Genomic DNA, 144,179 nt, shown 5'->3' on the forward strand with positions numbered 1-144,179 from the left:
GACGAACCGATTCACTTGAATGAATCAGACTAACCAGCGCAGCACCAGAGAGGACCATTGACGACGAACCGATTCACTTGAATGAATCAGACTAACCAGCGCAGCACCAGAGAGGACCATTGACGACGAACCGATTCACTTGAATGAATCAGACTAACCAGCGCAGCATCAGAGAGGACCATTAACGACGAACCGATTCACTTGAATGAATCAGACTAACCAGCGCAGCACCAGAGAGGACCATTGACGACGAACCGATTCACTTGAATGAATCAGACTAACTAGCAGCACCAGAGAGGACCATTAACGACGAACTGATTCATTAGAATGAATCAGACTAACCAGCGCAGCACCAGAGAGGACCATTAACGACGAACCGATTCACTTGAATGAATCAGACATTCCAACGCAGCATCAGAGAGGAGAATTTACGACGAACCGATTTACTGGAATGAATTGGACTTTCCATGAGGAGGACCAATTAGGTGATAGGGTCGCGCTACACCGCAAATGTTTCGCTAATTTAAAAGCTACACTTTGACAATACTTAAAGTGTCAGACTACTAACTGAACAATATATTCTTCGCTACTTTTTGTTAGCTACTCATCTGTAATGGTTTTGGGTGCTGCCAGGGATTGCTAGTGTGCTTGCTTAATAGTCCGAGTCAAAAGAGCGTGTCAAAGTTCTTCAATGCATTGTCCATTTTATCCATTTTACCTTTCCCTATTACCACACCGTTTTTTTTTCTTAAAATTTCTTCTCTTCATCAACACAAAGATCTTTCCATTCGTCTGTCCTCTCTCCGTTTCTCCTCCTCTCCACTCATCCCTCGCTCAGCTCATCTTTGCTTTACGATAGCTGTGACCTTTTCAGTGGCACTCCACTATCAGACTCTTATCTCACTGCCAGTGTAGCCGAGCGGTCATTTATGAGGTCACTTCACAGAAGTGGACATTAGCGATAATGTACTTCCAGTGACTCAGGTGTCACACTAAAGCGAAGGCAAGCGCGCGCGCGCACACACACACACACACACACGCACGCACTTTTGCACGGCATATAATCATCCGGCTCTGTGTACATGACAGCGATGTGGACGTCGTAACAAATTAAAATGTCCGTAGGTGGAAGGAATATTTTGCTTGATGAGAGAAGAGAAAAAAGGGACAATATTTTCTTCAGAGTATTACAAACGCACACACAATTTCTCGATCCCACTCGGTTTGTACGCTTGTTAGTTCCACTTGAAATGGCAAATGACAAACAATCAGAGGCAGTGAAGCAGTGGCTTACCAGCTCACAGAACCAGCCAAAACAAAACAAACAAGGCAATTACTGCAATTCACACTACACCAGTTCTCCATGTTAAACACACACACGCACACAGATAAACACAAAGGCCTTTGCAATTATAAACATTATTCTCATCTCTTGCAATCTATTTTTGACATGCAAACTAACACTACACATATACATAAGCTCGAGCAGCGGGGATGTACACGGTATATTAAAACGACTAAATCCACTGAATAAAATATTTTCTCATCTCCAAGGTTATGAAGAGAAGGTGGAGAAAATCTCCGAACTGATTTTTTATACATCACTGGCTTTGCAGGGCTTTGATAACTTGAGGCCAAAAGAGGAAGTTGGCAGATGTGTTTAGTTTATGGCCCGTATGACTGTCTCCCTCACAGATATAGAACAACTTTATGCCTCTGTGCTACCTAAATACACACAAAATATTTGCTTTAGTTCATGTAATTAATTCATATTATTAATTGCTAAACGACAAGACCTACTCACATAATTTGTCAGTAGGAAGCAAAGTTTGAAGCCGTTTGTTAATGTTTACATGTTTAATACATGTTTACAAGTTTTTGTTTATTTGTGTAGGCTATCTCTCACACACACTGGTTTTATCAGCCCGATCTCACGGCAATTCATACATATTTTACGAGGTGGCTAATTCGTACGAATTCGTACGACCTCACTCGTACAAATTCATACGACTTTTGCTTAATCGTACGTATTTTACGAGTTGCCAATTCGTATGAATTTGTACGAATGACCTACACCTAACCCCGCCCCTAAACCTACCCGTCACTGGGGTTTAGACGAATCGTACTGAATCGTACGAGTGAGGTCGTATGAATTCGTACGAATTAGCCACCTCGTAAAATACGTACGAATTGCCGTGAGATAGCGTTGGTTTTTTTAGATTCTTTTGACTGGCAGTAAATAATAGGCCTAGCATGGCATGAACCGTGTAACAAATAAACAGTAGGCAAGAAAGAACTAGACAAGTTCCAAGTTTTGTTCGTCATATGAGTCATTCTATGAACACAATCGGTCATTTGTTCCAGGCAACCCGTAACCCGTGTTTTTCCAACCTTCAATCCGTGAAAGTGCAATGGAACGGCAGTCAAACCCGTGACTTCCCACCACACGCTCTGTTTTTCTGCTGATATCACTGATGCATGAGCGGAGTCGTTGTTTTTCTGTAATAACTCTAAATAAACAATATCCAAAAAGCAAATTCATCAGTACCGTGAACTCGATGTACTCCCAGTTCCGCGCTCTGAGGTCACATAGCCCACACTGTAAAAAAATTCCGGGATTTCACAGTATGCAACTGTAATGTTTCACAGTAAATTACATTATTGTCACTTTACAGGCTTTTACTGTGATTTTCACAGTATAATACCATATTCGGGAATTTTACTGTGAAAATAATGTAGGCGGAGCAGTTACAGGAAACTACTGTGAATTCCTTCCCGCCTCCGTGCGCTGTGTTGTCTGACAGAGTCCAACAGAATCAGCGGTAAGTGTTGAAATGTCAAATTAAATGCCTTTTTTATATGATAGTGCATGTAATTTAAAAGTATTAACCAAGTAGGGTTAGTTGTAGGCTCTGTTGTCACATTGTTAGCGGTTAGCTTACTTGTGTAGGTTTGAATGCCCCAATTTTTTAAACCATAAACAGACATTGGCTGTAGTAATTGTATCGTATTAAGTTAGTAGCTAACTGGGAGACATTAGCTAATTTTTGGAGCCTCATTTCGGAAAAAAAAAAAATGTGTGTGTGTGATACCGAGCAGCCGTTGTCTGCGTCGTCAACTGAAAAATGATAAATCGATAAGGGTAAGGGATTATTTGTGCGCAAATTTGGACTATGTTACCATACGTACAGATTATTAACAGTCGAGTCTTATTGTATTCTTATTCTGTTGATATATTATTTTGCAGCCTTGTGCTACAGCCACTGATGGTTAAGGGACTGTGATGCTACCAAGAACCCCTAGCTTGCTTGATTGTTCAAGGTAATGTGGTCCTTCTCATTTTTATTGTATTTTCAAGTGTCAAGTCATCCACAAATTTGTTATGAGCAGTTTCACGTAGGAACTATTTTCTTTCTACAGATAGTTTCTACATGAAACTGCTCAGAATAAGGTTTGTGGATTAACTTGGTCATGATTTCTGTAAAAAGGCGTTGCTGTAGAATGAGAATGGTTCTGACTATGATACTAGTGATGTATTCATTTCATTTATAGGATCTTAATGTAAACAAAAAGTTTGCCTCACTGCCTGAAGTCAACATAAACGATTCAAACCTGCTATCACTTCTGAACTGAATCATTTGGTCTTGAAAAAATGTTTAAAAAGGCCTATATTTGCAACTGTCTTGGTTTTAAAACAAAAAAATAATAATCTATTATGAAAATTACAGATTTGTAATATCAAAACTGTTACGTGATTAGTTAAGTATTAGTTATGTATTATTTGAATGTATTATTTTAATAATGAACACACTGGTTTGTAGTGCAAACAGTTTTACCATTTACTTGTTATTCTTCTTGTTATTTCCCTACAGCGGCTAATGAAGTCTCACACATTCACAGAAAATGGCTTACGTCTGCATTGAAAAATAAGGTGAATTTAAAACTATTTTCTTTTAAAATTAGTGATCTAAAACTCAGTAGTTATAGTATGCCGCCACCCTACTCTTTTCACTCTAATTTCTTAAATAAATAAATCTTGATTTCTTTTCTGAACAGTAGTAGGGATGTCCCCGACTAAGGATTTTCAGTCGAATCGGAATTTTCGAATCTTGCCGATAATCGAATCATATGTTTGAGGGCGGGAGGGGGGATACATTACCAAGAGTCAAGTCAGACATTCGACAGTCATAATTGACGTTAACACACAGGGAAAATGTGTTACGGACACCTCACAGATCCAAAAATAATGAAAGCATGAATGTGTCTGCGCAGCTCTGAATTAACTTCTTTTGTGGACGTGTTCTTCACACAACAACGTGCAGAAACACAGCAAGTTGGCAACTGAACTCTAAAAATTCACAGCGTTTTATTATAATAGTGTTCTGCGAATATTCGACTGTGAGATTGGGATTCGAATCAGGCTCCTCCTATCGAAGCATTGAATCGTCGACTATTCGAGGTCACCCCTAAACAGTAGGTAACAGTATATCTGTTTCTGTTTAAGGTGACACAGTGAAGATGAGGGCATGGATGCTGACATTGGACGGCCAATTTGAAGTATGCTGAAGATGCTTCTTGCACTCTGGAATTTACCAAAGGTAATTTCTACATAACATTGTACTTGAGGGCTTGTTTTTTTATTTGGTGGGTTAAACAAGGAATGTTTGGATTTGCGAGCCGCTCAGGACCACAGCAGCCAAGTGGTGACGACCCCCTTCTCCCCCTCAAAAAAGCTGTGCTGGAGACCGGAGAGGAAGCTGTTTTTAAAAGGATGCTTCATCCTCTGCAAACAGTACATACAAAGTGATGTACACAGTTGTGTGCAAATGCTCTGACTGGATAAATCACACACCTCTACTTTGTTGCTGGACTGTTCTTGACTTGACTTTGTGTGTGTGTGTCTTTGTGTGTGTGTGTGTGTGTGTGTGTGTGTTTATGTGGTTTATGAGGACACAAATTTGTATAATGACATGGGTATGACAGAGGTATTACAATATGAAGGTGGTTTATGAGGACACTGCCTATGTCCCCGTAATTCAAAAGGCTTAAAAAACATACTAAATGGTGTTTTTTTGAAAATCTAAAAATGCACAAAGTCTCCTGTGAGGGCTAAGTTTAGGTGTAGGGTAGGTGTAGGGCAAATAGCACACACAGTTTGTTCAGTATAAAAACCATTACGCCTATGGAGAGTCCCCATAAACCACAAAAACCAACGTGTGTGTGTGTGTGTGTGTGTGTGTGTGTGTGTGTGTGTATACACATCAGATATAAAATTCTATTTAATACAATTAAAAAAATAATAATAATAAGCCACCAGAACATTACAAATATCGAATATGGACTAATTTTTTCTCTCACACTATATTAATAATGTCTTATTTCGTCCAGTGCCGAAGACAAATTTGAACAGAAAATGAAAACAATTGAACTGAAAAACTAATTTTAATTAAAACAGAATCACTTATCTGTGTCCACAAATTCTGATTCACTCCCCATCACATCACTATGAGGAATAGACAAAACTGCAGCCGTGTTTAATTAATTCATTCATTCTTTTTTTTTTTTTGCCTGGCAGGTAAAGCATAACATGTCCACCTTGTCAAATAAAATAAGCAGGAAATCTGTTTATTTAGTTATTGTAGCTATTTATAGAAAAGTCCTGTTGAATCTTAATGCTAATGAGAAAACCTCATAAAAACATTTTGGTTTAAAACATTTCATCCTGCCACGTTCAGAATAACCCAACATATTTTTTTATTTTATTTTTTTCAGCATATGATGACAGTGCAATGTGTTAACACTGAAAGACATTCTTTGTCTGGTAGAAGTTTTACAATTAGAAATTTATTTGGAAAAACAGCTTGACTCATATTCATCTGGTACAGAACATGGCATTGATTTGTTAATGATTTGTTAAAAACACAGTGATTTATGAAAGCAGATCAAATAAATGTGTGTAAATGTTTGTTAGTTATGCATGAAGTTATTGGTATGTGTAGTTGCGGGCCCCTGATTAAGGATCTGGATGGCTTGAGGGAAAGTAGCTCCTCCTGACCCCTGCTGGCCCTACAGCTGCGGTAGAGCTTTATCTGACCACAGCAGTGTGGATGAAATCCTTAGTGATTTCTCTTGCCATATAATCTTGCTTAGATGCAGAGATGTCCTGCAAGCAGGCCAGAACAATGGGAGCCTGTTTTATTCATCTGTCAGGGAAAAATCACAAGTTTGATAATTTAAAGAATTAATTGCACACATCTCCTTAACGCAGATTTATATACATTCAAATCCTCATGAGTGCCTTGACGCTGCTTATTTGTCTGACTGCATTACTGAGATTAAAACATGGATGGATAATAATTTCTTGTGTTTGAACCGTGATAAAACTGAAGTTATGCTTATAGGTTCTTGTCATCAAATATCTAAAGCCGGCCATCTGTCCTTGACTCTGGATGGCTCTGTTTTGGAAGTCCAGAGTCGAGTGAGGAACCTTGGAGTTATTTTTTATGCTAATCTGTCTTTTGATTCTTTTATCCAGAGCACTGTTAAAACATCTTTTTTCCATCTCAGAAATATCGCAAGATTGCGCCCTATGTTAAATTTCACAGTCGCAGAAATGCGGGTCAATTCCTTTGTTGTCTCACGGTTAGACTATTGTAACTCTCTTTTAGCCGGAGCTTCTAAATCTACACTTAATAAGATGCAATATGTACAAAATTCAGCTGCCAGGATTTTAACTGGGACTAGGATTGGCAGTTACTCCAGTATTAGAATCTTTGCACTGGCTCCCGGTCAGGTTTAGAGTGGATTTTAAAATTCTGATGCTTGCTTTTAAAGCGTTGCATGGCCTGGCACCTATTACCTCACAGAATTGTTGCATCCATACACTCCTAGTCGTAGATTGCGCTCCTCTCTGTCAAACTTGTTGGTTGTTCCTCAAACACGTCTAAGATCTATGGGTGACAAGGCTTTCTCTTTCTATGCCCCTGTCCTTTGGAATTCTCTGCCTCTAGAACTTAGGAGAGTTCAGAATTATGATGGTTTTAAAGTTCAGCTTAAGACATATTTTTTTAAACTTGCATTTGTTTATTGATTTAGTTTTTTTTTTTGTATTTGATTACATTGTGTTCAGCGCTTTGAGAAGCTGCTTTTAAAGGCGCTTTATAAAATAAAGTGTATTATTATTATTATTATTATTATTAACAACATGCATAGATCATGTACATTACTTGAATCCCATGTGACCACTGACCAACATCAGAGAACTGTCAACTAGTGTTATTTTAGTATAATTTGAATATTTTTTATTAATATTTTTAATTAGTTTTTGTTTTTATATTATAATTTGGTTAAAAGTTTAGTAATTTTGTCATGCGGTTTTGCCATTTTATTAGTTATTGTTTTTATGTCTATATAGTTTTAATTTTTTTATTAATTAATTTTTTTCTTAAGTTGTATTTCAGTTAACATTTATTTTATTTAAAGTACATTTTTTTAATAATATTAACTATAATTATCCTGCGAATGAACATGTGAATGTGGTGTTAAATTATTGAAATATTAACTTAAACTCTTCAAGTAAATATTTTACAGGGCTCAGCTTAAGAAAACATTTGGAAACTCCATATTAGTAAATGTAGACATTAACATTAACTAAGATTAATAAATCCTTTAGCATTGTGAGTTAATGTCAACAAATGGAACCTTATTGTAAAGTGTTGCCAAGTCCACTATCAGGGTCTTGTTCATGCTGACGTTCACCTCTACTTCCTGTAGATAGGCTTTGTCTTGGCTGTCAGCATCAAGCCCATCACAACAGAGCGAGAGAGAGCGAGATGGCAGAGAAAAGGAGGAGCGTACCGCGGTCAAGCCAACCGGGCCAACACAGAGGGAACGCGCATTCAAAGCGCTTTTCATTCTAGACGCACAGAATCGAGATGTAATGACATTTTTCGTTATTTTTTCTGTTTGTTTTATGTACATCTGCTTAATATTCGTGTTATTTATTGCTGTCTTTGTATCTGTATTAGGGCTACTATATTCTTCTACCTGTATTTCATTGCAAGATTCGTAGAAAAGGAGATATGGAACATTAATCGATTTAGAGGGGTATTACGACCCCGTTTCTAATAAGTAGATGAAATGAATGGTCAGTTCTTATAGAAGACATCCCATACTATATGCACGCCTCATATGAAACCATTTTACTGCAGCATTTTCAAGATATGGGACATTATTTCATTTTGAGCACTATAAAGACACCATTTATAATAAATACAAGAAATGAATGGTCAGTATATGGGATGTCCCACACTATATGCACACCACATATGAAACCAATTTACTGCAGCATTTTTGAGATATGGGAAATTATTACATTTTGAGGACTATAAAGACACCATTTCTAATACGTACAAGAAATGGGAGTCACCATACTTGGCAGTATGTCACTTCACTTCACAAAGTTTAAATGAATGGTCAGTTCTTATAGAGAACATCCCATACTATATGCACATCTCATATGAAACCATTTTACTGCAGCATTTTCGAGATATGGGACATTATTTGATTATAAGTAAGTATACAGACACCATTTCTTATAAGTAGAAAAAAGCAATAGTCAAGTCTTTCACAAGACGTCCCATACTATATGCACACCCCATATTAATCATTTTTACTACACAGTTTTGAAGAAATGTTGCATTATTCAACTTCAGAGGGCATCTAATAAGTTGAAGAAAAAAATGATCAGTTCATATACAAGACGTCTCATGCTATCTACATATCTCATATGAAACCTTTTTACTGCAGAGTAATGTGCTATTGTCTCATTTCAGTGTCCCGAAAACATCCCATTTCTAATAAGAAGAAATGGAAGATCAGTTCTTATATTTTATGCACACCTCATATGAAAACAGCTTGCTGCAGAATTTTAGAGATATGTAATATTACAACACTTTAGAGGGCTACAAAGATCTAATTTTTGGCTAAGCATATAGAAGTCATGAGTGGTCAGTTCTTATATGAAGCTATTTTGCTGAGACACTTTAGAGAAAGGTAACACTTTAGAATAGGGAACACTTGTTCACTATTAACTATCAATAAATTCCTAATTTGCTGCTTATTAATAGTTAGTAAGGTAGTTGTTAAATTTAGGTATTTGGTAGGATTAGGAATGTAGAATAAGGCATTAATATGTGCTTAATTACTACTAATAAATGGCTAATATTCTAGTAATATGCATGCTAATAAGCAGCAACTTAAGAGACCCTAAAATAAAGTGTTACCTAGAGAAATGTACCATTATATTTCACTTCAAAGCCTTATAGAGAGGTCTAATCTACGTGTAATCTAAGTACAAAAACAGTTGAAGTCATTTCTCATTTTCTATACATACATCAGAGCAGAGGAAAACATTTTACTGTATCATTTTTAAAGTGCATGCTATTATTTCAATTATAGATTTATACAACTGTACATTTATGCTTTCTAATAAGTACAAAAAATCAACAACCAAATCTTATAATGGACCTCCCATACTATCTGCACCCTTTATTATTATTTATTTTTATTTATTATTTTATTTAGTCATTTAGCAGACGCTTTTATCCAAAGCGACTTACAAATGAGGACATAAGAAGCAGTCAAAACCAACAAAAGAGCAACAACGTGCAAGTGCTATTACAAGTCTTGGTTAGCCTAATGCAGTACAGATAAATATTATTATTATTAATTTGTATTTATTTATTTATTTATTTTTTTAATAAAAAGACATAGATAAAATACAATTAGAATAGATAGTGCTAGAGTTAGAGGGTCAAGTAAAGATGGAACAGATGAGTTTTTAGCCGTTTCTTGAAGATGGGTAAGGATTCGGCTACACGGATTGAATTGGGCAGGTCATTCCACCAGATGGGAACAGTTAATGAAAAAGTCCGTGAAAGTGTTTTTGTGTGTCTTTGGGATGGTACAATAATGCGTCGTTCACTTGAAGAACGCAAGCTTCTAGAGGGCATATAAATCTGAATTAATGATTTTAGGTAAAGGGGTGGAGAGACAGTGGTGGTTCTGTAGGCAAACATTAATGCCTTGAATTTAATGCGAGCAGGCATTGGTAGCCAGTGCAAATTAATGAACAGAGGCGTGACGTGCCTTCTTATCGGCTCCAGATTTATCTTATCCAGATTAATCCAGATTTTGGATTAATTGTAACGGTTTAATAGAATTGGCTGGAAGACCTGCCAAGAGAGCATTGCAATAGTCAAGTCTGGACAGAACAAGAGCCTGAACAAGGAGTTGTGTTGCATGTTCTGAGAGAAAAGGCCTGATCTTCTTAATATTATATAATGCAAATCTGCAGGACCGGGCAGTTTTAGCAATGTGGTCTGAGAAATTTAGCTTATCATCAATCCCAACTCCAAGGTTTCTGGCTGTTTTTGAAGGAGTTATGGTAGATGAGCCTAACTGGAAGGTGAGATTGTGATGAAGCGATGGGTTAGCTGAAACCACAAGCAGTTCTGTCTTAGCTAGGTTTTTATATTAAAAACATTTTACTGTAGCAATTTGGAGTTCAAAGTCAAGAAAATTCTCAGAGATTACACAATTTTTCCACCATTGAAAACTAGAAATATTATTTCAAATAAGTTAAAAAAAGGCTATTTCTTCAAAAGTACCTCCTACTTTTTCAGCACACCAAATGAGAAGTCTGTGTACTGTGGCAGTTTGAAGTTGCATACATCCAAATTCAACAAAGTTCTTAAAGACAGTACATTATTTATCCAATTTTGAGGCTTATAGAAACATCAATATAAATATGTAGATAAAAAAATTGTCTTTGCATGCAAGGTACCTCCTACTTTATCAGCACAGCTAAAATGTCACACACTGTCAGAACTGTCACACTATACCTCACACAGTTTCAGAACACTTAATATGGAGTCTTTGCTCTGTATTGGAACATGGATGGCCATAGCGTATGCCCAGCCTTGCTTCTGGAGATCTCACTAAAGGTTCAGCTCCAAACCTACATAATTAAGAGTCAGGAACAATAGATAGTTACAGGCAGGCTTGTTGGAGCAGGACTGACACTGAACTCTGTAGGAAGGTAGATCTCCTGAAAAAGGATTGGGTACCCCTCATGTATTATGTGCCTTTTAAAAAATAGACAGTGGTTCTACTTCTTTGGTTAAATAGCATTTTGTTGTATTTGTTGTATTCAGATGCATGCTATGTCCAGTACACATAGCCCTCTAAATCGAATGATGTGCCATACCTCGAAAACGCTGCAGTAAAATGGTTTCATATGAGGCGTGCATATAGTGTAGGACGTCCTGTTTAAGAACTGACCATTCATTTCATCTACTTATTAGAAACGGGGTCGTAATACCCCTCTAAATCGATTAATGTTCCATATCTCCTTTTCTACGAATCTTGCAATGAAATGCAGGTAGAAGAATATAGTAGCCCTAATACAGATACAATGACAGCAATAAATAACACGAATATTAATCAGATGTACATAAAACAAACAGAAAAAAATAACGAAAAATGTCATTACATCTCGATTCTGTGCGTCTAGAATGAAAAGCGCTTTGAATGCGCGTTCCCTCTGTGTTGGCCCTGCAATTACCGTGAGTATAGTAATCGCGGCTGGCTTGGCCGTGTTTTTCTGAACTGCGGCTGGCTTGACCGCGGTAGGAGGGTGGGGTGGAGGAAGAACAAACATGTCCCTTTGAGATAGACTCTAGTACTAATATTGACCAGCACGCTTCAGAAAACACAGACGCATGACTCCGCTACAGTAATGAAAGCCCCACAAAGGACCATCGACACGTTTTATCAGCAACCTGAATTAGCAGCGTCTTTTCACCTTGATTGCCAGTGTTCATATGTTTCACTTACACACACACACACACACACTCACCACTGCACATTCAATCAGCCAGCAAGAGCATGTGGCACAAAAGAAAAAACACAAAACACATTTCATGTGCTCAGCAGGTACGAGTCCAACTATTAAAACACACACAAATGCACATGAAAACACATACACGCATCACAAACCTAAAGTTGGTGAGCTCATAAATTAGAAATTTAATTTCAGACTTCATCAGAGGCTCCAGTCCGTCCATGTAATATTTTTCTGCCTAATAGATTTGAGCTGTCATTCATATCTGTAGCACAAGCTGAAACTGATACTCCAACCAAAAATGAAAATTATGTCATCATTTATGTCACCCTTATGTGGTTCCAACCCTCTATGAGTTTATTTCTACATAAAAGAAGATATTTTGTAGAATATCAGTAATCAAACCGTTTCCCGTTGACTGTCAGAAAAAAGGTACAAAAGCTGTTACTGGGCTGGTATCTTACACTTTTGGACCTTTTATATCCCTAAAGGTTACATAGTAAAGTGTGCATATCAGTGACAGATAAAAGCATGAGTGTGAGTTTTTTGGGGGGTGAACATCCCTTGAATGAGTTACACATTAAAGTTTAATGCTTCTTATGTTTGATGAAACTCCTAACCTTTGGTATGAGCTATAATAATAATGACAACTGCCTTAGCAAACACCTTTTAAGTACGCATGTATGGAGTGATTTTTGTGCCAATATTCATCAAACAAATCCAGTGTTTTGCAAATAAACACAATCTGCTTTGCAAAGAAAAACTCGACTTTCAAACAAACGCAAAGTGATTTTCAAATACAAAACTCTATTTGAGAGTAAATGCAGAGGTATGGACAAATATATGTATTGTGTGTTACAACTGTGAGACTCATTTGCCTTTTTATGGGGAAACTTGGCTTAATTTTCTCACAAATGCGACAGGCTGATTTCTCACACGCGTGCGGGCTGATTTTCTCACATGTGCAATTGAGCAACTTCCTTTTCCAAAACAGCAGATGGCGCTGTTGGTCAATTTACGCTAGTCTCCCGAGACCTGAAACACCTCTTTACCTTTTCAGACCAATATGAGTGGGGAACAGGTGAGTTTCTGTCTTACTAGATCTATAATTAACCATTTAGATTTAAATTTTCATAAAGCAACCCTACTACAGTGTCAGTGAAAATCACAACAAGTGCTGTAAAGTTGTTAACATGATTGATTAGTTCAAAACATTTAACTAGGCTGTCTTTCCCTATAAAAACTGATCCATTCTCTGTACCTCTTATCCTCTGTTGGATCGCGGGATATAGAATATACATATATATACATATATATTGATATATATTGATACAATTGTTCAACATTCAAAACAATGCAGGGGTATAACAATATATCGTGTCACAATATATTGTAATACTAAAATGCAAATGTATAGTGGATAGTGACAATATTGTGTGCCAAAAATGAAAGCATTTTGAATTTTATTTTTACGTTAGGTCAAGTAAGATTTATTGTCTTTCTTCTACGTATATATGTTGAAACATAGCCTACAGTGGAGAGAAATGTTGTAGGCTACCTCTGCAGTAAAAGTTTAAACAAGTATAAAACTACACAGACAACCTACTAAAAGAAGTAGGCTAATCTAATTATACAAATAGGCTACTATAATCGAACTAGTTTAAGTTCAGGTGAGCTTTATTGTGATTCAGCTATATAAATGTACCAAAATATAATCTAAACATTAATATTCCTTGTGAAAATTAGTCATGGTTTTACTAAATAAATACCATGGTATTTGTAGTAAAGCTGCCTATATTGAAATGGTAACCTGCAAAAAAAACATGGTTACCACACTTTTACAATAGTAAAAACAATTGTAATTTTCATAAGGGATATCATAGTTTATTATCATATTTATGTTTATTTATAGTAATATACATGCCTTGTACAACATTTCAAACTAAAAGTGGCCTGTAAGGAGATATTTCCTATTTCAACCAATATACCAGCAGATTTTAGTCTGACAATAGCCTGTTTGGAAAAATCCAACTAAAATTATGTAGCTTTTTATATATGGCCGAGCAACATTTTAACTCATGAATTGAAGAATAAAAGGCTACCGTCAGGAATTATATTAGTGGCTCTTTAAAATGCAAATGTTGGTCATCTGAGTCACTTCTAGAAGAGTCCTCGCTGTCCAGAGTGTGTCTTCACCCGTGTAGCACGCTGTTTATTAAACCACTGTTTATTAAAATGCTGAATTTAGTATTATATGAGCGTGATCCTATCACTTGATCCTTCTCCCCAATTGACAGGACAAGAGTGACACCAGAAAATAAATATTCATCATTTTGCTTAGCTAAAAAATACGTAATTATTTTAGACAAATGATTGCACAGTTACATCATTTAAAAAAAAAAAAAAGTTTTAGATATTGCACTAAATAATGTGATTTGTTTTCATTTTTTTATTAATAATTAATGACCTCTTGGGTGATATTACCATATCTGATACTAAATTAAATTGTGTAAGCTTTCATTTTTGGTACACAATATTGTTGCTATCTATTATACATTTGCATCGTTTTGAATGTTGAACAATTGTATCAATATATATCAATATATATGTATATATATGTATATTCTATATCCCGCGATCCAACAGAGGATAAGAGGCACAGAGAATGGATCAGTTTTTATAGGGAAAGACTTCCTAGTTAAATGTTTAGCCATGTCACCCCTGATTTTTGAACTAATCAATCATGTTAACAACTTTACAGCACTTGTTGTGAATTTCACTGACACTGTAGTAGGGTCGCTTTGTGAAAATCTAAATCTAAATGGTTAATGAATGGTTTGATGAATATTGGCACAAAAATCGCTCCATACATGCGTACTTAAAAGGTGTTTGCTAAGGCAGTTGTCATTATTATTATAGCTCATATACCAAAGGTTAGGAGTTTCATCAAACATAAGAAGCATTAAACTTTAATGTGTAACTCATTCAAGGGATGTTCACCCCCCCAAAAAACTCACACTCATGCTTTTATCTGTCACTGATATGCACACTTTACTATGTACCCTTTAGGGATATAAAAGGTCCAAAAGTGTAAGATACCAGCCCAGTGACAGCTTTTGTACCTTTTTTCTGACAGTCAACGGGAAACTGTTTGATTACTGATATTCTACAAAGTATCTTCTTTTATGTAGAAATAAACTCATAGACGGTTGGAACCACATAAGGGTGACATAAATGATGACATAATTTTCGTTTTTGGTTGGAGTATCAGACAAAACACTGGATTTGTTTGAAGAATATTGGCACAAAAATCGCTCCATACGCATGCATTAGTTTGTGATGAGAGAATGAGGTTTTAGTGGGGCTGGGGGGAGGAACGTTTTTCCCAGGTTAAAACATCAGGGAGCCTCTAAGCTATGAGCAAGCTGTTCCTCTCTCTGAAACAGTTACTGTTTACTATTTATTGTGGCGCTGATAGGCTTTTAAGAAATGATAGCTCTTCCTGCACTTAAGATGGAAGCTGCTTTATTACCTCCTGAATGAATAAATGAATGAATAAAAAGCTAGTCGAAAGAACAAATTAAGAATGTGATGTTAAGGGTATAAAAATCAGCATTGATCTGTTAAGATATGACATCTGAGTTTACATAAATATCTTTTTGCAAAATAGATAAGCTAGTTGAAAAGTAAACTGCATGGACCGATATATCAGGCAAACCGATTTTCAACCAATTGAGATTATCAACCATTACCATTACCGCCTTCTAGTGTCGGTTCAGATTAACCAAGTCCGTCAATATATAAGACTTTTTATGTTGTCAATATTTGTAGTGAAATTTGAGCTAGAATTGTTTAGAATACGGTTTTTTTTTTGCAATATACATATATATGACATGAGATAGACTACCATGTGACACTGAGTAAGCGGCGCTGCATGATCAGTGAATGACATCAAAGTACCGCGAGAGAGATTCGAAAGGATCCATCTGTTCTCTTATCGCTCTCGCGGTACTTTGATGTCATTCACTGATCATTCTGCGCAGCGCCGCTTCAAGTCGAACACACCTATTGACTGCTGAAAAGTCAGCTTTGACATCACAAGAATAAATTACATTTTAAAATGTATTAAAACAAAATAGCTATTTAAAACTGTAATAATATTTATAATATTTCACAATATTACAGATTTTGTTTACTGCAATCTTTGTTTGTTTGTATGTTTGTTTGATCATATAAATCCAGCATTGGTGAGGGGAAAAAAATAGTGCTGTGAAATGATTAATCGCGATTAATCGCATCCAAAATAAAAGTTTTTGTTTACATAATATATGAATTCGTATTGTGTATATTTATTATGTAGCTATATATAAATACACCCACATATATTTTGAAAATATTTACATATATTCTTATAATTTATATCATATATAAATATATTTAATATATAAAGGTAACATGTTTTTCTTAAATATATACATGCATGTGTGTATATTTATATATACATAATAAATATACACAGTACACACACAGATATTATGTAAACAAAACTTTTATTTTGGATGCAATTAATCGCGATTAATCCTTTGACAACACTAAAAAAACATTTCAAACAAAATATATTAAAATAGGAAATAGTTATTCTAAATTATATTTATTTTATAATTTATATTTTATTTTAATGCATTTTATTTATTTATAAAAAAACTCATACATTGGCACAATTATTCATAATTGGCTAGAAAACTAATTTCATAGCAGAAATATATATAGAACCCTATATCAAATCAAGCACTACTCCTAAATGTCAAAAGAAGATTAAAGTTCATTGAGACGCCCTGAAAGTTAGTGCGAGTGTGTTTACAGGGTGAGTGACAGGACTGAGGATATGAGTTTTGACATTGGACAGATTGCGTGTCCCTCGGTGAGCCCTGGGGTGGCAGAGGGGCTGGGATCAGCCTCTTCATGAGGCGGGGCGGTTGGGGTATAAGAGCGTGTGTGTGTGCATTTCAGGACAGGCTCACAGATGTGCACGACGACCCCACGGCAAAGGAACTGCTGTCGCTACGCAGCACACATTGCATAGCAACCGGATAACATCAGTCAGATAGGCCCAATTTTAATGTTTAGACGTAAAAGGTTATAAATTAATTAGCCAAAGGCAGAGACAAGGCTCTGGATAAACAAGAAACACAGTAATACCCGAATACAACTTAATTATAGGTATGGTTACCACTTTCAAACCTGGCGCTGAATAAAACCATCAATCCACAGGTGAACTAACTAGCAGGTCACAATTTCCGCACGTCCAATTTGTGAAAATGATATGCACAGTCTCTAAATCAAATGAAGTGTTTAATAATATTATCATTGTGACTGCAGTACATGTGACAGTGTGAGGCGGCTGTATGACCTTCGCTACATTAGGAGGTGTTGATGTGTTTATTTCCATTCAAACAAACTGTAATTGCACTACGGTAAAAAGACGAATCACACATCTCACAGCCCGGAAAACTGAAAGATGCAAGATGAAAGGTGCAGAGGGGAGCAAGAAAAACACATGGCAGTTGTCTATTCTGTCTGTTTTCCTTTCAGAGAATTAAAAGGCTGTGAGGCAACGGAGGGATTTTCTCCTGCTAAAAAGTCAGAGCTGGAGGCCACGCTGAGAACTAAGCCAGGCTCTGCCTTTCATCTGGCACAGCATCATTTTACAAACTGTGTACCTGCACTCATGCATTCAATAAGCTGGTGTTAATTCAAAAGTCACTACATAAAATACTGTCTTTGATCATTTTCATGTTATTTGTGCTCCAGACCTACTTTTTATTGTAACTTGGCCAGAGATGTATGACACACTAAACTCTTTAATTCATCTGCCCACATCTGAAAAAAAACAACAACTCAGATGGTGTTAATCTGAATTAGGCCTATGCATATTCAAAAATAAGGTGTCATGGTTTTGTTTAATACATGAAGATTAGTTAGAAAACTTTTTTTTATGTACATAATAAACAATGCATGTTAACAAGCATGGCCTTTGAAGCAGAGTTACAGAGTTAATTTGAGATTATTTATTCACACTTGACAGTTTAAAATGAAGTGTGAAAAAAATATGTTAGGAATGGAACTCTTGCATGCACACTGTGCAGTGTACACTTGCATACGATAAGATAAAAAATGTGATGATGTTTGCTTCAAATGTGCTACATTGTTGTTATATGAACTCATCAACTTGTACTTTATCATAAGCAAAAACAACAAAAAACAAATTAGCTCAAGAATAAATAATCACCGTTATATTGCATTTTAATCCAAATTTTTGTCAATTGTAATTATAAATTAATAATTATATAATTATAATTATATAATATAAAATAATATAAGATAATTAAGATAAGATAAATAATAATAATAATACTAATAATAATAGATAATAATACATAAATCTACCATATCTCAAAGGAACACATATATTGAGATTTATTCACAACTGACATCTTAACATTGTGAAAAAAAAATGTTTGGAATAGAAACTCTTGCATACTTTGCAGTGTACACTTGCCTACTATATTTAGCTATTCCACATCATTATGTAGGCTATGTTTATTTCAGTGAATGACATCCATTTACCACAAACAAAAATAGTTAATTATTTCATGAATAAATAGTTATATTGCATTTTAATCAAATTTTCTGGAAAAAAATCTTTAGAATATAATTAAAAAATAAAAGAAAATCTATATAAAAAAGCAAGACAAAGAGAAACACTAAGCCATGAAAACAAACAAATGGAATATCCCAGAACAACAAAACACAAAACTTGAAAAAGCATATGCACTGCTGTTTTTCTCAATCCACTTTTCTGTGAGAAAAAAGGAGTAAAAAAAAAATGTATAAATAAAAAATAAAGCAAGAAATATTACACTTTGAAAACAAATACAGCAAATGCCTAAGAACAACTAAACACAAATCTTGAAAAAGCGTCCACTGCTGTTTGCGTCAGTAGACAGTTTTATGGTGCAGGGGTCATGACCTGAGAAAACTCAGCCCAGCGGGACACCTAATTATACAACATTTTCCTTGGAATAAAAACACGAAGATCCATGTCCTAATGTTTTGTACACATAACTAAACGATAAAAAAAAAAAAACGTATTTGCACATGCATGGCTCTCGAAAGATGAAATGAAACATGTTTTCAAACAGTATCAATGTTGCCGAGTCAGATGGATGATGTTCATGCACAGCTGCCACCTGCTGGTGAAGAGAGGAACGTCTCTAATTATTGTTCCCCCCAATTAAACCAGCTTTTAAAAGTTACATAACAGATTCATTCATGCAAACACGAACAATTATAAATTTAACAGCTGTCTATAAAATCTTAATTGAGCAAGTATCAGCACCATATCTGCTTAGGACTGAAATTTGAGCGCGCTGCGCAGAATCCGCCCCTTTTCCTCAAGCGTGTCCAATAGTGTTTCCAGAGAGTCTTGAGCTTTATTTAATGACCTTTGCTTGACTTTTCCACCAATTTACAGGTGTGCCATCACAGGTGGACAGCGACATGGAGAGACAGCAGCTACAGCAGGTGAGCGATTTTATTTACAGTTAATATTTATAAACAGCACACTTGTTTTGCCAAAACTTTGCGCAGTAAGAATTTTACGCACCATGAGTTTGATCGTGTGTCATCACAGACTGGCGTTTGAGAGCGCTTCAGCTCATCTATATAAGATGGAAAGCGTTACATCACCTCTGTAATTTGATTTCTGTCAGGTTTTGAACCCGCAGAGACTGAAGGCACTACAAGAATGGATGCAGAAAAGCTCAATCACTTTAACACAGGTCAATGGGCAGAGGAAATATGGTGGTCCTCCTCCTGGTGAGTGAGTACTCTTGAATGGAACTGAGATCAACCTGTGGCATTTTGTGTCTCATGGTATGAGACAGGAGTATGGTGTGGATGAAGACGGAGCTGGCCTCTTATTTTCCTTCGCAACGTTAAGCAGAGCAGAAACAAGCCGTTTGCTTTTCCTTTTAGAGTTTTTAGGAATAAAGCTTTATCATCTTGGGTTTAAAAGAAAGAACTGATACGAAAGTTTGAACCATGCCTCTTTTGTGTTTGTCTTTACCTCCAATAAAACATGGACACCTGGAGCTCAATTAGGCTGCAAGTCCTCATTGCTGCTCAATTATTGCTGATTGGATGGTTATTGCTTGATTGAAATTATTAGTTCAAGATCCTTTTTAAAACAAAATCTGTAGATGAGTGAACTTAAATTCTAATTTATCACTTTAGATGTAAATAACCTGTTTAAATCAGACACCAACAGTATTTTCTGCGCAAGTAATATCTGTTTTAGTTGTCACACTTAACTTCAGGAATATTATCCCTAATGAGTCAATTTTAAAAGTTACATGTATTTATAAAATGCCTTTTATATGTAACAAATCATGAGTGCATAGATAGCACTTCCTTAGTTTTTGCTCAAGGAGTACATCTCATTTTCAGCTTTGATCTGAGTGTGGTCAGTGCTTATGTGGTTTTTAAGAGTATAATTATACTTTTAAAGGATCATATTGTGAGGATTTTTCTTTATTTTCAAGAGCTTAATGCACTATGAAATATATCTCAAAGTATATATGCTTTATAAAGTCAGATCTTGACAGTCTGGGCATTTCAGTGGCTGTGATGGTCATAATTTATTATGTTTCTATCACAGTTTGACCGCTAGTGGACACAAAATCATGAAGCCTTGAAGTTACTACTTTATATTGATTCATTTTATTTTTATTTATTAAAGTACTTTCAAAAAGTGTATTTTGGCAAAAGTGTATATATAAAATAAATTAATATATAAATGAGAATTTATTTCTATTTGCATAACTGTGTGTATGAATGTATGTCTCATATTATTCTCAAATTAGTTTTAAAATTAATCATGAAATATTTTTGAAATGTAATCCCAGTCACTTTTGTTTTTGAGGAAACCCAAATTATCACTCCTTTCTTTACTTTCTTCTCTTACTCCAGGCTGGCAAGGTCCTGTTCCCGGCCCCGGCTGTGAGGTTTTCATCAGCCAGATCCCACATGAGGTCTACGAGGACCGCCTGATCCCTCTTTTCCAGAGCGTTGGCACTATTTACGAGTTTCGTCTCATGATGAACTTCAGCGGGCAGAACCGAGGCTTCGCCTATGCAAAGTACGGCGACCCCGTCACCGCCTCCACCGCCGTCATGACCCTGCATCACTACCGTCTGCCGGATGGGGGCTGCCTGACGGTGCGCAAGAGCACAGAGAAGCGACAGCTGCGTCTGGGGGATCTTCCGACTGACATAAATCAGGTGAAGTTGCTGACGGTGCTGCGAATGGTGTCTGAGGGGGTGGAGGATGTCATTCTGAAGATGGCCGGGCCCAAAGGGAGAGAGGTTGTGGCTCTTGTGAACTACTCCTCCCACTACGCCGCATCCATGGCCAAGAAAGTGCTTATGCAAGGTATGCCGGGACATGGAAATATTTGGATTACTAACCAAATGGCTATTATTTTGCAAGACAGTTGTATGTAGTATGTTGCATGTGTAGTATGTGAATTTGTAGTAAAGTATATTGTGTATATACTGTGTATTATGCATTAAGTAATACATCAAGGTTTATTTATTTTATTAATATGTAACCCTGGAGCACAAAACCAGTCTTAAGTTGCTGGGGTATATTTGTAGCAATAGCCAAAAATACACTGTATGGGTTGAAATTATTGATTTTCTTTTATGCCAAAAATCATTAGGATATTAAGTAAAGATCATGTTCCATGAAGATATTTTGTAACTTTCCTACTGTAAATATATCAAAACTTAATTTTTGATTAGTGATATGCATAGCTAAGAACTTAATTTGGACAACTTTAAAGGCGATTTTCCTCAATATTTTAAATGTTTTGCACCCTCAGATTCCAGATTTTCAAATAGTTGTATCTCGGCCAAATATCCTATCATAACAAACCATACATTAATGGAAAGCTTATTTATTCAGCTTTCGGATGATGTAGAAATCTCAATTTCGAAAAATTGACTGGTTTTGTGCTCCAGGGTCACATACAGGTGCTGGTCATAAAATTAGAATATCATGAAAAAGTTTATTTATTTCAGTAATACCATTCAAAAAGCGAAACTTGCATATTAGATTCATTCATTACACACAGACTGATATATTTCAAATGTGTATTTCCTTTAATTTTGATGATTATAACTGACAACTAATGAAAGTCCCAAATTCAGTATCTCAGAAAATTAAAATATCAATTAAGACCAATGCAAAAAAAAAGATTTTTAGAAATGCTGGCCAACTGAAAAGTATGAACATGAAAAGTATGAGCATGTACAGCACTCAATATTTAGTTGGGGCTCCTTTGGCCTGGATTACTGCAGCAATGCGGCGTGGCATGGAGTCGATCAGTCTGTGGCACTGCTCAGGTGTTATGAGAGCCCATGTTGCTCTGATAGTGGCCTTCAGCTCTTCTGAATTGTTGGGTCTGGCGTATTGCATCTTCCTCTTCACAATACCCCATAGGTTTTCTATGAGGTTAAGGTCAGGCGAGTTTGCTGGCCAAACGAGAACAGGGATACCATGGTCCTTAAACCAGGCACTGGTAGCTTTGGCAGTGTGTGCAGGTGCCAAGTCCTGTTGGAAAATGAAATCTGCATCTCCATAAAGTTGGTCAGCAGCAGGAAGCATGAAGTGCTCTAAAACTTCCTGGTAGACGGCTGCGTTGACCTTGGACTTCAGAAAACACAATGGACCAACACCAGCAGATGACATGGCACCCCAAACCATCAATGACTGTGGAAACTTTACACTGGACCTCAAGCAACGTGGATTATGTGCCTCTCCTCTCTTCCTCCAGACTCTGGGACCTTGATTTCCAAAGGAAATACAAAATTTATTTTCATCAAAGAACATAACTTTGGACCACTCAGCAGCAGTCCAGTCCTTTTTGTCTTCAGCCCAGGCAAGACGCTTCTGATGCTGTCTCTTGTTCAAGAGTGCCTTGACACAAGGAATGCGACAGCTGAAACCCATGTCTTGCATACGTCTGTGCGTGGTGGTTCTTGAAGCACTGACTCCAGCTGCAGTCCACTCTTTGTAAATCTCCCCCACATTTTTGAATGGGTTTTGTTTCACAATCCTCTCCAGAGTGCGGTTATCCCTATTGCTTGTACACTTTTTTTCTACCATATCTTGTCCTTCCCTTCGCCTCTCTATTAATGTGCTTGGACACAGAGCTCTGTGAACAGCCAGCCTCTTTAGCAATGACCTTTTGTGTCTTGCCCTCCTTGTGCAAGGTGTCAATGGTCGTCTTTTGTACAACTGTCAAGTCAGCAGTCTTCCTCATGACTGTGTAGCCTACAGAACTAGACTGAGAGACCATTTAAAGGCTTTTGCAGGTGTTTTGAGTTAATTAGCTGATTAGAGTGTGGCACCAGGGGTCTTCAATATTGAACATTTTCACAATATTCAAATTTTCTGAGATACTGAATTTGGGACTTTCATTAGTTGTCAGTTATAATCATCAAAATGAAAGGAAATAAACATTTGAAATATATCAGTCTGTGTGTAATGAATGAATCTAATATACAAGTTTCACTTTTTGAATGGTACTACTGAAATAAATCAACTTGTTCATGATATTCAAATTTTACGACCAGCACCTGTATACTCGTGTGTGGATTTTTAATTAATACTTTTACTCATCAAAGATGCATTAGATTGACAAATAATGTCTATTTTAAATAAATGCTGTTCTCTCAAACTTTATTTATCAAAGAATCCTTTACAAAAATGATCATGTTTTCCACCAAAATATGAAGCAGCTCAAGTGTTTTTAACATTGATAATTATAAAGAAATGTTTCTTGAGCAGCAAAGTAACATTACAATTTAAATAAGCATGTTATAATGATTTCTGAAGGATCATGTGATGCTGAAGACTGGAGTAATGATGCACTCTGTCAACACACATATAAATATTTATATATAAATATAAAAATTCAAGTATTGTAACATTCAACAAATTGTTCTTTTAAGTTGTTTTTTTTCTTATGTCTTCTCAGCTTTTAAGAAGCATTATGGGATTTCCATTACCGTGAAATGGACGTCCTTCTCCAAGTCAAAGCATGTATCTGAGACTGGACAAGAAGACGCCACCTTTACCCCACCTGTTCTGAATCCCCTCCCCAAACCCTCCATCAGGCCTCCCCACCTGCAACCTCAGCCCTCCCTTCATGATGTCCCGGCCCACCCCCCTCTCCAGTCCTTCTTCAGGGCTGTGTGGGGTCCAGCCGGCCCTCCGAGAGATGAGATGAAGCCACAAGGCCCCGTGAACTGCGACGCTGTGTCTCTGCTGCAGTGGATGTGCGAGGTCTACAGGCTCGGCACTCCGCAGTATGAAGTCCGTTACCATCATGCCAGCTCCGACGGCTTCCTCTGCTTCAGCTATGAAGTCCTGATCCCATGCTTTCTTATTCCCCTGTACGGGGTTATCCAGATCCTTCCAGGCCCCAGTGCTCAGGCCACGAAGGAGGAGGTTTATCGAGCCGTCGCCGAGCTGGTGATCCAAAGCATCTGTAAGGTCTCAAGTTTACGACCTTTCTAAATTTTGAGCTGTTAATGTAATGTTATCAGTTTTACGTTCAGTATTACGGTTTGAAGGCATGTACTGTTCCAGTTTCAGATGAATGAGAGGAAATTAATGATTGAACAAGTATTTAGTTTAATGTTAAAGGGGGGAAAAAGCCAATCTGGGCAGTGGATTTCTTTTGATTTTACAAGCTCTTGAATTCAGCGGTATGAAAGAGGTTTGAAGTATGTTCTCGTTTGTATGTTTTATAGTATTTTAATAATGTAATATTAATCATTTGTTATTTTAGTCAGCCTCATGACATTTGGATGATTGCATGTTTTCACAACTTCTTATGAGTGCTTTTCACCGTATTTGTTTTGCGTTTTTGTCACCTTTGTTGACTTTGCATGGTGTGCTCGTTTCCTTGTTTGATGGGTTGTACTGACTATAAATGACTTTTGTACAGTAAATAAGTTGTTCCAAGAAATGATTGTTGTGTAGGCTATTGCTCAAGTCCCTGATTATGACTTGGATATCACTATTGTTCATACTTGTAAGTCGTCAACTTTCATGCAGAAAATTGCTACAGATATGAATGATACTTCAAATCACATGGGTTAATATATATAATGATTAAAATCAATTCTTAATTTTATTAGCATTTTTTAAAAATATTAATCTATATTACATGTAAAACAATTCTGTAAAATAACTTTCAATTTAAAAAAAAAAAAGGTGAATCACAACTTGCATGAAAAATTAGGAAGTTTTATTTAAAAGCTGTAAAATTACAATACTAATTTGTCTAAGGAAATATTACTACTGTAATTTTTTTTTTCAATTAAATTATTAAATTTGCAATATTTATGGCTGTCCTAAAGACAAAGTTACATAGATTTAGGCCTAGAGACAATGTAAAAGTAACATCTTGCATGTGGCTTTAAAACATATGACTGACACAAAGATGAGACAAACAAAATCTCTTAGTTACTCATTTATTGATAGATCTGACATAATCTAAGCACATTTTAAAAGAACAGGCAATGAGTTGAATGTTTTCTCCTTAATGTCAATGTTTGATAACCGACACAACTGTAACTGGTTTGTTCCTCCTCGGTCTATATGGTGACTTTTCAAGACTACAAGGTTCTTTTTTTGATCTCATCCACCAGATCCGCTCTGGGCACATCAACCTACAGGAAACCAGATGACATTAGTGATTTTTATTTGATCGGACTCCCAAAAATTGAGGTATAAAAATGTAAAATAACTATTTATTTTCAAGAAGATTAATAAACATGCCATGCAATATTGTGTGACAAATGTAGCCTGTTCTAAACATTTAGTTTGAAATAATGCATAAAATTGTTTTATAATCAGTTAGTCAAAATGATGTTAAAAGGCATGACAAATAGTAAACAATCTGCGAGACTATCAAACGCACTTCTTCTCGGCTGGCCACGTTGCGCAGTTTGACGACTCCGTCTTTGAGTTCTTGTTCTCCTAAAATTGCCACCAGTGGAATCCCAGTTTCCTCACAGTGCTGCAACTGGCTCAACAGCTTCGGGTTTTTCTTATATAAAACTTCAGCCTGTAGCACAGAGTCAGAGATCCACAATACAACTCCAAATTCATTTGGGTTTTCTTGAAACTACATTCAAGCATATACAAACCTTGATTCCGGCGTTCCAAAACTCGCTGGTCAGCTTGAGTCGCTCTTCTAGAAGGTTCTTTTGCGCTGAGGCCACCAGCACTTGAGTTTCAGTGGTGCGCACCTTCTCTGAAGATGCCTGGAGGAGATGAGAACATTCCACATTTCTATGTAAATACCTTTGGTATTAAAACACAGTGGTACCATTCTAAAAATGTACTTGGTGTAATAAAAATCATTATATATCTAAAATCAATATTTAAAAATAAACCATTAAACTTCACAGATCATAAATAACTTTTATAATAAAAACCAGAGGCACCAATCCAAAAATTAACTCAAAGGAAATAAATAAAAAAAGCATTTAGTAATTCAAATTGTTTTAAAAGTTTTTAAATTTAAGTAACTTTTAGTAAATGTAACTTTTATCATAAAAAACAGTGGCACCGTTCTACAAAATGTATTCAATAGCGTGAATTAAAATTTGAATATTATTAAATAAATATTAAAAAGACCATTAATCTTCCCATTTAATTTAAACATCTTTCATTAAAAGTTAAAACAGTGGCACCATCCTAAAAATATCCTTAAATAATGAATAAATAAAATACTTGCAAATAAATGTAAATAGCATTAAATAATTAAAATAAATATTCAAATTAGACATTCATGTTCTCAATGTTTAAAAACCATTAATTGGATATTTAAAATGAACCATTACAGTGGCTCCATTCTAAAAATGTATTTAATAAAAAAAAATTAAAATTACGTAAATTTTAAATCGCATTAAATAATTAAAATAAGTATTAAAAATAAACCATTGATCTTTCTAAATGTTTAAAAAGCATTAAATATTTAAAACTAAACATGAATATTAGTTTTTTGTTGTTGCAAATACCATTTCATATTATATTTAAATGTACTCTTAAAAAAAACAAGCTTCCAAAGCAGACCCCCAAAAAAAGGAATTATACAACCTCTTTCTCTCACTCACCTCGGCCTTCTGCTCCATGATGGAAAAGATCCTCTCAATCCCAATGCTGACACCAACACAGGGAACTTTCCTGCCCTTGGGGTCAAACATTCCCACCAGACCATCGTATCGGCCTCCTCCGGCCACGCTGCCAACGCTCACACCAGCCTCATCCGCCCCGTTCTCCTCTGCGGGAGTGGACACTGGCGCTGGGATGGTCTGGGAGAGAATGGCTTCATAAATCACACCAGTGTAGTAATCCAATCCTCGAGCCAGACTCAAATCAAACACCACCTAGAGAGAGAGATTTAAAAATTAATGAGGGCAAACAAAAAAACAAGATCACAGATGCAGACAGTGAATGGGTGTGAAAAAATAAATAATGAACATAAAATTATAACTGCATTTACTGAAATGAAACACCCATGTAATCAATTTTATAGGGTGTGTATTTCTTATCTAATGGATCATAAAATGTAAGGAAGATGCATGTGGAGCATACAAAAAAAAATAGACAGGCGTGACGCATATAGTATCTTTTTCAAGTTAATTTTGAGAGAGGAGGGGGGTTATATATATATTTACTAGCTGTAAATAGAAGTAAGAAAGATAAATGCAATTATTTTCATTTTGATGGATAAATATATAATTACAAAAGACAGCAGAGTAAAAGCATTTTCACAACACACCTTTTGTTCAGTATTAACCACAATAGGAAATAACTGAATTTTCTTTCGACGCATTCTTGACCTCTGACCTCACCTTATCTGTGACCTGGAAGAGCTCCAGGTAGCCAAAGAGCAGCTTCATATCTGTGAGCCCAGCACAGGCCTGTTTGTTCTGGGACAGTTTGGGGTCCTGAAGCAGCCGCTCGGCCAGATCCTGTCCACCTGATTTGATGCAGATGTAGGAAAATTCAAGAGGGAACACATCTGGTCAGGTAAAAACTGACTGTAAGTGACTTTGTAAAGTGTGTGTGATGAATGTTTACTCACCCTGCATGCTGACATACTCCCCGATCCGATCGGCCACATCCTCTGAAAGACCTTTCTCATTCACCATCTCCTTTTTTACATCTTCCCAGGCCATCTACAAACACAACGAGCACTTCAAACCTTAAACTAGGGCTGTCTTCAATCATATACTTTTACTTTACTTTGTCATTTAGCAGACGCTTTTATCCAAAGCGACTTACAAATAAGAAAAAGTAACTGAAACTAAAAAGTTAACACTCCGTAAATACTCTATACACCCATTTAAGAAAATACAGAAATTAAATAAAATTGACAAATGCATACAACAACAACATTTCAATAGTAAACATATAATATATAAAGGAAAAAAATTTAAAAATAAAACGCGATACTCATATCCTTTGCCGGTGTCCTAGCCCTGTGGAGTCGCACGGTAGAGTCGATGGTCTTTACACTCTTTACTTTTAGTCATTTAGCAGATCATATCACAAATCATTTGTAGCGTGCTTACTATTCAATAATCCCAATATGCTTTGTGCTTTGCTACTTTAGATATGAAGACTCAGCTTTCAAATTCTGCTAATTTTAAAACAAAATTCAAACAATAAATACTATTGCACACTATTTAATGTGATCACTGTAGCACATCAGTTTGTGGAAGCACAGCTTGTAAGCAAATGTCAACATTACATTCACATCAGGAAAGCCATTAAATTTTTATAAACTTATTTTGTCAGTTAGACAAAGTAACTCCAGAGAAAAACATTTTAATAAATATAGGCACTTTATTACTTTTTAAATTTTATTTTAACTGTTAGTGCTGACAGATAAAGGTATATTTAAACTAGTGCTGTCAAACGATTAATCGCATCCAAAAAAAAAAAACATAATATGTATGTGTACACTGTGTATATTTACTATGTGTATATAAATACACACATGCATGCATATATTTAAGAACATTTTTAAATTTATACATTTAAAATATTTATAAATATCAATTATATGAATATAAATATGTACATGGAAATATTTTCAGAATATATGTGTGTATTTATATATACATAAATAAACACAGTATACACACATATATTATGTAAACAAAACCTTTTATTTTGGATGCATGATTAATCGTTTGACATCACTAATTCAAACATACAGTAAACGACATGAAAACTTATGAGAGCCACTGTTTAAATATTTTATTTTAAATTTCAGCAACAAACTGGAATAGAAACATTATGCAATTAAAAAGTTTATATAAAACTTCATTGTGCAATTTTAAATGTTTCTATAGAGTTGATTGAAAATGGGCAGTTCTTCATTTTAGTTGTTGTTAATTTTATATGAATATATTACCAGCTGACAGGGTTCCCAGTATAGTTTACAGTTTTAGTTTAAAGATTGTGTTCCTTAAGAATGATTGAAGTGCACTGTACCTGTTATGCATTCAGATTCATGGATACTGAATTGAATCGCCATCGAATTGAATCAGAGACTTGTGAAACGGAATAGGATTCTTAAAATCTATGTCAATGCCCAGCCCTACCTTAAATGCATTCTATTATTTCACACATTTATTAAAACTAAAACTATGCAAGTGTTCTCTTGTAACAGAAAGCATTTCTCCAGTCGCCAGATGTTAATGCTCAAATTTGATCTCTCACCTTGTCCAGTTTGTCCACTGTGGAGCAGATAGTGCGGAACTTCTCGTCAGGAACGCCACACACGGCAAACATTCCATCTAGAATGCGTCGGTCATTCACCTGAAACACCGCAACAGTGAATATCCCATCTCAAACTGATAAATACACAACAAGAGCTTCTACAAAGACTAATGACCATAGCTGCTTCTGAAAGCTTAGGCTGCTGACATGTTGCCTCATTGACTCTGCAGGCACAATTTTGGACAGAGCTTTGGATTATAACTGAGCAAATATTTAATTACTACAACACTAATTTCTCACTAGAAATGATATCAAAAGTATAAAAAGTTGGTTACACAGTGCAACTTTTAGATGCCATCTTTTTTATTTTAAGATCAACTGTCACCGAATGGAACGCTCAGGATTGTGGGTATCATAGGCAGCAAAGGATACATCTATGCTGCCTTCGAAAAACAATCAGATGAAAGCATCTCAGCAAACAGGACGTGACAAGGTCATTGGATTATGACGTGCCTTGTTGCCTTGCAGAAGAAGCATTTTTCAGCTTTCATACCCAGCTCACAATACTGCGAATTTCTCATGTCGACCAGCAACCAACCTTGATACGAAAATCTCCAAGATCTAATTCGTTCAGGATCTCGTAGACAATTTTCAGACACTCGGCATCAGGGATCATGGCATCGTACTGACCTGCAATATCGAAATCCTGCAGCCACAAAGATCAAGAATTATTTACATTCATAATAATAATAATAGTATTACAACTACTACTACTTCAAGGAGTAATAATAATAATAATAGCTAATAATAATGAAGGATGCTTTAGAGAGAGGTACTCACACACTGGTAGAACTCCCTGTATCTGCCCCGGGTCATGGCCGGGTTGTCTCTGCGGTACACTTTTGCAATGTGGTAGCGCTTAATGTTGGTGATTTTATTCATCGCGAGATAGCGAGCAAATGGGACCTGAGGAGAAAAAAGTCAAGGAGCCAAATGCTGACAGCACTGTTGAGTCTTCAAAAAAAATGTTATGCAGTTACGGTGAGATTGTACACAATATGGCCAATCAAAATTAGCTTTTACAGCAATCACTCAGATTTCAGAAACACTGAGAATATGCAACGACTTGTTTGTCTGTTGATGCTTTTTCTGGCTTTCACTTGATCATTTCTTTCCTGGGTCCCTTGGAGAAAAATGGTAATTTCAGTCTAAATCAAAAAAGCTAACAGATGCAAATCAATCTGACTTCCCCCACCAGCTATGTGTCTGCAAAAAGATTCAATATTAGATCAATAAACACATCCACATATGGATACAGTGAGGTCATATCTCAGAGACAGGAGTTCTCCTCCCTGGTCCTTCAGATCGTAGATGAGTTTGGAGTCTTCTCCGTACTTCCCTGTCAATGTTTCCTACATAAACACAAATAAACAGGGTCATTATGGTGAATGAATGCAATTATGTGATGCACAAATGAACGTGTAACTGCTAAAGAGACCTTCAGCTCAAAGACAGGGGTATCGATGGTTTCAGCACCATGGCGTTTAAAGCAGCTGATGATGATGTTGAAAACCTTTTCTCTGATAGCCATTTGCTTGGGGTTATAGTCCCTGGTCCCCTACAGAGAAGAAATTAAAGATATAGCTCACTGCAAAATGGCTCACTTCAAACAAACCTGTCTAAAATGTCAGTTGTTTATATACCTTGGCTGTCTTGAGAACAAACACATGTTTTCCTTCATCTCCTCCCAGCTGAGCTTTGAGCTGCAGCAGTTTGGCCACTTCTTCATCAATCTGAAAAACAAACAGCACAGAGTTTTTACCTTCAGAAAAATGAAAACGCAGAAATTGCTTCTAGGTCAATCATGAAACTTGTCATGAAAATATCTAGGCCATTTTTTAGCCTAAAATTTAAAAAGCCCATTTTGTAAATTTATTTTCCCCTTGTGATTTTTTTTTTTCTTCCTGAAAATGAAATATTTTTACCCCAATTCTCTTTATTGTAATGCAAAATACACTATAATGCCAAAAGTATTGGGTCATCTCCTTCTAATGAACATGTTTGACTACTTTAGTAATTTCTATGAGTACAAATCTTAATGTTAAAGCATATAATGATATTCTAGGGAATTGTGTGCTTCTAATTTTATAGCAACAGTTTGGACCCTTTTCTATTCTAACATGACAGTGCCTCTGTGTATAAGACACGGTTCAAAAATAAATGATTGATTCATGCTGCATGTTACTTTGGAGCAATTTAATGCATCTTTGTTGAAAAAAGTACTAATTAATTAATTTTTTTTATTTACTAACCCCAAATAGTACTGTATAAAAATAGTAAGAAATTACATATATATTTTTCTTGATTTTGAACCATGACCTGCTATTTTCTTACCCTTTTAGTACATTTATTTTTTTATTCTTCAATAAGTTCAGTATTGTTTTGGATGGGGAAACAGAACAGGAGCAGATGACAGGCAGCATGTAAAGCTAAAAGTCATAAGATGAGCAGTGACTGAACTGTGACTGAAATAAAAAGGTACCTGTGATAAAGTCATTCCAGAGGAGAAGCGCAGAGATGGCAGGTTCACAGCAGACCGACGGCCCATGAGTCCAGCACACAGCCGCATAGAGACCAGCCCCAGAGCGTTCATTATGCACAGTCCAAACACACACCAAAATCACAATACCATAGAGTCCAAAAGCAGGTGAACCATCCGATCCCACAAACAGCGAGGATAATCAGGTGTGCAGCAATGGTGATGGTATCAACAAGCAGGAAGAACAGGAGAAAAGTGGTGAGCAACCCTGTCACTAGGGGCCCATTAGAGAGGCATCACAGCAATGAGGAAGCAAAACATGAGAGGAGGCCGTCAAAATCAACCAGCACCCCCAAACTGAGCTAGAAACATGCCACACCTCTTAGATGAGCACATAAAACGTATTATGGCCTTTTTAGCACCCCATGAAATTTAAATATCCCGTATATGACTTAACTTGCCTCTCTTTTACATACACTTGCCATGGGTCTTGTTTTCATATTTTCAATGCCCTGTTATAGATGTGTACTAGACATACTGAAGTACAATAATTGATAACGTGATTTATCGCTGGACACTCAATAGCGTCCCATTTTCATTCTAAATCTACAGCAGTCACTATAACTGAATGCATTTCACAATATCATTACAGATTTATTCATTCATCCATATACAGTAATGATGTCCACCATGACTGATAGATTGCATCAGCTGGCTAACAGTTAGCATCATGCCGCATGTCTAATGCAGAATAGCATTCATTACATACTGAATAATGACAATGGAATAAATTAAAAACAACAAAACAGATCATATTCTGTCTTGCAGACGAGACGTAAACAGTTGTGATCTCCCGTTTTCCTACATGAAAGATACAGCAGGCAGCCATTGATCACACCATGTGTTCCGCCATTAAGCTTTGAAACGCTTCAGATCTCATACTAACCTGTTCTTTACTTGCTTTCTCTGATTTCAGTTTCCTTACGACCTCTCCTTGTATTTTAATCGCCTCCTGTAGCAGTGCTTTATCGGCCATGGTGCTCCAGACAGCCGATGATGAACCTGGGACGGAACTGTAGCTACTGCGGCGCACACGTTAAACGTCACTGCATTTGATAAATGGAATAAATAAATTATTTTTTCTAATAATAATAATTATTATTATCATTATTGTTGTTGTTTAAAAATAATAATAGTAGTGCTCCAGCTAGTTTCATGCATATTTACAATAAATGTTCAACTTTTATTCTCTATATTTTGTAATTTATACCAAAATATTTATACCAAAATTATTTATACCAAAATAATTATTACGGTGGCCGAGAGAGCTCAACGCGCTGCAACTTCAGGAAACACATGCAAATAGAAAAAGCACCAGCAAATCAAGAAAACATCTTCATCAATTTGACAGCAGGTCCTGCAAATGCTCACAACACAAACAAATAAATAATTTTATTTACAGCGCGTTTCTTTATTTGTTTGTGTTGTGAGCATTTGCAGCATGTGTTATAAAATTGACTAAGTTTGTTTTCTTTATTTGCATGTGTTTTTTTTCTATTTGCAGCGCGTTGAGCTCTCTCGGCCACCGTAATTAATAGATATTTATACTTAAAATATAAATTATTATTATTATTATATAATTAGTAGTAGTGGTGTCTATAAAATGTTATGGTGGCTGGTTTTTTTCACTACTTGAAGTCTTTAATACTTGGTGGTTAAAAACCATAGATATGTATACGTCTATGGTTAAAACAACCTAATTAAACAAACACATTAAAAATATTAAGTGTCACTGGTAAATTTCTAAAGACTTTTCGCACAACTGTTCATGTTGATTTCGGAAACGTGTAGTAGCATACTACTCTTACTATTTTTGCCATAAAAAGATAGGCTAAAATGGTGGATAGTATGTATGTATGGATAGTATGCACATTGGGACGCAGGGTTAGTCTCTGAAGTGGCTGTAAGCGCAGCATGAGTCCAGCAGGTGGCGGTAAAGAGACGCGTCTCCTGCAAAACGACGCGAAAAGCCGCCGAAAGAAGAAGCAGTCATATGTCAAGAAGAAGGTGGGGTTTGAATTAAAAACAAGAGCTGTACATAAATGTAACGCTAGGCCAGCCTGCTGAAAACCCAGCAAAACACTACTTGAAACTAAAGGTAAATACCTCTCAGCTCATAGACTAATATTTACTTGTTATAAGTATATATTAATATTGTTTAACAGGCTGTTACTGAGCGTTAGATTTAGCATTCACAGAGTAGCATCAGCTGTCACGGATGACAACTGAAGAAATCAGATGCTTTGCAGTTTATCCTTTTCATCAGTTTGCAACAAAAATATAATTAGATTTATCTTATATTTTAAAAAAGACTTATATGTGTATTTGTCAGTGTGTCGTTTATTTCCTGTCTTCATATCCCGAGATTTCTGTTGTTCAAGTCACTATCTCCAGGATCCTTGAACATAAACCATGGTCGTCTATCTCCAATGAACAACCCATATCAAATGAAAGAACTGTCTCAGACTTAAATGCTGTATTTGCCTCTCAATGCAGTCTATATTGACTTTTTTGTTGTTGTTATTGACATATTTGTGTTTATTTTGTGCTGGTCAGGTGGTCTGTTCACCGGCGTCATGAGTCCAGCTCAATGGGATCTTCCTCCAGAGCTGTGCTGCAGGCCCATGGCCTTTGTGGCTCTGACAGGACTGGACGTGATTTATAATGCCATCCACAGAGCCATATGGGATGCCTTCTGTGCCAACCGGCGGGCAGACAGAGTGCCCATCTCTTTCAAAGTTCTGCCCGGAGACCACGAGTATCCAAAGTGCAGAACCAAAGTGAGACAAAAGAGCTTTGAAACCTTCTAAAGATATTCCAAAAAAATGCTTTATGCTCTTTATAAATAATTATTTTAATTTTGGACACTACTGGTTTGTTGTGTAACTGTGTTGACTTGGTTTACTAACACACATTCTTTTTATGTTAGAGAACATCATATGAGTGGTACATCCCTAAAGGGATACTGAAGACAGGCTGGATGAATAAACATCTCAACCTGGTGCCTGCGCTGGTCGTGCTTTTTTATGAGCTGGACTGGGATGATCCACAATGGAAGGAAAAGCAATCCGAATGTGCAACCAAAGTGGAAATTGTCAGGTATAGTTTTATGAAAAGTATTAAACTATTTATATTAAACTATTAAAATTAGATCTTGATTATTGAAATAAAGCTGATATCAAATAAATATAAATATTAAAAAAAAAATTAAAACTCAAATAAATATTTTGAAGAACTAAAATTACTAAAATTAGCTTTTAGTTAACTGAATTAAAAATAAAATTAAAGCTAAAGAAAAAAATTTAAAAAGACAAAAACTAATAAAAATGGCAAAGACAAAGATACTAAAACCTAAAATGAAATAAAAATAAATGAGTTAAATATAATTTAAAAAAAGACAAACAAATAAAATGTAAAAGGAAAAAAATTAGTTACAAAATATAAAACATATATATCTATATCTATATATATATATATATATATATATATATATATATATATATATATATATATATATATATATATATATATATATATATATATATATATATATATATATAAAAAAATGTAAAATAATAAAAAATAATGATATAAAAATATAATAGTTTTTAAATACTAAAGTAGCACAGGAAGATAGAAATGCATTGTTTAATTTTGTAACCGAATCCAAAACTCTTGGGTGAATAGACATTAGGACAAATCCTAGCAGGTATTTTTTTTTTATTGTTTGTTGTTTGCTGATCTGAGATATATTTATTTCTCACAGGACAAGTTTACAAGGAAGAAACACGAAGGTCGCTGTTGTTTTGATTCAGAAGAAAACTCCTCTCCCACCAGGTATAACAAAACTGAATCCATGTTTCAGGAAATTCAGAATGTGTCTTGAGCAGATGTTGATGAATGACGATGTGGTTGTGTCTCAGGTGAAGATCTGGTGGCATCTGAGAGAGCTTCTGCTCTATGTGGTGCCTGTGACCTGTCTGGGAAGTCCCTGTTTGTCCTGCCCCATACTGACCACCTGGTGGGATACATCATTAGGTTAGAGTCTTTCTAGATGTAGAGTGTGTGTTCATTATGCCTGAATGACCCAATCAGGTCTGTCTTTGTATGTGATAAAGTCAAAAACGACTTACTGGGTTGCTAGAAGAGATCAACTGTTTTTTTTTTTAAACAATATAATAGTCAATACTGATTATTTTTATATTTGAGTATCCAATAACAAATATGCAGAACTAATATTTAATAATTGGTTTTATTTTACAACACGGACATTTTCTGTGAATGTGTATTTTCTGTGAATATGTGAGACTTCTGATTAATTTGCCAGAATAGGTAAATGACTAGAAGAATAACAAAGTGCTGTAAACGGTAAAACTATATGCGTTATAAAGCAATGTGTTTATAAATAGGTTAATAAATTATAATAAAATGTTAAGAAATATCAGTCTGCAGTATCAGGCAGCATAATAGATTGTGTTTGTACAACTAAAACAACAAAAGCATATGAAGCATATGACACCGGAGCCTCACGCATTCAATTTACAAATGGCTGCACCACACTTCTGTGTTAAAAAATACAGTCGATATAGCCTCAATCGCAGTCTAGATTACATGACAGAGAGTGACCGAAGTGGCTGACTTGCATCTTCACACCTTAGTTTTGTCTGTTATATATTTATATGCCTGCAGGTTGGAAAACGCATTCTACGAACATGCACAGACCTACTATTATAATGAGATCAGGAGAGTGAAATCTCACAAGGAGTTCCTCAATAAAACTACACACCAGGTAACCAGGAGCCCGACTGCAAATATAAAACCTGAATTTCTTTAAAATGGCCTTTATAATGAAGTTTCATTACAAAGAGTGTAAAAAGCAAGAAATGAATTCAAGAACACAGTTCTCAGCTTCTTTTGAATGCATAGCCTACATGAAGAATATGGCATGCAGTTGCCTCTTTCTAAATAAGTAATTAGAAACAGTTGTTATATTTATTGTGGTTCTGAATTTATTAGTTATCTGGTAGGTGTGAAAAAGCTCAACTTGCACCATAATAACCTATGAATGCTGTGAATTCTAGTTGCTGTTTGTAAGGCACCAGTTTAAAATGGGCTTCTTCAGTGAACTAAAGCAGGACACTCAGAACGCCCTCAAGTAAGTGCTGTTAACAGCAATTTTGACACTGCTATTTTGTATTTATAAGAACTCAAACACATTCCGTGTGCTGTCTTACAGATATTACAGGACTGCTTATAGCCTCGTTCATGAACTCAGAGCTCATGAAACCAACATGCTTGAGATCAAAACCATGGCTGGATTCATCAACTACAAGGTGAACTAGATGGTCTGAACAAAGTGTGGATGGTGCTTACATGTTGTTTTGAGCAGTATTATTTTAGTGACATTGATATACACTACCACTCAAAAGTTTGGGATCAGTAAGATTTTTAATGTCTTTTAAAGAAGTTTCTTCTGCTCAAGGCTATATCTATTTGATAAAAAAATCTAATTTTGTGAAATAATGTTGCAATTTAAAATAACAGTTTTCTATTTTAATATACTTTCAAATGTAATGTATTTCTGTGACGCAGCGCTGAATTTTCAGCATCATTACTCCAGTCTTCAGCATATTAGAATGATTTCTGAAGGATCATGTGACACTGATTTATAATCAATGTTGGAAACCGTTGTGCTGCTTCATATTTTTTGGGGGGGGGGGGGACCTGTGATGTTTTTTTTAAAGATGTTTTAATTAATAAAAAGTTAAAAAGAACAGCATTTATTAAAAAAAAAAGATTTTTTGTGTTACAGTATACAATGCTATTCAAGTTTGGGGTCAGTAATTTTTTCTTTCTTTTTTTTAAAAGAAATTAATACTTTTATTCAGGAGGGATGTGGTAATAAATAAATGTCATAGTAAAGACTTCTATTGTTAGAAAATATTTCTATTTTGAACAAATGCTGCTCATTTTAACTTTGTATTCATCAAAGAATCAAATAAAAATCAAATGTTCTAAAAAACAATATGAAGCAGCACAACAGTTCCAACATTGATAATAAATCAGGATATTAGAATGATTTCTGAAGGATCATGTGACACTGAAGACTCGAGTAATGATGCTGAAAATTCAGCGCTGCGTCACAGAAATAAATTCTATTTTAAAGTACATTAAAAAAGGAAATCAATATTAGAAATTGCAGTAAGATTTCACAATATTGCTGTTTTTTTCTTTATTTTTGATCAAATAAATACAGCCTTGATGAGCAGAAGTTTTTTTTTTTTTTTTTACAATTGTGTTTTTATTTTAATTTTGATGTGTTTCTGTTTTGTAATTTTTACAGTTTTTTTTATATCTATATAGTTTTATTATGTTTTAGGGTTTTTTTAGTTTCAGTTTTAGTTATTTGAGTAATATTAGGTTAAACTAAATGAAAATGAGAAATGTTGACACGGGCAGTATGAGGTGTCATCTAAACAGCTGTAAACGCCACACAGGAAACTGGCCAGAGTTCATTTCCTCTTCTCATTCTTTTCTAAATCGCACCATCACGTTCAGTTGTGTTTTGTTCAGAATATATCTCTTTATTGAGTGTCTACCGGTGGTCTTCTCTCACAGATCTGCAGGCTCTGCTTTCAGCATAACACCCCCCTGGATGCCATTGCTCAGTTCCGCAAACACATCGACCTGTGCAAGAAGAAGATAGGTAGCGCTGAGCTGGCGTTTGAACACACGGCCTGGATGTCCAAACAGTAAGATTCAACCCTGCCATATGCACACATTTGTATTTCATGTTTTTGGACAAATTAGGATTTGAACTGTTTCAAGGTTTTTATAGGGTTGAATTGCAGATATAAAAATGTTGATCTTTCAGTCAGAGTTTGACTGAATGATTAGTAGTTATTAAAATGTTGTTGTTCTTGTGTTAATGCCATGTGGTTCTGGTTAGTTGATGTCCTGCCCATTGCGTAAACATGAATTACTTTGTATTATTTTTGAATTAATGTTATCCATTAAACTGATTTTTATTATTATCAGTTATTATTATTATTATTATTATAAAAATAAAACCATAGACTTCTATTGAAAAATAATATGAGATCTCTGGATCAGAACATTGTAGAGTCAAGGGAGTGGGCTCTTTTCACTCAGAATGCAAATTTTAAAAATAAATCACACTGTCAACTATCTAGCCATGCCCTAGCAACCATTTAGAGCACCCCAGCAACCATATATCAACATGAGCAAGCCATATGTCAGCTCTCTCTTGCATACACCCATTTGCATGGCAAGCACCACTCATGTTTTCTTCAGGAAATGTACATGTTGAGTAATTAATGTTATGATGATCTAAAATACAACAGATATTATGAATATATAACATTTATTGAGGTAAGAAAAACAAAACCAGCACACCAACTGTCTCATTGCGTAATGATTTCTGGGCACGTTGCCTAATAATTCTGATACTTAGCACATGTGGAGAAAAAAAGCTAAGTTTAGAATTATATAAATTTTTATACATAATTTGTTAAGTGATTCCACTGATTGGTGACCTCTGGTCTTGATTTTATACATGCACTCATTTGCTTGTTCCTTCTGTCTCTGCAGGTTCCAGTCATTTGGTGATCTGTTCGATGAGGCCATTAAACTGGGCCTCACCGCTATTCAGACCCAGAACCCAGGGTTCTACTATCAACAGGCTGCTTATTATGCACAGGAGCGCAAGCAGCAAGCGGGGCACCTCTGTAGTCATGAGGTACTGCTACCCACAGTGCAATGCATCATTAATGTTATCTGAGTTTATTTTAGTTTGTGACGCAAAATCTCCCACTCTTACTGTTCCAGCCAGGCGTGGGCTACCCTGCACCTGAGCCATTAGAGAGCACCTCCGGAACTCTAGACTTTTATGGACAGAGAACTTGGAGACAGGGACATCAGAGTGAGTAATGGCTTAAGAAACACTATAACCCTATCTGAATCATATGAATCCTGTCCAGAACATGTCATGTTTCACCCCAAAATCAAAAGAAGCACAAATCCGACAATTTTATTAAACTGGTGTTTTGTATTTTATTATATATTTATATTAATATTGTCTTTGCCTTAGAACACCAAAAAACTAAATAATTTATCATTTTAGCGCCATATTCTATGTGTATGTAAAAGAATAGTAATATTTTTTTGAGATTAAAAATACAGTAAAATGGCATGAGTTGTTTCAGTTGTGTATAAATATAACGTTTGACTTATCCAGGTGTTGTGAAGTCTTATTTCTGACCCAGTGAACTTTAACCCTCAGGCATTGATCCTCCAGATTCTGAGAAGGAGAAACAAGGCATCCTTGCTCTTCAAGTTAAAGAGAGAGACGTCCCTCATTCGGTGAGATTTTTTTAAATTTATAAGTTAAAAGTTCACGTTCATTTGTGAATTTGACTTCAGACTCATTTTTTAAGATGCAAATGCTCAGATCAGAAAGTAATGAGTTCTGAATTCTCAAAATGTTATGTTTCTTACAGGAAAAAAAATCATTTTACAGATAAATACCAACAGTATTTGTCTTCTAATTGTTGTATGTGTGTGTTTCTGTCAGGAGCTGATCATTGCTCTCCTCAGCAATGCTGTCGCTCAGTTTAAGAAGTACAAGTGTCCACGAATGAAGAGCCATCTCAGTTAGTCCAAAAACACACACATTCATCAGCCAGATATTCTGTTCTGTATTTAATTGCATAGTAAATCAATAACATTTTTGTTCTCTCTATTTGCTGTTTCCCTCCGCAGTGGTTCAAATGGGAGAGGAATATTATCATGCAAAAGACTACACCAAAGCATTAAAGTGAGTTAAATTCAGTATACTGTAAGTTTGACCTATATAAATTGAACTCTGCTTGTGTCAATGGCTTGCAGCTGTATATACAGTATAACTGTTGTATTCTGGCTCCCCAGACTGTTGGATTATGTGATGTGTGACTACCGTACAGAGCGCTGGTGGTCTCTGCTGACGTCTATATTGTGCACGGCTTTGAAGTGCTCCTACCTCATGGGTCAAGTGAAAGACTACATCACCTATTCCATGGAGCTTGTGGGCAGAGGTACATGACCACCATGTATTGACTCTCAACTTCACCTCAATCGAAAGTTCCTGCATTAACAGGTGTACATGTCTGTGCTTAGCCTCTATCCTCCCTGAAGAGCAGAAATCCAGGATTGAGAAGAATCTGATTAAAGTGCTCATGGTATGTATGGAAATATAGCTCACAGGGCTGAGTGATACAGCTGAAAATAATCATATTTATGTATGAAATATAGTGTCTTAATATTCTAAAAGTAATGCTATAGATAGAGATGTAGTGTTTATGAAGCTGACATTTTATTTTGTGATTGTCAGAATGAAGTCCCAGAGCCTGAACCGGACTGTGACCCAGTGTCTGTGAAGACGGCCCAGTCTCTGTGGAGTGATCGCATCTCTCTGGCCGGCAATAATGAGTTCACCATTGAGGTCCAGGACAATGTGCCCTTTGGTAAGTGCTCAAAGAATATTCACTTTCCAGTCTTTTGGGCTGATTGATCATAATTATCAATTTGAGAACTGCAATCCTGGCCATAACCCCTACATTTAAATATACAGTTCACCCAGGGGTGCTCCGATTGATCGGCTACCGATCACTATCAGCCGATAATCGCTTTGGGGATGTTTGATCGGCGGTCTCTATAAATGCCAATCTAAAAAAAACGATCTCTGCTGATGACACGCGGGTGAAATACTTATAATGCTGAAGGTGGGGTAGAATTCATATTTCTTCATTAAATAGCTTATAAAGTAATTTGAAAACTTTCTGTGAGACATAATTTCACAAACAGCATGAGTGAATCACCACGTGCGCTCTCTCTTTCTCTCTCAAAATGCGCAAATGACTTCAAATCACATCACGTCTGCACTATATAAGCGAGCTGCACAGTTGACACAGGAATTGTCACTTGCACAATTGAGGCAACATCACTAAAGTTTATAAATTGCATTTCTTTTTAATTCTCGCAAGTGTTTAAACCATTCAGCGCTCACATGCTCGCAATGCACACACATAATGCCAGGTTCACATTACTCCGTTCACATTGCACACGCGGTTGCGGTCTAGCGTTGTGTTCCAGGAGCTGTCTGCAGCAGTGCAGAGATCGTTTCCGCACCGAGTCTATTTTTGCTGCACTGCAAGCAAATAATTAAAGTAACAGTGCATTGTTTGCGGTAAATATGAACATGGATTGACGCGAAAATGTAGTAATTACACCATAAATGCATACAATTAAAGTCTACTGTCTCACAGTCAGGTTATGGATTTTTGGCTAAGTTTAAAGGTAAAGAGCACTTAGATAAACAAGGCAAGTAGTTCAAATGTTTTGCCACTTGCTTGAGCAAGTTAATATATCAATCTAGAAGTAAATGCAAAAGTAAAAAGCATTGAATAATGTGTTTCTTCATATTAGAAATCATTGTAATATGCTGATTTGTTGCTCAAGAAACATTTCTTATTATTATCAATGTTTAATTTTTTGTGGAAACTAATACATTTTTTTAAAAGTATTCTTTTGTGATCAAAAAGTTTAAAAACTTTTTTCTAACAAATATTTTAATTTAAATTGTTTAATTTAAAGCAGCCTTACTGAATAAAAATATGAATTTCTTAAAAAAAAAAAAAAAATCTTACTGGCCCCAGACTTTTGAATGGTAGCATATATATATATTATAGATGTAAATATGTTGTTGTCTTCATGCTGGATTACTTAATGGAACAAAACGTAATGATATGCATGTTTATTTTCAGTTCAGTGCAAAGCCAAGTTCCTGTCCCCTAGTTTCCACATAGATGAGCCTGTCCAGCTATACGTCTATGTGAGAGCCGACTGCCCACATCCTGTGCGCTTCTCAAAACTATGTGTCAGCCTCAGCAACCAGGTACAGCACACCTCTCTCACACACACACACACACACACACACACACACATGCACAACTCGATTGAACAGTGCCTGTGTTTGAAATGCAGGAGTATAACCAGTACTGTTTGCTGGAGGACGCCTCTAAAGGAAAGGATATTCTAGAACCTGCCACCCAGGAGAACATGTGTCTCGTCCCCGGCAAAACCCGCAAATACTGCTTCAAATTTGTAGCCAAAACAGAAGATGTTGGAAAGAAGATTGAGGTGAAATATATATTTTCATTCATTTAATTTCAACAGATTTAGTGGTGCCACAACTAATCACATAGTATGTTTTGTTTTATTTTTGTCTGTATTTGTTTTTCAGATCACGAGTGTGGGACTCATGTTAGGCAGAGATACAGCCCGATACGTCTATCTGAACTGGCGGGGTGGCTGGGGGGATGCTGCCTCTTCCCATGAGACTTTGCAGGCGTCCCGCTCCTTTAAGAGGAGGACACGCCTCCCAGAGCAGCAGGTGGATTGGGACACAGTTACTATACAGTCCAGCACTATGTAAGTAAAAAAAAATTATACATTATGTCCTTGTCAGTACAGAAATATTTAATCAGCATGAAATCAAAATGGACCTTATTTATTTTCTTAATACACATTCCAAGAAGCATTTCTTTTGGATACAGTTTCTGAATTATAAACTTAAAATGGCAATATTTTCCTTACCATCATGCCCATTTAGGATCATCTCCAGAGTGCCCAAAATCTCTGTACAGCTGACTCATGAGGCTCCAGCACTGACCAATGAGATGTACTGTATGATTGTTACCATCCAATCAGAAGAGGAAACTGTGGCCAAAGACATCAAACTTACTGCAGGCCTCAAACCAGGTACTTACTATGTTGTCTGGAACAAAAATCTCATTATGTTTTAGTAAATGGTTTTTACATTTATTCGTAAGAAAATTTGCTTACAAAATTAATAGCATGCCTATCAAAACACATGATTTGAGGTATCATTTAAGGCTGCAACAACTAATCTAGAGAGGGAGAAAATTAATATGCAGTGCAAAAATATTAATTTCACTGTTATTGGATGTTAAATTTAGGTTTAAAAATCAACCTGTAATTCAAGCATTTTATGATAGTAACTGTAAAGGGATAACAGCATGCAATTGAATATAAATTTAAAATGTTCCTTACATTTACCGAATAAAGAAATGACAGTAACAGGTATATGTATTCAGAGTGAATGTGTCTGTTCATGCAGAACATTCCTCTCATCTGTTAACACTGAGTTTGTTTTTCTTTAATATCTTCATTATTACCTCCATTTGTAGTGTAGGGATTTAAACTGTCCTTTGTCCATTTGTCTATTTAAACTCTCCATTTAAACTGTGCATAACTCTTTTCGCACATGATGTATAGCATAGATATAGATGTATTCACCATACAGTATATTTGTAGCATTCAATTGGCACGTCTGTTTGAAGGACAGGATTGGGCAGCACGTGGCACAGTGTATTTTGTCAATTTAAAAAAAAAGAAAGGCTTTTTATCCAATTAAGCGAAAAAATAATCAGCCAACTAATCGATTATCAAAATAATCGTTAGTTGCAGCCCAAGCATCATTCATAACTCTAATGTTAATTAACCCGGACGAGTATATTTTGTAAACTGTGCAGAAATACTCCAAGTCTTCAGTGTCACATGATCTTCAGAAATCATTTTGATTTGCTGCTTAAGAGACATTTCTATTATTATCAATGTCGAAAACAGCTGTGCAAATCATAATACATGTTTTTATGATTATTTGATGAATAGAAAGTAAAACACCATTTATTTGACACAAATCTGTTCCTGACTGTCAATTTTGATCGATTTAATGTGTCTTGTTGAATAGAAGTATTAATTTCTCTTAAAAAATCTTATATAAAAATATTTTTTGTTTATTTCTATTGTTTCAATTAGGTCAGGATGCCAATCTCACACAGTCAACCCAAATCACACTAAACGGCACTGAGGTGTGTGATGATTCTCATCCTGCCCTGCTTCCTGACATTCCCCTCGGAGATTTGCAACCTGGACAGAAGGTGCTGCTTCTTTTCACGGAGTTTGACAGATTAAAACTGATCGTCAGCTGATCTTGACTTCAGTATAATGTTGTGTACTTGTTTTCTTGTGTGTCAGATTGTAAAGCCCCTGTATATCCACTGTGTGAGCACTGGATCCAGAATATTACTGTTTCACGTGGCTTATTCTGTGAGTGCCACGGTCGAGGGCAAGGACATCACCTGCAAGTGTCACAAAGTATGCAGAATCCTAACACCCTGTCATCAAAACCCATGCAATTGTTTGTTGAATGCTACGGAAAGATTTTGTAAAGATTATGTCAGAGCCAGACATAAACTTCACCCCGACCTAGTTTCCTGAGGCATAATCTATACACCAGAGTTCAGTTTCATTCACAGAGTTGTATTATGTTTGTTCTTCACCTGCAGGATGAAACTGTTACATTAGAAACAGTTGTTCCTTTTGAAGTGGCTATGAAGTTTGTGTCTAGTAAGGTAAGAGCTGCCCTCCCTCTCACTCTACGCATAGTAATACTTCAGTCATGAAATTCTGTCATTGTTTACTCAATCTTATCTCGTTCTAAACCTGAGTTACTTTTTCATCCGTGAAACACAAAAGGAGATGTTTTGTACATGAAGATGGATAAATGATGACAGATTTTTCATTTGTGTGTCCAGTTTTAACACATATTTTGTAAGGTTGGTACAGTTTTATGTTTGTGTGTGTGACAGTTTGAGCATTTGGAGCATGTGTATGTGGACATCCCCTTCTTGTTAATGATGGATATTTTGAGTGCATCTCCATGGCCGATCGAGTTGGTGAACAGTGAAGTGCAGCTGACCTCCAGTATGAATGCCATCGATCAGCCTCAGAGTCAAGTAGAAGGGGGTATGAGAACTTTATTTCTGATGGTGGTATTTTTTAGAAAATACATTTATTCAGGGCCTGACTGTGATTCATTTCTACTGTCTCCAGTCACGCTCCAGACCAGTGAATGTGCCAGTGAGTGTTTCCTGCTCAAATGTCCTCCTGTTCAGAACGGCACCAGTACTGTGGCATCTGGACACTACATCATCTCCTGGAAGAGGTGACAGCACTCTATATACTCTCACTTTTACCCTCTATATTACATGCAAGCGATGACTTTCCTTTTCTCATGCTGTTGTCTTATAGGCCTACGCCATTTTCTATAAAGAATGTTAAAGTGTGTACATTCATAACTTGCTTAAATAAATACTCTGTAACAAATTATCAAAGCACACCGTTTTTAATTTCCTGTATAACATTTTTTTTATCCAGAAAGTCAGCATTTGCTGTGACATCAGTGGTGCGAACGATCATTATTCTGCCGCATGTGATGGTCGAGAATATTCCACTTTATGCCCATGCAGGTCAGTCTGTTTTTATGTTCAAATCAGTGGTATATGTTGAATCATCTGTGCTTTCTCAGTCTTGTAATTCATTCTGTCCGTCCTCTCTTAAGGTCCATTCACACGAAGAATAATAACAGTAACTACAACTATAAAGATAAAGTTCTAAAACGTAGCATGCTGAGGACATCTGCTGGTTCAAGCTGTGTAAATGCAACAAGAACAGCCAAAACTGAAATTGATACTGACTCATGGAATTTCTTAAAAAGTTAAATTCTTCAAGCAGACTCTCTCAACTCCCTTTGTCTCATATACCCAAAATCATCTGTTTTTGCATAATTTTGCAAAACGAAAATCAGCAGCAGGTCACCTACATCCATTTTTATTACTTCGAAAATGCAGCACACAAGCTTAGAATAAACAGACCGTTAGCGTTGGTTGGTGACTATGCAAATATAGTTATAATTGTTGTTCTCATTCTTGGTGTGAACAGACTTTTACCCTCTTGTGTTCTAGAGCTGCCATCATTTGGTCGTGTGCGCGAGTCTTTACCTGTTCGGTACCATCTGGAGAATCGAACCGGGCTGGTTCAGGATGTCGAGATCAGCGTGGAGCCCAGCGATGCATTTATGTTTAGTGGACTCAAACAGGTCAGTATATAGAAGGTGGCTTCGTGTTTTCTTCACATACATTTTATTTCATGAATACTAACCTAAATGGATTTTAGAGCACCTGGGTGTTTTTCCCGTTTTACTTTTATTTCAATAATAAAGAAACTTTAATGTTTTAATAAAAACTAATGGAAAAATACATCCAGATGATCCAGAGTAAATTCACTCACAATTAGTCTAAGGGTGTCTGAAAGCTATATAAAGATTGAAGCAAAATTCTCTTAGAAGAGTAACCAAACAAGTAGCAAATAAAAATGTGTTTGTTTCTCTCTACACAATGATTATCAACAAACCCACAACCCTTAAACTTCTGTTCCAAATGCTACTCATTCACTCATGAGGTCTTGTTATCATTCTTGTGTCTGTGTGCAGGTGCGAATGAGGATTTTGCCCGGTGCAGAACAGGAGATGTTATATAATTTCTATCCTCTGATGGCGGGATATCAAGTCCTCCCTCAGCTCAACATCAACCTGCCGCGCTTTCCAAACATCTCCAATCAACTGCTACATCGCTTCCTGCCTTCACGCATCTTTGTCAAGGTAATATTTTAAACACGCCTCAAACTATTTTATCCATCAAATGAATCTTGATGTCAGATAACGTTGTGTACCGATCAGAATTGAGCTGATCATCCTGTGAGTGTGACCAGTTCCATTCAAATTCAGCCATTTCTTAAATCCTACCCAACCCTAATGGATGTAACGCTGCATCGTGTCTGTTCTGATTTCTCAGCCTCAGGGCAGAAATGGAGACACTTCCATAGAAGCAGCGTGAGGAAGAGAGGAGCAGATCTCCCAACTCGGAAGCGTTGTCATGGATACTGTTGCAGGATGAAGGCTGAACATTCCTCGGAGAACACGTGTTTACAGCTTAATGATTTGAACTTGTGAATGATATATTAGTTGATTTTGTTGTGTCTAGATTTTTGCTCGTTAAACAAGACTGAAATGATGCTTGCATAAGATTTGGTTTTAAATAACAGATATCATATTCTCTAAAATGTTAATGATGATAACCTTGTAACTAAAACTAAATAAGTGCTAAATAAACTGACATGAAACTAGCTGTTGAATAAACTGTTGTTGTTCTTTTTTGCTTCATTGTCATGAAGCTGTTGGTTGTTGTGGCTTGTTTCTCTCAAGAGGTGCTCTGTGATTGGACAGAAGTGTAGATAATCTCACCATTTGTACAAGCTATACAAGATTTTTATATTTGATTATACGTTTAAATTATACAAACCTTCATTAATTCTGCCATTTTAATAATCTTACTGTGGATATTAAGTGTCATCTAAAAACATGTAATACAAAATACTCCGTTTGTTTGACTTGTGGAGGTAAAAGGAAAGTTGATCCTGAACGGAATCCAGAGCACTTGTTTTCAGAAAGAGTTTAGTTCAAATTTGGTGCATTCACCAGACACAAGTTTATGCACTACCTCTCTCTCATCAGCCTTATCATATAGAATTTTAATTTTGAGGTGAACTATTCCTCTAAACTCAATTTACTCTGTAGGCAACCTCACATTTAGGTAAGAATAATACATTATCTTTACAATACAAACCTGTTGGGTTCCTATAAAGCAAAGCAGGTATCAAGAGTTTGATTTTGTTTCCTAGGTGATAAGTCTCTTAGTTCTCCTATCCTCTTTAAGGCTCACAGACTTGGAAACAAACCAGGCTACGTGAGGTTATGGCTACTTGGTTTTTCAGTAACCCAACACTCTTTGGCTTCCATTAAACATATTACCTTACAATGATGTGTATGTGTGTGAGACAGGAAGAGGAAATGACTGTCTGAAAATTGTCAGCACGAAAAGCCCAGATTCCTTTCAGTCTGTCTAAATCTGTTAAACCATCGTTATAAGATTCATGAAGCTTTATTGGCATGAAAATAGACGAAAGTCGCCAGAGAATTAATAATATACATTGACAATGTGTCTGTTAGCAGGGCCTCACAATGTTTGAGATTTCTGGGATTTGATTTCTGAATGTCACATCATGTCAAACTGTAAGGTCATTTTTCATCCTAACACTAAGAGGGGAAAAAAATAAATAGTATTTTAGAACAATTAAGAATATTTTTAAGCAACTCTTGCCTCCAAATTCTCATTAACATAATGGAAAAAAATATTATTGAAATGTTGAACAAAATTAAATACATAATTCTAACTGTATTTTTCATAATACTTTTTTTATGCTGATTTAAATGAAAATCATAGTATTTAGTATTATATAGTAATGGAAATGACAAATGCCCAAAAAATTAACATCTAGATGCATTATGGTATTGAGAGTTTCAGGGCAAAATGTGCTTAATTGTTTTGAAAGAATGTCACAATTAAAAAAAAAAAAATAATAATAATCTTAATTTTCTGGAAGGCAAAATTATATATTGTGTTTGAGATTTACACATTTCTTTTAATTAATAAAACAAAATGCTTGTGTGATTCCAGTAATAACTGCCTCTACATTTACGGAAACAAAGGGAAACTGTTGTGGAGTCAGCAGGCAAGTTTAACATCCTCCTGCAGGTTAGCAACATGCTCACTGTCTTCATACTAAAGCATTCAATTACACACCACCTGTGGCTATTATGAAACAGGAGAAGCAAATAGCACAGCAGAGACATGTTTACATGTCTGAGCCTGAGTTAAAAAGAACAAACCCCCCAAACTGTCATCCCTACCTATTTTTATTGTAATAGATATCATGTGGTAGTAACATAAGGTGATTCTTTTTAGTCTGGATGTTGTAATTGCATTGAAAAATTTGTCAGGATTGTCTATTGCAATAGAATAATTTGTGATGGTGAGTGGGATGCAACCTCAGGTAAAAATATAATGTTGCTGTAACACAGTAAAGTTGAAAGCTATGTTTAATCATAGGCATCAGAGTCTATGTAGGATTTCCATTAATGGTGTTAATATTGTGTAGGCCAAACTTATATGGTGATTTCAGGCTGTATCACATAGACTGCTCATTGCCACTACATTGAAAAAATCCTCGCTGAACGAAGAAAAAAATCAAAACGGGTTTGGAATGATATGAAGGTGAGTAAATGAAGAGAATCTTTATTTTGACTGGGGATAGCGCCTGCAGTACCTCTTCTCCGCCGTTAGAGGGCATCACTATCTGAGCTGCGGGAGCACACAGGCATCGTCTCGCACCGGCCTGCAGGGATCCACCGCATCTCGACGAGGAAAAAGACGAGAAATCTCAGTTTTGCTTTTGACGCGAACCTATTTTTCATCCAGGGACGTTAAGATAATGTTTTTCTCCATCCCGCATCCCTGCTGGAAGAGGATGTCATTATTTTCACGCCGTTGTCTCTGATCAAGGTGAGGAATGGATAATATGCGGCGATTTCAGCGGAGAATAACATGATCACCTGCGTATTTTACCCTTAAAATGACATTCCGCATCCACCCAAGCCTTTGTTTGGAATAATAATGATCTTATCCTTTCTATATCACCATAATGTTCTTTTATTACAATAATTGCATCACCTTATACAGGCAGGTCAAATGAACTAACGCGCTCTTTGTCTGGTTGCGGGCGCGCGCTCAATCAGTCAATCAATCAATCCATCCATCGCCTTATTTGCGCTTCCACGCGCGTGGAATGCGTCGAGTCTAACGAAGCGTCTTCGAGGGGATCAATGGAGCCTTTCCTGCAGATCGCGCCGCACTCGCTGGCCATCGTGCTGTCGCGCGTCGTGGCGGAGGACGCGCCCGGAGTGACGGAGAGCGAGGAGCCGCCGCACCATCACACCGGCTACGAGATATTCGCCGACTTCAAGTCACTGAACATGAAATATTTCTGGAATAAGATGGTGGCCGATGCCATAGCCGAGACCTTCTTCCTGGGCTGGATAGACGAGCATGTGTTGCTGATCCAGGGAAAGGAGGATCACCTGGAGGTCTTGAGGGAGGCTTGGATGAGGAGGTCCCTCAAACCACCGCAGGGCTTCGACATCAAATACCTCGGTAAGAATCACCTATGTGGTGTATATATGATGTTTATACAACGATGAGGACTTCATTAGTGGACGGTCTTGCTCCTGGAGATCTTCCATTGACAAAGTGCCATGATATTACTATGGTTTTGAACATGGCACCAGGGTAGGGCCACTGGTTTTTGGACATGTCCTATTAATTTTATGCCACTGTTTTGGCCTGTCATGTTGTATGAATATGTTAATTATTCAGTGCCATGGTATTTATCAAGTACCCTTGTATTATCAAGTTTTGTTGTGATATTATTAAGGTTTTTGGACAAGCACCATGGCAGTGTCATGGTTGTTTGGATATGTGGCATGGTAATTTTATGGTGTTCTTTGAAGTACCTTGAAGCAGCATGCAAATATAGCGTTCTATGGATCTTACAATCATTTACCGTGGTATATCTCAAAGTACCTTTGTATTATCACGGTGTTATGGTTTTTTGGAAATAAACCATGATAATACCATGGTTTTTGGATATATGTGCCATGTTAATTTATAGTTTTCTTTTAAGTACCTTGCATCTCCATGCAAATAATATGGTATTTGAAAATGACAGTCATTCATCACCATGGTATTTTTACTTTTTGGACAGGTACCATGGTAGTGCCATGTTGTTGTTGTTTTTGTTTACTAATTTCATAGTGCTCATTGCTGCTTTTGAACACCATGTAAATACTATAGTATATGAATATTTTTGTAGTAAATAAATGAGTTTCAGTGTTGTAAATTGTATTTCTAGCTGAGATCTAAACTTTTCATGATTGCAGATCTCCAGGAATATGATTGGCCAGCTCTGATGTTTATATGTAAATGTACTTTTGAGTTGCATTCTGTCCTCATGTGCAACCATTGTGCTTTTTAGAAAAAAATATTTCATTGTTTATTTAAAAGAAAAACATTATTTGTTTGTGCTTGCTTGTTCCGAGACGGGCACTGTACAAATCAATATTTTATTTTTAAGTGTTTTTGGCTGTGTCTAAACATCAAGGCTGCTGTACAGTCAATGATTTTTTGTTTTTGTAAGAAGAAACTTTGTTCAACGGCTTACAAGGCTATAATGTCAAGTCCAGTGATCTAAAAAAAAAAAAAATATTAAAGTGACCCTTAAATAAGCAAGCATATATTTAAGTACAGCAATTCTCTGTAGAAATAGTTATTGATTTGCTTGCTCAAAAAAATGTAGAAGGCATCTTAGTAGACGGGGTGTTACAAAAACATTCAGATATGCATTGATGGTCATATACTCCCTGCATATGCAGCGTTTTTCAGGTTTCGGACACAGCTGACCTTTGTCTTCAGCTGTGAGATATTAAGGAATTTGATCACCTGTAATCAGAAACCTTCTTGTGATCATTAAGGCAGAGGATGCATGTGTTTGTTCTTCTCTTAAAGGAACAAGCCTTCCCTTCAGTGCTGGGGTTGTGCTATTGCACATTGTGAGAATTATTGTACACGTCTAGTCCTAACAACTAGCATAGGTTTTGGTTGTCTCCTTGAAGAGTTTGGAAGTTGTGAATGAAGCTAATGTACTCGCATCCTCATCAAGACCTGTGACGTGAGCTCCATTATTCAGACTAATTAGTGCAGAAAACTGCTGTCCCATATTCAGCCCCATGGACAGCAGCACTCTATCTCTAGCCATTATTGTTACTGCAGCTCTGTAGATTAAGGGACAGGTCTGTGTATTGTGGCATGTTCTTAGTGTAGTGAAGGGAAGAGGAAGGAGCCTTGGTCCTTGACAAACAGCAGGTTTTTGAGGAATGTCGCTGTAGGCGTCAGGGTTTTCTTTCTTCTGTCCTACTCTACTTGGATCTCGCTCTCTCTCTCTCTCTCTCTCTCTCTATCCCTGATCTCCCGCCCCTATTTTGCAGGAGAAAGAGCTATGCTGTATCAGTCTCTTTGTGTTTGACATGTCTTGCAGAACAGCTGAGTTGTAGAGGAAAAACCCTCTATTGATGGACAGAGACATTCTTGCATGTTTACTTCACACAAAATAGTTCATTTTGATATTACGTTACAGAGTTTAAGACAAGAAAAAAAGTTCAGAGAGTGATCAGTAATGAGTTTTTAATGGTTTGTGAAAGTTCTGATCTTCCAAGAGAAGAGACACATCATAAGTGTTTATATTGTGGTGCATTGAGTGGAATTTATTAATATTACTATAACTAGGCCAGTGGTTCTCGACCAGGGGGCCTCAAAGTGATTTAAAAATAAGGCAAAACAAGCATTAAAATAAGCTAAAAATCTAGACATTTTCTTAAAATTATTTAAAGTGTAATACATTTTTTAGCTTAATTTTAAGTTTTCTTTTTTTGTTTTTACCTAGATATGTTGTTTCAATTCATAAAATCTTCTACCTCTGTGAGCGTTTTTATAATGAATACACATTTTATACATTTTAAGCTCTAAAATATTTTAGTGGGTAGAAATTGTGAATCAAAATAAAATACAGAACTCAACTAGTGATTTTAAAATCACTTTGTCAGTTGACTGCACGATCAGTAGACCGCCTTGAATAATTAACCTAGTTTTGGGTTTACCTTACTCATTTCTTATGGCAAAGCATACTTCAGTTTTTATGTGTATGTGAGGGTCAGCGTACAGTGCGCATGAGACAAATTTCATCACCAAAATAGTACACATGTACTGTAAGCGCACCAGTGCAGGTCGCACGTGTGCATTGACTTGGTCTTGCACTAATCAGTTGTTCCACAAGGTGGCACCACTCTCCTGGGCCATTGCTTCACAGTAAAACATGAAACTAAAGAAAAGTGCGCATTGACAAGCGCTTGTGTGAAAGGGTTATGAGAGAGCAGCTAGCTAGTGTATGCATGCAAAAATGAATAGGGATGCACCGAAACGAAAATTCTGGGCCAAAATCGAAATTTCTGGATGCACTTGGCTGAAAACTGAAATCAAAAATGCTTCGTAATAGTTATTTATTATATTATTAAATAATAAAAAGTAATTTAAAACATTTTAATTGAACTCAATGATTTTAATGACACTGAATTAAAAAAACAAGTCAATGAATAGCCTCACTTTTTTTGAAAGTATCACAATAAAATTGGAGAGAAAATAAATTAACATTAAATGTATAATTTTTACTCAGTTCTATGATATAAAATATAACTCTTTTTCTCAAATATAACTTTTTTTTTTTTGGTCTAACCATCCAAATATTTTATAGTCCTTCAAAGCTGTTTTCATAGCGGGGAGCAGATCAGTGAACGAGAGGGTTAGGGCAGCAAAACGATTAATTGTGATCATCGCATTCAAAATAAAAGTTTGTTTACATGCGATATGTGTGTGTACTGTGTATATTTATTATGTGTATATATATAAATACACACATCTATATATTAAAGAAAAATTTTAGGATTATATATAAAATGTTTATATATAATATAAATTAAATGCAAGTATAATTATACATACAAATATATATTTTTAAATATATACATGTATTTGTATATACATAATAAATATACACAGTACACACACGCATAGTATGTAAACAAACTTTTATGTTGAATGTGATTAATTATTTTGCAGACCTAGAGAGGGTAGCGTCATTTTAGCATTTTCATTTTCGGGCCGAAAATTCAGTCCAACCTGCTGTTTCAGTGCATAAAAATGCAGTATACTTTGGGCTTTAGCGTGTGTCTGAATAGGTTCTGATCTTGCATGTAATATAAAAACCGCTCGTCAAAGTACAGCAGAATGAGAATATAATGGTCGACAGATTTAAAGGTTGAATTATTCTTTTTAACTTGATGCGGCATCTTCAAGAAACATTTTTAGCATGAATGGTGTAAGGTAGGCTGATTCGCAACACATCGGCCAAAGAGGACATTGAAATATCTATGGCTGTGGTGCTTTAAAGTCACAATGAAATGGACGTAGCAATCCATCTTTTATTCTGTACTGTAAGGTATATCTGAGTGAAACAGATTATCAAAAAATGACTCGCACAAGCTTGCAGCTGATTGAAAGAAAGTGGTAGGGTTTAAGCAGACTAATTGACTGGCGATTTGCACTTTTACTTAACGTTGCAACTTCTTGCAATGGGTTTTATTGTGAAATCTAACAGTTTGTATTTGGAGATGGGTTACGAAAAGTGTAATTGTTACTGTTTACCGTATTTAGGGTTAGAACAGAGCTTTTCAGACTGTTTTGGTTGAATCTTTCTATTTAGCTGGTTATCTTTTTCTTTTTTCTTTTTTTTTTTACATTCTAAAATTCCTGTCAACATCTTATGTGAAGTAAGTTGAGGAGAGATGTGCTATTACTTTTTAATCAGACTTAATCATTACTTTTTTTTCTGGACTGGCTGATGATAAATCTGAAGAAACTTAACAAATTTAAGAAGAGGCATTAGAATATCACAGAGACTTGGGCTGGTAACCTTCTAGCACAGGGGTGTCAAACTCAATTCCTGGAGGGCCACAGCCCTGCAGAGTTTAGTTCCAACCCTGCTCCAACACACAAACCATGTATTTATCAAATAATCCTGAAGGACGTGATTAGCTGGAGGTGTTCAGAACAAACTCTGAAGGGCTGTGGCCCTCCAGGAACTGAGTTTGACACCCCTGTTCTAGCAACAACTCAGACCAGATCCTTCGAGAAATACCCTGACGACAACCACACAGAATAATAATAAAAAAATCTGTCTGTTCCTTTGCACTACACTTTGAGTCTGAAGTGTTGAAAACAGGTGGCTGTTAGTGTTCTTTGTTCTCTCATGAAGTGAAAGCCAGTGTTAAATGATGTGATAACATAAGATCAGATAATATTAGGTTGTACGGTACAGTTATGCAGATTATGCACTTTCTAAATGGCAAAACTTACTTTTGGCAAATTATACCGTGACTCAGGCAAGCATGCCTTAACAGCTTTGATTGAGTCTATGTGTGTGTGTTTGAAAAATGTGTACTGGAATGAGCCATTTTTCATTTGCCCATGGCTGAATGAGGGTTGTGTGGTCTCACCTGCGTGCATTGTTTCCAGTCAGCTTTCTCAGGTGTGTGTGTGTGTGTGTCTGTACAGGCTCATTCCGGGGAGGGGAGAGAAGGCCATGCCCTCAACTGACTATACTGCTCGTAAATCTCACCCTGGTTTGAGATTTTCCTGTGCAATGATCCAAGACCTTTTTATTGCAGTGAAATCCTGAGCTCAGTAATTATAAGAGAAACTAGAAACCCACTCAGAACAGTATGAGAGCAACATTTAACTATACATTGTCAGTGCTGCAGTGCTTTTAACTCGCGACCTGCACTTAGAGCAAACTCAAGCAAACCTTTCTCAGCCTATGTTTCACAATGTAATTAGCCTTTTCCCCCCCATACATCTACAATATATTCCACACATGCTGATACAGCCTTATTGTAAATGTAACTTTTTTTTTTTGTTTTGTTTAGAGACTTAAGAAATTTTACCATTGCCCTGCATTTTCTGTATTGATGTGTGTGAGCAAAGCCATAAGATTAATGTTTTAAAAGCATGTGCGAGGTTAGGACTCTGACGTAAGCAGTCTGCTGTCAAAGAGTTTGAGCCAATCACAGAGTAATTAAGGAGCTGATGCAATTACCTCATTCATTTAGTTGTGAATCTCTTAAATTTTATTTCAAAATTATTTTTTCAGTTTCATTTAGTTTTGTTTATATATATATATATATATGAGATTTTTGCATAAAGAAAACATCAAAAAAATTTAAATGACATTTTAAATTCTATTTAAAAAATAACAAATAATGACTATTATTAGGAGCAAAATTAGGACCAAACTTATTATTCAGAAGATTTATTTAAAGTCATTCAGAATTCATCCATGTTTTTTAATGAAATGTTTTTACATTTGAGTTTTGTGACGAAAGCAAGCCTTTGGACCAAAAAAATCATGAGAAACATAAATATAATGTGTATAAATATTACAATTTGAAATATAAATGCTGTGAAGGTCACAGTGCAAACAAATCTTAATGGCCATAAAATAGGCTTCACTATCTTTAAACAAAATGTCGTTTCTTATTTCTTTCTTTTGATTTTGGGATGAAATACGACCCAGACATGTATTTGACAAGTTTTATGAGATTGACCCCTCAGGCTCAGTGATTTTAGTATCAGTGATGGTCCACTTTTAAGGACTGTAGATTCATCTCATTCTCATGCTGTTCTTTTCTGTTTGGCTGGTGTTGACATGGCAACTGTTGTTGATTGGCATCTTTTCAGATGTGGTCTAGATGTGGGCTGGAGTATCTATACCAGTATGCCATCTAGTTGGTGATTTATGGATGACTATCTTCAGTCGGACGCATTCCAAAGCGCCTGGTTTGTTGGAGGTGGCTATTAGAATGTTTTCGCAAGTAAAGAGTCATAAATTCATGGAGAGAACGTGTTTGGCAGTGCTTGCACTCTTGACTCAGTGTGTTTTTGTTGTCCAGATTGCTTAAAAGGTGGCATGATATGAATATAATGATATTTAATAAGAGATTTTGGCAGGCTTGATTTAGGCAAATAACTGTGGATTAGGCTGTTAATCCATAACTGAATTAATACTAGTAAATGATATTATACTAGCTTTAAAAGCATCCTCGTTGGAGAATTGCAAGGTGACTCGACTTGCTAGAGAGGTAGCGCTGGTGGTGACTCAAAAGGCCGTCATGAAGCTGAGAAATACCAGAGCGGTGCTGTGGTGTCTGTGGTAGTCCCAGCGGTGAGGTCATCCTCATCTCATCCACTTAAGATGGATCAGAAGCAGGCGAGCCCAACGGAGCGTTGAGGTGCATTGTGCACGGCTCCCCCTGCTGGTGCAGTACTGATAAGATTCATCAAGTGCTTTGCACACTAATCCAAATCTGCCTTACTCATGGCAATCTAACACATCCTGTGATTGCATACATTGTAATGCCTAGAGATTTACCTAAGAGGCTTCATGTATGGGTGAAATCATTCTTCTTGCTTGCTGCTGGATTGCAATTGTGAGCATATATTTGGACAATGTTGAACATCTTCCGGCTCTAAACCTCATGGAGCCAGTGCTTGTAAAATTAAGTTTTCAGGTAATTTAATACTAGTGAGCAGTGAGGTCAACATGACATCATAACTGGGTCAATCTGCATTATTCTAAAGAAATTATAACCATTATTGTTATATAAAATCTTTTATATTGATTCAGAAATGTAACTTTCAAAATGGTTGTGAATGTATTTCATGTTGACTTGCATTGCTGGCTCATACTGTGTGCATTACCTTTTCATCTCCCTATTATAGACTGTATGTTGTTTAAATTAAAAAAAAAATTAAATCTGGAAATCATTATTTTCTTGTGTGATTATATCACAATTAAGTCAACCCATTGAATCTAAATAATTCCTTTACTTTGGTTTGAGCAGGTGTTGTTCAAAGGTATTGGTATAATATACAGTATATATAAATATATGGATGGATGGATGGATGGATAGATGGATATATCAGGGGCGTTTCCTCCGAGGCGGCAAGGGAGGCAGTGTCTCCTCAAAAAATTGGATGAGAAAATAATCGATATTATGATAAATCCCGCCTCTTGTTTTCGTGCGAGCTCTCGGCCTAAATGAAGAAAATGACGTTATTGACTAATTATAAAGTAAACAACTCTCCTGCTTCGATATCACTGCTTTGTCACATCAAAATAAAACTTGAAATGGTCTGAAAACGTGATGACTGCGTCAGTTTTGAGTGAGCATTCAGTGTGATGAAATGAAAGATATATCTTCGTGGCAGTGTTTGCATTGCTTTTATGACGATGATGACCCGGAAATAAGTTGATTATTAAAAAGAACAGCTGAACATCATCACAAATAAAAAATATTGGTAACATTTTACAATAAGGTGTCATTTAATAACATGAACAAACAATGAACATTTATTACAGTATTTAGCCTATTAATCTTTGTAGACATTATTTAATACAAATACAGTTCATTGTTAGTTCATGTTCGTTCAGTGCATAAACTAATGTTAACAAACTTTTGATTTTAATAATGCATTAGTAAATGTTGAAATTCATAGTAACTAAGATTAATAAATGCTTTAGAAGTAGGCTATTGTTTATTCTTAGTTCATGTTAACTAAAGTAGATAACTAATGAAACCTTATTGTTTCCAGAATATTGTTCAAATTGTTACTGCCTTTAGTTATTATTTTGGAATAAATATAAAAACACTGAAATGTATAATTAGTATTAAAATTATTAAATAAAATAAAAAAAAGAGAACAAATAATTATATTTTCTATTTTTTTTATGTAATATTTATTTATCCAGGAAAATGTGACCACATTAAGTGTAACAGGGACACACACACTTGTTTCACTATCCTTGTGGGGACTTCCATAGGCGTTATGGTTTTTTACTGTAGAGACCGTATATTCTACTGCCCTACACCTAAACTTAGCCCTCACAGGAGACTTTTTGCATTTTTAGATTTTCCAAAAACTTAATTCTGTGTGATTTACAAGCATGTTTACCCGTGGGGACCTCAATTTAGGTCCCCACCGTGACACAAGTCCCCATGAGTCCGTGTGTATTCAGGTTTAAGTCCTCACCGGTATATAAAAACAGGTACGCACACACACACACAAAACTGCCTCCTGATTTTAAAACACCACCACACGCCACTATATATATATATATATATATATATATATATATATATATATATATATATATATATATATATATATATATATATATATACATACATACCAATACCTTTGAGCAATAGGCTATTTATTTATTTTAGGAAAACTTTGGCACAAAAGTTTAGTATCCTGTGGTTTTTCTCGCCCATTCTATCCTGTTTAATGAAATTATAGAAAGTGTGCATGATAATATCAGTTTCAAAAGACTGTTAAAGTACTGGTGTGTTTATGTAATCAGTTCTGGCTGACCTCCTGATGCAACGTAAATATCATAAATCTATTGTAGAACTACTTAATATAAATTGAAACGCAGTCATATTAACATGTGTCAGGGTTCAGGAATGACCCTGCTGGTGTAATTCACATGTTGCTGTGTCTTGTGGTGTTGCACTGCTTCTTCTCAATAGAGGGCAGAGTCAGATAGCAATTTATTATCAGTGGTTGGACTCTTGATTGTGCATTGGGTTTGAAAGAAATAAGTTATTTTGTTCACTGTTGGTGTGATTCTTTCCATACTTTTCAAAGTTTAATGCCAAGAATGACACGTCAATACCAGTAAGCTTTTGCTTTTGTACACTGCTGTCACAATGCTCCTAATTAGTCCTTTAACAGTCATTTGGTTGACCTGTTTTATCTAAATTTCCAATTTTTTATTTCTCTTTTCTTTAATTCTCTTCCAGTTGCAAAAATATGCGGTGGTATTAACATGGTATATATAATATCATATTCATCCCACTTTTAAAGTTCAATATTTGCAAATGGTTGTCCCATTTTAGACACTTTTTTTTTTTTTTTTACTCTTCTCAAACAAAACATCCACTCCTGTATGGTCGATCCTCAATGTTTGTGTATACATAATTGCTTTTCCTATTCATTGAGTCTGTCTCTCGTTTGATTAATAGTATAGATAATCAATAACTGTCCAGTGTGACCCAATTCCAGCAGATGTGATGACAGACAAATCAGCTGTGTGAATGTTGCTTGTCCTGTTATGTTAATCAGTACATTGGTGTAGTTTGGTATTTTTGTAACTGATATTCAGGCAAATTATCTGGAGAACGTGTAGGCAACACCAAAGAACAATGTGTTTTGAATGAACTTGATTAGAAAATGGTACTTAAGACATTCATAAAGACAGACTGACAGGCCTGCTTTTAGTGCAGTCTTTTCAAATACATTTAGTTCCAGTCAAAGAATTAAAGCAAAGTTTAATACAATTGCTAACTTCAAAGGAATGCAGGGAACAAGTCATTGTGTGATGTCAGACCATGTATGATATGCATTATTAAAGACTAATGCGTTACATATTGATGGTTTGGTCTCTACACTTAATCTGCCTTGATGGATGTGTGACAGTGAAGTACTGCTTTCGATTTATTCTGCTTTTCAACACTTGAATTGCAGATGGCACAACTGGATCCCAGTGAATTTGGCCATATGTATCGAAGATCAGCCGGTTATTTTTATTTGTGATTTCCATCTGTTTTGATGTTTCTCCAATGCTTAATGCTATATGCTTTAAAAAGCATTCGTAGGGAGTTTATACTGTCTTTTACCAGAGAGCTTGATTGTGTAGTCTTCTCTACCCTTGAGTAAGCTCTCTTATTTGAAATGTTATAATTAGCCAACAGTGCTGGGTAGATTATTTACAAATCTGTTAGTGATTACAATTTACATGATTAAAAATTCTTGTCAGTAATGTAATCTAGATTACTCATTTTAAGTAATGCATTCTGACTACTTTTTGGATTACTTTTAGATTACTTTTGACCTAACTTTTATAGATTTGAATGGGATTATTGTTATAAAAAGTAAACAGAAATAATTCCATGCTCCGTTATCAGCATCATGTAATGCATTAAACATTACATTATTCAAGGGTTTCCCAAACTAGCGTAAATGAAAGATCTGCAGAGGGTTTATGAGTTCATGAAAGGATTATATTTAATCAATCGTATAAATTTAAAATTGAAATGAATAAATTAAATGACATTTTAACCTGCATTACCTGCATGTCAGTTTGACCATTAACTGACATCAGAGAACTGTGAACATGTGAATGTTGTTAATTATTAAAGTATTAACATGGTATAATTAACTGAGAGGTGCTTTTGTCCTCTGATTCAGAAGCATGGATCGCAAATTAATTTACATGGCCATTCTATAGTGTGTATATTCAAAGCTAAACAATATGACACAGTATGTTTTAGAAAGGAAAATTTAAAAGAGAAAAAAAGAGGAATTAGGAATAATCAATAAATTGTAAATCATTTACTGCCGATGTGTGAGAAATTTATAATCCTGTAATTATAAAACAGTAACTGATTATGAATATTTTAAAATGTAAAATTAAAATATGTAATTACAAGCACTACATTTTTTTTTTTTTTTAAATCTTTAGTCATCCAGATTCCATGTAATCAGTTACTATCCAGCAAAGTGACCCATTTGAGGTTGTGGTGTAGAAGTTGCCCACTTTTTAATATCAGACATGTTGAAATAGTTTTCAGTAACATGTGGCTACAGAACATCAGGGGTTGTGCAATATAGCTAAATATTTTCATCCTTTTGAATATTATTTTATCATTATGAATTTGAATATGTAGCCTGTTTGCTCTGAATTGTCAAAATAGGGTAACTTTTTTTTATTTTTGCTTTTTCACTTATTTATTTATTTTTTGGTACCAATTAGAATCAGAATAAAAATTATTTTGAAATTAGATGTTTAATGTAAGAAATAAAATAGTTTTAAATACCTAAGCATTTTTCCACACTCTTTTTCCCTATTCTAAATTTACACGGGATAAAACTTTATTTATTTTTTTTAGAATTTTGATGTTCACTAATATAATTAAATTTTTATTTAAATATTGCTGTAAAACTTTTATATACACTACCTTTTAAGTTTGGGGTCTGTACATTTTTTTTAAATAAATGTAAATTTACTGATTTATTGTCACTTTTGACAAATGTTATGTGTAGAAAGTATAATGTAATAAAAATCTACACTACCATTCAAGAGTTTATTACAAAAAAATTATGCCTAGAATTGATTCACTTAAATGGACCATTTGAACTGATTAAAATTTATGTGACGCTTCTTTTGAGGCAAGAAAGATTTGTAGATTTGTAGAGTCTTTAGAAAAAAAAATACTACAAAGCTGCATAATTTATTTCACCACCAAAATCACCACAAATACTTCATGAATATTTTCTATATGGCCTAGTCCTTCAACACACATGCCTTTCATTGCAGCGTTGCTCCAGTGGGTTCCATTGGTTCTTATGTCATCTGGAAGACATCCTGTGAGCGCTATGGCAACTGCGGAACAGGGGACACTGGCCAAATGATTCCGGAACTCAATCCCAGGTCTTCTCTCACAGAAGAAAAACAAAGCTTTAAATTCTTGGCTCAGATTTCTTTGTTTTCTTTTGCCTTGTGACCTGGAGTTATGAATGGCCTGCTCAGGCGGGCCAGATGACATTCACTCACACATTGGCTTTCACTCACTTTGAATGTCCTCACTTCTCTTTCTTTCCTAGAAGTTCAGGGTGGTCTCCAAATTTGGAGGTTTAGATGCTTTCTTGACCAGAAAAGGGTCTCAGCATAGCAATTAGTGCTGTAACTAGAGGTAGATTTGTACATTTTGTACAAGGGCCATATGCAGTTTATAGGGTGATATAGGTGGATGCTAAGGTGTTGCTAAGTGGTTGCTCCCTGGTCTCTAGATATAGCTGTCAGCTGCAAGGTAAAAATCATTAGTCGTCTTTTTTTTCTTTTCTTTTTTTTACTGAAGGCAGAATTCTATTTCATAACATTTCATTCTTTAAAATGGCATATTTCAAACATTTCAAATGCTACTTGTTTCTGTAGTCTGTCTTGGGCATTCAAATGTCTGGATACAGCATTTAGCCGTTTCCAAGAAAATATCCGCCATGCCTCATAAAATTCATAGACTAACATATTTCAGCCGGTTAGACGGCGCTTGAATGTTGTGAGTACTGAATCACTTCTCCAGTGAGTGAGAACAAAATCATCAGGTTTTCATTATTCCTGCTATTTTGTGCCTGAATAAGGAGCAGACTGTCTTTTGATAATGATTATACACTAATGACTATCACAACAATGATAGAATCTGTAGCCTGGATTCGTACGCTTATTAAATAGAATAATGTATATGAAAACTTTCCAGCTTGTTGGAACACACCCTAGCCATACACACCGTGTGAGTGTGTGTGTGTGTGTGTGTGTGAGCGAGATGTCTTGTTATTCTAGCTGATTAAAGCATTGATTGCAACTATTTTTATATGTTCAGGTTGCCATTTTGCTGCAGGGTGTTGGCAAATCTCTCATCATCCATCACCTGGATAAGAAACAATGTGGAAAATGAGTAGCTCACTCAAAATAATGCACATTTTGTAGTTTATTCACCTTCTTGTCATTCAAACTCTAAATTATTGTCTTCAGTGAAACCCAAAAGGAGATGTTAGGGAGCATGTCTAAGCTGCTCTTTTCTATAAAAAGAGCAAAGATGATAATTAAAAAAAAAAAAAAAAAAGCATGAAAATTGTCCATATGACTTGTGAGCTATATGTAAAAACTCATGTTTGCATACAAATGTACACTACCATTTAATGTTTTGAGTAAGTTTTTCTTCCAAAAAAAAAAATTTAGTATGGATACAGTAAATTGATCAAAAATGACAGTAAGACCTAAAATGTTTCAAAACATTTCTGTTGTTTTAAAATATTTTCTATTAATCAAATCCAGAATCATGACTTCCACAAAAATATGAAGCAGCACATCTGTTTTAAAACTGATAATGATAAGAAATGTTACTTGAGCAGCAAATCAGCATATTAGAATGATTTCTGAAAGATCATGTGGCACTGAAGACTGGAGTAATGATGCTGAAAATTCAGCATTACAGGAGTAAATTACATTTTAATAAGATTTTACAATATTACTGTTTTTGTGGTCAAACAAATGCATCTTTGGTGAGCTCAAGCACTTATGAATAGTATTGCAAGATAATCTCACAAATTTCAGTTGCGGCCATGTATATTTATATCTGCAGTAATGTGATGGAGAACAAATTCTATGACTTCTGAGCTCTGTATAACACTTTTTGTGTTTCTTTGAAGAAAGAAAATAATACATGGTCAAAACAACACACGGGTGAGTAAATGATGACAAAATGTTCCTTTTAGGATGAACTATTCCTTTAATTCCTAAAATATTCTGTCAAATCCAACATGTAATGAAGATATGTATGCCTCTGGTATTGCTTAGTGAAGCCCATTTTAGGCGATATAAAACAATTTCTCACTTTTTAAGCATTTGCACATGTCTAAACCTTATTTTTATGAAACTGAGCCGTGTTGTTTTAAATCGGAGCCTTAAAAGGCTTTATTTTCTTTAATTTTATTCTATTCTGCCATGATAGTGTGCTTCCAAACTACACACAGCTGAGCTGAAATTGCCCTATTCCAGAATGTCTGCCGTGAGTTACAACAAAGCTGGGACTCCTAAATCAACCCTGGATGCAAGTCTGGCCCTGGACCCCGGGAATAAATTACTCAAATATTATATTGCTCAAATCATGATGAAGTTTCCTCTCTGGGCTACAAGACAAATATGCCCATGTGCTTCACCGCTGTGGAAACAGAGAGTTGAATGAAAGCAGTGGAGATTTCAAAGTATCAGTGAACATATCTCAGATGATTCTGACTGTTGATGAACAATTTGAGAGAAAGGCAGGACTCTCGTTTAAGTGTTTTGGACGCGACTCAAATTGGCCTCACCAAACGTATGGTGCTCTCATTAAGACCTCTACGATAAAACTTTCGACGCTGCGCTCATTGCTAAACCATGATTAGCCTTGGCGAGAAACGCTACGGGGCCCTCAGAGAGACACGGCGCATATTAATGCCAGCCAAGTGCTTAACTTAACGCCACGGTGCCATGGAGAGGGTTTGGACCAAATCGCTTTACAATCAGACCATGAAAGTTGGGCTCTGTATGTTTGAAGCCAGAGTACATCGATTCTATGGTGTTGATTATGAGTGTGCAACTCAACAAAGACGTTGTGGTCATCTCGCGGCTGTGAAATGGCAGGGGGGCAATAGAGATATCTGTTCCTGCTTGTTCCCGGTGCCTTTGAAGAGCAGTTCCCTTTAATTGCTTGGATTTCAATCTACTTCACATGATAGATTCTGTTTGAAACGGCTGTGCCGAGCTCCCTAATAAAGCAGCGAGGAGCGCGCAGGCCCTCGCTCAGTGGCACACTGCCTGACTGAAGCTGTCGTTCGTGCGCGGGCGACCTAGTTGCATAAATTCAGTGCCGCTTCTGAGCCAGAGTTCGAACGGAGTTCACCGCCACTTTCACAACTATTGATCTCGCCGGCTGATCGGATGTCCCATTTATTTGTCGTTATGCTCTATATGTATTTTTAATGAGGCATCTAGTATTCTCTGAAAAACTTTTGTTTTTGTTTTTTTGTGAGGAATATGGTGTTGATGTTCTAGTTCTGTTTAGGTTTAACGTCTCCAAAATGTTGCCTTCCAATAGCTGTGGAGAACATGCCATCAGGGGGTCATATGTCTGTTTCTGGACCTATTATAGTACTGTTATGACTTTTTTGCATTGTCAATTAAAAGGATAGTTCACGCAAAAAATTTAAATGCTGTCGTCATGAACTCACTTTCAAGTTTTCCAAACCTGTACGCGTTGATTTACTCAGTATTTACTTGTCTATGTAAAAAATACTATAGAAGTCGATGACTACCATCAATAGTTTGCCTACCAACATTCTTCAAAATATCTTCTTTTGTGTTCAGCAGAATAAAGAACTTCATTTACTCTCCCTCATGTTGTTCCAAACCTGTATGATGACAGCTTTTTTTTTATTTTTGGAAGAACCATCTATTTAAGCACCTAAAATCAGAGAAATAATTAGATAGTTGGGACATTATTTACTTTTTTGCAAGCCCTTGTGTGTTAGCAGTTAAATTCTTAATTGTCACCCTCAAATCAGTTTTTGCTTTTTGAATTTTGTTTTGGCCTTAAGGGGTACTCCATCCAAAAAAAAAAAATAAAAAAAAAAAAAAAAAAAAAAATATATATATATATATATATATATATATATATATATTTTTTTTTTTTTTTTTTTTTTTTTTTCCTACAATGAACATTAATGGGCTCCAAAGTTGTTTGGTTCCCAACGTTCTTCAAAATATCTAGTTTTGTTTTTCACAAAAGAAAGTCAGTCATACAGGTTTGTAACCACATGAGGGTGAGTATCCCTTTAAATCTTGTAAGTTAATAACACAGGCTTATTATAGGCTTAAAATGCAAAAATGCATCTGTAGCCTAGGAGATGACAACAAACAAGCTTAAGTCCTTGCATCTGTCAAAAACGTTTGGTTATGTGCGTATACACCAGACGCGAGTGAAACTAGATCGCTCCCGTTACAATCAACAGAGCCGTCCAAACTGGAAGCGGCTGTTCAGCTGGCGGTCGCCTTTTTTTTTCTATTTTTGATGTAGCAGCTACTTTATTTCGTCTGTCAGAAATAGAATTACTTTTATATACTTGTTAATTGATTGCTTTGTGTTATAGTCCTTTTTATATACAAACAAATTGAGTGTAATTAACTCTTTATTTTAACTGTAAAGTACTTTTATTGCATATGCTGACTGTAATGACAACAATGATAAAACAAGATTTTATTTTATTTTTTTAACTGTGCAACAGTAACCAATTTCTTTATGCAAAATGGAACATCTCATTTTTATATTTTGATTTTGGGCTTAACAGACCTGCCAGGCAGCTTCATTTATCTTCGTTAAAGCCATGCTTTTTTAATAGACCAGCCTGTTGAAAGATGTAGACCAGGATTACAGATAGCATTTGTGTGTGGTTTTAGGGAGTGAGGGCGATAAAAGTTTCCTCAGAAGACCAGAACGCAGGGATGGCCAAACAAATGTCAGAATGCCAAGATGTATGTGATGTATCAACATCCTCCGAAGCTTTTTGTACCTGGAAAATGGAAACGGTCTTGTCCTAATGTGTGCGTCTTGACTTAATATAGGGCATGTATCATATGAAAATTAGATTAAAGAGTTTGGGGTGTTTGTAGAGTGTGTGTATTTGAGTGAAAGGAAAAACATCAAAGGTCAATTTAAGGGCCATGTAGAAACAGAATACTAAGTCTTAAAGGCATAGTAGCAAAAATGTTTTTAAAGAAACCTTGACATTTTATCAGTAACTTAAGGGAAATAAAAATGGCTTTAAATTGGTCAAGCCATTTTAAACCTACTAACACAATCACAGACCTCTAATGTATTTTGAGCACCATGCCATTTGAAACCACCTTTAGTCCTTTGCTCTTTAATCTGTACAATATGATCACATTATTTCACATCCAGAACTTTTAAACACATCAGTCTGCCATCCCTTGAGATTCACAGAGCTGTCTTGAACGGTGAGAACGTTGAGCTCAGGTACCTAATGAATTTTGAAGTTCCTCCTGTATGGTTTAGGGTTGGACTGAGGCCATGGAGTTGTGGTTTGGCAGAGGTCATTCTGCGCTGGCTGTTTATTTCATGGAGGGCTGTAATTGCTCATTTTTACTGAAATTAGGCTGCAGCAGGAGGAGTCCAGAGGCCTGGCCTCATTGGCAGCAGCTTGGCATTGGCGCTTTCCTCTCAGGGCATGCACATGGAGAGCTCTCCTCATTCACAGTCTGCATGCAACATCCACATGTATTGCATATTGCAAAATTCTTAATGCTTTCAGTTTAAGGAGCCACTTTTGTTGGGTATTTTATTGTTGGTTTTTAGAAACTGCTTATAATTAGAAACAGGCATTTTTCAAGCATTTCAAAAGTAGTTTTTTCTGCAGTTTTTCACCAAAATAAAAGCTCTGAATTAACATTTGAAAGAAAATAAAGACAACCATAAATTAGTATTGTAATTGTACTGTTGTCATATGAAGTAATAATTAAATTTTTATACAGCTTAAAGTTGTTATTATGATATATTATAGTATACAATACTATAGTGATATTTCCTTTATGATTTAATTTTTATAATTTGATTAAATAATCATAATTTCAGTTACATTTTCAGATTTTTTTGTAATGAAGTAATGCACTTACAGTGTCTTGGCTGCTACAAAATATTTATGGCGGGTAAATTTCTCAAGTCACTGTCCATTGCCAGGTGTGGCAGATTGTTAGTTTTAGGCCATGTGCAGTAAATAATATTGTACTCATTGTGGCTTCACAACAGTCATGACGTCTTAGTGACCTGTAGCCAAAATGTTCTGGATGAACTAGGGAGGCAACTTTTGAGTTGTAAATATTGTATAGTACATAAAAATAATTTATTTCAAAAGAGCATAAACATTTCTGTTTTCCATGATATAGCCCCTTTAAGGGCTTATAGTTTGATATACGAGGGAAAGAACACATTCCGTTTAAATAACACTGCATTTTTCAGAAGTATGTCCTCAGACCAACTTTATAATCCAAAACATTCACCCTGTGTCAGTGGAATCAAGAGCAGTATGCTCTTCCCATCTTGTCTTCATAATACATACCACATCTTACATGGACTCTTGTAAACCGATATTACTGCTGATTGTTTCTGGTCAGATTGTGTAGTGCCACTAATGGAGATGGTTCTAGATCAGTGTTTCTCAATCAAGCTCTAGATTCCCATGCACATTTGACTACATGTGTCCACTGGTGTGAAGGTAAGCAGGGTTTTGCAGTTTATTCTTTATGGGAGCTGAGTGTTTTTTTATTTTATTTTATTTTATATTTATCAGAATAGCAATTTAAATGAAGTGTATTATATTTTTTCTTTTTTTTTCCCATATTTCTTATTTTATATTGTTTCTTTGTTTTCCAGTGTTGTCAAAAGCAAATCATGAAGCATGCTGAAGTCAACCACTCTTGCTGTAGCTACATTTTACAGATGCTCTTTAAAACAGCAGACCTCTGACGTTGATATTGAGCGGGTTTCTTCCACACCAGTGGACATGTACCCATTTCAGCTTATGTGCACTTTACTAATGAGCTGATGAGCAACTGAATCAGGTGCCACATGAATACAGGTTAGATAAGGAAATAGGCCTATGGATTGCACATTGGAGCAGAGTCAAAGTGCCAGCATCAAAAAAGTACAATAGTATGTCTCATGACTTAAACTGCAGATTGAACTTTACCACCGTTTTGCATTGTTGCTCAAAGCGACACAACACAGTAGAGTTGCATGTTAGCAATTTCAGTCGTTGATACCAGTAGCAGTGAATTTTATTCAGCAGTGAAAGTTATTCAGGTATACAAAAATTAATTCAATAGCAGTAAGTAGTTTTCTTTTTTCTTGTTAATTGTCTTTTTTTTTTAATTCTGTTATATTGACTTTGGACTAAGGATTTCAAAAACAAAAATCTCTGAATCAAAGACATGATGTAGCCTACGTGTGACTGCATGTTCAGACTGGTGTAAAATAAGAGGCGGCAACTTAGTTTCAACATGCTGATTCCTATAGTCAGAGAAGAGCTTGTCTAATTGTTTCATTACTATGGCGATTGTAAGAGTGATTTGTGGTACTTTTTGGAGGTGGAATGGCCTAAATATGGGCATTAGCTTGGAGCGCTTTCTGACACTCACTAATGGAGGTGTGTTTGGGATTGTTTGGCGTGGGAGTATCAGCGGTGTGTTTCTTACAGTATGGGGTGCTGCAAGGAGGGAGAAGGAGATTGTGATGATCCTGGAAGAAAAGAGGGTGAGAGAGAAGGAAAACCGTATGGTTTGAATGCGGGGGGCAGGGTTGATAATTCAGAACACGTTTTTCTCATGCATGGGGGGGGTTCTGAGCTTCATGGATTAAAAAAACCTGCAGCCTTGCATAAGTGTGGGATCAGTTACACAGAGAGGACAGGAACAAGCTGACAGTGGCTTGAGGGAAATCAATAACATTGTCTAGAAATGAAGAGAGACACTTTAGATGGCTTTTCGTTATTGTAAAGGTCTTTGCACACTGAGTCCGAAATTCTTAAAAAATAAATACGACCTCACGTTGTGTCAATCACGTTAACACGCTGCCTCCAAAACTTTCATCCGTCATAAAAAAAAATTAGGATCAGTTTTGATTTTCTGCGTTTTCGCATCCGTAGCAAGCATTTTGATAGGAAAGAAAAACAAATGAAAAAACGCATATGAAAATTTCGGAAGTGATGCTATTAGATGCTAATGGGACTAATTAATCAGATGAGATGAAATATTTATGTACTATAACTAAGAATATCACAGTATTAGCATAGTTTAGTAAAAAAAAAAAAAACTTTGCATTTATACAAGTGTTTAAAAAAAACTGGTATTACTATAGAACCATCTTCAACTATTTTGATAATCTGGTGATTATTGCTTTGATTGTTGGATTGGATTCAGTCTCACATGATTCTTCAGAAATCATTCTAATATGCTGATTTGCTGCTGAAAAACATTTCTGATTATTAATTTTGGAAACCATTGTGCTGCTTAATATTTTGGGGGAATCCATAATACATTTTGGATTTCAGGATTCTTACATTTTTGGAATTTAGCATTCAAAAGTCAATTTTTTTTTTTTTTTTTTGACAGCTTAAATGTCTTTTATAGTCACTTGTGAAATGAATGTGTCCTTACTAAATAAGTGTTAACTTTTCTAAAAAATAAAAATAAAGTGATAAAATTAAAAATAAAATATATAAATAATCTTACTGACCCCAAACTTTTAAATGGTTAGTGAGGTAGAAATGATTTTCACTTATTCATGTACACTGAAAACCTAGAAATTGTTAGTAAATTTCTATTTTTATGTAGAATTTTTCTATTTTTATTTTTATATATTTCTAACAATTACCAAGAAACAGTAAGCGACACATATATATATATATATATATATATAACTTTTTTTTTTTTTTTTTTTTTTTACAAATATATTTTCTTGTAATATGTACTTTTATATTGTACTGTAGTTTTAATACTGAGTGCACAATGCAAAGGCCAACCTTTCATTGTTATCACTGCCATTATCAATTATCATAATTTTGATCAGTTTGTTGTTTTAAGACTCAGTCCCCTCTGACCCGGCACCCCGTGTGTTGTGCTACACCACACTGCTCTACACTTCGCTAACACCCTCTAAGGGTCACACTGTCAGCTTTCTCTGGAAGGAAAGACATGTGCTTCACGAGCCCTCGTCTGCATTCCTGTCATCACTGGCGGCCCTAACATAACACAACCAGAAATATGAACCACAACAGACCTAGGAAAAGTGAACTGGTACCGTGGCCCGGCCCAGAGATTTCCAGACTCGGAGAGCCATGGAGGAATGAAGCTTTAAGGGTTTGCAAGGCATGAAACGACAGCAGAGGGTTTCCCAGTGAGACTCTCATGCCAAGATGTCCAGACAGTGGAAAGTTTTTATTGGCCGTCTCGTAAACAGTTGGTGTTGCAATTGGTCAGAATGTTAAATGCAAATTCTCATTTGTATTGCATTCAACCTATTCATTCTCTGGGAATCAAACCCATGACCTTAGCATTGCTAGCGCCATGCTCGATATCCAACTAGATAAATCTAGCCACAGTGGATGCGTTGTCTTCCTCAAAACTGTCCAGACCTCATGGAAAGTTGTAAACTGCATTTGCCAAGACTCCTGCAAAGTCTGTACTAGTGAGCCAAGGTTGCATTTGACCTACAGCAGGTTTCTGCTCTCCATGACTCTATAGTGTTCATTTAAGAGCTGTGTAACCCAACACCCTCTGCCTGCAAAGCGTCAGTGCTCAACCAAACCATTTCCGAAGCTCAAAAGACACCATTTAGATCATCATAAATACTTAGACATTATTTGTTCCATTCTTTGAATAAATTACCTTCATCCTTTTGTTTCCATTCAGGAAACACTGATGCCAATTTGTTCGCCGCCAGCTGTGGGCACAGATTGTTGATATTAATGAGAAAGATGGTGGAAGTCTGCTTTATTATGGATGGGTGACCTTTGATCTGTGGCTTATTGGAAAAACATTAGTTTCTCACTGCTCATTTGGCTGGGCAGAGAGGGAGTCCTCCCTTTGATTAATGATCTGCCCTGTGGAGGTGAACGAGTCAAAGACAGAGCAGCCTTGTTAAATACAGTTTGTTGAAAAGTAGAGCCATATTATACTGGACAAAATGGAAAAACATCTCATGCACAGAGTATCTTCAATAAATCCTGTTTAAATGGCGTTTAGGGTGGTTCTTCACTGTGGGTGCTATTTGGCTCTGGACTTTCAGAAAACGATACTAATTTGTGCACTAACAATTTGCAGTAGTGGACTATTAGAAACAAAAATGTAGAAAAATGTTACCTTAAAGAGTACAGCTTGTTGTGGGACAGTGCCTTCAAATATACACCTTATACTTATATGCAATATGCATCATTTTAGGAATATATAAGGTACAAAGGTGTACTTTTGACTTTTAGGGTGAAAGTTTGGAGGTCCTTTTTTTTTTTCATGCTTCCTGTTTCATGCTTTAATGGAATCGTTTATTTTTATGTATTTTTTTTCTGAATACATTTCTACCACAACTCAAATTCTTTTTATGCATTGACAGCTCAAACATATTTTGATTCAGTTTGGATGGCTGATTCAAATGACTACTTTCATAGAATTTGATTTGAAAAAGTAAACAATTTTTTTTTTTAATTTAATGAATTTTCATTTTTGCTTTTAAAAATATTATATAACTTATTGCATAATTTGACAAAAATATAGCTTGGTTGGAAATGATGTGCCATCATTTTTAAATATTTAATTTCTTTGTAAAAATGTTCATCTCTAGCTTGCTGTTGTGGTGAAAAAAACATTTTCGTCATTAATAGTAATAATAATAATAATATTCTTTTCTATAAAGTTTTTAGCATGCAAATTTAAAAGGATAAATACTCTGAAATGTCCAGCATTTTGCTTCTTGTGTGTATCTTTGTGACTCTTGTGTTTCCAAATCTGACAAAAAAATGCAATGTGTGTTTCTCGTGCATGAAAAAGAGAGATCCTGTCACATTCTCTCTCCGTCTGCTGCCATGGAGTGATTGGCTGTGTTCTCAAACAGCTGCGCGATTGCGCTCCTGTCAGGAGAGGTAGGGAGGGATGACAGCGTGACAGAGCAAGAGAGAGAAAGGGAGGGCGGGAGAGATCTCCATTCACCATCCCACACTGCTCCCCGAACCCCCTTTTTCCCGCTCGCGCTGCCGTGGAGGGATCTCTTTAATTGCATTCCAGAGGAATTTCTCGTGCAGCTGGTGCTTCAACTGATGGAAGCGAGTGGGAATTGTGAATGACTCTGCCTGTAGGAAGAAGAGATTTTCAGTGAAAAAAGAGAGAAAATAAGTTATTTTGGAAAAGGCACTGCAAGACTCAACTCTTTTGTCATTCATCTCTTGCAGATAAGGGACTCCTCGTCCTCATTTCTCACACGCTCTTTACTGCGACGGTTCGACTGTCTGGGGAGCTCGCGAGGCAGCGTATGTAAATAAAGCTCAAGGTTTCTATAGGCTGGGCGGACTACCAGAAAGTTAGAACCTTCAGGGCTTTCTCTTGCCATCTCTTTGTCGTGAGAAGCGCACCCTGACTGGATCAACAAGTCTGAAGACGGACAGCTCCTCAAATCATCAGGCGAAAACAGGAGCTGCATGCGTCAGCCTCGCTTTTACGAGTGCTTGGTGCAAGAGAGACAAGTCAGACAACACAGTCTGGAGAAAGACTAGAAGACGGACGGTTCTTCGCTCAGTGCATCAGTGTTTATTTTCTGAACGCTTTAGAAGTCTTCCAATGCGCCCAAGCAGGTCTCTGTGTGACACATTATTTTTCTTTAACAGATTGAGCTCTTTCCAGAATTGGATTTGAATCCGAGAAGGGGGAGGACTTGGTTCTTGTGTCTCCCACATATGGACTTTTTTTTTTTTTCCCTGCTTGTCTTTTCTGCATGGTTGAAGGACCCTTGCCCTGCACACGAAGACTTTGTCTCCAATATGGTTCCTGGTCTTAAAAGTCTAATTTGTTTTTGGGGGTCTCCTTTGTCTCAACGGCTCTGCACTAGTGGAGTGAAGCGCGACTGAATTGATCTTTTGTCTGAGTCTAGGGTTCTTCTCACGGTGCGAAAACCCCGCAGCCCCCCACTCCGACCCCTCTAAAATCCCCTCCTTCCATCTCTCCCACATGAGTCCCCTCGTACCCTTCCTCCCTCCACTCCCACACACCTCTTCGTCTTCCATCCACATGCTGCTGCGATCGGCGAGCATGTGAGAGTAGTGTGCATGTGTGCTTCTGTTTGCAGAAAGCGTAAGCCAGGATTAGGTGTGTGGAGGGTGATGTGTTGCTGGATGCATCTGAAGTTGACCGATTTAGGACCAGGAGGACCCTAAACCATTCCTAAGGGATTCTGCAACCTGAGCATCTGTGATTAAGTGTGTGTGCATGCGTTTCACCACATGCGCTTACATTGGACTGACAGAAGAGGAGAGAGCTGGATAACGACGGTATCCCACCATGTCCAAAGTGTGATCACGGTGGTGAGATATCAGAGCTGGTGCCGGCACACTCCGTTTATCCGGGCTCATCATGAAAAAAACACGCAGCACCACTTTGCGCAGGGCCTGGCCCAGTTCCGAATTCTCTGACCGGGCCTCCGATCGCACACGGTCACGGAGCGAGAAAGACTACCGGCTCCACAAACATTACCCTAAACACTTCATCTCTCACTGCCCTCAAGGATTCATGATAACAGGTCAGTTGTCCTTTACGCTCCAATGGCAGAAGCGGCACTTTGTTAATTTGTGCATCTGATTTTACAACCATTCTATATTTTGTGTTTGCCTTGAACGGATGACTTTCACCAGATTTAAGGCCATGAGATGATTATGTCCGTTGCATTACAGATGCAGGTCAGCTATTTTTAGCATTTGCCCCACACTGTCTGAACATGCCATTGTGTGTGCGAGTGTTAGCTGAGTTTTGTTGCATCTGGAGCTCGTGTCGCATGGCTGTTCCATGTTTTAAGACCACTAGGTTTGATTTGGAATCTGTTTGTTTTTGGCATTTAATTTAGTTTATGTGACCCTGGACCACAAAACCAGTCATAAGCGTAAATTTTTGGAAATTGAGATTTATACATCATCTGAAAACTGAATAAATAAGGTTTCCATTGATGTATGGTTTGTTAGGATATGACAATATTTGGCCGAGATGCAACCGTTTGAAAATCTGGAATCTGAGGGTGCAAAAAAATCTAAATACTGAGAAAATCACCTTTAAAGATGTCCAAATGAAGTTCTTGGCAATGCATATTACTAATCAAAAATTAAATTTTGATATATTTACAGTAGGAAATTCACAAAATATCTTCATGGAACATGATCTTTACTTAATGTCCTAATGATTTTTGGCATAAAATAAAATACAATGTATTTTTGGCTATTGCTACAATATACCCCAGTGACTTAAGACTGGTTTTGTGGTCCAGGGTCACATATATATTTTACAAGTTTCTAGAGATGGTTCAATGAGGTTGACTAGTTAATCTAGATTTAGTTTTATTCATGTTTTTGCTTTAACTTTATTTTTAACAGCAAAGATTTACATGGGATGAATTTAGAGATGCAATGTTTTGGCACGCTGGTTTTATTGTGCTGTTAGAATCTTGGGAAGCTCTCTGAGATGTTGCATCCATAAACTCATTCTCTTAAAACAGAACAACTGTAGCCACCAAAGGGCAACTTGTGAATTTCAAGATAATTATTGTCAGAGTTCAAGTAATTTTGTGCAATAAACGTTTATAGCCTACATATTTGTTGAATATCTGTCAGATATCTTGAATGCTATTAATTTTATTTTAATGTTGATCCATGTGAACAGTGCTGTCTCATCATACGTTAGCTAAAATAGTTCAAATGGAAAAAATCCATCCTAAGACTATTGCATTCTGTGACTTTCTTTTGCAGTCTTTCCAACTGCTTCTGAACAAGAATGTGTCCCTTAAGAAATGCGTCTGATCGAGGTCTGGTGGATGTGACCCTAAATCAACCTAATTATACAATCAGTACTTCCACAGGGAATTTCAGTGTTTTGATTACCAGGCCTAGAGAAGTCAGGAAAATAATGAAATGGACTTTAGGAGTTGAATATAAATTGTTCTAGCTGTAACACAGCTCTAAAATATTTTGTCCATGATGAAAAATCAAATAATTTTTAAAATCCTCATCCAGTAATCGCAAACAACTGGAAAAGACACTGAAATTCACTCTTAATGTCTAAAAGATGTGGGAAGCCTGTTAGTCAGTCTAAAGGAAGCCCTGTCCTTAAGAGTAACTAGTCATACAGACAGCTCACCGACCAGTCGACTATGAAAATGTGTAGTTTTACTCGCCTGTATTCCAAATCTAGATTTGCGTTTATTAAATGATGTGCTGAAATCATATGTGCTGAGACCTGTTGTCACAATATGATATTTAAGCTAAGTTGATTACACATGCTCTTTTTGTGATACTTTACCCGACTTGTTCAGACCCAGAGGGCAAAATATAACATCTCATATTATGCATCTCATATTTTGATCGGCTAATTAAGGTTTCCTGTTGGATGTCATTATACCAAATCACTGCAGAGAGATCCCAGACCCAAGCTCAAGGCCTGAAACAACAGAGTGCTCCCATAAAAATAAATACTCTTATTGCCGCTGTGCCAGAACCCCTCTTTACATCTGCTCTCCTCAGCGCTAACGAGAGAATTAAGAGGCAATGACCAAGGATTACTCCATCCCAGTTTGATTAGTCTACGTCCGGCAGTTTCACCAACAAAGTCCAAGAATAGACGTGTAAGCCAACAATTGGAGGGAACTTGAGCTTGACGTGAAATGCACCACTTGATGTTCCCCTAAAATGTTTTTGCCTTCCATATTTGTTGTCAGTGGTGTGTGAATTATGATTCACCGGTTGACGTACATGAAGGTGCTCAGCTCAAATTTATGCTGACCTGTGTAAAATGGCTACGTTCCATTTTGCTTCACTTGAAGTGAGAGAGACTTGAGGTAAAGCTGAATGGGAATGGATAAACCACATTGGTTTGAGGATCATTCGTGTTTCCTAGCAACATTGGGTGTCAAAGGTTAAATAACGTGGTCATTGTGGAGTTTGGGTGTCATTTGGGGCATAAAGCACTAGCGAGCAATTCAATGTGTGGGGCTGAGAAAGTGGGAAGATCTGTTTTAAAGTTGGTTAAAATGATTGGACGGCACTCCCTTGATGTATAGGCCTTGTGAATCTCAACTTGATTGTAATTTACAGTTCCTTAAAACGGTGAATCTCCATTGAGGGGATGTAAAGTTGTCATTATTTAGAGTTCTCGTGACTGATATCGAAGCACTGGCATGTGGTTTTGGTTGTAAAGTCTGCTGTTGGTTTGTTGAAGAGGGAGTTTCTGTTGTTAATGATTCCTGCAATCAGAAGGAATCATAGAAACAGCTGTTCCTTTCAATCTTAGGTTAAAGGCAAATCATATTGTAGCTACTCCAGATTCAAATGCAAGGGTCTGTATTTGATCATTGGTAAAATGATCATTTTAAAGTAACTCTACAATACAGATCAGAAGATGTACATTAGTCAGTGCCAGTCAGCTAACAGGAGATGATGATGAACAATACATTTACCACAATAATTTAGAATTAATTATTATATAAATGAATTATATTAAATATGTAATATGTGACCCTGGACCACAAAACCAGTCATAAGTAGCACTGGTGTATTTGTAGCAATAGCCAACAGAACATTGTATGGGTAAAAATAATAGATTTTTCTTTTATGCCAAAAATCATTAGGATATTAAGTAAAGATCATGTTCCATGAAGATATTTTGTAAATTTCCAACCATAAATGTATCAACTTAATTTTTGATTAGTGTTATGCATTGCTAAGAACTTAATTTGGACAACTTGAAATGTGATTTTTCTGCACCCTCAGATTCCAGATGTTCAAATGTTGTATCTCAGCCAAATATTGTCCTATCATAACAAACCATACATCAATGGAAAGCTTATTTTTTCAGCTTTGATGTATAAATGATGTATATAGATGTATAAATCTTACTTTAAAAACATTGACCCTTATGACCTGTTTTGTGGTCCAGGGTCACATACGTTTTTACATTTCAAGTTGTGTAAATGTTCAAGTTGTACATGATATCTAATGCATGAACTAATGTTAACAAATAAAAAAACGTGCTATCAAAAAAATGCGTTGTTATTCATTGATAATCTCGATGAAGCAAATTTGTCAAATCTGGTTAGCATTTCTGACTTGGGGTCCATAATATAAAAATAAATATTCTAAAATTAATTTTAAATGCATTAATTTCATGCTAAGTATGCTACAAATACATTTACATATTTATGTGCTTAATAAAAATACCCTGCAGTTGTACTTTGGGGATACTAAACTGGTATACTTAAGAGTCTCTAAATTGGAAGAACTAATTTTATACTTAATGTACTTTAATTGTGCTAAAGTCCAACTAAACATATACTGAAGTATATTTTATTGTGCAAGTGGAGCTGTTGCAAGTATACTTTCTTGCATTTAAAGACTGATATTATTCAAAGGTCATACAATCCTCATCAATAATGGTATTAAAAGTAGTACTCCAAATTAATTTGAATTATAATTTTTATATCAGTAAGTCTAGAGCAGTATATATATCAGTAAATATGTTATTGTACTTAGTATAAAATGTATTTTAAATAAATTACTTTTTTACTAGGGGTTTTTTGGTGTATTCAGTCTTTTAAACTTGCAGTTCTGGACTGTATTTTATTTCTTTATTCATGTAAGAAAGAAATGTCCATAAACTACTGAAATACCATCATCCTATTGTACTAATTCAAACAAATGTTGGAAGCATTTGTTCCCCAATATTGGTTAAACCCCACAGAAAATGAAATGACTCTGAATTCCTCACATGGCTTATGCAATATTTTTAGTGAGGTGGCGGTGTGCTGCCGGTCGAGTGAGTTTGTGGATTGTACAAACCGCCTGACTTCTGGCTTGCATTCTCGTGGAGGAGTGTTAGTTGGGGGCGGGAGGTAAAAACTATGAAGTAAAGGTCGCACAATCATCTGCATTGTTCAGAGATAAAAACGTAAGCTTTGGCTTTATGGTTGATGCTGAACTTGACCCTGTGTTTTCTTGTCTTTCATTACTCTTCTGCATTTCCAGTAACACATGCCTAGCGTGGAGTGCTAATTCATGCAGGTCAGTGGAGGAGTCATGGTATGCAATATCCACATGCAAATCGGGTCGACGGACAAGGTTGATAACTTACAGCTGTACGCGGACACTTTTGTGGGGTTTTAGATTTTCTTATTAATTTTTGACTGGCTCCTCTGTTTAGTCCAATCATATTTTCCGGTGTCCAAAATCTTTGTTCCCCAGTTTAGTGTTTTTCTCAGACAAGGAGTTTTAAAAACGATTATAGGGAATTTTATGCTATCATGGGTGAGTTGGGAGAGAGATTTACTGTTATCTTACCTGGCTATCGCTCAGCACAAAATTACACTGACTGACTATAGGGGGTTTTCTGGAGGAGTTCCCAGAGTCATTAGGAAAGTAATGTTAGGGAAGTCTCCATTGGTTTCAAATGTGTAATTTGAGGCAATAAGTAATATTGGTTGCAACCTCTGAGAGAAAAATTGCTACAGTAAGAGGAAAGATTTGTGCATTGCTATTTTAAGAAAAGCTATCATATCTTGTAGCCTAAAATGGAAACTGCTTTTGTGATTCAAATCACTACACATCTTGAGACTTTCAGATCCACTTCAGATACACCCGTTCTCTCACTCACAAGAAAAATGTCGGAGCTCCGTGTCAGCTTGTGGATTTTGGAGGGATTCACTTAAATGGTGGTGAAATCCCAGACTTTGTTTCAGTAGATACTTCAAATGGGACATCTGTTGTGGGATAGACTTCCACCTGCAGTTCCTTCGTGGTTTTGAAGACTTGCATCTCATACTATTCCAAGATTTTCTGAATTAAGGGACCTTAAACTTTGTAATACTTTTAAATAAAAAATAAGACGCCGATTTTGTGGCACATATGGAACTAGATGCCTTGCCATTACAGTATTACGAGATTAATGATTTGTAGACAATTTATTCTAAATAGCTAACTGCCCAGATCAGAGACTTTCATCTTGAAAGGCATCTTAATGCTGCAATCAGACTTGACTTTGACTTTTCGTATGTGGTCATTATTTCTAATCTGACCCCACTGGTATCAGACTGGCCGTAGTGTCACGTAACAGCTCTGAAATAAATAACAGCTGGTCCTGCAGTTCAGAGCATAGCGAGTAATAGTTGGTTGATTTTGTAGATGCGACAAGCTTAGATGTCAGTGAACCATGTGACTGGATTTGACCAATTACTCTTATCAACCTCTACAGCTCTCTTTTTACACACTGTAAAAAATGCTTTTTCAAGGACTACTTGTACTAGCATATAATCAGGTTAAGCTTCACTGCATATCATAATGATGTTTTAGAGATTTCACAAAATTAGAATGGCGTTTTCTTCTGAAAGTCCGAGCACTGATATGAGTGAAATGTTTTAATAGAATGAAAAGTATGTAGCTATTTTGTTTTTCAAAAGCATGTCAGGACATGATGAATGTTGAATCATTACGGATCAATAGACATTCAGTAATGAGCACAGAAGCATTTTCTGCAAGCGTTGTGCATACTTTTTTTTTTTTTTTTTTTTTTTTTTTAAGTAAAAATGGAAAAGCAATGTCATTTGTTTTGCCATAAAACTTGACTCCACTAAGGATCGTTTAAGGCTTTTTGTGCACATAAGCTGTTTTGTTAAACAGAAGATAAACTTTTCCATATTTTTACGTTAAACACAGTTCAAAGTCTTTTTGTCATCTGTGTCCCATTACTGTTTTCCAAAAAAATATAAAAAAGCATCACTATGTCGTGAGTTATAATGAATTAATGTATATTTATTGGAAAGATGCTTCATTGTGTCATTCCCAGTCATTCATCAGATTAGCTTTTGAGACACTGTTATTTACCACAAGCTGTTTTGATTGTTGGAGACTGTTTGAGCTTGATTGTCATTTTTGAATGCTTTTTGTTTGTTTTCTGGTGCTCTATGCATTTCTTTCCAGACTCTTAGAGAGCAGCTTTGGATGCCATGAAAAGGAGAACTCCTCTAGCCATTTGATTGGATGGGAACGCTAAAGTATTGGCAAGCCACTCAGAATTGCCATGTACCCAACACACAAGTGCACACACACACACACTGGAACACACACACAGTTGCACACCATGTTTTCATTGTTCATGATTTATTTGGATTCTGAAGATGTCGTGAAGTTCTCAACAGTCTCCCTTTCTGTCTTTTTTTCAGTTTTTCTAAAAGTATGAGCGGCTTCGTGTCTAGTGACGGCAGTTCAGGTTCAGCATATGAAGTTCAATGAAGTGTTAAATGAGGGGTTTTCAAACTGGAAAGTTTGAGAGAAAACAAACTGTTTTTATGGGTAGCATACTTGATGTATTAACTTAAGATAATGTAACAGGGGGAAGTCGTGGCCTAATGGTTAGAGTGTCGGACTCGTAATCGAAAGGTTGCAGGTTCGAGTCCCCGGCCGGCTAGGGATTGTAGGTGGGGGGAGTGAATGTACAGCGCTCTCTCCACCCTCAATACCACGACTGAGGTGCCCTTGAGCAAGGCACCGAACCCCCAATTGCTCCCCGGGCGCTGCAGCATGGCTGCCCACTGCTCCGGGTGTGTGTTCACGGTGTGTGTGTGTGTGTGTGTGTGTGTGTGTGTGCATTTGTTCACTACTCACTGCTGTGTGTGTGCACTTGGATGGGTTAAACGCAGAGCACCAATTTCGAGTATGGGTCACCATACTTGACAATACGTCACGACTTTACTTCACTTTCTTCTTGCCACTGTCACTTTTAGCTTTGGGGTTGTGAGGTACTGTTTAACTTAATAATAGGGAGTTTCATTTATATAGCGCCTTTCCAAACTAAGTATTTTCCAGTTAATATTTGTCATTTGTTTTGACTAGTACAACAGCAATAGTAACACTTTAGTATAGGGACCAATTCTCACTATTAACTAGTTGCTTATTGTCATGCCTATTATTAAAATATTGGCTGTTTATTAGTACTTTATAAAGCACATATTCTGCATGATCATATTCTAAATTTTTAATCTTACCCAATACCTAAAATTTGCAACTTCCTTACTAACTAAAAGCAGCAAATTATTATGCACCTCCGAAATGCGATCCGGCACCTCATTTTGACGGATCCCCCTCCTCACGCACCAATGAAAGACGCTTGTGCTGACCTATAATGTGCATAATATGAAAAATCCTCTATAATGACCGCGCTTGCGGCACATCTACATTTGAAATAAAGAACCTGGGCACGCAAAAGACGTGACGTGAACTGCTCTGCTCTCAGAAGACATAATGCACGGATCCATAGCCTATACACATGCGTTTTCTTTCTCAGCTGTTCACATTTACTTAAGAAAAACCTGGATACTGGCCAGGACGGACATTTTTGCGTAATTTTGTGTGTATTTGGCCACTTAAACGCAACAACAAACTACGAAAAATAACTGTATATGATACTCGCTAGGCGGCTTTGGATGTGACTGTGAGAGCTCAGCCTTGAAACAGCCTCTGGAGCGCGCCAGTACCGATTGGCTTAAAAAGATGTGCAAATTGCAAATTTTTGTGACGATGCAGCAATGACCCAATTAAGCAAGTGACTATTTTGACATCTGTCCTGAAATGTGAGCGCAAGCCTTGAATCAGCGACAGCGTGCAGCAGCTCGTATTGCAGACAAGATGCGCTGATGTGAAGCCAGTGTCTTACAGGCTGAATGCTCCGTTACCTCTTTAAGAACTGTATGACACTTACAATTTTTAGCTGTGTATATAATATTTCTAACTTTCATATTTTAGTAATGCAATCACTTCACTGTATTGTAGTCACAGGAAATCGTAATTTTCTTGGCAAAAAAAGAGAAAATCCCTGTTCTATCACATTTATTATTTATTTATGTGGAAAGTACAATAGGTCCTAATAGTTAAATGGATGAATTGGAGCTATGAAGTAGCACATACTAGATTTGCATTGCAGGCTTGTTTTGATAACCCAATGCTGTGGATTCTCATTTACGGTAATCAACTTTGTTAAAAGCCTTAAATCCAGGAAAAGGCTGTACAGATCTTTACACAGTCCAGACCTGTCTCTTGCTCTCTCAGATATCTCCTTATTGGTCTTTCGTATATGTTTTCCATTGTATCCTCTCCCCATCTTAGACATCACACAGTCTCAGTAAACTGTAAAATGTCAGTGAGCCCCAACTTAGGAGCCTCTGTTAGTTCTCCAGCTAACTAAAATCTGCTGTGCATCCCTTTGGCATTTTATAATCACGGTTTTTATATCATCTTCTTATGTCTTCTAGTTATTGCAGAAGCGGCTGAAGCTGTAAACCTTGAAGTTTTCAAAGATGGCATCAGCCTGCTAATGTACTTTCTTTTATTTGTCCACTTTGTTTTGCCTTTCTTTATGTCTTGGGCATTCTTTCATTCATCAAGTCTACTTTGAAACTCATTTCAGGCCGTAAATTGCAGATTGTGCGACAATAATACAGGGATAGAGAGCCTTTTTAACACAGACAAGGTTGTCATCACCTCCTTTTGAGAAGGACTGTGCAGTGTCATCCAGCATTTCCAATGAGAGAGCGTAAAAAACTTCAAACATATCCAGAACTCTTTGTGGTTTTCTCAGCTTATTGCTCTGTAAAGGACAGCATTCATTTTAGAGTATGTCATGCTTATCATGAATGCTGCAGTTCAGTACATGTTCTGGTGAGATCAAGTTAAATCAAGTGTTTCAAGCGTTAATTTGAAGTGGGTTGGATAATTTTTGCTCTTTTTGTATAATTTTACATTTTAAATTTGGAGCTGAGAATTTAGAGATATGCAACCTCTCTGAGTGAGTTTTAATATGCTATGCTTTAGCTTGTTAACTTTAAATGTTAAACAGCAAATCTCAGCCTGAAAGCAAGAATGTGCATTTAGCTTCGGGATTTCCTTAGTGCTGGAGATTTAAAAGGGATGAATTTTCACATGCAACTTCTTAGAAAGGGTTTTGCTGTTTAACATTTACACTTTTTAAGCTTGACTATAGTGAACTACTTGTTCAGACAACCCACTGACCAGTTGATTATGAAAATATGTAGTTCTGCATAGGGATACACCGAATGTTTAGCAACCAAAATTATTTGAATAAGCAAAAAGACAACATCAATTGTGCCGAACAATGACATTTTTGGTTACGTGATCAAATTGCCACCAGCGTAGAGTGAGGGATGCACAGTCTTTATAATGCAGCAAACATGTCGGCAGTGTGGAAGAATTCAAAACTGTCCGAGAAAGATAGAAAAAATCATTACAAGCACTGACCAAGAGAGACTGTCATCGAATATCTTCAGAAGAGGAAGCGGTGGTTGTTGCTGGTTACTGTATGATGATTGAAATCGTGAAATTGTCTTAAACAATTAGTAAATAAACTGCAGAATGTTATGTTTTGTAATACGTGCACGAATTGCATGTATTCTGACAGTGCAGCTCGAGCTCCAGTGTTCAGTGTTAAATAATTTTTTTTGCAATTGATTTATTCTTTTGAAAAGCAAGACAAAACATTTAATTTATGCAATGGTGAAAAAAAAACTGGCAAAATACATATGGAAAAACGTGAAAAACTGTGTTCAGTATTCGACATGCAGCCCAGTGTTTCATTTTGTTTGGTTTCAGCTTCGGCCAGGATTTTTCATTTCGGTGCATCCCTATTTTTGCATTTCCCTGACATTCATAGGATGCCCTACCACAGTATTTCAGATCTTGAATTACATTTGGTCATGATAAATGTGAAGTTTGTTGTTTATGCGTTGTGTAATGAGGTCGTAATTCATATGATGTCAGATTAATTTAAACACTGAAAGTCTTTTATTCCAGATGTTTCTACTGATGTTTTGGCATCATCAGCAGACAGTGACTGGTTTGATCTTAAGGATTTGTTACTTCAGTAGGCAGGCGAAACCTGCAATTTGTGAGAATATTTCAGCAGTTGCTCAGTTCATGTGTTCACACCGACAGACTTGGCAGACAGACAGTGTTGGAGGTCAACAAGTTTATGTACTGATTGCTATTCAAGAAGAATATACTACTGTTCAAAAGTTTGGAGTTTTCAACAACAGCAACAACAAAGCATACTGACCCCAAACCTTTGGATGGTTGTGTTTGTATAATATAATGTAATATATCTGGATGGATGGCTGGCTAGATAGATGGATGGATGCAGGAGGAAATCTAGATAAACTAGTTGAGCTCGCTAATTGAGCAGTCAATTTTCTGACACACAGTTGATTAGTTGACCGTCGTGACCCATGACTAATGTGCCATGACATCCATTGGTGCCTCAGGTCGTGAGTGATGCCTGAGCAATCATTATTGGCAATTCTGTCAATATTGGCTTTAACAGATGTTAACACTGTTAACAGCATATTTTTATGATTTCCAAGCCGTTGTTATGATGCAGTTGCGAATGGATTTCGGTGTCTATACCAGAATCCATCGGATGTTCTACATCAGCGAAAAAAAATTCTAGTATTGTTTTTGACTACACTTAACGTGCACATATGCACACATACATTTACCTATACGCTCATCATCTCCTACTGACATGTCAGCTCCCACACATACACTGCGGCATAAAGGATGCAGCAGTGCATGCTGGGATACAGAATGAACCCGTTAACCCACCGCGGCCCCTCGGCTGCCTGATGCAAGAATGCCCCCTGTGGAGAAACACACACACGTACACGCACATTTACCCCAACACACACTCACTTTTTAATGTCTGTTTTTGAATGTCTCTAAATCTTTCATATGCACCCAGGCAGAGGAGTCAAATTTGTTCTCAGCTCATATTAGTTAATGGGGTTTATTTTAGTGTTTTTTTAGTCATGAGATGCAAGAAGAAACGTTGATTAAAAAGAGATCAATACTTTTGTTTCACAAAGATGTGGTAATCCATTTGCTTTAATGAATAGTTTACTCAAAAATGAATATTTTGAACCGATCCGGCAGACTAGATTCGTTAAAAAGATTCTTATACGTTTCTGTTTCTCATACGAAACTGTTATAACTTAAAAAACTTTAAATAAATGCCATATGAGCTAATTTTGACACTTTTTTTCTTTGTAATTTTGGATCTTTACAACCCCAGCCCAGCATATTCTTCTCAAAAAAAAAAAACTTTGTGGTTTGCGATAGGAATTCATACGATTTAAAACGTCAGGATGAATAAACTATTTCTATATTTGTTCAACTATTCTATTCTATTTTTAATGTTTCTGCCAAACAATTAATCGCGATTAATCGCATCCAAAATAAGTTTTTGTTTACGTGATCTATATGTGTACTGTATATTTATTATGTGTATATATAAATACACACACATGCAAGTCGTATATATTTAAGAGAAATGTTTATACACTAAATCTATTTATATATAATATAAATTACATGAATATATACATGTAAATACATGTAAATATTTTCAAAATATAAACTGTATATGTGTATTTATATATACATAATAAATATAAATATAAAAAAACTATTTTGCACATTTGACAGCACTAAATGTTTCTTTCATGTCATTAAAATTGTCTTATGCATATTTAAATCAAGTGGAAAGGACACATTTTGTACCTGCTGGTGTTTTGACCTGTTTTATGTGGCATCTTCGAGTTGCTGTTGCGTGTGTGTGATTTTGCCCTGTGCATTTCATCATATATTTTTAACCCTCCAGCACACTGGAGAACATTTATTAAATGACGGCTGGAAACCTGCAGCAGCTGTGTGTGTGTGTGTGTGAGAGATGCATTTGTGTATTTAGGCTATAACTGCAGAGCACGCAGTTTAACGCCCTGCTTATAGTATCTCACATGCAACTTGTCTGTGAGATACTAGGTGTCTAAATGCATGGGTATGCATTACATTTAATGTATAACTTTACTTGCTTTGGTTTATATTTCTTTGATATGTAGAATAACTAGAGTGAACCAACGACCCAAATCGTCATCAGAGATACGGAGCACTAGCCACAGAGATTAGTGCGTTTTATAATCCGGAACTCCATGTAGAGCGACAGGAGTCAAATCCTCAATTCTGTCCGGCATCAGAGCTGAATCTGATCTTGCTTTTATTATCTGAGCTTCGCATTACAGCTCATGGACAAGCTCATGGACAAGTTATACTAGTATCTCATTAGTATGATTTACAGTGTTTACTTTAAGGAGTTAACCTTTTGATAGAATCAGTTTAGAATCAAGAGACTTTTGCACAACCAAGCATCACATTTACTTAAGATATAAAGGTAAAAATTGTGTGGTTTAAAAAGAAATTGTAATAAACTTGTTGTTGGTTTTCTCTTTTGTTTAGGACCATATCAAAGTGTCTTTTTGGTAAGCAATGATCCAATCTGTTTTAATGATGGGTGGACAATGTAAACACTTCTCACACAATCGTACACACGCGTTTTCTAAGTGTTTGCACAACATTAGTGGAGTCAAGTGTCATATCCTCAGGGTCATGCAACAGTATAGTGATATCACTCTAGCCAGCACATGAAGGTTTTAGCTTGAAAAAGAGTCTGAAAACCTGTATATCACTCTATATATATTTTATCCATAATATTAAATATTATAATAATTTTTATTGAATGTAATTTTTTTATAACGGTTTTTTATAATTTAAATATTTTCTTTTTATAGTTTTACACATCTCTATTGTGTAAATGCAATGCTGAAAGTTATTTATTTTAATTTTTAGTTTTTCATTTAATTGTATAATTTCATATATAAAATGTATAGTAGATTGTACAGTGTAACGTAATTAAAAAAAACGTAATATTAATATGTAATTTAAAGAAATAGTTTAATTTAGCTCAAAGGGAATAATTTATGATTTTATAGGGATTTGAACAGAATCAGTGTTACGGCGATTCACTGAACGAGCCGTATAACAAACTCTGCACTGGATATTATCCAAAATATAGTGAAAACACTATTAAATGGCACAGTAACAAGATCGGCAGATTAAGACATTAACTTGAGCACAAAACACAAGATGCTTCTCTTTTCAATATAAATAAGATTTTATTTATATAAACCTAAGACATGTAAACTAATCTAACACGTGAACACAAGCATTCACACGTTGCAGAAAGAGAGAAAGTGAGGAAAGGATGAGTTTAAGAGAATGGAAATGTGAAATCCCAAGTTTACAGCAATATGTTCAATTGCATAGACCTGAACAACCATCAATCACTTATTTAACCCTCGCTTTGAGTTTCTCAATTAGGCTAAAATTTATATTAAATACACCAATTCAATTAGAACCTGGAGGTGTTACTTGCTTGCTATGCCTGTGTTAAGGGGTTTCCTTTGTGTCATCGTCGTTGCAGAAAGGGGGTTCCCCGAAGTGTCTGATTGGTTGAGAGTTCAGTAGTCATGAAGTGACGTCTTGGGAAGCCGATGGAGTTGTGGCTGGTAGAAGTTTTGAGGCGGTCACAGACTCCAGTTGAACTTGGAGACGAGGCGTGGCGGCAAAACTTAACCGAGTACACACAACTCACAACGGAAAAGAAAATTAAGTAAAAGAATGAAAGGATGAAAGGATGTAAAGACTAGGTTGGTTTTCTTCTCATTATGGTAGCAGCTGGCACGTGGCCAGAGCACGCTCGAAGAGCAGCGTCAAAACGCGGTGGCAAAAGAGAAGAAGAGGAGAAGGGAGAGGACCAAGAGAGCATTTTTAAGAAGAGGAGGACCAAGAGGTTGTAAGAGCATTTTTAAGAAGAAGAGAGAGTTTGATGGTGTCCTGAGTTTTTAAACTCGGCTTTCAGACCGTCCCATCTGGACGTCTTGACCAATTAGATACTTTTCATGCTCGGGGTATTGCTTTTGTTTCTCCACCCCATCAATAAATCAACATGTTATCTGTTCAGTTGTTCGAACTTTACAGTCCGAACTTTACAGGCCCTTGCAAAGTATACTTTTGAACATGGTTTCTATAACAAGACTATGATACATTTGACAAAGAATTGATTGGAAGAAACATTTAAAGCATGATTTTTCAAACTCATACATACTAAACATGCATAGGAATCCTTTAGCTATTCAATAATGATTAAAAAGACATACATAATATTTGATTAAAAAATGATAGTCTAATATGTGGGTTACAAACATAATATGGGGTTCTGCATAGAAATGTCCTTTTAGGATGATTTTAGGTGCATATAAAAAAGAAAGACTCTGTGTAGTTCTATGGAGAACGAAGGCATGTTCTATAGACAAAGGAATTTTGGTTTGGTCTGTCTTCTATGTGGGGAAGAAGTCAGTCTTATGGTGCGTTCACATCAGACGCGAATGAAGCGTTAAGCGCGATTGATTTATATGTTAAGTCAATGCAAAGACGCGAATAGACATCCTGCGGCGCGATTCGCGCAAATTGAGCGTTTGACGCACGTAGCGCACAATTCGCGCGAATCGCGCAAGTTGAAATATTTGAACTTTGGCGGATATTCGCACCGCGTTAACCAATCAGGAGCTTGCGCTAGTAGTGACGTGATTACGAAATCCGCAACAATGGAGAACAAAAATAATCATCGCTGTATGTGGACACCCGGAGCTATTATATCCTATTGCAAATACACTCACAATGGTTTAGTAAAAAAATACTTATTTATATATCAGCCATTTCGCAACGAGACTGGAGCCTCCTGGCAGAAGCCCCTCCCTGACACGAATTCGCATCTGTTGTGAAGTGAATTTCACACGTGAATGAAGCGGGTAAACTAAAATGTTCAAGCGTCCAACTACGCGCGAATAGCACGATTTATTCGCGCAAGTCGCGTCTGGTGTGAATGCACAGTAAGGAAGCTCGTGAATTCAATCGTGGAACACGTGATGGCCATCTCTTTGACCATCAGACTTGATTATTTGCCCCAAATTTGACGCTCTCCTTCCTGAATTGGAATTATCAATAAGTGTTCTTTTGTCTCAAGGTTGTAAGCTGTTCTGTGAAAAAGTTGGTTAGTTTGGTTGCTTCAGACTAGTGGTGCCAGAATCTAATTTATGACATTGACATTGGGGCCTCACTGAATTCCAGCTCCTCAGGTTTCAATCTTCTGATGCATCTTAAATTTGTCTGATTCAGTCTCTGATATTCTACAACAGCTTTCTTTTTTACTTTTTCTGTTTTCACTGTATGCATGGAAAATTCAGCAGTTATAGGGTACAACGGGGCTGAAGGTACACCTTAAGAAAAAATGTGCTATTCCCTGCACATAAAATGCATAATTGCAGAAAAACTATGCTTGTATTGAACATTAATGGAGCAACAGATTTTGTGTGAAAATAAATCATACAAGTTGTTTATTTTGTTTAAAAATCTTCTAAATGTATGAGATGGCAAGGGGGGCCTTATACCCCACACACGGGGTAAAAGGCACACAGTATTGATACAAATACTTCAGCTAAAATAATGTTTTTTAAATAATGTATAAGTTAATACTTGTTAAAAAAAATCCGTTTAGCAAAGTGTACTATTTTCTGCTTATTTTGAAAAATAAAAATTATTTTTTGTTCAATAAATATACTGTCATTAAAATGTTAATATAAAAAATATATTTTAAAATACAGAAACAACATTATTTTAAAAAGAAAAGATTCGGAAAGCATTGAAGGAGATCCCATAATAATTGAATATAGATTTACAGTAGTAACAACAAATTATATTTTATTATATGATATGATTAATATCATGTTTTTAAATATGGTGTCATTCTAAACATGGTGATTATCCCTAATATGGACACCCAACATAATGATATTTAACATCTGAATCTAACCATGTCATATCAATAAATGGAAAAGTCAGCCTTCTGTTAGTCTCGCATAGGAATCCATGGCAGCTTTCATTGGCCAAGGCCCGCCCATGAGGCCGTTTGACCAAGATATCAAACAACCAATCACAGTTCGTTTCGTTCAGTGACACGTTTTGGGGCATGGAAATGTCACCACAATAACAGACCGGTGTGTAAAACTCTCGGACGTATTTTAAAGATTCTGTGTCACGAACATTAAATAATTCACATACTTTTGAAAATCCAGTGTTTAGTTGATCCTGCTAAGCGCTCATCTTCACAGTTGTGAACACGACAGCTTTCTTCTTTCGTGAGGGGGTTTGGCACCACGGCATCTTTGTTACCAGGCGGAACGTTAAAGAACGCGACACACGTCTCCTGGAAATCCTGTATAATTCAACCAATCCGATGACGACTTCGAAACTCCTGAAATGTTTCCACTTTTGTGTGCCATATGTATCAGACGTTTAGCCAGCGGTCCGTGGGCGTGACGTCTGGGGCTGAGACTAGCCTTCTGTTAATTATCATGTTAATTACTATTGCCTTTCGCCCCAACAGCAGGGGTGCTTCTTTTACCCCAGATACCGTACTTTTACCTTAAAACTACTTTATCTTAAAACTGAAAATCCTTAAGACCTTTATCTCAAAATATATGCATTAATTTTAGCGATTCTCATTTGCTACTTAAATCTACAACATTTTAAAAAACATAAATTATTAGATCAAGCAAGCACCGATTCAACTTTGCGCTGCTACGCTTGATCGCGTCAAGGATCAGACAAAAATACACGTGCATCTTGAAAAGCGGATGTTTTGGAAAGAGCTACGCCACGTTTTTGTGCCATCTAGTGGTCTAGAGGAAAATAAAGGAACCTTTTAGCCCCGTTGCACCCTTTCAGGAAAGGGACATTATCAAAAATCTGCATAATGTAGGATGTCATTTTCATAGTCATATTTTTGGAGCGTTTTCCCAGATATGAGAGACTGTACATTATTAGTTTACAATTTTTAGAGTACAAATTCACTAGCACATAGGTGGCATCAAAGCTAACATACATAGACTAAAATCCAATTTTTCATGGGGTCTTTAATATCAAACCAGTGTATTTGTTTGATCGAGTTTGTTTGTTTGTTAATGTTGCCATAGTAGTCGGTCTGTGAATGGGTTTCATTTGAATGACAAAGGAGCTAACGGAAGCCCCTTCTGCACTGTGGGGTATTGGCAATACAGCTGTAATCATTTACATCAAAATCTTCACTTGCCAATAGGATCATTTGGTCACCATGATTTCTGAATTATATTTAAATCTTAGGGGCTTATTTCGATGTTTTCAGCTTCAATTGCATCACAGATGTAGTACTGTAGTGATCTGTAAAGGGTATGTGGAGGGCAGTCATATTTTGAGCTAGAATTAATTTTCTTTGATGTCTCCCCTTGAGCAGAGCCATGAAACCTAGTCTCTTTTTTTGTGGAATACGTGCCAAACAGTCTGAGCTTCTGTTTTCTAAGATACTCACATCTCATTAATTTAGGTTGTGCCGTGATTGAAGTCAGGCAGATCCATGGGGCATAAACATGCTGCCACATGAATTTGAGCAGAGTTGCAGAAAAATTCCGCCTGACAGCTTTTGGAAGTTTTGATCCATCCTGGAGACGAAACGCAAGACTGAAGTAGCCAAAAATTTGAATTCTTTCAGATCTGTGGCAGGAATTGCTTTCAACTTCACTATCTTGCATGCTTAGACTTTCTGTTACCACCATCTAGTGTTACAACCATAACAGCGACTAGAGGATCAGGGCTACTGTTCAGATGGTATTAGCGATTCAAGGTTGAAATACAAAAATTATGAATGTTTATGAGTTTAATTAGGTCTGTTGAAAATGTTTTGTTTTTTTGGCCTAAGTGTGCACACTTTGGTTTAAGCTAAAAAAAAATATTTTTGGTGCATTACTGATTTTTGTGTATTTTAGAATATTCCATTTCTTCAAATTGGGTTAAAAAAATAATTTAGAAGATAATCTCCTTTTTAATAAAACAACTGTCACATTGTTTGGTCCCACCCCTCTGACACAAGTCACTCCTTTTAGATATCCTGACACGCAAAACCAGAGTGACAACTATCATGTGCTGTGTGTGTAGGGCCCTATGAAATCCGTTTTATTTTTCCCCAAATTCCGTTTTATTTTTTTCTAAATTCTGTTTTTTCCGTTTTAATTTGTCTGGATTCTGTTTTTTTTCCCCCGTTTTAATTTTTCTGGACTCCTTTTTAATGGTAAAATTAAATGTTATTAATCAAAAAGCATGTCTAATTAATTAAAATCATGAAACGTATAGAATTTAACAATAACTTATTAAAAGTGTAACAAAAATGACATGTTTAGGGCCGTATGAAATGTTTTATTTTTTTCTCACCTTATGTTTTATTGTTACCAAAATTCTATGTTTTAGCATGTCTAATTATTTGAATGCATACAAACTATTTTTATTTATTCTTACAGTAGCTTTATGAAATGTTTTTTCCCCCCTCAGAAATTCTGTGTTGTGTATTTAAATTTGACTGGTTATCAGATGAAGGCATAAAACATTGATTTAATTTATATTTTAATTAATGAAAATTAAACATTTAAATTTTTGGAAAATAAAGGGGATTTACTATTAAAATGTAAATATTTTGTGATTATTTCTTTAAAAAAAAAATTGTTTTATCTTTTTTTTTTTAACAGTAGTAGAAGTAGTAGTAGTAGTAGTAGTATTACGTTCATTCTACTAAATAATAATAATATAGCCTATTTCTGGCACAATGTCTTTAATAAGTTAAACCAAAGTTTTATTTTGATGGGTTGCCGTGAAGTTCTGTGTGTATGACGCTAGTTTTACTCAAATGAAATGGTAAAATGCTCGTGAAGTGACTCTCAGAGCAGTTCTGGAGATGTTGTTCATGTATTTATTATGTCCTCCTCATTAAGAAGGCAGACACTGAAATCACCGCGAGCTCCACGCGCGCTGTTTATATAGTAAACAAAACCGCGTATGTGCTCCATTCATACAGAGACGCGCAGAACATGCAGGATTCATATTTAAATCGACTTTTGCGGCTTAATATTTCCAGATACTAGTCCATATCGCAATTTGATTTAAGTGTAATGACCTATTTTTGATTAATTCATCCAAACTTTGACAAATTCCGTGACATTCCGTGTTAAACTGTAAATTCTGTTTTTAGAACTGGATTCTGCGATTCCGTCCGCATTTTCTGCATCGCGGCAATCATAGGGCCCTATGTGTGTTTACAGTAGTGCCTCTGTGTCTTTTTAAACAGTGCGTTTTTGCCTTTATTTTTTCAGTGCATACAGGAAAAGTTATTGTCAGCAGAGACATTTGTTATTATATTTGCATTTATAGGACTAAACTGCCTAATTTGTATCGGGAATGCCAGAAAAGTGTCAGAATAGCCTATTAAAAAACATTTTAGCTTGCAATTTTAAAGCTCTGCAACCTTCAAAAATCAAACAAAAGTTCAGTCAAACGTGATTGATGCTTTCCTGTGTTAAAGTTGCTGTCATGATGTTGGGCTCCCATAGGTCTCCCTATAGTTTGGGTCTTTCACAGCAAATCAAGTATTTATTTTGTTTTATATTACCATTCTAGGGTTGGTAAGCTTTTTTTTTTTTTTTTTTCAGGTTTTTGAAAAGTCTCTATGTCCATCAAGTCTGCATTTATTTGATCAGAAATATATTATGTGTGTAAATAAGCAATATAAATATTGTGAAATATTTTTACAATTTAATAACTATATATATAACTAATAATAATAATAGCGGTTGTCTGCTTTATTATATTTTAAAATGCAATTTATTCCTGTGATGCAAAGCTGAATTTTCAGCATTATTACTTCAGTCTTCAGTGTAGCACGTTTCTTCATAATATGCTGATTTAAACATTTCTTATTATTTCAATGTTGTAAAACGTTGAACTGCTTAATATTTTTATGGAAACTGTGATACTTTTTTCAGGGTTCTTTTATGAAAGAGCATTTGTTTGAAAGAAATATATTATAACATTGTCTTTTTATGGCCACTTTGGATCAGTTTAATATATAATTGCTGAATAAAATTATTAATGTCTTTTTAAAAAATCTTACTGACCCCAAAAATGTAATTATTTAGTTTTTTTATTTTTTATTTGAATTTTGCAGATATTTATGGTTACTGATTTGAACAAAGCCCTAGCTATGAGAAATAATATTGCTACTTGCCTTAAAAGGAACCACTAAAGCTGTCTAATCTTTCCCATCAAAATTGCAAATAAGCCTGTTTGTAAAAATAACATTTATTTTGCATTTAAATAGGGCTTTACCACGGTTGAACATGAGGTATTTATTCACAAAGAGTAACGATTCCTTCTATAGGGTCTTCTGTCAGTCAGCCCTGGGAACCTGAATTCGTTTCAGGGGCCGACAGCATGAGACAGCAGATCCTCTCTGAATAAAGCCTTTTGTGATCGCCCATGTGTCCTTTAAGAGACACCCCTCCCCCTCTCCCAGTGATAACCCCCTTCCCCCCCCTCTCCGTCCCGGTCCTCCTCTCACGCCCCCTCGCCACATTAACAGCTACCATGACGATAGACATTCATCGTTTGCCTTCAAATGGAAGTGACGTTGGATTTGGGACGATTGTGATGTGTGATGTCATTTGACGTGTGTGTGTGGAGAAAAAACAGGAATCTTCTTCCCCACAATGCAGTTTTCGCATAGGACTGACTGCATTGAGCCTGATTCCTTTAATTATTAATCAGCAGAATGTGGGAAAAATCTGTGGAAGTTGAGCATCAGAAAGAGAGAAAATATGGCTTGCGTATGAACATGCACTAGGTATGTTCAACAGGGATGCGTTACCATAACAACCTGTTCCGAAAGGGCCGCCCACTAGACTGTCAGTGGGCATTCCTGGGAGTGAGCAAGTGTTGTAAGGACCCCCCCTCCCAAAAAAAAAAACAAGCAAGCTCAGCCCCAATGTGATTGGTCACACCTCCCCTCTCTTTGTGTGGACCAGAGCATGCTGGGTAAGACCCTGGAGTGAATGCTCATTTGTCTGTGGAAGGCTCTCGGAAGGATCCCAAAGTCTGCTTGGATTTTAGGAGCTGGAGCCGCATGGAATAAAGCAAGGTAGAGCTTGATCATCTTCTCTCTTTCATCGCAAGCATGGATGAGTTTCTGACGCACGTTCGTCTGCACACCGTAATTAGGCTGCGTGCCGTGGCTTTGTCAGAATGAATCACAAAAGAGGGGGTGGGGTTGATCGAGAGGTGTTTGGACAAAGAGCCCAAGCTGTGGGGGGATTGTTTACTACGGCGGTGTCAGGCGTGAGCGCGTCTTCTGCGTGCCGCCTCCTCCATTATCCAACAGTGAAAACGCCTCCGGAGCAAAACGCATCCACGTTCAAGGATGGTTGTCTCTCTATCATCCTCTTTTTCTCTCCGTGTCACGTCATGCCTGATTTTTTTGCACGCTCGTGTTGTATTAACCCTGTCGGGACGTGCTGATCTCACCAGGGTTGTGATGCAGCTGTTGCAGGCGGGATCAGATAAAGACAGACTATGTTTTTAACCCCTCGGCACTTGTCTGTCTCTCCCCCCAACCCCCCCCAAGCCATCAGGCGAGCCCCCTGCACCAGGCCTACTGTTAGAGGGGGTGGGGGTGGACAAATGCAGCAGGACGGTCTGAAAATGTCTGCCATTCTCTTCCTGTCTCCCTGCTGGGGGTTAAAGCTGACAGCAGCATCACATGTTTTCCATTTTGCTTCTGATAATGCAGCTCTTTGTTGCGTGTGAGGTCACTTCCTGGTTTCCCAGCTATCTGTGAAAGTTTCCACGGTTCAGTTCAGACAAGCTTTTCCACTCAGAGCATCTGGAAGTTTAATTCAGTATTTCTGTTTTGAGGGGTTTAAGGCTTTTCTTACTATAAAGTACTGCGCAGTGATGATATCCGGTGCCAGTACCATAATATTTTAATACTGAATGCATATGCATCATGCATGTTCATATGCTATTGACATCTAAAGTAATCTTTTTTAAAAACGCTTTTTTTGTAAGAATTATTCCTCTTTACATTTTTTTACGAACGTAAACCATATGCAAGAAGCTTTCAGAACATTTCTGTTCACATTATTAATAGCTAATTATGAACTTACCCTTGTTTTACTGTAGTAACAATGTGCTTAAGTTAAAAAATGTAGTTATGATAATTTATAATAATGTGCCATGTAAAGGATAAAATGATCATTAGTTTCAGTGTAGTCAAATTCACAAGCAAATGATCTTATCAAGTCAAATTTATTTGTATACTTCTTTTTTGATGTTATTGCTTTTAATATCTTAATATCCTCATGCCTCAGTCATATTAAGCAGATTAAAGATGGATGATAATATAGTTTACATTTTGTGATGACGCAAACAATCAAGAAGCTGAAATATGCTAAATAATATATAATGTCCTATGCGAGTATAATGTACAGTTGTGGTCAATTTTACATACACTTTACAGTATCTGCAACATGTTAATTATTTTACCAAAATAAGAGGGATCATACAAAATTCATGTTATTTTTATTTAGTACTGTCCTGAATAAGATATTTCACATAAAGGATATTTACATAGTGCACAAGAGAAAATAATAGTTGAATTTAGAAAAATTACCCCGTTCAAAAGTTTATATACCCTTGATTCTTAATGCTGTTGTTACCTGGATGATCCACAGCTGTTTTTTTTTTTTTTTTGTGACAGATGTTGATGAGTCCCTCGTTTGTCCTGAACAGTTCAACCGCCTATTCTTCAGAAAAATCCTTCAGGTCCCACAAATTCTTTGGTTTTCCAGGATCTCTTGTGTATTTGAAACCTTTCCAACATGATTTGAGGTTCATCTTTACACATCCAGAAGGAAAAAACATGCATTAAGAGCAGGGGTGTAAACTTTTGAACAGAATGAAGACGTGTAAATCTTTCTTGTTTTGCCTACAGAAGATACTTGCATGTTTTCCAGAAGACAAAATAAGTTCAATTTACCCTGATCTTCAAATTCAAAAAGTTTTTGTTTTGGGAAAACAAACCCAGATTAACTCACAAACTCAGCATTTACTGCTTTGAATCATTCTGATGAATCTTTCTCTAAATTAATCCACTGAATCGACATCCGACTCCCTGAGCTGCAAGTTATTATTCTCATTGATGTCTGTCTTGAAATCAACCATAATTTGTTTACAGAAGTTGAGCATCATTGTCATTACTCGGAGTATATTTGTTGGTATATTGTTGGTTTATTTATTTTTTTCTCCGTAGTTTCATTATTTTTTTCCAACGTTTCCTTTAAATAATTTTATTTAAATAAGTAATTCTGGCCGCTAGTCTTTTAGTCCGAACACACCATGACAGTTTGATGGTGATGTTTGAGTTTCAGGACTCATTGTAATGCAGAGAGCTGGTCGCATCCTGCTGCTGAATGCTATCACCACCATCACAACACGCATGGACCATCAGAGAGATCAAAGCTCACTCAGGAAGCAGAGAGCAGCTCCTCCCCTCTGTCCTCTTTCACTACGGCTATTGTGTAATGAAACCAATTTTTCTGGAATAAGACCCAGCTTGATCTGAAAACAGTGTTTATGCCAAAGTACACTTGTGTGGTGAGGAAAAACGTAATGATTGTTTGTAACATTCTTGCCTTTTTCTTAGTTTCTCGATGGAGCTTTATTTTTAGAAGGGACTCAACAGAGCATGTGTTTTTATTTTAAACCTATGTAGGGTGCTTTAAGGCAAGCATTGCTTAAGTCCCTCTTACCTGCCTTTCAGCGAATCAGTTGATTTGCAAATCAAAAAATGTCACCTAATTTTTCATGATCCACCCTGATAAGATTTGTGTCCCCTTCACTTTATTTTCTACACTAGTGCAGATAAGGTTTTCTAGTTGAGGAGCTCTGTGCGAGATGTATTGTGGTGATGATCTGTGAGAAATCACTCTGACCGCTGGCGAAGTGATGTTTGGACTGCAGTGTGTTTACTATAGTGTCTGTGGTCACGAGTGACTGGGCCGCAGGACCACAGTCTCAGTCGGGCGGCTGGAGCTCTTTCCTGGAAGGAGAAGGAAAACAGTGATGTCAGTGTCTGTGAGGAGAGGTGGTCTGGCGTAAAATATCTCGCTGGGGAGTTCGAGAGTCCTACACTGGTGAGGATGAGGAAACAGCATTAAGTGACTTAAATATATCCATGATTAGGCAGTTTAAGCCTAGTTAAAGTTTAGTTTAGAGAAGCAACTTTTGCTTAATGTATTTGTTTATTTATTCTCGGTTTCTTTTCATTTGCTTATTAGTGAGAGTTTGGTCAATTTTTTTTTTTTGACGAGCATGCAAAGTGAGTACTGTTTGTTTTTTGTTTTTGGGCTTTTTAGAGTGGAATTTATATAAAATGGTTGATAAAACGGTAATAGACCTGTGTGAGAAACTTTACAGTAAAGTTTTGTGTGTTAACATTAATGCAATAGCTAACATGAATTAACAGTGAAGTTGAGAAATACTTTATTTAGTATACTTTCAGAAGATTAGAAGACTTTATTAGAAAATACTTTATATATTTACCTTTTAAATACTCTTAAATAAATTGGATTTAAAATGAATGTATTATGATTGGACACAAAGGAACAATTGTTAAGTGTAAGTTCATGATAACTGCTGCTTAAAATACTTTTATGGTATAGGTTTTTTTTTTTTTAGTTAAAGTTTTAGTAATTATGCTGTGTTTTTGTCATTTATCTTTTTTAATATGTATACAATTAAAAATACAATTTAAAAATTGTATAGTTTTTTTTTTTTTTTTTTTTTTTTTCAGGTTTACCTTATTTTAGTACACCAGATTAAACTGAATAAAAATGTTGTTGGCAACTAGCTGAAATAAAAGTTTAAAGTTTTTAATATTTTATTTCAGTTAAAGCTTATTTAATTTTGAGTAATGAATAGTTTTTGTTAACTTTAGTAACCCTATTACCAATTCAGATAATTTCACTGCAGTGTTGATTTAGGGACATGTGTGAAGATGTGTCTCTGCATCAGGAAAATAATTAGGTATAGTACTTTATTGCTTTTGGCTGAACTAAATTTTTGAATATACTGTTTATGAATATCTCATTGAATTCCTACTATGTGCCTCAAAACTGAGTATATTTCAAAGGATTTAATGCAACTAACCTAGACAAATCTATTTGATTAGTTCTTCCTTGTAGCATGACTTTGTTTTCAGGTGGATTAAGCGAGTTTCAGTCAGCAATTGGCATGTTTGTGTGCAGTATGCGGTCTGTGCATAGTCAGGTTATTCACTAGTACATCTTTAGACTCTTGTTTTGCACTTAAGTCTGATATTTCTCAGATGACCTCGTAGTAAAGGATATTCTTAATTCTACATATGTTTGTGCTGGGATCGCCTTTGAACCCAAAGCTTGTCTAGTGTCCTGTTAATCTCATTTTACTTGAACACCTGGGTTTTTTGAGCAGGTTTGACAACCTCCTGGCTCCAGGCCATATCTTTAGTTCATGTCTCCGCTAGAAGAAACATAACGTTTCATGTTCATCTACAATCAGATTCCTGCATCTACCGTCCCTTATATCCTGCATTAAACAAATCTTAGGTCAGTGTTTCATCTTTATCAGTCTGCCCATCCTCAGCGTGTCTGATTGTTGCTTTCCACCTTCACATGGCCACTAGTTCACTTTGTGCACACCTCACATGCGTTTTGTCCTAATCAGCTTACCCTTGTTCTTCACCAGCCAGGAAGGTGCATTACCAGTATGTTTCTATCCTCACTTTGCACGCTTGATAAGCCCGATTTGGATCCTAAGGGCCAGGGATCCATGCTGAGCTTCTTACCCAGGTGCCAAGGCCTGCTGGCTGGGAGTGTTGCCTCCTCTGGGTGTCTCTTCCAGGGCCTGTACTGGAGGTTCTAGTACCAGATGTTCTGTGCTATTTTTGGGAGAGGTCTTTGAGTAGTAAAGGATGTGGGTCAGTCCGGAGAGCAAGTGTTAAGTCGGTAGTTAAGGATGATAGAGTTGTGTCAAGGGCAAAGATTTAATCTCAGCAGGCTAAAGGTGGGATCTGGCATTTCTGCTGCAGTACTTTTCAAAAACAGAGACTGAAGATTAAAACGTTGTTGGAAAGTGCTTTTTGTTGCACTGCCAGCAATTTCTTGCCAAAGTGCGATTTGTTAGAGTGTGTTTTTAGGGGTCAACTGATAAGGGTTTTTTAAATGTCATTGCTGATATTTGCAACCAATGTAATGCTGATATACATAATACAAAATAATGAAATTGCTGAAATTAAGTAAAACACTTACTTATTTAGGTATGAACAGTATATTGCCACCAAGTGACCTTTTTATTAATTGATATTTAATTGGGCATGCTCATTTTTGCATGTTTTTCCATTTAGATTGCATTTTTACCTCATGCTCTTTGCCATCACCTAGCACTCATTTATCATTTTAAAACATTGTTAAATATAATTATCAAATCTCATAGTGTCTGCAAAAACTCACTTGTATCATTTAAAACTCTTTAGCATTAAAAGCTCTATTTTAAAAGCTTTTCTATTGTTTTTATAATAAAAAATATTTTAAGCAGATAATAGAGAATTTGAATAACAGCCATTTATTATTTGCCATAACGTGACAATAATTATTGATGTATCGTTTTGTGCCAGAACTTTATTGCTATCTGTGCATCCATAGTAGTACTTTTTTTTTTTTTTTTTTTTTTTTAAGGGATTATATCGAGTGATGGAGATTAATCTAAAAATGGTGAACTATTGGACAATTGATTGTTCTGTTATTAGTGTATTTGTGCTTGTGTGTGTGTTTTAAACATGACCTTACACATTAAAACGTTTGATCAGTTCCTCTAGAAAGTCATAACACCTGTTCTGCATTAAAGCCAGCACTGTAACCTTTTAACCTTTCACCTCTGCTACACTGAGCGAATCTTTGACCTTTGATCTTTGTCCTTTGCAGGTGATGTGTCTCCCATCAGCATGTCTCCCATCAGCCAATCCCAGTTCATACCACTGGGAGAAATCCTGTGCCTGGCCATTTCTGCCATGAACTCCGCCCGTAAGACTGTCACACAAGAGACTCTCATCGAACACTTAGCAACATGCTTCCCAGGTAACGTCCTTCAATGATATCACAGAAAATCAGTGAAGAACATGCACTTAAACACCTTTAAAATAATGTCACAGTACAAAAAAATTCATAATGATCTTAAAATATGCTAGTTATCTTTTTGCGTCTTTATTTTTTTAATCTTTCTTTTTGCTCATAGCATCTGTAAGTTTTACATGCTAAATCTGTTTTATAATGGTTCAGTGATTTTAGTTTCTTTAGTTTTTGCCAGTAACACCAATCGTAACCATTTACACAGCCATTTGCACATGATAATAGCCATATCCTGGAACGTCTGGGTAAAGTCTCATATTTGGAGCTTTATAAACAATGATGTGGTCACAGCAGTGATACGGAAAGTTTAACATCCATTGTTATATGCTGTTTTGCAGAAATACAGCACAGCATAATAATGTTTTGCTGAAATTAGTGGTTGGATTATGAGGGAAAATGTGTTTTAGTATTTTCTCAGAGGATGTGGTCGTAACAATGTTAACAGTACACACATACATAGTGAATGAATAGACTTAGTGTGATGCAAAATACAAATGTATTTTTTTTATGAAATGTTGGTTTTAGTTGTTTATTTAAATATAATAATTAGTTCTGTCAATTGATGAGACAATTAACTAATTAAATGCACATCTTTTTTTAATTATTTGCAATTAAGTGCAATTAATCCCACCTAGTATTAAAGTTTTTAAATATAATATTATATTGCAATAATTTCACATTCAATCTTCAAATCAATGTAGAAACAACATAAAGACAGTAAATATTTATTATTTGTTTAATGGCTTTTTTTTATGACTGAAGGCGAGTATCACTGATACCAATCTAGGAAACTGTTATTTTTTCCTAATATTTAACCATTGACTATAGCCTTTCAACATTACAGTGTATAATTGAGAGCTATCTATTTTAACATTTATTTTATATATACAGTAGTCAACATTTGAAGTGGATCAAAAAAGTTAATCAAAGTTGTCCTAAGACAAGAACAGGTATTGTTCAAAATTCATGTATAACACACAGGCTGAGTCTGCTATTAATCAATGTTGTCATCAATGGAACAATGCCTCATCACTTTTGATGGTGCCCAGACATGATTGTTTGTCACAAGGTGTGAAGTGGCTTGTCACACATTCTTAAAGACAAGAGTGCACCAAAAAAAACTGTTGGTTTTTCAGTACTTCTGTGATTCACCTGAAGTCACAATGGACTAGGAATGCCTCTTAAACATTATTGTTTGCAGTGCAGCAGTGAAGTATCTTTGGAGTGCCTCAAGGAGCCAGCACAATGGTCATAATGGTGATGCACTGGATACTGTACTGTACTGTAGTCACTCTGTGTAGACCGTCAGAGCTTGAAGCAAGACCCAAAACAGGAAAGAAAGCTTTTTCAGTTCAACAAAACAAGATGTTATAGCACATTACAGCAGATAAAAAATCTTGAGTTCGACCTGTAAAACAATTATGAATTGCATGGTTTAACAAATGCGATAAACAAGTCACAAACAAGAAACAACAAACGTTATCCATTGAGAGAACCAGTCAGTAGTCTTTACAGTGATCACAGCCTCACATCGCCTGTGCATGCTTGAGATAAGGTTTTGGATAGTGTGTTGAGGGATGACTTGCCATTCCTCCAGCAACAGACTTGCATGTTATGCATGAATTGTGAAAGAAACACACATTGGTTTTAGGACCACTTTGATGAAAGGTTGTGTATATATTAGGGCTACCCTCGACTAAGGATTTTTGTGGTCGACTAGTAGTTGTTAATTTTAAGCATTAATCAGCTAATCGCAGGTTTATTAATAAACCATTTAAATCATTATGAGATGAGCCTTTAATTGCCTACATAGCCTAATAAGCGCTCAAGCGCACTCGTAAAGCTTGCCACAGCGCACCGCAGAAGTAATGATTAAGAATGTGCCAGGGGAAAAACAGTAAGGAGACTGCATTAACATTTTAATAATTTAATAAACTTGCTTTTTGTTTTCGGCTTAAGAGATGAAGTCGGTGACACTGACTCGTCATCTCTACAGTAGTGATGCGCCTTTATGCATGTTTCACACGGATGACATGGTCTAAGAATATTTGTATTCCATTTGAATTGGTTCATTTGAAAGTAGACATTTCTCTCGCTATAGATATATTTTTAATGTCTGTAAGGCAAAGATATAGGCCTACACGGAGTTTCATGCTCGAGTTCACAGAGACCGAGACGGCAGAAAGCACATCCTGTTTGCTTTCGTTATTTTACAAAAGCGCATTTTGTTGTTATTGTGAGTGCACACAAATAAACATAGTCTTTACAGATTCGAAAGATGTATTGAATCTGTATGAACAAAAATGAGGGAGTATTTTAAGCGCAAGTGACCGCACCGGCACCTCCATCTTTCTTGCAGCGAGCGCTACTGTTTAGCTTCCACTTGTCGCACAGACACATTAACAGCGCACATTTAACGTTGTTAATACTTACATATTTCAGATAAGTTATATTTGAGCTCGATGAATGATAGGCGAGTGTTTCTGTGACCTAATAAAATTTGTCAACCAAGCCTCTTCTAGTTGACTAACGATTAGTCAACTATTAGGGGGCAGCCCTAGTATATATTATAATAAATGTCATATTTACCTTTGCCCTTCAGCATGTAAGAAATATACAGAAATTGGAAATTTACAGAAATTGAATAAAGTTATCAAACACTAAATTCTAAATTAAATATAGGTAATCCTTAAAGCTACAAAAATGCTTTTTTCTGCTTATTCTTTTGTTCTTTGATTAACAGACATCACAGCTGCTGAGTTATTAGGTTATTTTGGCTGCTATTACTTTAAGAGCTGCTGCTGCTGAATGTGACGCGGATCTGACACGCATGCCCGTAGTTTCATTCACACTTTAATATGAAATGATACAGGATACAGGGTGTGCAATTGTGTACAATTGAAGAGCACATGCTACGAGCACAGTATAACCGCTGACAGGACAGGAAAATGAGATTTTACTGGCATACGGCCTGACAACATCTCATCTGACTGCAGTTCACTGATGTTCTCTTGAAGCTCCTCGTCACCTGTACCATTTCCACGTCATTTGACTAGCGCCTGGCGGTGAGGCGAAGTTGAAATACACGTCTGAAAAGTATCTTGTTTGATGTGGTCGTAAAGATGTTCTGCATCTGAATAAATGCAATTCTTGTCAAGAAAAAAAGACTGAAGCAGCAGTTGTGCATGGGGTGGCAAACCCTAGCTCCACCCCTGCATCAACTGCGTTAAAAAAATTTTTTTAATGTCGTTAAACTGGAAAAATTAATTGCATGTGTTAACGCTAATTTTGCCAGCACTAATAATAATCCATTATTAATTGAAGTCTAAACTATGGAAATACGCATTATGACTGGTTGATATAGCTGAAGTTCCTGGTTTCTGACTAGATAGTCAAGACATTTAAATCAGAGGTGAAATATGCAAGAAAAAAGGAAAGATTGTGAAGTTGGTCTTTTAGTAAATTTGAGTAAAATATTTGCCATATTCAATATATTGTGGTTTATTCAATATATTGTCTAGCCCAAATTTTGGCACTGCCCTAATTGTTTCATTACATGTCAGTCATGTTTTTTGTGCCGAACAGATTTGTCAGATTCAGCATCTCAGTAGTGTGATGTTGATTATGTCGTGAAAGTGAGCTGAAGAGATGCAGCAGATGCTGAGTCATAATGAGCTCTGTGTCCCTTATGTTGTGAGGCAATGCGGTTGCTATAAAATCAGTAGCGATTGCTGAGGTTGCTATAGAATCATGACCTCATCCTTTCAGCTCATGCCCTGAACACAAAGCTGTACATTCACACACCTGGATCATAACCTCTCCACTTGGACGATAATACTAGCACCAAGAAGGTAGTCAGAATCTGTGTGTGTGAACTTGGTACCTGAGTTGATTTGGTTTGATTCGGTTCATAAGGTTACCTTGAACTGTTGTAAGTCACTTTAGATAAAAGCATCTGCCAAAATAATACATGTATATATGCATTCGAGAGTCTTTGTAAAAGTCATATGGGGATTGTTTTGTTAGACAGATAAAAGTCTGTTGGAGAGAGATTCATATGGGGTCCATTGGCTGTACAAATAAAGCATACAGGCATCATTGAAATGTAATATGTTATTCCACAGAGCACATTTTCATATGACTCATGTAGCAGTTCATCTCACCCCCCCATGAAGTTTCGGCTTTGGCTTCAAATCCATTGATGTTTATTTTGGAGAAAGCTGCCAAGGATGTTGCATAGATCCTGTCATAAAAATAAGTCTTTATTTTGGTGAGGTACAAGGCATCATATTATTATTGCTTGGTTCCTCATTTTCCAATTTAGGTCAAAGTCTGTTTGTTTGGAGAAACAATACACCCATCTGAACGTAAAACATTGAGATTGAAAGATCTGCAACACAGGCTCAGTGTATTCTCCTGATGTTTTTTTTCTGTGCAATCTAAAAGAGAAAAAATAAGTAGTTGTTCAGTTGAGTTATCGTTTTCTTTTTTTTTTCTTTTTTTGTAATTGTGTATCATTATACTTAATGAACGAAAAATGTTTTTTTTTTTTTTTTAACTCTCTGAAATGTTTCCCAGTATTGGGTTAGAAAGAATGAACATTTGTCTGTGTTGATGCATATTTAGATGGATTTTTTCTTTTTGTACCAGTTTAACACAAAAATGTCTGCTGGTTAGAGCTGTGGTGCTTATTGGAGACCCAGGTTCAGCCAGGGTCATGTTCCCATCCCATTCAATTCTTCCATTTGTCTTTTCGTATTTTTGAAAACTATTTTATTAATGCTAATAAAAAATAAGGAATAGGTGTGTCCAAACTTGCAAACACGTTCAATAGTAATTTGAATGTAACACATCCTTCAAGAAGATCTTGTTGAGGAACTCAACAGCTGTAGACCTTTAGAACCAAAGTGAATTTCGGCAGTAAGTGAAAGGCTGTTGTTCTCGATTGGATTAGACAGTCATTTAAGTGTGTGTGTGTGAGTGAGGTAGAGAGTGTTTGTAAGGTTGAATTAGGTTTGCACCTCATTGACAGGGAAACTAAGCAGCAACTATGATGTAAGTACAGGCAACCCTTCTCCACTTCAGTGTCTACATGTAGAAGTACTCTGGACTACAAATGTCAATGACAAAGCCGAACCAAAACAGCGATCAAGCAACTCTTTACCTCTGTATTTTGACACGTTGAGGCTTCTGTATGGTTTGAAAATAGTTCAGGAATGGAAAAAATGCTCACAGACTTTGTTTCCCTTTAGAACTGTGACATCACAAATGCACTCACCTAAGCTATTATCAGAAATATATCTATTTGCACCATAGAGATTTATAGAGCAGACAGACACACATAACCCCCCCCCCAAAAAAAAAAACCCATGGAAATCGGGTGTTGACTGCTGCATTTTAGTTGCAGTGGGTGGGAGGGAGGTGTATTGCGTCTCACACGGCTGGCTTTAAGAACTCCATGATGTAACGGGGAGTAATGCCAACAGAGGAGCAAAGCTGTGAAACCAGTCAACCAGGCAGGGAGGGCAGCCACCACTGTGTCATGTCTATATGCTGTATTAAACACACCCATACATATAGTATAAAACAGGACAGAATGCGAATCTGGGAATTTAATGAAAGTATTTTTATGCGCTCTGCTTATATGCAGATATGAATACTCTGTGCCATGGATGATATGAAAGGCAGTAAACGTTATTAGAGGTGGGCGATATGACAAATCTTATATTCCGATATGAGTAATTTTATTTCGCTGTAACTACTAACAGTATATATCACTATGTAGTTATTTTTGATTTAAATAAGGTCTGTATGATATGAAAAGTTTTGATGATATAGAAATGTCATAATTCTTGTCACCAGTGTCAGTATCGCAAAAAACGAATACTAGCCTTAATTTAAAAAAAACAAAGTTCACTGAAGACAAGTAAACAGTCAGCGATTAAATAAGAATAAGAAACGATTAGAAGCAGTTGGACAAAAAATTTTAGTAGAACAAATAAATAAGAAATGCTATTGTATAAAGTAATCAAATGTTTAAACACTGCATATTCTTCACAGTGCAAATTAAATATGTTCTCATTAAAGTTACAAAAGTGATTTAGTCGAGCAATGAGAGATTCTCTATCTCTGTTTTGTTTGATTAACATGAATGACAAAGAGCAGAAATTTTAGATTACTGCTGATTGTGTTTCAATGGCTTAAAATCACTTGTTTTTAAACCGCAATGCTATAAAAAATTTCTAACGGTTAATCATGTCTACCAGTATATCGCCCACCCCTAGTTGTTATAAATGGAAGAATTGTAATTACTTGATTTAAAAAGTTACATTCGTGTAGTTTTTAAATCCCATTTTAATATTGGTCATCATGTACAAATGCACCTTGTGCACAATCATATTAAGATCAGTGTAACATAGATATTGTTGATATCAAGATACTTGGTTTGGGGCATTGGAACTGATTGTCTTCTGTCTCTCTTTCTATCCCACAGGCGTCCCCACTCCAAGTATGGAGATCCTGCGGCACACGCTCAACATGCTGGTCCGAGAGCGGAAGATCTACCCCACCCCAGAGGGTTATTTCATTGTTACCCAGCAGACATACTTCATCACACCTTCCCTCATTAGGACTAACAGCAAGTGGTACCACCTGGATGAGAGGATACCGGAACGCAAGCAGCAGCAGCAGCCGTGTACCACTCCTCACTCAAGTACCATGACACCCTCCACTTCGGGATGTGTCCGGGAAAGACCTCACCACAAGAACCACAGTGACTCCCACAACAACAGCTACCGGGAGGAGATCCCTAGTACGCATACCTCAACCTTACAGAGAAGGCCTAAGGAGCATAAAGAGTCTTCTCCTGTGTCTCCACCCCCTCAGCAGCAGCCATCAGAGAAGAGTAAGAGTTCGCTTAGTTTTCCATTTAAAACGGAGACGAACTGTAAACACAAAGACGGAAGCAGCAGCAGCGGGGAGAAGCAGTCTAAGAAGTTTGGCCTGAAGCTGTTCAGGTTAAGCTTCAAGAAGGACAAGACGAAACATCTAGCCACATTTTCAGCCCAGTTCCCACCTGAGGAATGGCCACTGCGGGACGAGGAGACACCCAGTACTGTTCCTAGAGAGGTGGAGATGGAGATCATCCGTCGGATCAACCCAGATCTCACGGTGGAGAACCTTGCTCGCCACACAGCTGTAATGAAGCGGTTGGAGGAGGAGAAGGCACAGCGGAACAAAGCCAACTCCTCGGCTCAGCAGAGTGCCCGCAGTAAGAGGAGCCGCAGCCATCGAAAGGCCCAGCAGGGCAAGGCCTCGCGTTCCCATAGCAAAACACGTGCATCCAGGGGGAATCCGTCTGAAGGATCTAATCTGGACATAACCTATGATCGGGATTACAGATTCTACAGCTCCTCATTGGTACGTTCTCCACGTGAAACCATGATGTCCATGGAGCGGAATAGGGGGAAGTATATGGTTCACAGCAACCCCAATATTGTGGAGTCTCACTTTACCACCGCTCCAGAGTGGGATGTTTCTGGGGAACTGGCAAAGCGGCGGACAGAAATGCCATTCCCAGAACCTTCTAGGGCACAGTCACATTCCAAAGTCCACCGAAGTCATAGTCATACGCAAGAGAGAAAGTCACGAAATGAGAGGTCAGACAAGGCCAAAGAAAGGTCACGTTCCATGGACAACTCCAAGGGGCCACTAGGTGGTCCATACTTGGGAGGCCCGGAGGACTTTGAATGCAGTCCCGATGACAGGAGTCGGTACTACACTGACGATGGTACTTTGAGGGCATCTGCGCAGGCGACCCACTATTCCCGCATTATGCTCTCTGCTACTAGATTACACTCTGACGTTTGTGTGCCTGATGTTGGAAGAGGATCCTCGGAGGATGCTGTGCTTTACCGGACGTTGGAGAAGAGTAAAAGCAGGGATAGTCTTCCTGCTTACAACGACCTGAAGTCTTGCTCCCCCAAAACACCAGTAGACGACTATTTCCAGTGCACTGCAGCAAATGAAGTCTCTCTCTCTGCCCCACCTTCTCTTGCAAAACCCAGCCATGACTTTACGGATAGTGTCTGGAAGGGGATCTCCTCTGAGCGACTGACCCCTCATCTTACGCCACCTCACCCTATAGAATATAAAGAGGAGTCAGCAAAGGGACAAAGTAGTATTTCTATAACGTCAACAAGCCAAACCCCCGAGCATCTCCCCAATGGACGATTGTTGCACCAACACAATCCCGACTCAGGTGACTTGGACAAAATGCCCGAGGTTTACAGCCAAGAGACTTTGTTCAAACCTCCAGACTATGTGGAGAGCAGCTTCTCAAGGCCAGGTACGATAGGTAAGTCCCCTCACACCAAGTCGACAGAGGTCCTGGAGACTCAGGAGCATTTTGATAAACCTCTACCACTGACCGTGCCACCATCCTCGGCTCAGGAGCAGGCTTCATGTGCAGAAACCACCTTCGACTATTATAACGTGTCGGATGATGACTCTGAGGAAACTAGTCATAAGAACCGTGTGGAGGAGAAAGTCCTAGAAGAAGGAGGGACAATGCAATGGCTGCTGGAACGGGAGAAAGAGCGGGATTTGCAACGGAAGTTTGAGAAGAACCTTACCTTTCTAACTCCCAAGGAAGGTGAGAGCAACAACAGCCAAAAATCAGTCCATTCTATCCGATTGGACAGTATGGACTCCAGCAGTGTGACTGTGGACAGTGGATTTAATTCCCCACGGTAAGGCACTCAGGGCCACTTTAAGGGTTTGTCTCATTTGTTACGTTGGCAATAGGGTGTGTCTGAAATGAGGAGTATGCTATTCTATGAATAGACATACGTTATTATCCTTGGTTTTTAACTCGGTGTTAACTCACAGGAACATTTAGGGTTTTACGCTTTTATAGACATGAATTCTGTAGAGCGTTATTTTAATCCCAATTCATGCAAACCTTACATTTTCTTATTTTAAGCGGTAGTAACCACCCATGTGAATGGCATTAAGGCCAGAAACATACTCTATGCAAGTACAAAAACACAGATGCCTAGCCAACATGTTGTAGGCACATTGTCCTGTTGTACATACATAACATGCATTCTTGCATTACTGTGGCAGTAATAAACCTCAGTAACTTTAAAATGTCTGTGCCATTAAACCTGATGGGTTATATTTCAGATAATTAGCTATAAACATCACCAGTTTAACTAACTTTAACTTGCTTTGCAAGATTGTAAAAATGGTTGTTCTGCTATGACAGTAATTGACTTAAAATATAACTGACCACTATAGTGGCCCTTGCAGAAGTGATGAGAATGCATTTTACACATTGCATTACAAATATGCATTCTGACACATTTAGCAATGCTACGGTTTGCTTAGAGTATGTTGGAGGCTTAATACTACTGTACTATGAATCACGTTTTCACTAAAATGGGAGAGGCCCTAACATGTGAGAGGTACTGAATACACCTTAATGTAGGTCAACCACTACCAGTTCTATAACTGCAGTCTTTAAAGGGTTTACACTATTGGTTTTGTCCTTAACTGAATTTTGGTTTAAATATGTTGTATTTGGGTACTCCTTTTGTCATTTTTGTCTAAATGAACGTCATGTTTGTATTGTATGTGCTGCATTGTTGCATTGTGTGTTCTCGTCCAAAATTTTTCTCAAAATGATCACAATATAAAATGGATAAGCACATGTCTGTCACTTTATCTATTGATGTTTGAGACCTTACTTAAAGAATGAATTGCTTTGAGCACATGATGCAACTTGTGCAACTTCATGTCCTACCGTTATGCTTGTCCTCCCCTTCAACCTGCACCCAGACCCTTTGATTTCGTCTTCCAAATGTCTGAAACCTCTCATACTTCCAGTAGATGTTTTCATGCTCGGACTTTGCAGTGCAATAATATTGACTCGGAAAACACTTTAAAGTTGGAGAAGTCTGTTTTGCAGGCACAAATCCAACAATAAAAAGGCTCCGTGTCATCCAGAGTGATAGAAATAAGTTTGTGACATCTAATTGAGGAAAAATACCTTGTGTTTTAAAAATCAGACTTCTTGAACTGCTGAAATTGATGAAGTGGATGTTTTCTGACTGTGTTTAGAAAAATGTGATTGGATGAAGAAAAACAAGCACTGTGCTGATACTCAGGTCACCCTGTGAGCCAGAGCGGGTTAGGGGCGCTTCACTACAGTGATGGCGACCCCGCTCTGTGCCAAAAGCCTGATGAGACATTTCAAACATTTGAGGAACAAAATGTGCCCCCATGATTTCTTTTGTTTTTGTTTTTTACTTTAATTGTGTTTTTAGTTTGTTTATTTGTTTGTTTTCCCGAATTAAAGTATGTTTGTTTTTCATGCAGTGGTTCAGTTGCAGTTTTTACCGTGTGTGTGTGTGTTAGTTTTGTGCAATTCCTTCGTGTTTTTATTCAAGCTAAAATTGCCTGTTTCCAGCGGCATGTCAAACGTCTTCTAAATTTTTAGGATTTAATACTTCATATAGATAAAGAAGGGCACACCCCGAAGAAATTTTTTTTTTTGGACCAATAACAATTTTTATTTTAAAATATCCAACAGTAGGGGTGGGAGATATACCCATGACACGATTAACTGGTAGACATTTGTCAACCGGTTGAGATTTTGGACTATTGTCTTAATCGCAGTTAGATGCTCGCTGTGCTAAGTGGTCCCAAAAAAACAAAACCGTATCTTTTGTATGTGTTTTTAAGCATTGCAGTTTTAAAACGTGATTTTAGGCTGTTAAAATGCAATCAGCAGCAAAAATGAACTCTTAAAGTGACAGCATTCTCAAATTCCTGCTGTCTGTCATTCATGTTAATCAAACAAAAAAGATAAATCTGTCACTGCTCTTGACTAAACTTTTGTAACTTTAATAAGAAGAGATTTATATTTACACAATGAAATATATGTAGTGATTTTATACATTTGATTATACAATATGTAGCATTTCTTATTTACTTGTTCTACTACAGTTTTTATTATCATATTGCTTGTAATTAGTTTCTTGTTTTCTTATTTAGACTGTTTACTTGTATTCAGTGACCTTGTTTTTTTGTTGTTGTTTTTTTTTATGCTAGTATTAGTATTTTTTATGAGATTGACACTGGTGACAAGAATTCTGAAATTTCTATGGTATCAAAAATTAGGTAATTCTGTATGTTGTCTGAGCGTTGGCATCCTCTGAGGTCCTCTGAGGGGTTGGCATTATCTTTTCTCAGGTGTTCGGTCATCTCAGATCATTTAAGGGTTGGATCCAGACTGAAGCTTCTGTAATTCCTAGTTACCACGAGATGTTAATCCTGTGACAGAATCCGAGAAACAAATAGAGACATAATTAGCGTAGCTGCTGTTCCATCTAAGCAAAAATGATTTGTTCAACCCAAGCTAAAGGATAATAATAATGTACATTTGATCAGATATAACTGCAGTACAAGATTATACAGATTTTTACAGTTATGTATTTGGAGTTATGTATGTGCTAGTTAGTTGGAGCTTGGCTGTATGTCACCTGAATGGATTCCACTTTGATTTATTTAATAAATTTTGATTCCCCCTTTGAAATTTGGGCAGTCACATTTAAAATGGGCTGAATAATTTGATATTTTCAGATTATTTTTTATATGAAGACTTTAATTCATACAACTCTCATATAGTTTTACATTGTGAAGGTTTGGGCTTTTTGAGAGTAGCATCTATTGACACTGGGCTTCTAGACTCAACATATAAATCCATGTATCACCACCCTAAACCGTTATAGATGTTCTGTCCCTTCAGGTTTGTATTCCTCATTTTGTCATGGTCTTAAATATAAATTTTGCTCATGTACTGTCCTTTATATTTTCTGTTGTCCTTATTTACTTGTCTTTTAGTGTCAGATTTGGGCAAAATTCTGAATTCCGAAGTGAACAGGCCACACGGCAACAATGACAGGAAGAGGAATTAAACACTGATACCCAGCACAAATTTCTTTAGGCCAATACAATATTTGCAATAAAACAAAATAACTACATGAATCATTTTGACAAATCTAGTCCCTGTAATTTATCATTATTGTATTTTTTATTATTTTTAACAGTAGTGGTATGCATCTACACGCATTTATTAAGTTCAGTACAGTCAAAATTAGAATTTTGTCTTTACAGCACCGCAAGATTTATCCACTGCATTGTTTTTCTAATAAAATATTGACAAGGAGATTTGTGCTTGGCTTCATTTTGAATTTTATTCTGCTGCTTTATAATCAAATTCAAATTCTACATCCTGTTTGTAAATTCGACTCTTTGGAAATAAAACTGCATTCTCAGTTCAGTTCTGAATGGTGCACAACCCTGATCAGCATTAATAACAAGATTGTGATTGTTAACCTCGACTTAACCCCATCTTTGTTCCCTTTTCAGCCTGTTACTAATCAATTTTCCATTTCTGCTTTCTTCATAACACTTTCATTCTCTTTCCCTTTCTGTCCTTCTGTACTGCTTCAGCACGCGGGAAAGCCTTGCTTCGAACACCTCGAGTAATGTGGAAAATAGCAGGCGCCAGAATATGGCTTTGAGTCCAGGACACATTGGCACCAAAAGACCCCCGCCGCCCTACCAGCCCCCCAGCTTCCGCACCATCCGTGAGCCACCCGCCAACCGCACGGAGAAACAGGCCTCCATCACCAGCGTGTAGTGATGGGGACCACCGTCAAACCCCACTTCACCAGGACTGTTACAATCTTACAGAGCTCGTGTGACGCCTGTTCCTGCTGTTTTCAAATGTAGACGTGTTTCAAAAAACACACTTCGTCATGATTCACCGGAGGTATCTTTTACTTTTTTTGATATTTGTAACAAATACCGCTGCAGACAAACAAGTCACTTCATTAGGACTAAATTTACGCTGATCTGCGATCTGTTTGGGATAAAATCCTCGATCCAACTCATTTGTAGGTGTCCTTTATTGCTTAATGTATCCACTACGGGTCTTAACTGTCTTCTGATCCAAACTTGGCTGCGTTGCCTCTGCCTATTCATTCATCGCTGTGTCTGGTGTGTCATTCTGTACGCTCAGGTCCCTCTGAACTGTACTGACTTAGTGTCTCACATTTGCTGGTCGAAATCTGAAGGCCACGATAATCTCCCTGGAAACCCGAACAAGCTCATCTGTTTCTGCTGGAATCGTTTTACTGCATCCTTGTGTATCGTCCGCCCTCCTGGGATTTTTCTGGGACATTTATGTAGAATCTTAACAAAACATACCACCGTTAATGCATTTGTTTATAAAAAAAAAAACCAATTTAAATATTTACTGGTGCTTTCTCATTGAATGGAAAGAAAAAGAAAAAAATTGGAATCCATTTTTTTTCTCTCCAGATTTTCTCTTTTAACCAGGTGCTCAACTAGTAGACGACACAGAATACACACATTACTACCTCCACTATTTGTACAGTCGTAGAGGGAGACATGAGAGGCGTCCACCCCCACCTAGGCCCGCTATATTAGACAAACCACTATCAGCTTGCAAACTGTGAATGTACTGCTAGTGCTTTTCAATCACATCTCCATCATCAAGCGTTAGTAACCTACTGCTCTCATACTAATAGAGCCAAATCTCATTGTAATAGAGAGGAGACTTGTGTAGAGTTTGGAATCATATAGGACCCATATAGAGTGGATCATTTAGAACTTCATATCTCTGATATGTCCTGCCATGTTCAATTATTTATTGTTATTATGATTATTACAATTAGTTTTTTTCCAGTTCTTTTAGTGCACACATTCATGGTAAGCATTTAGGACAATATTTCACTGATTCTTGAGATGTGGGGCAAAACTTTTTTATTTTTTTCCAAAAAGTTGTCTACAAAAATTTTAATCTGCATTGTTTTTAACACTGATATTTTGCATTGTTTTTAACACTTTTAAAATATTAAAATAGAAAATGTGTTATTTTAAAAAGTAATAATGTTTCACAGTTTTTTATATTACATTACAGTTTATATATACATCAACTTGTTCCCTTTCTATAATTTGCCACATCCATCAGAAAGATTTAAACAAAAATGTTTTGGATTTTTGCATAATTTCCTATTAGAATATTGCAGTCCTGTTACTATTAGCAACACTAGAAAAATAAAGCGGCTACAGCACATTAATACCTATATGTGACCCTGGAGCACAAAACCAGTCTTCAGTCGCTGGGGTATATCTGTAGCAATAGCCAAAAATACATTTATACAAAAATTATACATTTTTATTTTATGCCAAAAATCATTAGTATATTAAGTAAAGATCATGTTCCATGAAGATATTTTGTAAATTTCCTACTGTAAATATATCAAAACTTAATTTTTGATTAGTAATATGCATTGCTAAGAACTTTAAAGGTGATTTTGTCAATATTTAGATTTTTTTTTATATTCCAGATTTTCAAATGGTTGTATCTCAGCCAAATAGTGTCCTAACACACCATACATCAATGGAAAGCTTATTTATTCAGCTTTCAGATGATGTATATATCTCAATTTCAGAAAAATGCCCCTTATGACTGCTTTTGTGGTCCAAGGTCACAAATGGTTATGATAGTGTGATATTTTCTTCATTCTTAAAGTTGAATGCTACATTTGTCAGTATTTATGATAAATATTTGACATTAGTCATATAATTTTTATAAATATTGACAAATCTAGGAAATTCTGTCGCATGAGCGTACACATTTTGTATCTGACCTGTGAAAAAGTATTGTGTGAATTATATATAAAGTAGCAACCAAGCCAGAAAACATGTACGTGTTTACACAAAATAATTCTTTGATGCATTAACATTTGTTCTTTGCCCTGTTTTGCTCCAATATTTAAGAATCAGTGATTTCTAAGTTTTTAAATAAGTTATTCAATTATAAGTCTGAAAGAATAGCTTTTTTCTTTTGTGAAACATGTTCACTGCTGCTTTTAGTGAACATCTGTCATATTCATCCGAGTACGAGTCCCCTCATGAGTTCTAGAGGACTGTAAAATGTCACAATCTCCAATAAATGGATAAACTGCAGCCAGGACTACCTTGTTATACCATTTTTGCACTAATGCCTGTTCTCTGGTGACTGTAAAAAGAAAAAAAATCATCCGAATGGATGTTCTGTTTATAATGAACATATTTCATACGAAATACTGATAGTCCATGAAATGTCTTCCCAAAACATGATGGATTTCTTATGGTTCTCAATAACATTGTTCCTTATTGTGACATTATGTCATTCTGTAAGAGATGGCCTATCTGTCAAGCTGAGTATAAAAACCTACAAGGGGGATTTTTTGGTAAAGTCTATAATATTTAAAAAAGAAATTCCCCATTTGTGTAGTTGTGCTGTTAAATGTTTTAGTGTACTAAATCCCTCCCTTGGGGATTGTGTAACTTTTTAAGACAATAAAATAACATGACATGTTTAATTTAACTGTGTGATCTCTGTTGAGGTCAATGCCATGAATGGAAAATGCAAAGCTCTTCACCTTGAGGTAAACTACCACAAACAACCACTAGAGGGCTCCACAAAATCTGCAACGCATTGACCTAGGATGAAAAGTTTAATAATTTGTGTGTGTGTATATATATATATATATATATATATATGTGTGTGTGTGTGTGTGTGTATTTTCTTTCTCAGTGATATTTTCTGCTTCATCTAAAACACTAAAACCACCCAAACAACAACCTAAGTTCCACTTTTAACTTCGGCAAAACCAGTGTGTCAAAACAACCCTCAGAGGTTAACCATCTCTTGCTACTTCTACTGTCATGGTTGCGTTCATCCTGGGTTTCATACATTTTAAAGTGGCTAAAATTGAAACTAATTTAAGCCTTTTCTAAATGAATATTGCTCATTTATTGAACTTAGAAAAACATGACTGTTATTGCAGCATAAAGCACGACTGAGACATTTGGGAGTTTATTCAGCAATACAGCTTTGATAATGCATTAGAGATACAGCTAGTTTGAACAGTAACAGCACAGCAACTGAGAAATCCATTTTTTCTGCCACAACACAACCCTCAAACAAATCTTCCGCTATGCATTCGGAAAAAGCATCATCGTTTTCCCATGCAGCAAAATATGGTAAAAAATGAGGCAGATGTGCAGGTAAAAACAGCCATACTTACATTAACGGAATGATCACAATATACTGTGGAAATTCGTAGTGTGCAAAATCTAGTTTCCAAAACCAGCAGCTCAAAATATTCAGTAAAATGCACTTGGAAAAAATAAAATACACCGTTAAAAACTGCTAATCTGTTCAGCAGGGTTAAAAGCAAATATGACACAATCTCAACTCATTGTTTTGGAATTCAATTAACAATTAGATACTAAAACACAGAATAACAAAACTAATTAGAGTAAAATACAAAGTAACTATATTACCTAGTCTAAAATGTTTTAGTAACATGGTAAACTGTGCTGTTATCTTGTACCTATTTGCTATTTGGTCATTTGCTGTGTCCGTAATATCACATGTGGGTCTGAGGTAATGTACACCAAATTCAGCTAAAACATGTAACATCAAAATGGTAACTAAAGTACATGACCTCAAGAGAAATACTTCACGTATCTGAACTACTGAGAATTATGTGCTTATGTAGATGAAATATATGTAGAATGTGCGTTTACACAGAGTTCACAGATCACATGATGACTGAAACAGAGTGAACTCTGTGCACAATCATCACATGTTCATGACTGGGCTGTTTTCAAATGTTTTGTATCCATGCTGGCTTGCTTTGTCTGTGTATGTGTATGTGTGTGTGTGTCTAATTCACAATTGCAGATGAGCACATCTTGTTGATTCCACACAGTCTGGATCCTCTGTACAGGTAAAAGTAACCCTATAAGAGAAGTACAGGAAAAAATTGAACATTTCAACAAGTTACGAGCAGGACCAAATGTTTCTTTTTTTTTCTGTGCAATACTTGCAAATAACACATTTTTAATAATAAAACTTATTTTTATAGCAGTTTTCACAATGCAGCTCAAAAACAGCTTCATGAGGTAAACAATGACAATGCATTTTCACAAAATATCAGTAAATAATGATATCAATATACTCGAAAGCTACTTGTGTCTTTTAAAAGATGTGGCTTGCCTTTTAAAAATATGAATGCACCACCACTGGATCATTTTTAGTGTATTGTGTGCCAAAAGTACAGGACTAGAAGATCTTTTTTTTTTTTTTTTTGATGCTTTTCACTTTATTTTCTAACAATCAAACTTACATTAAAACATCAGTAATGTTTTCCAACTTCTATAAACAATGAATGTCTACAGAGGCCATGTATTAATGATTTTAACATCAAATAACATGCCATTTTCTTGCACACTGTTTTGGTGATTTTTCATACCTGCTCTCCATAGTCCTCCCCCCAGCTGTTCTTTATGGCCCAGAATGGAATGGCATTACCTGCACAAAAAAGCAGAAAAATATAATCAGCATCACTACGCAACTGTTGACTGATTTTATATGCCTGTAAATGTATATCCAAAGTATTCTAATTTTTACATAGCCTTGCTGTTTAAACACCTGAAATTCACATCTGTAGCAGTACAAACATTTAAATCAATATAACTCACGTTGTCCAAATCCCACAAGCAGCACAGCGTGATCAATCATCCAGGGGTTGCAGAAGATCTTTAGAGGATGAGACACTCCCCTTCTGTAGAACTAAAGACAGTAAAAAAAAAAACTACATTTGCTTACTGCAATAGAAACGTGTGGCTTATTTATATATATATATATATATATATATATATATATCACACACACACAATTCTTTTTAATGTTTTCTCATCAATTACATTTGCATACAATTTTGCCCAGAACATTACAGGGAAATGTATTAATGCATGCTAATAGTATATTTTTCCAGTGAGGCAGCTCTATGGTGTATTTGTTTTACCTGCATGGCGAAAGCATTGAGGGCAGCAGAGATCGGACCGTTCTCAGTCAGCCAAGCAGCAATCTCTACAAGGCAATACCAATCAAGATATTTTACAGCTCTACTGTAACAATACATCTTTAAATAGGTGCTGAACTTTGTGTACATCAAAGAAAATATGATATTAAGACACAAAACTGTATTCAAAAAGATGTTTCTTGAACGGCGAATCATCATATTATAATGATCTCTGAATAATCATGTGACACTGAGACTTGAATAATGATTCTAAAAATGTAGCTTTGCATCACAGGAATAAATAATATAAATCTATTCTAAATTATTTTAAATTGTAATAATATTTAGCATTTACTGTTTTTACTGTTATTTCCATTTAAAACACTGGATGTTCTGTAATTATCGATGGTATATTAACACTGAGGTAAGATGAGCTTATAGCTCATATTTCTCTCCAAATGTTCTGATATAAATATTTGATATTTTTAATTTCCTCTAGTGCAGGTATTTCCATCATCAGTGTTATTTTAATGTGTTCTTAATTTAATTGAGTTTATTGACACATCTCTGGTTCCTCATCTCTCTCACTCACCGTTTTCATTGTCAGGCAGCTCAACAGAGCTGTTAATGTAGGCGGCCACCTTCCCTGAAGAGAAATCACAGCTCTGCTTGTGTCCTATGTAGTTGTAGTCCGTTTCTGTCTCAAGACCTCCTTTATAGGTGAACGAAAAAGCACGTTTACATGGGACATGTTTAGGTAGATTGACTGAAATTGATTTCTAGGGAATGTTATTTCTTACCAAGCTTCTCAATGGCTTCGTATGCGTTAGACGGCAGTCCACCTCCACATGCTTGGTCCAGTTTATCACAGTCCACTAATTCTGTGATGTAAACAGATGAGCAAAAAAATGAATGTACCTTTTCACTGAATTCAGTTATTTTTTCAGGATTCTTTGGTGAATAGAAAGTTTAAAATGGTAGCATTTATTTGAAATATAAATCTTTTGTCATTGTAAATGTCTGTGGTGTCACATTTGATTAGTTGTATGCATCCTTGCTGAATAAAAGGATGTCTTTTTTTTTTTCTTTAAATCTTACTGACCCCAATGTTTTGAATAATACTGTAGTTTACATTTACCTTGCTCAGAGAGGGAAAGAAGCTGTCCGGTTTTCTTGAACCACTGTCCCTCAATGTTTCCAGTCACAGAAAATGCCCAACAGGAGCCACACATGCCCTGCAACAGACAGTCAGTTAAAATGTTTAACTAATTATAATGAACCTGTTAATTTAATGTTTAATTCTGTAGACATACTCAACGCATTAATATTTCACCGATTCACTCTTTTTTTAAGCTAATCTGTGGCATCATACCTGATTCTTCACAGGACTGACCGCCCCGTGGTCCCTCCAGTCCCAGCTGTCAGGAGCAGCCTTACTAGCTGGAGTCGCTGGCTTCATCTCCTTCATCAAGCTCCACTGACTCAGCATTGGGTTCAGGTACATCATTCTGAACTCATCCTCTAAACACAGAGGTTGGGATTAGCTGCGTTGATATGATCTTATAATCGAGACATATTGACTGGTCCCAAGTGTTACAAATTTTGTTACAGCGTCTTTGAATCATGTAATAACTATTGTTAATAATGTTAATTTTGACTTGGATTGTTACTGAGTCATCACTAATTGGCCATTTTTGCTCATTTAATCAATAAATCCATAAACATACCTGTGAGGTCACTGAACTTGGTGACCCCATACTCAGCTGACCCCTGTTCCAGTGATTGCAGTGTTTGTGCTGTTTTCATATTTTCCTGGAAAATGCGCAGACGCTTCTCTGCCTCTGTGGAGTTTAATGGATCAGTGCTTAAAGAAGGGATTTTTATTGTGTTATGTGCATTACAAATAGCCATTAACTGACATACTAGTGTAGAAAACTAATATGGTAATAGTTTACATTATGGTATCTATGTGACAGGTAATATATATTTATATATGTATACTTATACAGTTGCACAAGATTACAAACTGATTACTTGTTTATTAGTAATTCAAATTTTTAAGAAATCACACTGTAAAATGTAGAATAAAGTACAAGTGTGACAAATTCATAGCAATGTAAAGTGTGTTCTGTGTTTTACCTTCTTGGGAGCTGTATGTTCGATTGTATGTGATCATAAAGTTTTTAAACTGGGTCAAAAGCTCCACAGTTTCCTGAAAATAGCAAAAAAAAAAAAAAAAAAAGCATGATGAAAAGCTCACAAATATTTAACCCTGTAAAGCCTTACATTTGAAATAACGGTTCGAAAAAAAGTCATTTGAAATGGAACTGTTTATTGAATTTTAGACAAAATCTGAAAAAGATCTTAAAGTTTGCATGTGTGTTTTTTGTTGAGTATTATATTTGATACATAAGGCTTTTATATATAACTAATATAATATAATAATGAGAATATGGAGCTCATACAAATTTCTCAGAAGCCTCATGTATATTTGATACTCACATTTTACCATGATTTTTCTAAAAAGTGATGTATGGATACTTAAGTAAATCTAAGTTGCTTCAGCCCGGTAAGTGTTCATCTTGTAATATTGCTAACAATATAAAAGTTATTCTTACATTTACTTTATAAAAATTAGTAAAGATTTTACAGCAAAAAGATACATGAACCACGGACATTATTAGAATTACACTAATAGGTCTTTTAAGTTTATACTAATGGTCAGACGACAGATAGCATGTAGTAGATTGTGCACAATAGGTTTTTCAGCAAAGTTGTGATACAGTAGGCTTTATAGGGTTAACTGATTTTATAGGGTTAATTGCAAATATTTTAATGACATTTTAGGTGTATACTGCACACTTATCCATACCTTCATGGGTTTGCCATGGGTTAGAGGCACGGCCGCAACCTTTTTGAGCTCCTTGGAAACTAAGGCATGAACAATATCAAGGTAACTACATATGCATGTGGATGTATGATCAAAATCACTTTATATCCTGTCCTAAAACATTACAATGAGTATGCATGTCTGTTTTACACCACAGCAGTATATCATGTGATAAAGATGATTTGGACTACATGAGGCTGACAGATCTGCCATCTGTCCCAGGCTACTGACCCGCAGGCTGGCATTTCTGTTTAAGTAGGGTGGATTTATTTTCCCAGGGAATGTCCCAAACCTCAAACAAACAAACCTCCGTCTGTGGAGAGACAGAATGGGGTGATTAGGAGAGAGAATGTGCATTGTAAATTTGCTAGAACTGCATTTCTTTGTAGCAGATGGGCAGGATCAACTTTTGCCAAACTTCTGTTTGGCTACTTTTTGAACAAAAACATGGGGTTATCATACTGGATTTGAATGATTTTGAACATGAAATCAAAATCAAAACTGCAAACATGCTAATAATGGATAAAATGAAATTCCACCCTAAATGGGTTGTGTGCTGTGAATTGAATGTTAGAGAATCATCTGAATTTGCCATTAGAAGACACTGAGTAGTGATGTTTTATATGGCTTAAGGATTAGTGTTTGCTCACCTTCTGTTTGTGAGGCTCTGGGAAAAAGTCACAGGTGTCCGCACTGCTCAGCTTTAGGGATTTCTTACACTGAGTGCTTTCAATCTCAACCATAATACTGTACCGAACACCTTTTACCAGCTGTGGAAGACACAGAACAGAAATTAAAGACTCCTCTTCTTTTCCCCAATGGAGGAATAATTATGGTTGTGTAATATCAAACTTCTATAAATAATCTTAATACATTCATTACGTATTTCAATAAAGATTGACATTTAATAGATAAAGGATTATAGAAACTGTCTAATGATTCATATAAATACCACATTTAACAAGGTATCTCAACTTTAAACCTTATTGCAAAATATTCCCTTCTGGTTTACAATTCTTATCACTTCAAAAAATCAATTCTCATCACTCCTCCAATAATAATAATAATAATAATAAAAATCTTTGAAAACATTCCATCTTGTAGAAAATTTCTTAAATAAAATTTTTGCATATTTTTTATTTTAATGATTGTATGTCCCCTCTTGTTCTTGTTTGATTGCCTAAAGTTTATATGTAGCTTTATGATATTAGAAAATACATTCCTAAAAACATTCGGATATTATGCTCAAAAGCGCGCATCTTTCCTCTGGACTACCGTAATGAACAAATGCGCGAAATGCGCGCAGTGTGGTGCTGCTTAAATCAGCTCAGCGCTGTTATGTATTTGAGGCCTCTGCGCACGCTCTGCGCTTGTTTACGTCTAATCACATGAATACAGTAAAAATAGCTCCTTATAATAAACTTATTGTCCAATATCATAATCGCAAAAATCAACAAGTCACGTCATAAGTCATAAACAATAATATATATATAAACAATTACATGAACAACAATTATATATATGGTTTTGTACCAATTAATAACATAGATATTGGACATTTTAACAGATTACTTATTTATAATTCTACCTGTTTGCTGGCCGAAAGGATTTTGCTGACACGGCGTATATGCATCGCGTTTGAGCCCATATTATATCGTTCCTCTGCGAATTTGACTGCTTTCATAACCCCCGGGTCTGACTCCGACAGACGGACCGGGGATCCTGGAGCTCCGATAACCGGGCGATCCGGGCCATCTTCTGAAGCCAGAACCAACCCGACCAGGACGCAGCAGGCAATAACGGGGTAACCGCGGTTAAAGTACATGTCGAGCTGTCGGAACAGAAAGCAGCGACGTAAGATCAAGACAGGTCTTTGTTTGTTTTTAGACCGCAAGCCCGCAGTGTTTTGTTGCTCCACACACGGCACAGCGTCAGTCTGCGAAACGCCCCGCACAAAGATGGGCGACTGGAAGCCGTATTGATGCCCCTCACAAAGATGGACGACTGATGCCCCTCTGTGTGGGGGTGAGAAATATTTTGATTTAAAAACTAATAATAAAAATTTGCTTGTAATTCTCAACAATTATTGATTACAAGAGAAAACTTCTATTTCTTTTTAAGTTGTTGGACAGTAGCGAAAGTGTTCCAAAAATAGTGTGATATTTGAATTTGTTATATTCTATTAAAGATATATCGCTAGTTTACACCTCATCTAAAACATCATACATCAGTGCAGTTATCACCGCTAGATGGTGTAAAATCTCTCAGAATATCTAAAACGAGGTCTTTTCCTGCCCCCTGCTGGCCGCGGGATGCTCATTAATGCTTATTTCACTGTTTCCCCCTCCCAAGTAGGGCTCGCTGCATCCTGCGGTGGACATCCAACCCCGCCCACATCCAAGTGTGACGTCACAAGCCACGCCCATACCAATACAGCCACGCCCACGTCAAAGCGTTACGTCAGAAACCACGCCCTATAATATACGTCACCTCTTGTTATTCCCCGGGAAACCCGGAAGTAACGTTTTGTCCAAGCAATTTACAGCCGTTTCTGGGATCTAAATAAAATAATGTTGCTTTTCGTTTTACTAATACACGTTTTCTTATTTATTTAAAGGATATCTAGGCTAAAATGGCACAACTTAAATGTAATATATTTAATATGTCTAATGTACAGAGCTGATTTCTCATCACAAGAGCCTGTAAAACACTTAAATTTGATTAAATGATTAAGGTTGATTAAATTAGGCTAATTGTAATAAAAAAAAACTCTACACCTTACCTTATTCAACCTTATTGTAATGAGATAAATTCTCATTTATTACTATCGATTTTAAACTACCTAAGACACCTTTTAGATTTATCAAATTTAAAAGGGATAATTAGATTTTGTTATTGTAAAAGTCACAACACATTGTTATAATTTATAATCGTCATTTAATTTTATAAAGACGTTATTGTAAAAGTCACAACACATTGTTATAATTTATAATTGTCATTTAATTTTATAAAGACATTATTGTAAAAGTCACAACACATTGTTATAATTTATAATTGTCATTTAATTTTATAAAGATGTGTTGTTCCACTTATCATCAAGTGTTAACATTTGAATGAAAGGATTGACAGTTCTCCATACAGTATGCAGTAGGAGACACATACATTTGCTGAACAGAGATTGCTTGCTTTGATAGATTATAACAAGTAACATGACATTGACATTCAGGCCTTGTTCATCAACAAAACTTCATATGAAGTGTGTCCAGGTCCTCCACATATTTAAAGATGAATAAACAGACATCCCTTGATTCATTAGGTATTTTTATATTTATTATTTTACAAAAATAACTAAATACATTTTTTTTACAAAAAATATGTTCTATAAGAGATATGTTTAAACTATTATAAATGAACAACTGAATGATCAGATAAACAGTTCTTGAAATGCAGTACACATACACACATAAACTACACAGAGAGATTCCTTGCCTTGTTAGATTATTCACAGAAACATGGCATGGACTTTCAAGCCTTGTTCAGCAACACAATTTGATATGAATGTGTCCAGCTCCTCCAGATACTCAAACAATCAGAATATTGTATTGTACAGATGTGCTATATACAAATTATGCAAGGGAATGTGGATAGATGTATGATATATTAAATCAAAAACATATGTATAATAAATATAAGTATGGATAATTTGGTATTGCACATGTTTTATTGCACAGTGGGGAGAACATTTAACTGTTTGTGAGGTAGATATGGCCTGAGGGAAGAAACTGTTCCTATATCTGGTCGTTCTGGTGCACAGAGCTCTGTAGCGTCGACCAGACCGTAACAGTTCAAAGAGGGAGTGTGCTGGGTGTGAGGGGTCCAGAGTGATTTTACCAGCCCTTTTGCTCACTCTGGATAAGTACAGTTCTTGGAGAGTGTGAATGTGAATGTCCCACTGCAGGTCCTGAGAGATGAATAAAAAGACATCTCTTGCTTCATCTGATTCGACCCCAGGTAGTCTTTGATGGCATTTTGTTGATTTTTACCATCCATCTGGAGTAAAGCAGGCCCTTTCACCTCCCCACAGAATAACTCACGGTGACTCTGTATCCAGCACAACACTGGGCCAATGTCTCTTAAAAACTTCCACTTTATGTCCTCTTGGCACTCCTGTTAAAAATACAGAATACATGTGTGTTGGTCCACTAAATATTTGTTATACTAAATAGTATTTACCTCATCATTTTGCATACAAGAATATTTATGATTTTAAACCACAAAAATCAATCACTACAGTATCTAGAGAAATGCTCCCACCATTCCTCCAGACCTTTCTTTACTGGTGAAACTGCAGCAGGAACACCTCATCCCGGCAGAACTGCTCTGCATCAGGCTAGGAACAAAAATGTGTAGAATGCTGTAAAACATGAGAAAGATTGACAATCATTATGTGATATTTCCATTCATATAGAATGATACAAAGATAATATGTCACAAACACAGAGTTATCCTGCAATTCATAGTGAAATGATGTGGTTGCTCAACCAAGTTACTGTGATCAGTGTATATCATTAAAAATATCATCTGTATGTGAGTGAGTGTTTTTGTGTGTGTGTGTGTCTGTGGGGTGATAAGTACATATCTGTGAGTGGGTGAGATGAGTGTTATAAAAAAAATTGCACATTCAGTCAACATTCATTATATGTTGTAAGAATCAGTGCACTAATAAATATATAGTGCACTGTTTTTTTGTGACATAAAATGAACTAACTGAATGTGCAATTTTTTTAATAACCCTTTTTTTATAATAGCTAAATAACACTCTTACCTACTCATATACACACTCTATCCCTCTCACATATGTATTTATCTCTCCCCACACACATGATATTTTAATGACACTGATCACGGTACCCTTCCACAGTATCTTGGTTGAGGAACCACATCGTTTCACTTCTTGCTGGATAACACACACGCGCACACACAAACAAACACGCATATATATATATATATATATATATATATATATATATATGTGTGTGTGTGTGTTAGTGATATCTAAGTAATAACGTGCCTGTGTACAGTTCAAAACACATAAGCATGCTGAACTGTTGTTTACATATGCACACAAACATTCAAGTTGTCAACGTTTTAAGTCTTCCTAAAGACAAAAGATGTTTTTTTTTTTACTTACCAACACAGAAAACTTCTTTTGCTTCGGTTTGCAAACAATTAGGCTTATCTTCTTGTCGATGCTTTTTCCTGGTGCAAAATAATAGGTATGTGACGTATTTGGACACAGGCGTGGCTTGTGACGTCACGCTTGGATGTGGGCGGAGTTGGATGTCCACCGCAGGCTGCAGCGAGACGCTGCTCGTTTCCTCTGTTCCGGGTGTCACGTGAATTTCAGCGAAAACGAAAGCATTTGGAAAGGAGCTTAAATGTAGCCTACAATATTCGTGTAAATTAATGGTTGTTAGTTGTTTAGGTGTGACGAATTACACGAAACAAATGCGATTGCAATAGGCCATATATCCTCTTGCTGTGTTGGTGAATGATACAATCACGGGTGTGGCATAAATGGACTTTAAACCTCGAGGAAGAGGAGGAAGAGGAAACCGGAATGAAGAGGTGGGAGAAACTATCATAGTGGGTGTACAAACAATTTTACACAATTTCAGTTTTACCATAATTGTTTACTACGAGGTCTCATTTAAACAGTTTTTGTCATTTTGTTAATTTTATATTTTGATCAAAAATCAAGATTTTAGGTTAAAATGTTTGAGGTTTCAATGCAAGTTCATAGGAAATATAAAATAACTATTATACATTTCAATATGAAAAACAAAATGCTTTTTAAAACGGTTACAAGCATAGCAGGTCACATCAGAAGTGTGAAAAGTAGGCTTATAACGTTATTTTTTGTAACTACCCATTAAAGTTTTGAAAGCCTTTGCGCATTATGAATTGTGTTATATTTCTATTTGTCTTTCAGAGCAGAGATGTGCGCCTGTCTAAATCTCTGTCTTACGTATTACGCCATGGTGCTAATAAGATGGGTCTGCAGATGAACTCGGGTGAGAGATGATATCCATGAAGTGTATGATTGGTGATAAGGATTGTTTGTACACCCACACGAGAACACCCACCCTGTCTGTCTGTTGTTATGTGGGAATTTTGTGTAATTTCTTGTGAGCTGAGGATGATTACTGTTGTTGTTGGGCAAAAAAACAAATGATTCATTCATAAATTATAATTCCTTGGATTTAGTTTTTTTAATCCTCCCTTTTGTCTGTCTGTAATTATGTGACCTTGTCCACAGATGGTTTTGTATTTGTGGAGGAACTTCTCGCTCATCAGCAGTTCCGCTCGTTTTCTGTGGAGGATGTGGAGCGAGTGGTGGCCGCCAACGACAAGAAGCGATTCAAGCTTTGCAACCACCATGAGGATGGTCGTCTTCAGATACGAGCCAATCAGGGCCACTCAGTGCAGGTCGGTTTGGATCAGAGGTCATGTAAAGACTACAATAGAAAAATAGATTTAAAAATTGGACATGGTCACTGGATCATTTGCTTGACACAAGTTTACATATACTTTGATAAATGTTGTTACATAATGTGTCTCATTTAGGTTACAGATCTGGAGCTGAGAGCAGTAGGCCTTGATGATCCAGACTATCCAAGAGAAGCTGTTCATGGCTCATATATGAAAAACTGGCCCTCAATACGCAGTCAGGGCATCAGCAGAATGAACAGAACTCACATACACCTGGCACCTGGGCTTCCTGGAGAGGGCGGAGTCATCAGTGGTGAGTGACTTTCAGATTAGATTAATTTATATTAATTAATTTTATTTTATTTTAATGATAAAACTAGGATAGCAGAAAGCAGTCCAGACCAAGACAGTGTGTACAAAATATGTGAATATGATTTTTAAATATAATTTAAATACATTATTTGGTTATTTACAGTTGTAAATTGCCTCTTTTCTGTTTTTAGGAATGAGAACGAATTGCGATCTGGCTGTGTATATTGATGTTGCGAAAGCTATGTCAGGTATTAAGAAAACATTTTTAAAACCAATTTAAAGTTGAATAGGTTTAACAATGTTAGAGCTGAAGTTGTAATGATCCCTCTCCCCTCTGGTTGGTGTTTAGATGGGATTCAGTTCTTCTGGTCAGAGAATGGCGTACTCTTGACCCCTGGAGATGCTTCTGGGATGTTAGCACCACGCTATTTCTCTCGAGCACAAAAACTGAAACCCTCCCGTGAGTCACTTTCACAGCCAGCTCATCAAGTGTTATTGATAAAATAAGATTTGTTTCTTTTCCATGTACTGTTATTATGCAAAAATGTAAAAGACTTCCAGTAATCTTACAATATTCCTTTGTATGCATTTGATGGTGAGACTGGTGATAACTGGATTTTAAGAAATCATTAAGTAATAACCCTTTTTTTCTTTCAGCTTGTGAACTCGAACTACATTAGCAGTTGAAGAGGATCGCCTTCTGACGTCAAAACCAAAAACCGGAGATTGAACTTTTGAAAGCTTTACAGTTGAATATCTGAACATCTTCTAAATAAAAACATAACATTTTTTGTTAACACAATTATGCTACATTATTTATTAACAAGAGTTTATTATACTCTGACATCAAAATATATAAATTTAAATAATTGAGAGAAACTGAACACCTACAAATCACTTTGAGAAGGGTGCATGGAAAGATAAGGACTGATGGTCTTCTATTTTTTTTATAAAACTGCTGTGCAGTTGGACAGTAGTGAGTGAATATGCTTTGTTAGATTGAGTCATGATGTTATCCAGGAAATTACTAAGGGAATAGTGGCAGTGCAGTATTAGATTTAATGCACTGAAATGCATTTTTTTTCTATGCAATTATTTTTTGTTAGTCTGTTATCTCCAAACAAGGACAAAATCTGAATTTCCTGCACATATATTATGGAGTCAGTGGCGTATCTTCAAGGTTACATGGTGTTTTGTATACAAATTGTCAAGTGACCTCCTAAGCCTGTTTTATTTGTGGGGCAGTTTCTGCCCACTGCATATTTGTCAAAAAATAGAATATCTAAATAGACTGAGCTCAAGATGGAAATGTGTCATGTTTCTGCAGGGGATTTCTGCAAGCATATTTATGTAGTGTGCTAGAGACAAATAACACACTAGGTTTTTTTTATTATTATTTGGTGTCTTTGTGCTGGCGTCTGTGCAGTTAATGCTGTTTCTGTTCTGTAAAAGCACACAACCTTTCAGTCAAAGGTATTAAATGTCAGGTAGCTCCATGAGAATGCAAGTCTGTAACTTTAATTCATGGTCATTTAGAATTCTGTTTTGACTGTCCATGAGCTGATCAAAGACCTATTCTTGGTATTGTCAAGCTGCTGTGCTTTTGGATTTCTTTCAGTAGTGTGGTGTGAACACTAAATCCCCGCATCGCTGAAGTGCTCAGCATTCTTTCCCCATAAGACGATGGACTAGTTTGTAACCACATGAAATAAATATACTTCGATGCACTGAACAAAGGGCAGTAAAATGTGGAAAGAAGTTCAAGTGGTCATTAGGTTATATTTTATGCATTTTTTTAAATTATTGAAATAATTTTCAATTGTCAGCATTTTCAAGCGAAATGCAAAGAATCACTTTCCCAAACTTATGTTTATAAAAGAAAAAGAAAACTTACAGTTTTTCAGGATGAATTACCTGCTGTAGTCTCCATTTATTTACTCTTTAGGTATAAGGAAGAGTTTTCAAGAGCTGGATGTTGCAATCTAATACTAAAGTTCAGTTGGTGTGTGCTTTGTAAAACTGCCATTTTATGTCCTCTATAGTCTCTAGGCAGCCTCTCAAAGCAAAGTTTCCCCTGATAGAAGAAGTCTAAAATTAGTGAGCCCCTATGACTGTCTTGGCCTAGTGTGTCGGATTCCATTCACAGACTCCGTCTATCCTATCGCAGCACCTGCTCCTAGCTGTAACACCCTATTAAGCTTGGCAGAGACATGCACCTATGTCCAAGCATGATTAAAAAAGTGTCAGGTCAGGTTCGGCCTCTCTTTTTTTTGTGCATGCTTGTGTCTCTTTTTTTAAAAAGTGCTGTCAATTAATGTTTGAAATAGCCGGGCTCTGTGAGCTCAGACAGGGTTAACGGTACAGGAGTCGTAGCATTTTTTTGGACTTAGCTTGAGGGGCTGGACATATCTGAGCACTGAGTGGCCTGTTTCGATGAAGGGTCAGTTTGGCACTCACAGGAAACCTGGACCCCCTAGTTGGAGCCTCATTCACAGCTCATGGTACAGTGCATAACTGTCCCCTGTGAATGTTCTCTGGAGGGGTTGTTTCATTCAAACTGGCCACATGGAAAACAGCAGAAAAAGGCAAGTATCTGATGACTTTTATGTGAACTATGATTTCTGCATATGTGTTGTAACACGCTTAACACCGGAAAAGTTACTATATATTTTTTTGCATCAGTAAGTTTACATTGATTTATATCTATCAGTAGTCATAAGAGTAATCTTGTAATCTTGTTTACCATTACTATTATTATTAAAATTTTGTATAAGCAAACTGTAAATTGTATTTTATTTGGAAGAAACTCATTTGCTTCAAGTAGCTATAATTTCTGATAGACAGTCGCTTTCAGAAACTATGTATAAAGCTTACAAGAAAATATTTTCTATATAAATTTTAGGATTTGTCATGAAAATTATTTAATTCTTATATTAACTAGTTTTCACGATTGTTTCATTTGATGTTGCAGGTCTAGAAAGCATTCAGCAACTGATGAGTGACCAGTTCATGCATTTATAAAAGGCTCAAGTGAGACAACCCAATGTCTGTGGTATCTAAAGTGAAGAAATGGAACGCTGGGTTCTAGAGGGTGACAGCTACTCATTTCTTCGCAGTGCTCCACACACGTTCAACCTGCAGGGTCGTGAAGGGCCAAATCGTGTGGAGATCTTTGACATCACTTCAATCCCCAGCCATCATAACGCCATATCTGAAACAACTTGCCTGTGTGACATTTTTGGGGATGACGGCGAGTCTCCGTCACTTTCTAGTAGCCCAGCCTCTGCCACATTTATCAAGAGAGAAGTGGATCAGTCTTTTCCAGTAGATGATGCCAATGACTCTTCAGGATCTTATCACACTGCCAATGGATCTGACTTGAGCGACAACGCTGAAATCACTTACACACCTTCTCCAGAAAATACACCGGATTTTTCCACATCTGAGACCAGGGAATCACGTTCACCACCAGCTAAATCACCCATCTTGTCTGATTCCAAAAATGGACTTAACCAACTACACTGCACACCACCTGCATCCAAAGTCAATGGTAATGACCTGCTTTCATATTCAGATAACTGGGAAGAATCCCAAGTGTCAGTAATCACTGCCCCAGTGAATGAAATGGGAGTCGCAAATGCATCTGAACAACTGTATGTGAATTCAACACCAGCTACCACCCTGATTAATTCAGTAAAGGAACCTTCTAATCCTAAATCCTGCTCTTCAGAAGAGAAGGAGCCTGCTGTTTTTGAGCAAGAAGGAAATATTACAACACCTCAGCCCATAAGTACAAGCCCATTTTTAGATAAACAAATATTTGAGTCAGACTGTGAATCTTTGGCAGTATCTCCAGTTGAACAAAACTATGTGATGTCTTCTGAGGACAAAGAGAGTATGATCTTTCGTAGTCCACGAGAGCAAGACATTCTCTTTGCACATGGAACGATGAACAGTGGCTCTGCATCAGAACTGTCAAACCCTTCTCCAACAGATTGCAGCCTTATGCAGGAAATGTCTACTTCACCTTCAAACAGACATACTAACTTACTGCCCATACCCAGTGTCGTGCCAGAACCCAGATTTACCTCCACCTCCCCTGTAAGCAGGGAAACTACCTCCACACCTGCATCCACAGGTAGATCTTCACCTGAGCTGCTGAATTTGTGTCCAACTCAAGTTAGGAACACATCCGAGACTCCACACTTGGAGGACACTTATGGTGCTACTTTATATGTGTCTACACTGCCTACCTATGATAATGTGGAAATAGATTCCCTAACTGTGTCTGACATTTCTACTGAAACAAGAGGACTGGTATATTCATCCATAGATGGAAGAGAAAGATTGGAATCACCTGAGATCAATGTAACCTGCTCTTCTCTTGATCACTTAGCACCTGCTCACTCACAAGAACCAGTACTGATTCACTCCCCTGTAGGCTACACCATCAGCCCATCACCTACGTATGAGAAAATATGTTCTTCAGTCGAAACTGAAGACTCACCATCCTCCCCTGTATCACCTGAGATCAATGAAACCTGCTCTTCTCTTGATCAATCAACACCTGCTCACTCACAGGAACAAGTAATTATTCACTTGCCTGTAGGTTACACCATCAGTCCATCACTTACATCTGAAAAAATATGTTCTTCAGTCGAACCTGAAGACTCACCATCCTCCCCTGTATCACCTGAGATCAATGAAACCTGCTCTTCTCTTGATCAATCAACACCTGCTCACTCACAGGAACAAGTACTGATTCACTCCCCTGTAGGTTACACCATCAGCCCATCACCTACATATGAGAAAATAATTTCTTCAATTGAACCTGAAGACTCACCATCCTCCTCTGTATCACCTGAGATCAATGAAACCTGCTCTTCTCCTCATCACTCAGCATCTGCTCACTCACAGGAACAAGTAATGATTCACTCCCCTGCAGGTTACACCATCAGCCCATCACCTACATATGAGAAAATAATTTCTTCAGTTGAACCTGAAGACTCACCATCCTCCTCTGTATCACCTGAGATCAATGAAACCTGCTCTTCTCCTCATCACTCAGCATCTGCTCACTCACAGGAACAAGTAATGATTCACTCCCCTGCAGGTTACACCATCAGCCTATCACCTACATATGAGAAAATAATTTCTTCAGTTGAACCTGAAGACTCACCATCCTCCTCTGTATCACCTGAGATCAATGAAACCTGCTCTTCTCCTCATCACTCAGCATCTGCTCACTCACAGGAACAAGTAATGATTCACTCCCCTGCAGGTTACACCATCAGCCCATCACCTACATATGAGAAAATAATTTCTTCAGTTGAACCTGAAGACTCACCATCCTCCTCTGTATCACCTGAGATCAATGAAACCTGCTCTTCTCCTCATCACTCAGCATCTGCTCACTCACAGGAACAAGTAATGATTCACTCCCCTGCAGGTTACACCATCAGCCCATCACCTACATATGAGAAAATAATTTCTTCAGTTGAACCTGAAGACTCACCAGCCTCCCCTGTATCACCTGAGATCAATGAAACCTGCTCTTCTCTTGATCAATCAATACCTGCTCACCCACAGGGACAAGTAATGTTTCACTCCCCCATGGGTTACACCATCAGCCCATCCCCTACAAATGAGAGAATAGTTTCTTTGACTGAACCTGAAGAATCACCATCCTTCCCTGTAGTCACAAGGATTGATTACAGGGATATTTGCTCTTCTCCTGATCACTCAGAACCAGTAATCATTAACTCATCTCCATGTTACAACATCAGTCCATCACCTACAAATGAGAGAGGGGTTTATTCAACTGAACCTGATGCCTCAACATCTTCCCCTTGCGGTCACAGTGATGTGCACTCCTCTTCTGATCACTCCATTCCAGCTCACTCACCAGAACCTGAAATAATTCACTCACAGATGGGTTATACCATCAGCCCATCACCTACAAATAAGAGAATGTTTTTTTCAGTGGAACCTTATGACCTACCATTCTCTCCTGCCATCACAGGAACTGATTACACAGCAACACCAACATGTAGTAGAGATTCCACACCTGCGTTAAGGAGCATTACCTCCACTCCAAACAGCAGAGAAAATTACCTTACACCAGAGCCCAATTCCCCAGCCCCATCATCGGAATTGAGATCAGTTACCTGCTCACCTGTTCTGCCACAAAATACAAAATTCCCAGGCATCACATGTAACGTTACACCAACCACAGGTTTAGCACTATCACTGGCAGTAGAGACAAATGTCTTTGGCAACTCTTCTGAAACTTCCTGCTATCTTTTTGGAAATTACACCTCTGTCTTACCTAGCTCAAGGATCTTTTTGCCAACACCAGAGAGTAGATCAAGGCCCTCATCAGCTACATCAGACCATACCAAACACACAGCACTATCCTCTGATCTCCAACCTGAGCCTTCCATCACTCTTGAAAAGGCAGAATATCAGAGTTTATCCATAATCTGTGATGGAGTTAGTCATCCTTTCACTAACCCAATAGACCGTTTTGATTGTTTTGATGACCATGCTGACTCAAAGACCCTCAAAAGCCTTGCATTTGTCCCAGATGAATATAAAGGCTGTGGACCACCAGTTCAGATACTGCAAGATTCAACCTCTAAAACCTCAGATTCTGGATCGTCCACAATAAAAATTGAAAAAAGTCAAGAAATTATCGCTGACAACACAACTGATTTCACATTCTGTGGAACACCAACCTCCCCACGTCCATGGGATGCATCTGTGCCAAAGCCAGTGCCATCTGTAGAGAAGAAACAACGCCATATTGAGGTTTTTCATAGGAACAAGGGAACCGAAATGTTGAAAAATTATTCCCCAAGCAGTGACAAGAGGCTTAGCCAAGTGCCTGTAGCATTAAGAGAAAGCCCAGGGGTTATTAGTAGGGACTATGGTGGTGAATTTGACAGGCAGCCATGCAGGGAAAAAGAGGAGAGTGGAAAGGAGGAGGGAGAGGGGGAGGAGACTATGGGAGAGAGTAGTTACAGAGGGGAACAGGTTGAGCTGTCACTCAGTGCCAGGAATAGAAAAGGGCCTGCAGACCACAGCCCAGCTCTCTCAAGTCAAGACCCAAAGTCGGGGATTCCAGCTCGCTGTTATTTTGAGTCGCACCCAACAACTTTGCAGCAACAGAGTCAGCTCAGAGCTCAGAGCTTACAACAAGAGAACAAGGGTGGTGCCAGGAGGCTCCAGTCAGCTGCCCAGGGTAAATACAGTAGCGCAGGCTTTCTTCCTCTTGAATGTACTGGTGAGACCTCCAGCATGGGAAGTGAATTTGATGAAGCAGACAATGAAGTAAAGTGGTTTACAGATCTAGCCTTCAGAAGCCTATCTAGTCCTCAAGTGGATTATTTGGATGTGTATAATTCAAGCCACAGGTCATCTACAAATGTTTCACAGCCATCGACTGTAGACAGCCCTGGTGCTGTTGCATTGATGACCTACGCAGACTTACGTGGCTCAGCGTTACATGAAAATTATGCTTTGTCTTTACCCCGTGACGGCCTGGACCCAAACAAACACTTTGAAATGGGGAGTTTTGAGTGTGTGGATGTTGCATTAGAGAGCAAGGAAGAGTCCAGTAGAGGAAAGAGGACAGTACCTAAAAGGCAGATCCAGCTGTTAAGGCGGAACACAGATGAATCAAAACAAAAAGGAAACTATGAAAATATTTTGAATTCACCCTCCACATACAGCCGCTCAAAAGACGCACTTGTTCGTCAACATAGCACACCAGCTTTTGTGCAAGAGGAAGTTTCCAAGGAGGTGCCAAATTCACCACAAAATGACAGGAAAAAGACGTTGCAGAAGTCTGTGTCTTTAGATGGTGGCTGTCCTAAGGCCCAAATGGCATCTTGCATTATCAAGAGTGTGTTGTCAAAGAAAATGCAGGATGTGCAGAAAGAGACATCAAAAAGTACAGACCCAAGTCCTTCTGGAGATAAAAACAAACATCCTGATGTCAGGCCGAGCTCTTTTGATGGTGTACCAAGTACCGTTGAGAAACATAGTTTAAGCTCTAGCCAGCATTCGGAATGTACTCTTTCATCTAAAGATTTTTCTGTCAGAGAGGAGAGAAGTTCACATCATCAGCCGAAGAAGTGTGCTCCAAAAGTTCCTCCAAAGCCATTCTTCAGACCTGCATTTTTTAACAATGGGGAAGCTCAGGTAGCTGGCAACATTGCAAGAGAAGAAACAAAGCCTATAGTGGCCCCTCCACAAGTTGATGACAAAATACAAAACAGCAAGAGTGATCGGAAAGAGAGAGGAGGTAGCAACCTTGAAGAGAAGCACAATAGTGACTCAGCAAATGCCAGTATCAGTAACACAAGTCCTGTTGTTGCTACACCAGCGATAAGCATGCAGAACAGAATGACAACCAGAGACATAAGTAAGCGTCAGATGACACCGGAAAACCAGGAACAACTGGCTGGAAAGAGTGTATTTATGTCGAAAACCCCAGATATAACTTTGAAACCTTCTGCTGTCAAAGGAAAAAAGACATCTTCTCTTAAAGTTTCTCTGTCCCCTGACTTGGAACAGTCCAGAGAAATATCTGAATCTCAGGCAATGGAAAAAGCTGCAGAAGATATAAGCACCAAATCTACTAAAGTCATAGAGACAGAAGACGATGATGACAGCAACAAAAAATCTGTTATACATAGAGTTAGGGATGTGAGGAAGTTAGTGAAAAACACATACAACCTGTCTTTCAAAGCATCAAATTCAACCTCTACTGCAGAAGAGACAGTGATTCAAGGGAAAAGAGAGAAGCCACTGCAAACTCCTCCAGCCTTGCACATTGAATGTAAAGCCATTAGTTGGAAGGACAAACCAACATCAGGCTGCAAAGCAATCAACTGTCTTGGTGAAAAACAGCCTGTTGACATATCAAAAATATCACAACCATGGGTGTGCGCAGAGACAAAAAGAGATGCTGACATCACTGAAATAACATCCAAAGGCTCTTCGCCAAAGACTGAGTCAAAACAAAAAGCACCATATTCTCACTCTACAACCACAGATGGATTACCTGAATTGGAATGTATCAATAAGAGATCTTACATTCACTGTGATCAGAGTTCTAAAATGCCCCCTAGACCCCCAAGTAAGGAGCGAGAAGTTTCTGCGTTGGTGGTTCTACCGGATTGCACATCCAAGACAAAGACCGTTTCTCCTACAATCCTTGAGTCTTCTCAAATTAAAGTTGCAAGCAGCAGCCACTCTGTATCCATGCTATTGAAAGAAAAAGGGATGCAGGCTGACATTGGAGTGTGTGATGTTCTCACTGAAGGTGCAAGTGCTACAGCTAAACATGTCAACAGGCTTGAGGTTCCTGTACAGGCTTGTTTATTAGAAAGCATTTCAAGTGAAGCACAAGTAAAGGCAGAAAATGCATCATTGCCTTGCAATCCAATAGCTTTTGTCAACGATTCGTCAAGAACATCTCAACCAAGTGAGAGTCCCAAGGGAACACTGACAGAAGAACCTTCAACAAAAGAACAAGAAAAAAAGAAAACTGCCACCACAACTATGACACAAATTCCAACTTATTTAGCAACATCTAGCAAGCAAGAGGTGAGGTCTTTTTCAAGCTGTACAAAAAATAATGCCACGCCAGTGAATGCATCAAAAGAGATTGAGTTACCCATACAAGTGAGATCAATATCCACTGATAGATTAAAGCCATTTGTACCACCAAAACCCAGCTATAAACAGTCATTTGCGGAAATTAAGTCAGTGTCAAGTGACCCATCAAAAGCAGATACTCAAGCATCGTCTGTTATTAAACAGCAAACAATGTTAAGTAGTGAATCAAAGAAAAATGAAACGCCATCAACAGTGACACACAAGGATCAATCAAACGAGACTTCATCAAGAGATACAAAAAGACTGGCTGTATCAGCTGTATCAAGCTGCAAACCACCATCCATCCCAGTCACAACAACTCCAAGTGTTGTGCAAAAATCCACCACAAAGACACTGGCCAGTCTGGATCAACAGCAATCTTCTGCTTTCTTGCAAACAACCAGCACTTGCCAGCAGCAGACCCCATCATTCAGTCAAGACCAGTCAATGCTAGATAGTTCCTTTGCTTCTAACCCATCAGGACCACAAGCCCTTAATGACACACCATCTGTGGCAAGGGCATCATCTAATAATCGTTTTCACACAGATGACTATCTTTTCTATGCTTCAGATGATCCTCCCAGCTATGATGAGCGAGAGAGTTTCAGCCCGCTAAGGCTCTCAGATTTACCCCCACATAGGTCATGCAGGTATCATCCAACAACTAAGCAATCTTCTTGCTCCTGCACATCAAGTTCTCATTCACATCAAGGACATCCCAATAACAGTCCACAGGAACGAGTACCAGCAGCCTCTCTGTCTCCAGGCCAAGTCCTTACCTGTCCCGCAGCTCCTCCGCAAGCTCAAGTTCGTCCTCATCAGTTCAGACCAAATGGTCTACCAGTCTCCAATACCACAATACCCCATGCCTCAGCTTTGATTCAGCCTCTACACAACCCACGAGCTTGCCCTGTTTCAAACTCGCAATCCTATGGTGATGACCATCCACCAGCTTCTGGGCTGCATGCAGATAGATGCCCAGCCAATCACCCTTCACCTCAGGCAGCAGGTCCTGCTCCCTATCATGAGTATTCTCATTCAGCTAACATGTCTACTCTGGATCCCAGGCCTCAGTTGTTTAATCCCCAAGATTTGCCACCATCTTTTGGCCATGATTATGCAAATGAAGCTCCAGGTGGAGCTGGTGTATTGTATCCAGAGAATGCAAGTGGGCTCAGCTGTGGCCAAGCTCCTCGCCGTGTCCTCCTTGATCCTGAAACTGGTAAATACTTCTACATTGAGGTACCAATGCAACCACTCAGAAAAATGCTGTTTGATCCTGAATTGGGCCAGTATGTGGAAGTTCTCATACCACAGCAGGCAATGTCCCATTCAGGGCTATATCCACCAGCTGCACCGCCCTACTCCTCTTTGCACAGTCCTGGGTTGTATGCACCACAGTATCTGCCTTATGCAGTGCCATCTTACCCAGCAATCTCAGGTAGTGCCCCGCAAGTTCGCCATCCGGAGCCACCTCCTGTGCCCACCACACTTCATCAGACTTCCTTAAGGTATGGAAGCCCTGCAAGCCAGATGCCAAAAAATGAACCAAAAGGCCATTCATCGCTGGATCAAAGCTATCTAGACAGCATGTATTACATCCCCACTGGGATGAATGCAAGCCCAAATACAACCCCTTCAGAATGCTACCACAAGCCATCAAGCATGCCTCCTTCAGGGGGACAAAGAGCATGAAACATCAGTGGATACATGTGGTCTGTTTACATTTGAAATCTGTTCTAGCTAGAAGCATTTTTAATTTAAGTGGGATATGAAAACGTCAAATTTCTAGTGAAAAGTTGTAGCTACTCAGTTACGAGACTAAGATTGAAACCATATTTTGCCTGCTCATTTCATTTAAACATTTACGGGGAAAGACAATGTATTAACTCCTCATGAAGACCCAAAACAGCTTTGCTTTCTATGTTTTTTTCCTGACATTTGACATATCATGGTTGTCAATGTCTGATATAATTTCAGTGTACCATTTGGACAAGTCCTTAACTTTCCTTGTATAGTCCAGGCTTATGCAATGATAGGCCTTATCTTGCAATAGCTGTCGGGGGTTTAATAAACATTATTTTTTTAACACCCTTAATAATTATGTTTCTGAAGGGATTTATTTCACTGCAATAAAGTGTTCAATCAAATACATAATATGACATGATGTAATTCCTTTGTGTAACACCTTTGATGTGCACTGGGACGTGCAAGTAGATGCTGTACATTTGGGTAAACAAAAAGAATGTGGATGAGCAAGATCCATCTGTTCATGAGTATTAAAATCACAGACATACTTTCTATCTTCAGAAGATTGCCATTTGCTATTTTCTACACATAGATACACCCCATTAAAGATAACTGTCTACAAAATCCAAGTTTGTGTTTTTTATTAATTGAATGTTAAATGCAACATATGACTTATTTCAGTAAGCGTAAAGCTAAAAGCTGTATACTTCGACTTCTGTAATTCCTGCTATAATTATATAATCACAATGTAAAATATTATGCCTACCACATATTTTTTTTTGTCACATTTTGTGTAACATTATTAAGCTCAAATGTAAAAGAAGAGTTTCCATTTTGGTAAATCGCATGGCATCCAGTTAGGGAAAACCCCATTTGCTAGCCACAACATAACAGAAGATGACCCACTTAGAGTTTAGGGACACTGCTGGGCTGTCGTTTTATCTCAGGATGACATCTAGTGGACAAGGTCTAACATCCTATCTAATGCTTTCTTTTAAGGATGTGCATGAGTATAATGTCTTTTTTCGTAAGAGAAAGAAACCAATACTGGCCTAATGCTATAGCCATTCTAATAAGTCATTATTCAATTAGATCCATCTGTAAATAGATAATATGACTGCTTTTTATGTATTTCCATGAACTCTGGGATCATTCTGTTCGCTAAAGAAGCACTTGTTTTGACTGATGTGAACTATGGGTGTTTCTTTTATTTGGGTGTTCAGCATGGCCGATGTGACATAATGGACCACCATGGTCTTAGCTGTGACGTTTTGTGGAAATGTTTCCACTTATTCAAGCAAACAGTCTTCTCCCTACTCCCAAATTGCAGCCGCACCCATAAATGACTGAATTTGATTTCCTGACCTGTCTGATCATACTGTAAGAAAGGCTGATGGAAGTGTCTGTGTGGGCAGACAGCTTTGTGGGGGAGAGGGCCTTGACTCTGTTTGTGGGGTGTTTCACTGAAAACAAAGATATTCAAGTCTGTCCATGACTTCATTCAAGATCCTCTGAGCGGACAGACGAGGAGTAGTGTGGAAATTAAAACAAGAATGTCTTGGGGCAAGGACTGATCTTTACATAAACATGTGTCCTTCTGTGCTGTTCCATGATGAGTCAGAGAACTCATAGATGCAACAACTTAA

General features: G+C 36.8%; 7 protein-coding genes and 1 long non-coding RNA gene across 12 annotated transcripts; 5 read left to right on the forward strand and 3 right to left on the reverse strand.

The window, feature by feature from the left end:
- Nucleotides 1–19,449: 19,449 nt before the first annotated feature.
- LOC306853499 (dead end protein 1-like) lies at nt 19,450–24,998 on the forward strand. The gene is made up of 4 exons (XM_079390969.1): nt 19,450–19,489; nt 19,678–19,783; nt 20,936–21,397; nt 24,009–24,998. The coding sequence occupies exons 1-4, from the start codon at nt 19,466–19,468 to the stop codon at nt 24,548–24,550; spliced, it is 1,134 nt and encodes a 377-aa protein (XP_079247095.1). The 5' UTR covers nt 19,450–19,465; the 3' UTR covers nt 24,551–24,998.
- A 500-nt stretch (nt 24,999–25,498) lies between these two features.
- Nucleotides 25,499–33,429, reverse strand: LOC306853492 (histidine--tRNA ligase). 2 transcript variants are annotated; one of them, XM_079390959.1, is made up of 14 exons: nt 33,268–33,426; nt 32,325–32,595; nt 31,486–31,575; nt 31,281–31,400; nt 31,099–31,194; nt 30,623–30,748; nt 30,381–30,488; nt 29,783–29,881; nt 28,137–28,230; nt 27,904–28,031; nt 27,163–27,435; nt 26,191–26,307; nt 25,962–26,108; nt 25,499–25,710 (listed from the first exon to the last, which is right to left on the reverse strand). In XM_079390959.1, the coding sequence occupies exons 2-14, from the start codon at nt 32,433–32,435 to the stop codon at nt 25,657–25,659; spliced, it is 1,563 nt and encodes a 520-aa protein (XP_079247085.1). In that variant the 5' UTR covers nt 32,436–32,595; nt 33,268–33,426; the 3' UTR covers nt 25,499–25,656. The 2 variants fall into 2 exon arrangements, with proteins under 2 accessions (XP_079247085.1, XP_079247086.1); XM_079390960.1 differs by lacking the exon at nt 32,325–32,595 and having other exon boundaries at nt 33,268–33,429.
- A 914-nt stretch (nt 33,430–34,343) lies between these two features.
- Nucleotides 34,344–48,492, forward strand: LOC306853488 (trafficking protein particle complex subunit 11). The gene is made up of 30 exons (XM_079390946.1): nt 34,344–34,479; nt 34,938–35,161; nt 35,311–35,480; nt 36,148–36,218; nt 36,305–36,419; nt 37,071–37,170; nt 37,463–37,536; nt 37,618–37,714; nt 39,000–39,133; nt 39,993–40,140; nt 40,230–40,323; nt 40,684–40,763; nt 40,975–41,053; nt 41,163–41,217; nt 41,328–41,473; nt 41,556–41,617; nt 41,770–41,902; nt 43,202–43,332; nt 43,422–43,577; nt 43,681–43,868; nt 44,050–44,198; nt 45,279–45,400; nt 45,498–45,617; nt 45,809–45,874; nt 46,112–46,268; nt 46,356–46,467; nt 46,680–46,771; nt 47,267–47,400; nt 47,794–47,961; nt 48,155–48,492. Exons 2-30 carry the CDS (start codon nt 34,958–34,960, stop codon nt 48,194–48,196), a joined length of 3,399 nt encoding a protein of 1,132 aa, XP_079247072.1. The 5' UTR covers nt 34,344–34,479; nt 34,938–34,957; the 3' UTR covers nt 48,197–48,492.
- Nucleotides 48,493–51,081: 2,589 nt separating this feature from the next.
- LOC306853489 (storkhead-box protein 2-like) lies at nt 51,082–116,176 on the forward strand (the record flags this gene model as incomplete). 3 transcript variants are annotated; one of them, XM_079390949.1, is made up of 4 exons in its annotated part: nt 51,082–51,409; nt 103,264–103,416; nt 109,961–112,217; nt 115,987–116,176. In XM_079390949.1, the coding sequence occupies 4 exons, from the start codon at nt 51,082–51,084 to the stop codon at nt 116,174–116,176; spliced, it is 2,928 nt and encodes a 975-aa protein (XP_079247075.1). The 3 variants fall into 3 exon arrangements, with proteins under 3 accessions (XP_079247075.1, XP_079247073.1, XP_079247074.1); XM_079390947.1 differs by lacking the exons at nt 51,082–51,409; nt 115,987–116,176 and adding an exon at nt 74,346–75,930 and having other exon boundaries at nt 109,961–113,842; XM_079390948.1 differs by lacking the exons at nt 51,082–51,409; nt 115,987–116,176 and adding an exon at nt 97,271–97,385 and having other exon boundaries at nt 109,961–113,842.
- Nucleotides 116,177–119,415: 3,239 nt separating this feature from the next.
- LOC306853495 (cathepsin F-like) lies at nt 119,416–126,659 on the reverse strand. Its single transcript, XM_079390965.1, has 14 exons — nt 125,903–126,659; nt 124,965–125,084; nt 124,546–124,627; nt 124,297–124,355; nt 123,564–123,636; nt 123,152–123,265; nt 122,797–122,945; nt 122,563–122,659; nt 122,225–122,305; nt 122,017–122,136; nt 121,428–121,492; nt 121,102–121,192; nt 120,873–120,931; nt 119,416–120,359 (listed from the first exon to the last, which is right to left on the reverse strand). The coding sequence occupies exons 1-14, from the start codon at nt 126,137–126,139 to the stop codon at nt 120,285–120,287; spliced, it is 1,422 nt and encodes a 473-aa protein (XP_079247091.1). The 5' UTR covers nt 126,140–126,659; the 3' UTR covers nt 119,416–120,284.
- Nucleotides 126,660–127,233: 574 nt separating this feature from the next.
- LOC306853506 lies at nt 127,234–129,596 on the reverse strand. Its single transcript, XR_013782744.1, has 3 exons — nt 129,506–129,596; nt 128,629–128,728; nt 127,234–128,481 (listed from the first exon to the last, which is right to left on the reverse strand). It is a non-coding gene; the product is annotated as an uncharacterized lncRNA (long non-coding RNA).
- Nucleotides 129,597–129,630: 34 nt separating this feature from the next.
- Nucleotides 129,631–133,030, forward strand: LOC306853501 (tRNA 2'-phosphotransferase 1). 2 transcript variants are annotated; one of them, XM_079390978.1, is made up of 7 exons: nt 129,631–129,942; nt 130,307–130,388; nt 130,634–130,803; nt 130,942–131,119; nt 131,310–131,366; nt 131,468–131,578; nt 131,776–133,030. In XM_079390978.1, exons 1-7 carry the CDS (start codon nt 129,892–129,894, stop codon nt 131,796–131,798), a joined length of 672 nt encoding a protein of 223 aa, XP_079247104.1. In that variant the 5' UTR covers nt 129,631–129,891; the 3' UTR covers nt 131,799–133,030. The 2 variants fall into 2 exon arrangements, with proteins under 2 accessions (XP_079247104.1, XP_079247103.1); XM_079390977.1 differs by having other exon boundaries at nt 129,697–129,960; nt 131,776–132,707.
- A 1,157-nt stretch (nt 133,031–134,187) lies between these two features.
- On the forward strand, nt 134,188–142,479 carry LOC306853316 (uncharacterized protein; the record flags this gene model as incomplete). The annotated part of the gene is made up of 1 exon (XM_079390635.1): nt 134,188–142,479. One exon carries the CDS (start codon nt 134,188–134,190, stop codon nt 142,477–142,479), a length of 8,292 nt encoding a protein of 2,763 aa, XP_079246761.1.
- Nucleotides 142,480–144,179: the final 1,700 nt, after the last annotated feature.

Source organism: Barbus barbus (assembly GCF_936440315.1).
Source record: "Barbus barbus genome assembly, chromosome: 33".
Taxonomy (NCBI): domain Eukaryota; kingdom Metazoa; phylum Chordata; class Actinopteri; order Cypriniformes; family Cyprinidae; genus Barbus; species Barbus barbus.

What these genes read in the sequence shown, in the direction of transcription:
- LOC306853499 (XM_079390969.1), top strand. Translation starts at nt 19,466, where the DNA reads ATGGAGAGACAGCAGCTACAGCAG. An exon ending in AGAGACAGCAGCTACAGCAG is followed by an intron (nt 19,490 to 19,677) that starts GTGAGCGATTTT and finishes GATTTCTGTCAG; the next exon opens with GTTTTGAACCCGCAGAGACT. An exon ending in CAAGAAAGTGCTTATGCAAG is followed by an intron (nt 21,398 to 24,008) that starts GTATGCCGGGAC and finishes ATGTCTTCTCAG; the next exon opens with CTTTTAAGAAGCATTATGGG.
- LOC306853492 (XM_079390959.1), bottom strand. Translation starts at nt 32,435, where the DNA reads ATGAACGCTCTGGGGCTGGTCTCTATGCGGCTGTGTGCTGGACTCATG. An exon ending in CCCCTGTCTTTGAGCTGAAG is followed by an intron (nt 31,195 to 31,280) that starts GTCTCTTTAGCA and finishes GTGTTTATGTAG; the next exon opens with GAAACATTGACAGGGAAGTA. An exon ending in TTTGGAACGCCGGAATCAAG is followed by an intron (nt 26,109 to 26,190) that starts GTTTGTATATGC and finishes TCTGTGCTACAG; the next exon opens with GCTGAAGTTTTATATAAGAA.
- LOC306853488 (XM_079390946.1), top strand. Translation starts at nt 34,958, where the DNA reads ATGAGTCCAGCTCAATGGGATCTTCCTCCAGAGCTGTGCTGCAGGCCC. An exon ending in CTGGTGGGATACATCATTAG is followed by an intron (nt 36,420 to 37,070) that starts GTTAGAGTCTTT and finishes ATATGCCTGCAG; the next exon opens with GTTGGAAAACGCATTCTACG. An exon ending in GACACTCAGAACGCCCTCAA is followed by an intron (nt 37,537 to 37,617) that starts GTAAGTGCTGTT and finishes GCTGTCTTACAG; the next exon opens with ATATTACAGGACTGCTTATA.
- LOC306853495 (XM_079390965.1), bottom strand. Translation starts at nt 126,139, where the DNA reads ATGTACTTTAACCGCGGTTACCCCGTTATTGCCTGCTGCGTCCTGGTC. An exon ending in CAGAGCCTCACAAACAGAAG is followed by an intron (nt 124,628 to 124,964) that starts GTGAGCAAACAC and finishes GTCTCTCCACAG; the next exon opens with ACGGAGGTTTGTTTGTTTGA. An exon ending in CAAGTTCAGTGACCTCACAG is followed by an intron (nt 122,946 to 123,151) that starts GTATGTTTATGG and finishes CTCTGTGTTTAG; the next exon opens with AGGATGAGTTCAGAATGATG.
- LOC306853501 (XM_079390977.1), top strand. Translation starts at nt 129,892, where the DNA reads ATGGACTTTAAACCTCGAGGAAGAGGAGGAAGAGGAAACCGGAATGAA. An exon ending in AGAGGGCGGAGTCATCAGTG is followed by an intron (nt 131,120 to 131,309) that starts GTGAGTGACTTT and finishes TTCTGTTTTTAG; the next exon opens with GAATGAGAACGAATTGCGAT. An exon ending in ACAAAAACTGAAACCCTCCC is followed by an intron (nt 131,579 to 131,775) that starts GTGAGTCACTTT and finishes TTTTTCTTTCAG; the next exon opens with CTTGTGAACTCGAACTACAT.